Genomic DNA, 116002 nt, shown 5'->3' on the forward strand with positions numbered 1-116002 from the left:
GTAGGTATCTGTAAGATCTAGTCCAGATAGTAAGTCACTGCCAAGAAATTTGAGGGGAAAAGGCAGGTCTACTAAACATCACCGAGACCAAGCCAATGCTACTCCCAGTTTCACCACTTTCGAAGGAATAAAGGAGTGACACGCTCTTACTAACATTTTAAAATGATTTCTACCTTCTCCCAAGGTTCTCTATATGGATTCAATTACAGTATTTCTCTTGACTTCTTAAATGGATTCCACAAATCACGAAAGAGATCTTAACACAAATTTCAGTACTAAGTAGCATTTTCAGCTCTTTCTCCAAGTTAATTCCTTACATACATTTTACAACATTATTAAAACATCCCTTTATTTTTAAAGACATCCCTTTATTTTTCTATATAAAATAAATTGGACTTCAATAACAATCTAAAAAAGGTTATTCAAATGATGACTCTTCAAATAATATACTCTCTTTTGGCATCATTTTAAAGATAGTGGGAACTTAATTCCCCAGAGTTAAAATTGGCTACGTTACAGTATCCTGCAGTCTTGTTACTCTCTGTAGAACCACTATTTGAAGGACGGAGGGGTAACTGCAACAAAATACATGATGGCAGAACCCCATGTACCCAAACTTGTATTAATACCGATTGGGGTAATACAACCCAATTTTAAAATACAGATTTTTAGGAGCGAGAACAGATTTGTATAAATGGTATTTTACAAAATAGGCGTTTGATTTTTTTTCTTTTGTGGTCTCCAATTGCTTTTGCTCCAGAAAGAAAAGACGACCATGGAATCAAGGACAGGCTTCATAGGCACTGAACTTGGAAAACAAAATATAGCAGAGGACGCATTTAATACATTCTTAAAGAAAAAAATTACTCACGAAAGCCTTAACTTACCCAAATCAGTATGCTATAAAGTAACAGTATTAGCAATATGATTTTGAGAATGGTAATTCAGTGAAGATACGAGACTCTGGGACGTTTCAGAGAAGTCTACGGTATTGAGACCAAGCTGAATTCAGAAGATTTGCAGTGAAACTGCACTTGAAGTTACGGGCCTACGCACATCCAGAGGAACTACCGTCATCCTGTTATTCCTACAGCTCCCTTTCCTCCTTTTTGTAATTTTCACTTTCTTAAGTACGTATTAAACATTATTTTAAAAGCAAGGAGCACAAAAGATTAAACCCCCAAATATCAACTTCAGAAGCAGCTTTCAAACCTGGAGAAAACACAGTGAAACGTTTTCCTATTTGCAGCAAACCCAACACTAACGTACGATCACTGGCCACTGTGTCTGCCGAGTCACAGAGCCACCTCCAATCCCAAACACGCTTAATTTATCTGGGTCCATCAGAGTTAAGTCAAAAAGACACGGTATCAGGAGCAGGCCGAGTGCCCAGCAGCTGAGAAGTAGGGTGATCAGCAAGAGACAACAGCACTTGCTTCAGAAACTGCTCTTGCTTATCAAGTACAAAATCAGGGGCGCCACCTGATTTCCGTGGCACGATGATTTTTTCGGGATAAAATCTAGGTGTCGGGCCAGACTGCACTATCCATTCTCAAGCAGAGGAACTGATTTTTGCCAGGCCGACCTGTTTAGAAAATGATCATCTAATTTGGCCCACTGTTTATAAACTAAAATCTGATCTAGAACAGCTTTAGTTGCATTCCTTTAAACATAATTTCATAATATACTCAGTCAGAAAACATAATCAGTTGCGAGTTGCACATCCCATGGGCTAAATGTTCATCTATGGAACCAGTAAAAGAACCCGTACATCTGTTAAATACAATTTGCCCAAGTATTTTAAATTAAAAGTTTAACAATTAATTGTCTTCATAGTGGCTTCAGGATTTTTAAAATACCTTGTTAATTCATTCACAAACTTATGAATGCACTGACATATATTGTCTTTAGCTATTAAGATTGTTGTTATCACCTGTATTGGCTAAATTATCATTAATCCAAAAGTGTCCTAATGGAAAAACTCGGATAACAACAACAACAACAACAACAAAGTTTTTATAAACATTTCTAAAAATCCTCTGTATAAGCCAGAGCTTAGGAACAGAACTCTGATCTTTAATAATATTTTAATAACAAGAAGAAATGGTATGAGGACTGGAAAATTAGTCTTACTCGTATTCATTCAGGAATACATGAACTTCACAATTTTATATAGCGCCATTGCATAATAAATCACAATACAGCTGGCTAGCATTGCTGAAGTTCTAATACAAATACTATGAGTTAATATGTCCTGATCAACATTGCAGCTTTTACTGATTACCGTGTTTCCTAAAAATAATTTACTTTTTAAAATAAAGAGTTCCCATAGCTTGTATCTAGAATAAATTAATAATCTATCAGCACGTTCGGTATATTTGTACTTAAAGATGTATCTATCTTCAAAGAAGAAAAAAACCAGCAAGCAAGGAGACCTGCTGGACCACTTATAACAGATTTCTTATATTAAAATGGAACGGGCAGTGGGAGAGGAGAGGGTAAACTACTTACATACAATAGTAAACTTAAACCCACGTAATAAAGGAACTCAATGTGTTCGTTCAAGACAAGACACGACTTCCCTCACAAGCTTGTTTTTATTAGAACAAACAAAGTAGTTTTGGCACTTCAGATGCTGCAGGTGATGGAATTTGTGCATACGTGTTGTGTCGATCTTTCCCTTTACTAGCATGACATGGAAGACTTAAAACCAAGGCTCCAGAAGGCTCTAGAAATAAATGACACTTTTGTCTAGGAAATGATAAAGCAGTAACCTTGTTTACTAGAAAATATATGTAGGTGCTTCGCAGCTACCTGCCATTAAAATGCAAATATCTTCAAGCAGTTAAATGATCTGATACCTAATGCTACCACAGAATAAAGATAAACAGCTGTCTAATCTAGGTTTATACATCTCAGTGCATCCTTTGCAATTAATACTTTAATGCACACAAACAAGAAACTTATTAAAGCTTATAGAAAAAATGTTTCGCCTAATGCCTTCTTTCTCATGCAGGTATGTGTGCTGTACACGTAACAAAGATTTGTAAAAATTACTGGAGTATGCTCCACTGTGCTATAGCAGAAAATGTTAGAGAAGGCAGCTGAAGCTACCATTCCCAGACCAGATCCTGCAGTGCTTTCTCAGCCTAAATGCTCTGGAATGCAATCTGCAGGCATTCAGCCTGAGAAAATGAAACAGGATCAGGCCTGTCATACCCATTCTTAACTCCGTTACTCCAATGGATGCAGATATTTTCATTTTTTCCTTGGTAACTGGCCCATTCGAATCATCTAGTGGCGTTGAAGGCTGCCTTTCAGGCAGTGAAGTTGCTTAAAAAATTAATCATGCATCTGCAATCTTTTAATGCTGCTAGAGATGTACATCATTTTTGGTTGTACCAGATACGAGACGAATTACTTTTCTCATCGTTAACATCAAGAAGATAACCAGACTCAATGGTGGTGGAAAATACCAGTGATCTTTGCCAGCTGGTCCAGAAAGTAGGAGAAACCGTAATATTCAGGAAATTCATTTAGTGCTACATGCTTTTAAAGCCTCCTTTTAGCAGGGTTTGGGAAGAAAATAAGCAAATACAAAAGTTAATGATCCTCATTTTTGAAAAAATAGTTTTGACATGAACCTGCATTAAAAAAATGCATGTTCAGCATAGTTCTGTCAATTTTAGAAAATGCATGCAGTGGGGAATTTCAGGAGTCTCTGCTTAAAGACATTAGTGGGCTGTACAAAACGGTCAATTATGGTAAATTTTTCAATCACACTGGATCTAAGGCTTCACTGATCATGTAAGACATAAGGTCCAATCACATAAATTTATCTATTTAAAGAAACTGAAGACTCAGTAGGTGAAAAGAAGCGGTTGTTGGGAAGTAAGGCAGCAATATCTCTGAAGATTCATCGTAGTTCTTTGAATCAAAAATGTCAGCTCTACGACTTTACTGTGAGCAGATTTTTTTCTGATACTCCCATTTTTATTGCAAGCTAATTCCGGCCGATATGTTATTTTAAATGTTCATCGTTTACGAGTATTTAACCCTGCCCCCTTCCCTCAGATATCATTACTGAAATTTAAACCGATCTGGAGAGTTCTTGCGCGATGCTGAATTTTCAGACATTCAAAGATGGATTTTGAAAGATGTAACATATAGGAAGGTACTCAGATGTACTGGAATGTAGGTACTCTACATACTGGGTAAGAAGAGTGTATTGTTTTCCATTTAAAAAGGCAGAATACTAAAAATGGGAGAAAAATATTACGTATCTATACACTAATGTTCCATTTTGGGACTACTAGCTGTATTCAGGTAAACGAGAGGAAAAAAAAAAAAAGACTCTTCTCAACCTCTAACCATACAAACTATTCTTAAGTTTGTTCATTTTCCTGTTTCTATTTCCCCTTATCCTGTCATAGTTCATCACTGCTGACCGCAACAAAAATGTCAGTACTGGCTAAACTAAAGAAATCATTTTGCTGCAACATTCATGCCAGGTCTAAAAATAATTTCAAACTGGAAAGTATTTTGTAACTGCTGCAATAATTTGTGATATTTGGCACTCTCAATAGTTTACATTTGGTTTGTCTGAAAAAGCCATTCTGGAAATAAGTAGTTAGAATAAATCCTTTTATTCTAACTTTAAATGTAAATTGAGCTTCCAGCAAACAAATACTGTAGCTGACTTTCTGGCTTCTAGTGGTTTGTAATTTTCAGATGTTTCATTTTTCTTTTTTTTTTTTTTTCTTCGATTGATTGCAACATGATCAAGTCGACTTTCCAGTCAATTCACCCGAATTCCAACAGGAATTGGTTTATAAATTGGTTCCAACTGGAACTGGTCATTTGGAATTTCCAGCACAGGAAATTATTTTATAAGTGCCTTGATAATTACCCTAAATTACAAACGGATGTGTCTAATATCTAACGACATGAAAAAGTATGGCTATAAATGCAAATGCTCTACTAAAATAAAAATCCAAAAAACAATCTATATGATCGGGCATAAACGTAAGGGCGTGGTAACTTTTTTTTGCCCCCTACTTAACATCAAGTGACAGCAGAGTGCAACTTCAGTATAACCGCGTTACCTCTGCCAAATTAAGATGATTTTTTTCTTTTTTCCTAGCTACGTTATGGCAAGTTATCAACTGATGAATACTGTTTTTCCCCAGGTCATTGAACTCAAAGCCTGTGTCGTGAATCATGGCTGTATCCTCCAGGGGATCCTCGGTTCCTATGGGGTTTGTAAGTGTCCTGGTATGAGTCAGAGTATTCTTCTTCCACTAGAGGATAGTGATCTCGGCTGTGTTGGGAACTGGAAGACAAGCGGTTCCTGCTCTTCCGAGCCCTTTCGTTGTGATAATTTTCATCTGAGGTCATTAGACTTCGTCGCTCAATTGGAGAGTTCTCTGCAGAATGGCTGCTGTGCCTCATACGCTGGCTCTATGAGTTGCAAAGAATCCAAGCATTAATACAGACAAAGAGTATTTTACGTTTTTTAGTTTGAGACTTATTCTGAGGTCTTTCAGAATCCATCCACTTTTGTGTTACTCATTTTATATTAAAGTCTGTATGCTACAGGAATGGGTTACAAGAATAGTCTGGTTCCTAGAGCTGAAAGCAGACCAAACGCAGTAGTACGATGCGTACCTTGTGGTATTCACCTTGTTAAATATTACAGGCCGTTTAGCATGAAAAGTGAGCTGATGTATTCAGCATTTATCACTTTTCTCTGATCATGAACGTAACATTCATGCTTCTATTCTGCTTAGAAAATTTCAAGCATTGATTTATGTGGTTTTAGAAAACATCTGAAGGTGTTTGTTGCTTTGGTTCGGGTTTTTTTACAAGGTGCAGCTCTGAGCCCTACTTAAAAACCTTCATATGACCAAACAAATGATGGACTGCTAGCCAGGCAGCTAAGGGGTGGCTAAAATCATTAGACATTAACAAATTCTCTCAACTAAAACATAATAAATATTTTAAATATGTTGACAGAAAATCCTTTTTTAAGATAACTTATTAATTAAAAGGTTTAGCCTTTGCTATCCTCACATTCCCATAATGATAACGTGCGACATTTGTGACATGAACAAAATTAGTTAGTATTTTTTTCTGCCAGTAAACTGGCACAATGAAGAAATAGCCTAAAAAAAATTTTTGTTTGCTGTCACCACACATTAAACCTCTCAAGAGTACAGCCATCCGTACTCTCAGAACGAACTCGGTCAATACTTTTCCTTCTCTAGATTACACACCCAGCGTCATTCTTCTGATCCTGTAATTGCCAAGAGAATGCTGCCATGACGGTTGCACTCTTGTGCCCTCAGGTTGCTGCGCACAGACAGCATCACCTGCTCCTCTCAGCTCTGAAATTCTGGCCGATGCTCTCTGTGCTACAAAACCTTCCTCCTGTTGCTGCGCCCTCTCTGTATGGCAACTGTTTAGCTGCATAATTAATAGCAGAAGGCTTGTCTGCATGGGGAAGTAACTGTGCAGACAGGTATACATTTACAGCACAGCAGATACGATGTCGCATCTCCTTCTGTGGATTGAGGCTACCACGGTTACTCACTGAGAGATTCCACGTAACGAGCTGGCACGGGAAAGGTGCCCTTCTGCAAATTCACACACTCAGCTAGTGGGTAGCAACTTCTACCACATTATCCCCAAGTTTTCCTTACAGCATGTTTTAGCAGCGATTATATGTCAAAGTCCACATATTTTCTTTGCAAATTATGCTTCTCATATTTATTTGACCTAGGCATGCAATTTTGATACATAATCACCTAATCAATTGCAACTTTAACTTTCTGTGCTCGCACCCTCTATCTTCCCTGTAGTAATTTACCTTTCTGGCCGCAACCTGCTCCCTTCTAGAAACCTTCCTGTTTCCCTGCCTCGACTGTGTAGTCATTCCAACCCCGCTCTTTACCTCCTGAGAGGTGTAAGCGTGGCACAACACTGGTGTGGTTACATGCTGGTCTTATTCCCCAAATAACTTTTGATCCTGCAGCACAGTTGGAAGGATAAACTGCATTACGTTTTCTGCAGTAATGGACTTAAAATGCAAATCCTCTGGAGCCTAAGAAACACATATCCCCAAAACTTGACCTATAGGATTTAAGTCCATTCACTGAAATTAGACTAAACTGTGGGGGTTTAGAGCTAACCAGGGATCAGCCACAAAGGCAAAGGACTGGCCCCTAGGAGTTAGCAATGATAAAATTTACTCTTCCTATTGAGGACTGCAAAAACACACAGCTCAACCTCGACATCTTCCCCTTTAGGCAAGGTCATGATGACCAAGGACCCAATGACCACCGGCTTTGGCAGGTGTACCACCCACGGTGCGACGGGACACAGCCAGAGCATGCTGTCGCATATACCCTCTCTTTTACTCCGACTCTTCTGTATCTATGCCATTTAACTTCACCCTGATGACCTTCACGAAGCCCAAAGACTTAAGTTAAATCAGAAGTTTCAATTCTCAGTAAACTAAAGTCCAAGCCACAATCAAGTAAAGAAGGGATACTCCTAAAGCTTGATTAGGTGAAGTATGTACAGATTGTCCCAGCAAATCTGTATCATTCTCAGGTGTGACTGTTACACGAGGCTCTGGGCTTTTGGTGTTCAGTTCCCCAAGGTATCAGGCGAGAAGGAGTCACAAGGTCATAAGAAGTATAAATTCTTAATGTATCATAAGCACCTAAGCTAGTTTAATTCCCAGGATTCGTGTGAGTGCTTTCTAATTACCATACCCCATTCATTACAGTTAAAACTGATGCAAATCCTTCCAAAGGCTTGCATTAGTATAACACCTCTAGGTGGACAAGCACTTCAGATGATGGAAATCTTTACTGCGAGATAACCATGTGAAACACCAGAACTCTTTAAATGGGCCTGAACACTTAAGCGGCACTGAAAGCCAAATCCTGCAGTCTCTAGTTGAGCATCATTCACTCAGGGAGAAATTTACCCCTCTGCAGAGAACTAGCACCATTCAAGTCCCACCTAAGCCTTCACAATTAGGGTGAAGTGGGGATTAAGTGATGCATACCTTCAGCCAGCCCACTGCACAGGGGTGATTTTCATCTTCAGTGTGAGTTTTCCCTAAGTAAATGGAGCAACATTTCACAGTTACTGCTGGTGTCCATTGATCAGAGAGAAATAAATGCCTGAAAAAAATTCTGTGGATACACCCAGTTTTCAAAATGAAACTGAAGAGGTGAATGTTCTGCAGATGGTATTTTATTGTCATGAAGGGATGGAAAACTGAAATTTTAAGGCAAGTGAAAATGGAAACAACAGTTTACATGTGCATGTTATTACTAATAGAACAGTGCTTGTGCGTTCAGCCAGTCAGGAAACAGTGATTTACTGATCCTAATAAAATCAAGCACAGCATTAGAAATGTGAGTGTCAAGTACCATGCACCTTCAGTGAAGTGCAATTCACTCACAGAAAAAACAGCTTTATGTTAGTTGAAAACACTGAACAATGCATCATTTCCTTCAAAATTGTTACCTGCTTCCAGATACTCTACAAGCAGAGCAGAGGTTAAATTTGTCAGGTGAATTATTCATTAAATGTAATTTGCTCAACTCTACTTTTGACATACATTAGAAAGTGCAAACTCCTAGAAAGTCACACACATACAGAACTCCTTCTGAAACTTTCAGACTTAGAAGTTCGCTGCAATCCTGATCTTCTCAAGCATTCGTAACTATTAACCAAAAACATTTTCTGTTTTCAAACTTAGTAAAGCACGTACTTCTCATTAAGGACTATTTACATGCCACGTTTGAAGTTTCAAAGTTCAGCCGTTTTTGAGCTATCCCTGTGGAAAAAAATGGTCAGAATTTTTTTCAATGAGTAAAAAAATGTATTTTATTCACACTCAAAGAACTCAAAAAGGTGAAGGCATTTTGCTGATACAAGAGACAAGCATGGAAGTTTTTCACCCAAAAGTGAATGTTTTGTGAAGTTATGAGGGTAGAAATAAAAGGGATCATTACAGACACTGTTCTGCATTCTTAAATACAGTAGCTGTTAGCTCAACTGCTGTGACATACTGTACATGCTTATTCTCAATCTGACAGGGTCTCATGTGCAGTGACATTTTTTCCAGACTAAAAAAAGGCCGTTTTCTAATATGGCTATGATACCACTGGACAGAGTGCCATTCAACTCTGCCTCAAGAACTCACTCCTTGCCAGAAAACTTACAGCCATTTTGTTTCCCCTTAAAGCAAGAGCAGCCACCGTGCTTCAGCACTCAGCTGACAACTGCTTCTTCACTGATTACGGGCCTTAGCTTGCCTTCTTACTGCTGGCAGTGGCCAAACAGTGAATAATAACTAACGAAACAAATGTAAGTTATGCTATATAAAACATCTTACGCTACTGTCCCATAGATTAAAAAAACCCCACCTGATCTGCACTGGTGTTTGGGGCTGAAATGTATTTTCATACCTGTAATCCAGAGATTGCAGCAGGATATGGTGAAAGTGCAGTGGATCCTAAATTTCGCCCAAGGAGAGGAGTCATGGGCGTGCTACTGGTGGTGTGAGTAGCACGCCAGTATGCCTCAAGATATTCTGCCAAGTGTTCGCAAGCATCTTCAAGCTGATTTTCATCCAAAATTACATCAAACATTTCCTGATCACAACAACAAAGTTTGGTTCATTACAATGTTACAGATGAAAAGAAAGTGATGTTAAACAATTCTCATCATGCTAATCCTTTAAAATTCAATAAATAAGAATCAGAGCATGGGATTGCCACAGAAAATTATACAAGCGGGTTTGTAAGGTGATCAAAAGCCAGAGCTCTCAGAATTCACTGTATCCTTTCAGCGAGGCTCACTAGACATTGCGTAAGCCCTACCACGCTCAAAGGCACAAGACTCCTTTAATGAATTTATTTTGCTCTAAGATAGGAACTGAAGCCAGATGTCAGAGTAACACAGGGGCGCCTTGCATTGGTTTTAGACCCAAGGACTCGTGTATACTTCTCTCATCCTAATTGTGAACACATTTCCAGAGTGATGATGCCCCTAAAACCACTTCCACTTCAGTGAACGCAGCATGCAGTTCTGTTAGCAGCAGTATTTCTGCTTCAGCAAGGCTGGTGCGTGACATCCAGCCGTTCAGATGCTTGCAGCTGGGAATTCTTCACAGACCTTCTCCATGCACTGTTTTTTAACTACCTTCATTTATGCCTGTCTGGATAGTCTTACCTATCTGTTCTCAAATCTGCAAGACCATGCAGGTGCGACCTTTTTCCCTACTAATCTGTGTACCAGGGGACAGTACCTGCCGCAAGTCCTGGTACTTGCCTCAGACCTGCTCACCATGCAATCCACAGAGAGGCTATTTACCAGTGAACGTGGAAGGAATTCAAAGCCATGTGGCTTCTGTGCTACCCAAGAAGTCAAAGGGACGCTCTGCAGAGAATGTTTTTAGATTATTTATCAGCACAACATTTGTCACGCTGGTAACAAACAGCTGATAGTAAACCATCATACACTGAGTCCCTCAAGAGAAATATAAACATATTTTCAGCAGTGAAATTTCGTACCTCATCTTTAATCTTAACTCGCGCCTTAGTGGAAAAACAACATTGTGAAAATAGCACAGGAAACGAAAAATAAGTGCAGGTGTTGCAGGTGTTAAGAGTAACAGATACAAACCACGGGCTGCTTGTCCCCCATGCATATTTATACATCTATCCAACATACACAGAGCTGACATCTCTAGAATAAGATATAAAACTGCATGATTAATTTATCACAAATCTTGATTGTGCATCCAGCTGCCCACAAGTCTGGTCCAGAACTTACTTTAATACTAAAACCTTTTTATTTATTTTATAATTTATTCTCTCTTATCAGCATGGTAGAGAAACGTTTCCTCCTCTGCCAGCAAGTATGGAGTTTTCTTCTAATAAGAATACTCCTAACACTACATCCTTCGGTGGAATTCAGTGTTTATTGCTGCTTGTTTTGCTCCTCTATTTATCTATACCCTTTACACCCTTCCTTTGCTATTTAAACATATGTTGATACACTACATATTCCATTGTATCACTCACATCATCATTTGTGGAAGAAGTTAGTAATTCAAACATAGTTAAGTTCGGAAGTAAAAGAATGTGGTTTGCTTACATATACTTCGCTTTGGAAAATACTGAAATTAAAACATTACACTTGGAATATGTGTTTTCTTAAATAAAGAATGAATATTGTCATTTTCTGGTCTGAGACCAGTAAGCAGCTCCCCTCTGCTGTTCATTCTTTGCACAGCCGGCCACCACTTTGAGGGCAGCTCTGGCCGTCTGTACAAAACTCAGCTTTGCAGTTGCAAGGTAATTCTGTCTCAAGGCATGTTTTCAGCTGCATGGGGTTTTAGCAGTGAGCAGGTCAATGAACGCTCTTCCAACACCCTCCAACCTCCTCCTGCTAAACTAGGGAACTGTTTCTCAAGTCTCTTTTTAACCTGGATCAGTTGATTCAGGGAGCTCACAAAATGCTGTATTGGCATAACTAAACGTGCTGCAAGGTGGAGGTAAGACAAAGAGATCAGAGATGGGAACGCCAGTACTGCTGCCTATGGCTTCCTTTTGTAATGGAGTAACAGCTTCGTGCACTTCTAAGAAATGGCACAGCTAGCACTCTCGCTAACACACCTAAACCGCCCAGTTCTGTGACGGTATGTAGCTTCACGTGGTCTTTTGACAGTGATCTCAATTAAATTGAATTTAGGGAAGAAGAACTTTTAACAGTTGCAGTACAACTGTCACCTTTTTAACAGTTAACTGTAAAATAACACTAGGACTGGTAATGGTGAGCCTCTCTCAGGCTGTCATTTGAAAGTCACCTGGAAAAGCTGCAGAACTGGCAGGATCCTGATTCCAGGGCTCTACAGCGTTTTACAGGGAAAATAAATTACAGAGAAAGCACTCAGGTTTTTTTCTTGCATTTAACAGTTCTGCTCAGAGCTAAACTGCATTTGTTCTATTTCTGTGTTTGGGAGGAAAGAATCTTTTAAGGAGATCCTTGTTTGTAAGGGTCATGGAGTAAAGCAGTTTCTTCCCAGTTCTCCTTACAATGCATTTTATTCACCACAATATTTTCTTACAACATGCGTAAAATAGTTATCATGAGCATTTCCATATACTAGTATTTCTTAAGTGATATACATTAAAGCAGTGGTCTTTCCTGAAGAGAAGATAAAATTAGTTGCCACTGTCCTCTGCTATTTCTTTTGGTTTACTGTATAACCACTGTGAAATATTCTAGGTGCATTACCCCCTGTTAGCAACACAAAATAAAATGGTCATGACTGCAGAGGCATCCTCCTCACCCACAGGAATGCTCGGGAGAGGGAATGTAAGAGGGACTGAGCCTCAGGCATAGCCCAGAGTTAGTACAGCTAAGGACAATCCCAAATTGCATCTTACTCTCTGAGGTCAGGCTCTGGGGGCAAAGATGCCCCAGACAGAATGGCAAGGACAGAGGTGTACCTGAGAAGGAGGAGAAATTTAAACTTGTAGATGTATCTGGTGCACTGGCTATTTTTAGTTATACCAATGCATTTCAGTTCAGGTTACGTCAAATAGACCAGAGGGGTATGTACCCTCTCTCAGCATTGGCATGAATCCAAAAGTTAAAGAAAACAATCATACTGAACTGTATATGGCTAGTGTATTCAAAGCTGTATGGTTAGTACAGTTCATGTTTCTTTGAGCCATATAATGTTCCTGCTTAACAGAGTCATGCAGTGACAGGCACGCTTAGCACTGGCTTGAACAGCATCAGTGAAAGATTAGCAAGGAATTAATAATGAAAGCAGTTCCTGAACTTAAATATGCCAAAAAAGACAGCTATTTTTAAAATGTCTAGACATACAGCACCATCTGATTACTTAAGGCTGGCTCTCAGCAAATGAAAAAAAATGAGGTTTTTATGGTTTTCAAGTATCTTGACTTTAAACAAATACTCCTCTTGCAGGAATCTGAGCTGCAAAACAGATGAAGCAGGTCACAGTGCAGAAGACGGACAGCAGTGTCTTTGGTCTTAGCAGTATACTTTTACTTAATTAAATCATGGATCAACTTGGTCCTTTAATTTAAACTTAACCAAGACTGTCATCTCCCTTCGAGTGCTCTGAGCGAGCAATAACTTTCTTGAAATGAAACAGTGCACAACTGATCAGATGGTTTCTGCAGAAGGCTGTGGTGCAAGCCAGAGTGGAAGGCAGCCTCTGAGCAAGTACGGTTACACGTTGTTTGAAATCTGGATACTCTGAAATTTGGAAATATTTTTCTTATCCAGGTGAGGTCTCAACTTTGTTGCCTTAGGCAACAAAATACCATTACAGGATTGGGTGTTAAGGCAGAGTTTACTAGATCCTGGGGATGGCCAATCTAAGTGCCACGATACAACGAACAAGCTACTACATGCATCCTGCTGCTGCACGCTGTTTATTTCAATCAATGCAGCTACTTGCCTCATTTCAACTGATGTGAGCAACCCTAAGTGGAGTAAGAGGAAATCACTGTATAAAGAGCAAACAAGACTGTGAAACATGCACAGGCTTCTCTGTGCAGGTGGAAAAATAAATACACCTTTCAAATGTGAAGAATGTGCAGCGGATTGTTCTGTGTGTAAGCTCAGTGACAGCTTGGTGTAAATACCACCAGCCGTATTCAAACAGGAGCAGGTGCAACTCCGTTTAACTTGGCTCACACCCATGAAGAGTTAGGAAGGTATATGCTTTTATAGAAATTATTTTGTACTACAGAAAAGTGTACAATTTTCATTTAACTAATGGGACCCAAATGGCTCACAGGAATTCTCCATCATCATTGTAAGAGATAACAATTCAGTAGAAAATTACATGTGAGAAATATAATGTAGCTTAGTTCTCCAGAAGAACTCAAGATGGCTTGAACATCTTTCAGTGCTGCTCGAAGTGGAAAACAAGGATAAGACAGTGAGCAAAGCGATCTACAGTTACTGTAACCAGAAGCTTACAGGTCTTTGCAGTTAACACAACCAGCTGGATGTATATGCAGTCACCATCTACCACTTTTGACAGCTGGACATCTGCAAGTAGTGCTGATGGGGCAAGAGGGACAGCAGGAGGGTGGCTGCGAAATCCACACCTGCCAGGGAAACAGCAAGCTGTCTGGGGCATAGTGGGCACTGTAAAAAGTGTATTTAACTGGAGAAATTGAGCCACCCCCACACACACATACACATACCACCACCAGCACTTTTCTGGATTGTTTAAATTCTTGCCCTGTATCAGGCATAGGAGGAATTTGAATCGGATCTCTCATTCTGGACACATTCTTAAACCATTCTGCTTTTACATAAGGAGGACAGAAGTTTCAGTCAAGCCGATTACCTTTTTTCTCTGCTTTCTAAAATTTCAGTGTGAATCTAGCCTGAATATACACCAAAACACTACAAAAACCTACCAAAATTAAAAGTTTTCACAGATCCACATTAATTATTCTTAATTTTGTATCTGGCTGAAACTACTGAGCCAACATAACCTGAACTCACTAGCAGGGTCAGTCAGCTTGAAATGGTATTTTTCAGAAAGCCGATCCATACATGCGGAATTACCCCACTTTCTTGCTAACCAAGGCAGAATTATTGGGCAAACCTGAGGCCACAGAGGTCTCTTCCAGACGGGCAAAGGTGGGCACCCCAGTGCAGCAGAGGCTGGCAGTCTCCACACACTAGCTAGCAATTAGGCAAGGTCTACCTGATGGCAGGAGCTAACCTAAAAGGTCAACCGGTAGGCAAGAGGAGAGAGAAAGAGAAAGCTCTCTCCAGGTCTCCCTTTCTGCTGGATGGAGAGCCACCATTCCCACCAACAGTAGCTCTGGGACATCTGAGGAGCATGAAAGCACTGGCCTAAAGGAGACATGGCTCAGCCTCGATTCCTACCAATGGGAACAGTTAAAAAGCAACATCTATTGCTATAATTTAGGAGGAGGGCCCAGAAATACCTGAATCATCTTTTTATGGCGAGTGGGGACAAGAGCGGAAGAGGCTGTGAAGTTTGGTATCTTCAGAAGCATACAAAACCAAGTTAAGTTTCATGGAAATAAATCCTTGTGGGTCATTACTCCATTGAACTTTGTTACTTTCATTTGAATTGAGAATAAAAGCCATCTGAAATGGAGGCAATCTCTTTAAGGTCTACATAACACAAGGCAAAGTCTTCTAAAAGTATTATCTGACCATTAGGGTCGGGCATTTGTTCTGCTGATCTCAACTCCCAGATTTGTTCCTAAATTGTTCCAAGACATTTCTTTTGCCAGCACTTTGCCTATTTTAAGTCAGAAAGTATGATCATGGAAACCTTCCCAGCGTCTGTTCTGAATTTCTCTGAATTAATCTGATTTCTACTCACAGTTCTTCGGCATGAGAAAGATGGGCAATCAGCAAGCCATAGGCTGGACTGCCTGATTATTCCCCTGGTACGAACAGCAGTCTCTGCACTATCAGACCAATGTTACGCACAGCTACTACACCGTAAAAGCAAGTCCACGTCCAAGTTTGTTTCCACTGAGTGGCTTTCTCTGTCACAGAAACCAGGCGTGGTTTTCAAAAATGACAGCAAGTTTGAGCTGTCCTGTCCAAACACCTGTACAGCTTTTCCGCACAGCGCCTGCCTGCCTGATCAGCTATCCAGGACCTCTGCTCCTTAAGCAGCAGGTTATTGAAGGTGATCAGTATCTTTGATAAAATGGTCGGTGACTGTGCTCCGATGAGGTAACTGGAGTGGCTCGCAGGCGCTGCTGTGTCAGGAGGCTCAGGGATCACATGCATGCAGACACACGACTCACACCGTACAGATGGCGGGTCTGAACTCACAATGCAGCTGAAGCAAAGTCCTCTGCAGCCTCCTCTCAAACCAGGAGTCTGAGACTTTGGCCCTTCAGAACCTTAAGATAGCACTGCTCCACAAACGATGTAATTTGCTCATGTGCTAGTAGATCAGTTTTACCATACACATCATTTTTGACCTGTCACCTTGCCAAAGATCACAATAAACCCAGCACAGGACATAATCAGGATGAAAGTATCAAACAACTTGTTTCTTAGCAATAAAAGCTGATCAAGGGTTGCAACTGCAGGGCTGTCTGAATCGCCATAAAGTGAAGTGATAACGTATGAACTCAGCTATAATCAAGGACCAACACAGCAGAAATCTTTAAAACTCCACGTATCACAAATTCTTTAGCCTTTCTTCTGTACTTACTGGTGGGCATTGTGCAAGTTTATCAGCTGCCACCAACTGAACATTCAAGTGTTTACTTTGTGACTTTCCTCTAGATTTAATCAGTCGCTGCAAAACCTGACAGAGGAAAAGAGGAAAATGTGAGTTTAAGAATCGCATATCTCCATAAAGCTCAGACTGACATCCCATTTGAGGATTACCAAGTTCAGAAGCTCTCCATTATGTTTAACAAAATGGATAAAATATTGTCCTTGAATATAAGCACAAACCTTTCTGATAACCTCCCTGAACGCTGTGCACATTTCCCTCTGCATCACGTTTGATCCCTTGCAAATATTTCAAATGCAGCGTGAATGGTGATTTTGCTTTATTCTACTTGAAATAATAGGTTATTTTTGACAAATGTAATCTTCTAGAGGACTACGAAAATTACATATATACAGAATTATACTGGATTGCTGGATTGACTGTGGCACAACAGTAGCAGCATATTAAGTTGTGTAGCAGTAACGCTGTAACAATCTGTTCTGAGGTGCATTTTGGGTACAGAAGGTATTTTACACACAGTTCATATTACTTTTTTTTTTTCTTCCACTGTGTTCATTACTAGAATTTAAGGGGCAGGAAAGTTAGGAATCCTAAGTTATTTCTCTGTAAAGTGTCAAAGAAAATTACAGGATCATAGAACAACAGAGTATTTTTTAAGTCAGAAGGACCTCTAGAGGTCTCTGTGCCAACCCCTCACTCAAAATAAGGCCAGCTGGATCAGATTGCTCGGGTCCTCGTCCAGCTGAGTTTTGAACATTTCCAAGGAGATCCCACCACCTCTCTAAGCCAGGATTGACCCATCTTTGCTCGTACAGCCCAACACGCGGCTGATTCTCTGCTGCAAGGGCACACTGTTCACTCCTGTCCAAATTGTTCTCCACCAAGACCCCCAGGTCCCGGGCTGCACAGCTGCTCCCCAGCCAGTCGGCCCCAGCCTGGCCTGAGGCAGGGAGCTACTCCAGTCCAGGGGCAGCACTTGGTATTTGCCTTTGCTGAACTTCCAAGAGGTTCCTGTCAGCTCGTTTCTCCAGCCTGCCAAGGTCCCTCTAAATGACAGCCCTGCCCTCTGGCACACGAACCTGCCCCAGAATTAGGTATTGTCCACAACCTTGTACATTAACAAAGGTCATTAACAAAAACGTTGAACTGTACTGGCCCCATTACAGATCCCTGAGTGACACCACTGGTAACCAGCTGCCAGCCGGGCTTTGTACCTCTGACCAGCACCCTGAACCCAGCAGTCCATCCAATCTTCCACGTCTCTATAGTCCACACTTATCCACACCGTATCTCAACAATTTGCCCATCAGGATACTAAAAGGAGACCACATCAAAGCCTTGCTAAAGTAAAGGCTAACAACAGCCTTTGTCCGCTGGGGTCATAATCTCATGACAAAAGGCAGCCAGGTTGGTCAGGCATGATTTGGCCTTGGTAAATCCCTGCTGGCTGCTCCAAATCCCCTTCTTGTCCTGCATGTGGCTGGGGAACAGCTTCCCAGAGGATTTGCTCCATAACCTTCCCAGGGACTGAGGTGAGACTGACTGGCCTGTAGCTCCCCAGATTCTCCTTCTTACCCTTCTTGAGAATGCACGTGACATCTGCCTTTTCCCAGTTATCAGGAACCTTCCCAGATCACTACGAGCTTTAAAAGGTAATAGAGAGCAGCTTTGCAATGGCATGAGACTGCTCCTTCAGATGAATCCCATCTGGTCCCTTGGTCTTGCATATGTCCAGTTAGGTAGGTGGTAGATCAGCCTTCTGCTACTGTGGGTCCCTGCCACACACTGCAGTGGGCCCACACTTTTCTTAGCTTTCCTTCTGCTTGCCACATTCTTACAGAAGCCCTTTTTGTTACCCTTAAGATCTCTTGCTAGTTCTAGCTGAACTCTGGCTTTCTTAACTTCTCCCCAAGATGTATTCCTCCTAGGATGCCTGTCCCCGCATCCATCTTCTGTGTGCCTCCTTTTTGTGTTTGAGCTCAGGCTGTTCCCTGTTCATCCACACTGCTCTCCTGCCCAGCTCCATGTAGGAACAGATCAGTCCTGTGCTTGGAGGAAGCTGTCCATGAGGATCGCACAGCTCTCCTGAGCTGCTTTGTTATCCAAGACAATCTTTTATGGGATCGTGCTGAATAGGTCCCTGAACAAGCCAGTTCTAGGGTCCAGGTGTGCAATTCTGTTATTTGTACTGCTCAGTTCTCTCTGGATCTTAAATTCCACCATCTCATGGTTGCTGCAGCCAAGGCTGTCCTGGACCTTCACAACTCTGTCCAGTTCTTCTTTTTTCCCCTCCAGTAGCAGGTCCAGCAGAACCTCTGCCATCACTTGCTGGTCACCTGCACCAAGAACTGGCACACGGCTCCCTGCAGACATCTCTGATGTGCCACGGTGGTCACTCCAGCAGGTGTTGGGCAGCATCCCACCATCGCTGTGCTGATTCCATGAGACCCAGAGTCTCTGTCGTGACTCCAGGCCCCCTTCTGCACTAACAGCCACGGTCGCAGCGGGGTCCGTGCTGCGCTCCTGAGCAATAGTCACATTCATGCTCCATGGCAGGAGCTGGCCAGCAGCCTGGCCACACAGGTCCAGACCCAGCTGTGGATGGTGGATCAACACGCCCCAGGCGGAAGCCACAGACAAAAGCAGACGGGCTTTGTTTGTGATCAACAGACAACCATCAATAACTGCCTGGGAACTGGGCAAAGGGCGGGGTGTCTTCTCTGAAGCTCAGCCTAAGGTTAGGGCTTGTAGACAGACAACCCAGAACTGTGTTGGGATAAGGGGGCTGCAAAGGGACTGCCAAGGGGAACGGAGAGCTACAGAAAGAATTTGCTCCTCAGGAATTTTTTTGTCTACTCAATTGGTGGGTGCCTCGTCTAAGGCTCAGCCTAAGGCTAGGTTAAGGTTTAGGGCAGAAAAAAGAAACTGCATCAGACATTCCTTTGTCAAGCCCTTGATCTAAAAATTGCACTTTTTTTCTCTTCGTCTCACTCTTAAATTTCTTCAGGTGCAGATACCACACTGCTCACTCCCACACTTCCCTCCAGGTCCCTCTCAAATGCACGTACTTTAAGGGTGAGATACATTACCTTTGGAGAAGACACTTTAACATGGACAATAATTGGTGCTAAAGATGTCTTGATAAGTTGCGCAGGGTGATTGATGGTGTCTGCATCTAGGACAACCAGTTGTAAGGACCTTGCCAGCTCAAAGATTCTTTCAATTTCACTCTGTACTTCAGCTAGTAAAGGAAAACAAAACAGGTGAAAGCCATTCAACCCCAGCATTACTTAGACAAAAATATCATCACCCATTTATTTTCACAGACTGTATATGAACTCCATATACTTCATTCAGTATATGAACTCCATATGTGAATTAATGTAATTTCCATAAAATAACCTATTACTCAAGGCAATTTTTTCAATAAATATTACCTTTGAGACAATTCTGTTACCTGAAAACACATACGTACTATGTTCCTTTATAGTATCAGTGTATTTAAACATTGGGTACAATTAAATGCATGTTTCTATTAACACAAAATAGACTTAAGCATATTTTCCAAATCTGCTAAATAGCTTAGGAGTTGTAAGGTTTTTTATTTTCAACAGCAAGTGACGTATAGATATTTCTTAAAACTTTTTTTGTTCTCAGATTGTAATTCTGATTTAACTTAAACAAGAGTCTGTATGAAAAGCAGAACTGTGACCTCCTAATTCTATAACCACAAAAAATTACGTTAAATAATTGACAGGGTATTATTTAAAAAGACACTAATGGCAATGTTCACACCAAAGCGCTTTTGTCTGAAGAAAAAGGAGACATCTATTTCCATGTAAATTATATTTCTGATATTCATTGTTCTGCTCTTCTTAATCATTCATATGCACGTGATGAATTTTAAATAGATAAACTCAGCACAAATTGAAGCCTGTAAGTTATACCACCAAAGCACAAAAGAGCTGTATGTCAGCAACTCACATGCATTTAATTTGCCTAAGAGCTGTTCCACAGAACAATGCGTGTTCACAGGCACAAGAAGATTTAGTACTCACCTTTGCAGCACTTAATTTTGGCGTGCCTACTCCTGTACTAGAATGCCAACTAGAAATGAAGCATCCTACGACCTATGCCTCTAGTTCAAACAGTCACTCGGGATGTCAGAGAATTTGGTTTAAGAGCCTTTTCTTCCTGAGAAGACTGAAAACCAACTCCTCCTACCTCCTAGGATGCTGTCCCAGAGACCAGGTTATTGGCATGCATATACTACACACAAATTTCCACCCTTGTGAAAGAAACAAAAATTCATCAGGCCACTGTAACCCAGCAGTCATGACACTGTGAGGAGAGGGTGGGAAGACCCAGAGCCTCATGGCTAGACAGAAAAATTAAGCTGTAGCTGTTCAACATTAAGTCGAATGGTCCCAGGGTCAGGAACGACATGTTTCCTTCTTGGCTGGACAAGGTGAAAGCTCTTTGGCACCTTGTGACGTGGAATTAAAAGCACAGGGCTGCGAAGAGGGAGCTGTGAGGCCAGCTCACCTTGGGAGGAAACAGCACTGAACCCATATTCTGCCTGCAGGCCCCTAACTCATCTTTTGCAAATAGCAGCTATAATACTGCTTGCTCTAGCCCAGGTAATTGCTGAACGCAAGGCTAACGCAGTACATTGTGCTCTGTTGCCCCCCCCAGACTCAAATGTCTCCCATTTGAGTATGTGAAATTCAGAATTATACATTGAAATGCTGTAGACACATTTAAAATTGCAGACCTGATGACATCTTGAAGGCTGAAATCCTGTCACTTTCCTCCAGCATGTAACCATGTTCAGAATTACATCTGTGTCAATGTCTTACCTAAACTGGATCTTGTATTTGACCGCTCAATTATTGCCCTCTTGCTTGGATTATTTAGAACAGACCTCTTAGCAAGAGAAATGTCAGCTGTCACTCTAGTTATTGATATCCTATGAATAAGAACACAGGACAGAACAAAAACACAGTAATCAAATTTTCAGTGCACTGTGCATGATTTACAGCTACATTCCATTCCAAAGTGCAAATACAGTAAAATACCACTCAGACATGTTTTATAGCTGAGTTACGTCACCATTAAAGAACAACTAAAGAGAAATGCTGAATAACTATAAAGTATTTTCTATTCCCTACGCTGTTGTAGACTCTAGCACGTAGTCTCTGCTTTTCTACTTAATGCATTAGTTAACTTTTCTCCTCCCCAACTCAGTCATCTCCTACACGAATTTACACAGTACCATAAATACTACAAGTTATGTGAGTCTTAGGGCATACAGAACAACAGAGTCATAACAGTAACAGCACTTCTCTTCCCAGATAGTTAAACTGTTGATTAAACCTGACACTGCTGAGAGGTAAGGAAGGGCCATGTTTGGACATCTGAGCAGGCCACGTCACTCATATCTGAGTGCCTGTGAGTCACTGAACAGAGCTGCTTGCTTTGGGAGACTGGTCCTCCAACACGCACTCTCCTTTTCCAGACAGGGAACTGTGCCGATGGGCTAAATGACTTGGCTCACAGTTGAACAGGAGCCACAGCTACCTGTACTGCCGGAGCCTCCTCTTTAACTTAAGGAAGGCGATTTTTTTACTTGATCTGTCAAGTGAGCTGACAAGAGACAAACAGTTATAAAACAAAGAGCACACAATCATCACTTCATGTAAAATCCATTTAGGAGGACTGTGATGAGCCAAAGAGCCATGAATAATGAAAAGAAAGCAAGCTGGGAATGACTAGGAGCTATTCCATAGACCGTAAGAATTTATGCAGCTCTAAGTGAAATTATCAGATGGAGGGTTAAAAAGAAGTGCAAGTATTTTTCTACATAATACATAAATAAATTTATTGCCAGAAAATAGAGACCAAAAGCATAAATGAGTTTAAAAAAGAAATGGGATAAATTAATGGATCATGGGTCTAGAGGTGACGATAAAACACGGTGGTCCAGATGGCACCTCTGGCTCAGGGAGCTCCTAGATCTCTGACTGCTGGAATCAGAGACATGTAACACAGAAAGGACCACAAATGCTCACCTACTGTGCCAGATATAAGAAGCCTTTCATTCTTCCTGAGTAAGAAGTAATCCTAAGTATCACTGTTGCTGAAAGATGTTAAGAAAAAAATGTGCCTTCGCTATGTTTTGTTTACGCGGTGTATAGAGTCAGGCTCGGTCTATGCAACAGTGATTAAACACAATGTATTTAGAAAACGATGCCGTTAGCGCCTCTGCAGCAGCCATTCCCTGAATGCCTTGAGCCAGCCAAGCTTTAGCAGATTCCTTTCAGCAGGTCTGCACAACACAGCCCTCGAGCCTTTCCTTTAGTTCACTGGCCAGAAGAGGATGTTGCAGTTACAAAAGGAGCTGACAGAAGCCAAGTGTATTAAGAGGTAAGGAAGGAGTCCCTCTAGTTCAAGTCTTACTGAAGTCTTTTGAAAAGCTCCTCCTGGGACAGTCATTTTCCCTCTTGCTAATGTGGACCTGTCACAAAATTGCAGAAGAGATGGAGAAAAAGAAAAAAAAGGGGGGAAGGAAAAGACTGCAAAGCCATAGAAGTTGGCAGGAGGGCCAAGAAGCAGCGGAGGTGCCTGAAAAGGAATTTAATTCATTTTTTTAAAGCTACTCAGAGCTAAAGTCAATTGTATCAGCTTGCTTATGGCATTTAACTTTTTCAATGCTGAAATTTCACACTTCTACCTGATCTAGTTGCCAATATTGCTAATGGCAAGAGGATTTCCAAAAAATACCTCACTCCAGGCAGAATCCCTCCCTTTTGCCCCTCTGTGCACACCAAGGGCATGGTGGGGGAAAAGACAGAAGAGCAAGGCAAGGAGCAGTCCTGCCTCCCATCGGATTAAGCAGCCTAAATGGGTGCGTCTAAGGGTGCTTTACGTTTTCTTCTCTGTATTTAGGCACTGCTGATCTTCATGGACCAGGCCTCTGCTGAGTACATTCTCATATAGGGTATAAAAATATACCTCATAAAGGATATATTCATAGCAATCACGTCGTGGCAACTGGAGATGACTTATCACTTCCCGTTGCCATGGTTTCCTACTGAAAACAATGACTCTCAGTTACCGCCGGCATATGCAACGCTGACAGACATATGCCAACAGCTGGAAGGGAACATACGCTGCGGTTCTGTACCTACACCTAACGCAAACGGGCACCGGAGCTCAGGCAGTGAGCTGCAGTGGAACCAGAGCAGTCACACTGCTCAGGAGTGGGGAGAGGAGGTACCGACAGGACGTACGAACAGCTCAGAAAAATGACAAATTTAACTGCAGGTTGCCACGTACAGTGCTTCATCTGTCAGGTTTTAAATCAACCACGACGTTTGTAGAATCTGCTAAAATCACTTCAGCTGGGCAATTAAAAATAGGGGAGAAGATGAGATATTTTGCACAGAAGTTGATCATTAAGTTTGTCTAAGCTGTTTATGGGTTAGTTCAGCACTGCCATCTCCTCGCTGCACCCCAAAAGGTACCTTGACCATAAATCCTGCTCCACCTCTTCTAAACAACAGACACTATTATTTTCACTGCCCTAGTGCCAATGTTTTAGGTATTTTCAAACCTGACTTACTGCTATATACTAGCTAGCATGGTATAAGCTCCTTCTCACAGTTAGAATATACTGAACAACCTAGGATGAAGGAAGGGCGGAACATCCCAAAAATGTAGCAGACACTTACGACTACTGACGAGCTCCAGTGGAAAGGAAGAGATGCCATGGACCAAGCCTATGTTCCTAGCAAAGAAATCCAAATTATCCTTCTCACAGCTCATCAGGAAATATTCTCTGTGTTCCAGCTGAACAAGATGAACCTTCCTTACAATTTTTTAAGTTCTGACACACTTTTTTCTATATTTTAGTTCTCAGCATTTCCTTCTTCAAACTGCCTTTTTAAGGATTTTTGACTACCGAGAATATTTAAGAGTTGATTTTTCTTAGGTGTTGATCCGAAGCACCGTTACTGCACTCTGTTGAAATCTGCCGTTTCTGATACTTATTTCAGGGCTAGGGTGTGATTAGTTTTATTTAAAGAACATCTTGCTTTAAAGGAGCCTGGAACTTCACAAAAGGTGCTGGAATGAACCTAGCCCAAATAGAGCAATTTCAAAATAAAACCAAGAGGCACTTATTATTTGTTGTCTGCACACTTCAGTGGCTGGCTGAGCTGCTCCAGCAGTACGCGTTATTGTATCCAGTGTTAAGAAATTTTCATATCCCCAAATGACTGTGAATAAAACTGTACTTTTATGTGCAGTCATGCTTTCTCAACTGTTCCGTGACATGAAAGGAACTGGACAGCTCTTTGACAAAAAAAAAAGCAATCCACTCAGTTCAATTTACCCAACATGCAGTCAAGCTCAGGCTGCAGAGCAGTGGCTTGGGAGCTCCGGAGGAAAGAGGGCCAGCAGCAAGCCAGAGTTGGGCTCTGCCGAAAGGGCTGTTCACTGGGTGGCACCGTTCCCTTCCCGGCTGAACAAGGGGCACAGCCTGCTTCCCAGGGCAACATTAAAAACCTGAGCCTGGTAATGCCATCTTTAAAGATATTTTGGCACTTTCCATGTGCCCCAGTCACCCTTCATCTAGATTTCTTCTGTAACTTCAGGCTGGTAAGATACTAAGGCAGAATTATTCTGTTAAACCTAAAAACTCCTACCACAGACATGGCAGATATGAAGATACATGCACTTCTAGTAATACGTTAGCTGTGTGCTACCCCACAGCTGGCTGCATTTTAGTGTTGATACAAAGCCAGTAAATCAGTTTTGAACATGCACCAACCTCCTTGCATTAAAAAATAAACAAATCACTAAAATGCTAGTAACACATGGGGGAAAAAAAGCATGAAAAGGACAGTATTTCTCACCTCCCATCAAACCTGTGCTTCAGGAAGTCAAAGAGAGCTTTCTGCATCATGTCTGTCACCTTTGCAGAGGTGAGGAAGATTGAACAGGGAGGATTGACAGGGAGAAAAAGAAGTCAAAAGTAAGAAAAGAGGTGAGTAGAAGGTAAGGATACTGGCAACAATCAATACCTTTTATAGGTAGCAATCATTTAATTTTCATGCTCTTGGCAGCACACTTTGTAATAAATACTTGCAAGTTTTCTGACTCATTCTCCAAAATGCGGAACGGAGGATGTGAGAGCTGTCACTGTTTCTGCTCTTGTCTTGACTTGCGCTGAAGCATGAGAGCGCACCTCAGCACCTTCCATAGCAATACCACTCCCAACAGGCTTCAGAATGTGTCAGAAGCGTATGGGACTATTTGGGTTGAATACATAATTTGGTTTTTTCCTACAGTAACTTTATTAGAACTGGCTTAAAACTTCAGATACAAGATCTACTTTATTGAATGAGCTCCTTGTCCTTTTCAGGACAACTCAGGCTGACACCTATTATCTGCCAGTCTAGACAGGAACTTAATCAAAGCCCCCAGGCCTCTGGCAGTTTATTTCTCCTAGTTTATCTTTCAAAATGGTTCCTTCAGAATTTAGTCAGAAAAAAAACAGTCAAAAGAATTTTCCCACATAGGTTGCAAAGTAAGATCAATGCGTTTCTGATATGTAGACCACTGTTTGCAATTGAAATTAATATTCTGTGTTACCATTTATATACCTTTATATGTTCAAGATGTCATGTTTAATATTATTTTCTCAAACAAAGGCAGGACAGCATATTTGTAGAGGTATGTATTAACAAACAGCCTCTCTCCCCTCCAAACTTGGAAGTCCCTAGGCAAATTAATCTGTGGTGCAGCACCACGGAAGTCAATGGATGACTGTCAAGAAACATCACCATAAAATTAAAAGGCAGAGAGTAAAACATTAAGTACCTGCTTTGCTAAACTACACTTTCAATCATTCTTACAAAAAAAACAATGCAAGAACACTGCATTATGCTAATAATGGTACCATGTTGTAATCTTCCAAAAAGAACCACTCCAATATGTTTAATAATACCCTATAAAGTACTAACAACATTAATTAAGCTAAAGGAAGTGTATCTGGTTTTATGTTCATGTTCATTTAGTTCCTAATTCAGCAAAACACTTAACAGATGGTTAAGTTCACTAAAATGCCCTGCTAAAAGCCCATGCTCGTTTAGCACGTGTTAAATGCTCATTTGAATCTGCAGCAGCCTTGAAAAATGGGTGTCCTGTTCTGCATGTTATCATACCTACTTCCATGTTGAACAGAGGCAAATAATTTAGAAGGGTTAAAGGTTTCTTTACATATATATTTCAATATACTAATAGTCTTAAAACAAATAAATGTCAAGAAAACATGCTGAAATAATAATCATTAGTTCCCATATTCAGTTGCAGGTGCTGGAGAACAAAACTGAATACGCCGCAGTAGTCCAGCTACTTCATTCGCCAAGACTGAGTTTCATGGCAAGATGTAAAGTTTTTATAAGTGAAAAAAGCAGAACAACGGGGAATCTTCTTCAAAATTTTTGCTAATTAAGTTCAAAGCATGTACTAGTTTGACTAAAATTTTACATGTATACAGAAGTCTAGCTAGTTTGACTGCTAGTTGACTGCTCCAACTTTTTCTTGTAGCAGACAAATTCTCTTTTTCTTATGTGATTTAATCAAGAATGACTGTACTGAAATTAATGGATGCGCGCTGTGTTTAAAGCAGTAAAACTGCAAAGAGAGCACCAGTGTACTTATGTTACCTACCCTTCAGCTGAGACATCACAAGCAACAGGCACTGTTGCAAGGTAGAAAAAAATTCAGCTGGTACCTCACCCAAACGGCGCAAAGTGTTAACTACGCTCTTAGTTCTTATATAGCGTTTTTGACAATTATTTAAGCTAAGATCACTTTAAATTATCAATTAATTAATTAATAACAGTTGCACTGGACCACACACACCGAATGTACTAAGGAAGATTATAGATAAGAAAATATTAACTAATTGCAAATACCTGGAATACATACCTCATAGCCTTTCAGTGATGGACCCACCAAGACAACAGGTCTCATTGATGGTACTACATCATATGGGGGAACATGTTCTGTCTAGAAGAAGAAAACAACCCTTCAGATCATTAACCAAAGAAGTTCCATAAGAAAATCCTGGGAATTATGTATTAGAATAAAATAAAATGAAAATGAAAGGACTACTTACCACTTTTTGTTTCTGTTTTGCTAAAAGACCAAATGAGAACTTGGTTAAAAAATACACGCTGTGTATAACAACCGTAACACTTGCAAACAAACATCCCTTTATCAATGCACTTTCGATTTCTCTCAGTGCACCTCTCTTTTGGTCAGCCCTGTTTAAATCTGCCATTCATTCCATTCTGGGGCAGCTGCCACTCTTCCCAAGATTTTTCCCCAGTCCCTTAGCAACTACCGCGTGTCTAGAAATAGCTGTCTTTCTCCACCTCCGCACGCAAGCACTTTTCTGTAAAACGTCTTAATAAGTCAGCGAAGGGGGGAAACCCGCATTTTTCATGTACGGTTTTTAAAATAGAAGTATTAGAAATAGCAGGAGTTTCCTTAAATAAAATTCTCTCTTACCTGTGGAAGTGGGTGTGGCTCGAAATGTGCCAGAAACCATTTCTCCAAGACTTGAAGAAGAATTTCCACTCGATTTCCTACGGTATCAGAAAGAGCCCCATTAACACCAAGTGCCCAGAGATGCAAACGTGTGAGGTTTCAGGCAGCAGCTATGAGAAATTGCCCCCTGAGAAATCACACAGTAAAGGAGAGTCTTCACCCACGTTCATGCTGCAAGAAAGCTTCCTCTGAAGTGAGAGGTGAAGAGTACCAGGCAGGGACATGGGGAAACCAAAGCATCTGTAATGAAGTAGACCCCCATGTCTGGAGAGCTGTGTACAGGCTACGAGGGGAAAGCAGGTTCCACTACAGACTGAGCAAAGCTTTTCTGTGATCTACCTGTAGGCTGGGAAACACAGCAGCTCTAGTCATAGACATCTGCTAAACTCAGCGCATAGCCCAGCTCTGCACAAGATCCCCCCACCCAGCGCTCCTCTGTCTTGCTGGGTCTCTGTACCAGCATACATAACTAGCCAGACACATCTCTTGGGAGGTTTGGGGTCTTAACTGGCAGTTTAAATAGCTTTTGTTGTGTAGCAACAGTGGTTTAAGTAGCTCCTTCTTCCATTCGCTGTACCTCCCTGCTTCCAGCCATGCAGTTCTGCCCCTGTGCCCTGCCCTCCTCTCCCCGTGTGATGCAGCATCACACCGCAGCAGACTGGAACTGGAAACTGGTTTGGGGAGGGGAAAGATGTTCAGGTGAGTCAGCTCTCTAATTCAGCTCATTGCACAACCAGCTGAGGAGGAGATGGGAGGAGGGAAGGAGAGCTCAGGGCAGAAAGAAGAGGACTGTTTAAGCTACCAATTACTGCAGGTGACGTAGTCCTGTGGTACAATCCACATCTTTAGCACAGTATTTAGTATTTTTCATTACATACAGACTGACCAGCAAGAGGACAGGAGTCCCAGTCAGTATTCTGTCCTTGCTTTCTTGCCGTATGCTCTCCAGAGCAGGGATTATTTACTCCCAGACTTCGTAAATCCTTTGCAAACATATACTAGACTCTAGAAAGCCTCTTTAACAGATGACTTTTCACTGCCTTACTCAGACAAAACGAGAACTCTTCTTCATCACATAGAGCCTTAGTATCACAGTTAGTCACAGTTTTTAAAGGAATCTTAAGGAACAGATACTATATAACTATATCTAACAAAGGTGCTCAAAAATAAACTGTTTTATCATTATACATTACTTCTAATTTTATCATACAAATCCAAGAGTGTTAGTGCAGACTACTTAGAATCTTAATAGATATCCTTTACAATATTTCCCCTGTCTCTTTCATACTTGATTTTATTCCTAATATTCTCCATAGGTGAGATTAGAGAAAATCTTTGCAAGAATTGATGATTCGGTGGAGTCATGCCCATTCACACAAGCAGAGAATTTTCCTAATATGCTGTATCTGAAACAGTATCCTAAATACTCTGTTAGTGTCATCTCTCTGAATTAGATAATCTTCTTTCTGTACATTGAGATATACTGGCTTCCTCTGAAGCTATTTAAAAAATTATAAAAGCAATTTGGAAAAAGCACAGTTAATGCTGTTCAATCATTCTAAAAACATTTCCCCAGATGGCTTATACTTGAAATGATTCCTGACCTTGATTAAGTATATTAGTATGCCAATTCCCTGACAGTACTATACAGGCTAAATTATGCTCCTCTTACTGCTATATATTAGGTCCAGATTCAATTGGCTTATGTCTCTTTACTCTGCAGTACTAAAGGTTTTGTTGTCCTTGTTATCTGTGTGAACATTTAAATTTCGTTTTCAATTAGTGGGATAATACGCTAGTAGTAATTAAAAAAAAAAAAAGAGAAAAGTATTTTGTGTATTCAGCCAATAGAAGAGTGACTTCAGTGTCTGAACTGAGACTATGAGTAATCAGTTTTACTTCCTAGACCTGTGACCAAGTTTATATTTTTCCAGGGACTTGCAATCTCCAGCTCCAGCAGCGTGGAGACACAGAATGGTCAGGCTGAAAGACAAAGAATAAAGGAAGTCAAACGACAAAGCTCATCTTGTAAAGTTTGAAAAGTCTGGTTTTGGCCAAAATGGAGAGAAAGAAAGAGAAGAAAGAAAAAACCCACAACCTTAAGAACATAACAGTTGGGAAAAAAATCTGGCAGCCTTTGAGCACCAAGTTGACTTAAACCCATGGGGACATAAAACTCTCTAGCCCTTCAAAAATTTCTGTCATTACCACTCATACTGTATTACTGATCTTTCCTAAAGTCAATACACATTTTTTTCTTGTTTTTCATCGTCAATACCTAGCATGTCTATTCTCTGCAAATACGTATTTTCATCTGGAATCCCAAATCAAACACTCCTCCAAATGCACTGCAATAAAAAAGAATCAAGTGACCTTTGAAAATATTGTCTGGTGTCAGAAATTATTTTAAATTATTTTAAAAGGTTACAGCATTCTTACCCTCCATGGAAACGTCCTCTCTTCTGCTCCTGTTGAATGCGGATATTCTCCAGTCTAAGCGGGCTTGGAATAAAGCCAATCTCGCAGCCCTCCTTAACCAGCCTTCCTATCCACCAGTCATTATTATATTTCTGGAACACAGAAAGGTTACTGGCTTCAGTACAAAATGTTCCATGTCCGAAACTCCCTTATACTGTTATCCACAATCCTTAACTCCATACTGGTCAACGAAACCAGACTCACGCTGACATCTCAATGCTGGACAATCCGTGTGAATTTAAGTGAAGTTAAAAAGTGCTAGGCAGTATTTGGAAGGTTGGTGTCTTCTCTGCAGCTGGACAGTGGAAAGCGGTGTTATCTGTGGCAGTACTGGCTTATCTCTTAACTGCCCCAATGCATCCTGCTGTGACTTTTCCTCTGATGTCACCAACTAAGGTGCCGAGTGTGACAGTGATTTAATGAGACGAACCAATTTTTGGTGAACCAAGGCCACCAAACTACCTCACAGCGGCCATATAAAGCAGTCAAACGTAAAAATAACACCTTCAGATCACCATCAAAACCATCGTTATTGGTTCCTTGTAAAATTTAATGGTCTACACCAAAGATCACCACCACCACCGCCGCCATTTTTCCCTCCTCCTTTCCAGGTACTTGTACGGATGTTATTAATGTGTTATTCCTTTGCAAAAACCTTGTGTGGTGGAAAAGATCTACAAACACCATTCTAGAAACCAAAATAAAGAAAGACCAACCTATCCAAAACAACATAGAAAACTTATCAGCTCCAGCAGTGAACCAAACCCGTATCTGGTTAATGCTGTGGTAGAGCTCTAACACCTCTCTACAAATGAGGCTTTTATAGTGCCGCTGCCTAGAAGTAGCTAAACTCTTTGTTGGCATACACTTTTAAATTTATGACAGTTGAAGAAAAATTCACCTTTAGGAAGAAACTTTAATATATACCTGAAAATATAAAATTTAAATTTATCATTAACCTTTAGTAACATACGTTCTTCTGCATTATTGGAAGTCTGGCCTAACTTTAATGATGGAAAGATTAAAAGCAATATCATAGTGGATATCGTAGGGGAAAAGGGTTTGTTGTAGCTGGCTGCCAGCAGAGCTTTTGAAGAAAAATATCTGAAAACCTTATACTCTGCTATGCTTCATTAGGCACCTCAGTGTTCAAAAGAAACATTACTTTTCACAACAGACTTTCAAGTCATTAAGACCAACACAAATGTACCAATCTTGTTTGCATGCCTTGAGGAAAAAGTTTTCACAGAAATCTCGTCTTAAAAATGATCAGTTCTCTTGGTTCCATATTCTCAAGCACTTAAGTTCTTGCAGAAACACATAAATACCATGTCCTAGTTGTCAAAGGTACAACAGTGCCTAACTAAAGTCTCTGAAACATACAGAGCCTCAACATCTTTGAACAACAAATTAGCCTTTTTATTAACCCATACATACACACAAATATTAACATACACAACCAAGGGAAATGCAGTCCTTATACCCTCATCTTGAAAACCTGTCCTCTTTATATAGCTGTTATTTATGCAAGAGATTCCATTATTTTATCATTTCAACTTTTTAAGTATCTATTCTTCATCCTGTTATGACCCTGATTCATACAATATCAGTAAGCAAAGCTTACTTTTAAATATGTTGCTTCTGCTTAAGTCGAAAGAACTATTTACATTCTTTAAAATAGACAAATACTTCAGGATCTAGCATTCTGCTGTTGTAAATCAGTGAAATCAATCAATGGATTTAAACCACTGTAAAACCTGAGTCCATAAGCATAACCCATTCTATTTTGGTTCTAAATGTACGGCTCGAACACGGGAATCTTTCTTCCATTAGCAGGTCATGGACCTCTGAGTGATGCCTCTAGACATGAAATCAGAATCAACATTATGCTGAGAATATCTGAACAATACAAATGATAACGATGCAGCAAGGAACGCAGGGCTATTTGCACTAGGTCATTACCTCCCATATGTTATTCTTTGCATTCAGTATGTGGGAGGACAACAGTTCATTCCTATTGGTTGCCATGCCCATGATTTCTTCTGCATTGTCAGGAATTGTTGCCGCTTCACGTATAGTCTTGTAGGAGACAGATGAGACATACAGGACACATTCTCAATATAGCAACTCATCAGTTACTGCTGATGTTTCATCCTGTCAGCAGGCTGACCTTACTGCTTACCTAGTTTAGCATTATTCTAAAATCTGGAACCATGCTTGTTCTAGTCCAAGCAAGCCTGCCAGATCATTGAAAAACAAATTCTGCAAAGCCTTTTTCCATGCAGCTACAGACTCCAGCGTGGGGAACCATTCCTGAAATCCTACGGAGTTACAGCCACAGCTTCAGCCAAGCTGAAAGTTTCAGTGCTAACAAAGAAACTATGCTAAACCCTTAGCAGAGCTGAGAAATACCAGTAAGCCAGATAGCTTACGGTTTAGTGGCAATGCAATCCTGGTCATTTAGATCTTGGAAGAAAACTCACAGAATGCCAACACATGGACTTGGGACACTTCTCTGGAAAAACGTACTGGGCAGCACAATAGGAGCTTAGCACATTAAATTCAATTGCTGGCCTGACAATAAAGTCAGCCACATCCTGGGAAAACCAAGATCAAATACTTGTTTTAATGGTGATGCACTGAGGTACCCGAATGGTTCCACAGGACAGTGTACACTAGAAAGACAGTATGCCAGGTAGGGTACATTTCAGCTGTGGATGGGAAAATGTCGGGGAAGGTAGCTGAGAAAGTGATCTGAGTGCTCTAATAGATGTAGCTGCCTGCATTCAACTTTGAGTGCTAGCAAAGGACCTTTTCCTGATGGGAAGCAGGGTTAGAAGGTGGCGTACATCAAGTGAGTTCAGGTGTGGTGCTAGACAGAACAGAACACATTCTTGGGGAACAAAGAGGAGGGACAACCAATTCTGCATGCAGATAGGCAGATTCAGATTCAGCGCTCCCCTTCCTCAGTAGGGATTTAAGCACTGTTCCACACAAATATTAAAAAAATAGAAACACACGAAAGAAACAAATAAAAAAATCCCCATCAAACTTCCATCTGTTTGCAGCAAATGGAGAAAATGGAACAAGGGAATCAACTGCCTCTCCTGTGTCCTTCTCACAGAGAAAGAACAGCAAAACCCCCTGTTCTACCATCAATCTCTGCCTCTAGAGGTGCAGAAGCAGGTGTTTTCCTCCTAGATGTGCTCAGTCTATGGGAGATCAGTGCTCTGGAGCAATGACGGACATGTGTCCAAAGAGAGAGACAAATGAGTACTGAACACCCTAAAATAAATCCAGAATGCAGAGATGAAAAAATGTTTTTGCAGACTGCAAGCCTATGTACAAATCCACAAAACAACAGGGGTTTATGCAAATTTGGAGGGCTCACTTCAGATAAAGAATTGCAGAAAATATGCTCAACATGCAATAAAACGTATTTTTCTCTACCAATGCCATATTCAGGGCCCATTTATTCCCATTCCTTCTTCCTTATTTTTGTATCTGTCCTCTTCAATATTTTCTTTTCTTATCATATTATTCTAAGTCTTATTTCCTCCCTTACAAGCCTATCTGGTGCTTTATGAAGACCTGGTGTAACTTGGTGCTACTTCACTTTTTGATCAATAGATCACTTAATCTCTGCTCCATCACAAACTTCGTCTGATGAAAAGAATCTGAATCTACCGTGTTGAAGGGTATTTAAAATATAGCAAGATGTTATTTCCTTCCTGTGACATGAAAATCCAACAAGTTGGTAACATCAAGCATTAAAAATGTGCAAGATAACCACCCCAGGGTGCCAGAACTCTAAAAAAGCTGAAGTATCACTACATCATCACCAATCAGGCGATGTGCTGTGCTCTCCTGCCTCCACTCAGCTCTTGGCTCTCTTTTTAATCTGGTATGGCTCAGCCTGACTGCTCAAATCGCGATCCTTGGCATGTAAAAAGATTCCCTTTCATATTCCCTTTTACTACTTCTTGGTTTTACCTCTTTAATGTGTAGGAAGTCCTTGGCATCAAAAGAGATGGCAGTGCTTGGGACAGGAACATCTTCATCCAGAGCTCCACAGTAACTCACATTAGTCTTAACAGCAAACGCTACTGGTTTGGACTACAAATAGAAACACACATCACAAACAGTGGAAAGTTTTCTGAATCAAGAATTCATTTGTTGTATCAAATTACTGAAAACCTAGCAGAGAACATTTGCCAAATACATCAAAATTCAGAGCTAATAATTTCACACAAGCCAGCAGAGTTCAGGTCACTAGAAAAGATCCCCATTTATATGAGAATATTTACACTATATTCCCCCAAACGTCTTGTCTGCAGGTAATTTGACTCAATTGCCAAACTATTTCAAAAGATTGCATCATCGTTATAAAACAAACAGTGTGAATTTTAACACTAGGCAAAAGATAAATGCCACATAACTTAGTTATTATTAAAGTTGAAAAGAACACACCTTCGCCCTTTCAAGTTGTATAGCTGCTTGTTGTTCTCTTTCTTGGCGGATTGCTTCCCTATCTTCTTCCAAAGAGACATCAGAGTCTGAGGGTCTGCTTGTGTACGAATCTGCTGAGCCCTGAAATTAAATTCATGTCACTAAGAAAACATATGTAAGAAAGAGAAACCCCCTCCCCAGTCAGCTTCATAAAATACTTTTAAAATATTTGTTTCTTAATTTCTTTGAGTGGGCTTTACATATTGTTGCTAGCACAAAAAATCTGTAGAACTTAGCAGAGAAATAATCTGGCTTTACTGATCAGGTGCACTAAGCCAAAGACAAAAATCCCAAGAAAAACCTCTCTCTCCACTTTTACAGAATCTCTTTACTTTCTTACTGACACAGTGAAATACAGCTCAGCTGTGGGCACTGTCCAGAAATCTTCATAATATTTAAACCCTGTTTGACAACCTTAGATTCGAGATTGTCACGGGCTAGGTCACATAAAATATAATTAAGGTATTATAAAGCTTGGTTAGAATCACCCCTCCCTGTAAATACAGTACCATTGTGTAAGTACTTTCATCCCTGCCATGGGTGCGACTCACACAAAGCTTTATTCTGTGCTTCAAGCGGGAAAACAAAGCGGCAAAAGTCACATTATTAAAAGCTCCTCAACAGGGCAACACAAAAGCTATACAATGATAGGAAACGAAAACAGCACATACAAGCAGAAGCAGAATGCAACAGACTATACAGGAGGAAATTAGGTACTGCCAGAGTTAGATTTTTTTTGTCTGGGACATTAGTCAGGATGCCTGGCAACATTGAAGTGTGCAAGTGGCTCCTCTCTTCTTTTTATAAAGCAACCTGACTCCAGCATCCTACACAGCTGATCTTTATGTTTGCGTGGAGCCAACTGAAAGACAGGGGTTTAATCTTGCAAAACAGGTAAGGTAAAGTAAAGGGAATGTTTACTCATGATGAATCTGACATACCAATCCCCCCCTCTCCAAAACCTCAAACACTCGACTCACTGTAGGTCCCTTCCAACTGAAATAGTCTATTCTACTCTATTTTATTCTAATGACCCAGAAGCCTAGCAAGACTAGGACTTGAACCTAGACTTCAAGGAGCACCACTGATGGAGGTGTGTACGACTGGGCATTCACACAAAAGGGGAAGTAAATTTTCACTATAGGAGGAAACTCCTACAAAGATCTCAAAATCCTAAAGTCTAGGTCTAACTTTCCACTCAAGGTAAATGTTGAACAGGAAATATATGTCCCTTATTGAGCCATTTCCCAAGCAAATGGAATTTTGACTAATAAATTAATATGTCTGTCTGGTGAATTATGGCCTTTGCTTAAGCCAGAGTCCGGCCTTGCAGAATCCTGTTCTGTTCAATACAGCATTTGACTAACTTGTGCTTGGGTCGTTAGTCTGCTCCCAGCACAGGAGAGGTCTGCATTTCACCCTCCCCAGCCCGACGCTCTGCACTGGCTGCAGGTGACGTGCAGCAATCACACACTCCCCAGGTTCTGTATCACAGCACGCAGCTGTGCTGGTAATGGCTGCTACAAAAGTCAGTATATAAAGTTTAGCGTAAAGAGCTGCACATAGTTTGCATTGTAGTCTAACTTTTTAACCTACATATTTTGCATGTCTTAGGAAAAATAACTACAAAAAACCCCACTACCATAAAAAAAGAGAACTTCAAAAGGATCAGGATAACGCACAGCTGCAGAAGGATCCGGCCCCAGTACTGTACTCAGTAGGAGGAATATACAGCAACGTATGACCACTGCTAAGGGACACTGTTTCTGTTTTTAAATAAGGGAAAGGAGTAATGTGTTGGACTACATATGCTGTATTGTATTATATAACCAGTGTAACAAATAATTTCTAAGTCATCACATTTCTAGCAAGAAATTGAAGACATATCTATCTGTATATTTATATCTCTATAGAGCTCCAGAATCTGTAACTCTATACATGTTCCAAAAGAGCCACTCTACAGCATTATATCTTTCAATTTTTTTTCCTTAAATTGATTTATATCCTGCAGCACAGGGACACATATTCTACGTAATCTACCATAGAAGTCAATGTTCTTACTCTCCATATAAACTAACATATCCTTAAATATTGATGTGAATACATGTCCATTAGAAGACTTCTGGCAATGAACCACTGATGAGCATATGCTCTCTTCTTGTTACATACTCATAACTTGGCCATAAGCATGGTACTGTCACTAGGGAGGGCAGATTTCCTCTATGTCAAGAACAGGATTCGCCTAACGTGAGCTAACACACAACTATGATCTTAACAGACCAGAAAAATTCCTTCCCGGGACAGCCGGCCACTCTGCACCCTACGCACCAAGGTGAGCTGGAAAGGGCAGCGTGCCTCTCAGCAACAGGGTGTCTGCAGAGACACACGCGTTTGGGGTCCTGAGCTGGAACAAGTCTAACATCAACAGGCTGAAAAATAGCATTAGCTGCTGGCAGCAGCACAAGCTTTTCTTAGCTCGGAAGCTAGACATGCTGCTCTTCCTTCTGCTTCCTTTGGGATGTAGCAGAGACCAGGGAACTCACCAGCCACAGCACTTGGCTAGGTGTGCACCAAAGACACCTCTCGGGCTGCTCAGTGGCTGCCAGTTATCCCTCTCTGCCCATCTTGAGGGCAAGATTAAAACTTCAGCTACCGAATGCATCACCAACAGAGGCATAAAAGCATTTCTTCCCTGATCAAAAGTGAGAGTGCAAAGCATGCCAACTCATCACACCTAGGCGAAATGGGTAGCAGGACACCCCCCTGCATAACCTACTGTTCCAACCTACATCTCTGTTCAGCAACTGAAGGGGAAGTCTATCAGTGGGAGACTGGATTTATATGGTCAAATATTCTAGCCCTAAAATTATTGCCTGTCCTCCATACCTGAGCCCGCATCGTTCAAAGCAATGACAAAAAAGAAAAAAAAGAAAAGAAGAAAAAAAAATACGAGTTGCAAAGACAGACCAACTTTGTGGTAGAGAAGAACAGCTTATCATTTATTGTCCACTAAACACTCTGAAGATACAAAATGCTTTATAGCTGCTGATCATCACATTTTTTACTTACAGACAACAAAGCTTCAATAGCAGCAGAAAGGAAGAAGGAAAAGTAATCACACTGTCCAAGTAATAAATCAAAAGGCATAATGATAAATACAAATAATATACTGCAGTAGGAATGGGCTTCTTTCCAAGATTTTAGTTCTACCTGGCGTAAGACACCGCAACAGGAATGCATCACATCCTGGCATGCCTGAAGCCTGAGACAAAGCCACTACTGCTGTCATCGAGAGTAGCAGACACTGTTCCTCACCCATGTGCTCTCTGACCATGTCATTTCCCCCTTAATTTTCTATGTACTGAAAGGTGTATGAGAACAAGGCACAGAACACATCACCGACAGGACAGATACCAGCATCACGCACGTAGGTGGATTGCAGAAATTATCTGTATGGAGAAATGGTGAACAAAAAGTGCACAGGCTCACGTCTATATATTTATTCAAGTCCTCTGGATATGATCCAGTGTAGCTCTGTAAGGGAATTTAATAGAAATAGATACCTATGCTGGATGTACAGTTTCCCATACTAGCTTTTAGTGGTACATGTTTGAGCACTGACCTATTTAATGCTGTCAGAACAAAGTAGTCTTAACCAAAGTAGCTGATACTGCAAGGCTACCCCAGGCTGCTCTTCAATACTAATCACTGCCTGTATGCCAAATGATACGGGTTGGTACAATCACATCCGCATGATCCCTTCTCTTGCAAGTTATGCCAAATAGCAAGTGGCTTATCTGAAAGATGCAGCCCCAGGACTGTGACTCATGTGATGCTGAACTGCAGCATCACACTGAAAACAAGGCACGATTCTGCAAATAGCAGCAAGATGGACAGAAAAAGCAGTCCAAGGTAAGTAATGAAAATTGGCATTCTGTAACGTACTGTAAGCATGGGCCAAGGAACGCGAGCGTCCACGTTCGGTCAGAGCAGAAGACCAAGCAAGATTAAGGTTTACTTTTCTCAGCTCCACCACTGCCCCACACTGAGCAAGACTACACAGTGCTACCGGGTACGCACATTTACCCTTTCAAGCCATCTCGCCGACTTCCCGGTCATAATTCATGCTTCTGTTAATACCACCCTTGATTTCTGCACTCTGCATTCACCGGCCAAGATGCATTTCTAGTTACACTGGACTCCTGGCAGCAAGCGACTTCTACTCACAAAATGGGACTCAGAACCTGAGTAAGGCTTCCGGGAACTACTGTAACACAAGCAGTCCATAAATTAAAAATAACCCTTGTTATCCTCAGAAGTCCAGCTTTTGACTATTTTTTAAAACTGTGCACAGACAAAAGCATCACTTCTTGTATTTAATTTTCAGTTGTTTGAAATTTTTGTTTGAAGATCAGAATATTGACAGCAATATTGTGCAATATTGACAGAATATCATGCAACAAGCTAACACGAATACTCATGCCTGTACAACACCAAGTGCAATGAAGTTCTGGACTGACAGCTTGTATTTGTTGAAACTGCAATAGATGTGATAATACTAAATACTATGATGCATCCATGCTCTTGTCGCAGCTGGGGAAGTATAACTGACTGCCTGACCACACAATGAAAACCAAAGTATGTTAGTAGTCTTAGGGAAGTGAGAGGAGAAAAAAGAGGAAAGAAGACATTCCCCATCTTTTCCTGTACACAAAAACGTTATCAAAAAGACCCTTTCATTTCTTCATTTTCATACTGCTTACAGTAGCAAGCTGATAATTTGGGGCATATCATGTATGTCCACAGTTTCACATTTGCACATAATATTAAAAGGACCAATTATCATGCTGTTACCCAACCTCAACCTCACGACCCCCTGGGAGACACAGGAACTTTGTGAAGTGGGAGCATATGCAATGAGTTCAAGTGCACACCATACTTGACAAGGAAACAGGCTTTGCTAGATAATTATATTATTCAAGGCAATGAAAGACTCATTTCATATTTCAGAGCCTTTTTACTTTGGGCTTCTGTGAATTCATTTTTCTTGCAATTTATTATTTATTTTCTCCCTCATTCATTTTTCTCTCTCATCAATTAGTATAATTCAGCTTTGATAAAAACATTGAGGTTTGAAGCAATCCCAAAAATGCTAGGGGAAAAAGGGCAAAGCAGAAAGAACAGTGTGTTTGTTTATTCAGCAACTACAAAATAATGGTAAATCATCAGTCCCTCTTGCTCACTGACTGGCGACTTGCTCACTTGAGACTTCTGAAAGATACATGCTGAGGTGGCTGGATGACTGGAAAAGGTAACAAAATATTCCTAGCGAACATGGTGTTTCTGTGCCCCAGCCTGTTTAGGGAGGAAAAGTTCACATGCATCCTACTCCTGCACGCTACAAACAACAGCCAGCCAGGTCCAGCCTTCCTGCTTGCTGAAGAAAAGAGCCGAAGAAAATATCAACCTTTAGCTGTTATGGTTTCAGAAGGGGAAAAAAAATAAAGACCTCAGTGGGGCTGCAAATATTTTTTTTTCCAACTGCCATAAATATACAGATCTGAATTGCTCTCTATCCAGCCATAACTTGCAATGCTCTCTCATATAGCCTGTGCAATTAAAGCATCAATCCATTAGGAGCTCCAATAAGCCAGATGACATGCAGTCTCTTTTCAAAAGATTTAGGGTGCTGCAGAGTCCATCACAACCCAGAAAGCATTTCTGAAAACATACCCTGCTCAGAGAAAAAGCTTCTGCCTTATCCATTAAGCAAGACAACAGGGCAGCATTGTCTAATTGTAGGCATCCTTCTCCTACAGAAGGACTAGCTATGGGCATTTTGAGCACAGCTCTCTTTCCAGGAATAAGCAGACATTGAGCACACATGGCAATCACTATGCTTAATAAAGCATACATGCCACTGAAGAGGAAAGCCCTAGTATCTGTGTTCATACGCACACGTTGTTTTCAGCTGAGAACATGAAAAATGTCTTTGCAATAACAGAGAGTTCCTTTTGAAAATCCACAGCACTTTAAAATGACAAAGTATCAGGAGCGGCAGCACACCTCGAGGCAGCCAATTATTTTGAATGGTTTGCTGGAGTTTGAATAATACCAGAGCTAGGGACAGCATGAAATACTTCAGGGGAAAAAAGATCACTCCTGTCCCATCCTGTCCTCACCCCTGTCTGACTCTCATCCTGTGCCTCCTCTTAGTTCCTCCCTGCAACAGGAATCCCAACTTGGTACCTTCAAGCTTCCATACAGGTTTTCGGATGCTCAAGGCAGTTTCACCTCCTGCAAGACACAGTATGCAAAGGCCCCGAAGATCCTAAAGATCCCGTCCTGATGCTGAACGCAGAGGTTACACAGCAGACCGAAGAGCTGAACCAGAGGTCACTCCAATGCTTTTAAACCAGTCAGGACCTCAACTAAAACTTTTCTAGCAGTCATCCAAGTGTGTGAGCACACATACAGCACAATAGAGGTTTAAGAGAGCAATACTGTACGAAACAAGATTGCTCATCATTGTTTAGCTGTTTTATATTGGAAAACAGACAAACATGGCCTTGTAAAGCACAATGCGACTTTCTCCTACGTGCTGTTTTTCGCACTCAGCCTGCGTCGTCACATTCCTGTCTGTGAGGTTGGGGACAGCCAGCAAAATCCCCACCGAGGGCTAGTGCACAGAAGCCCTGCTGCACAGGAGGCCTGCAACTTATGTAAAAATTAGTAAAAGAAAAATTTACATTTACAGATGGATATACAGATATGGAAACTTGTCTTATGTTGCAAATTGTTCCACGTTGATTCTGTGCATTATGTTGACACTGTATGGCAGAATCAGAACAGCACAGGTTGGGAGGAACTGCAGACTCCCTACATACCCTGGAGGAGAGGGACAATACAGTGGATCTGGCTTTCTGCGGTGGTTTTGTTGCTGTTTTTTCTTTTTAACTAACTGTATTGAGTTTGCGTGGCAAGGCTGTGGTAGCGGGGGAGGTACAGGGGTGGCTTCTGTGAGAAGCTGCTAGAAGCTTCCCCCATGTCCGACAGAGCCCATGCCAGCCGGTTCCAAGATGGACCCGCCGCTGGCCAAGGCCGAGCCCATCAGCGACGGTGGTAGTACCTCTGGGATAACGTATTTAAGAAGGGGAAAAAGTTGTCGTGCAACAGCAACTGCAGCTGAAGAGAGGGGTGAGAGTATGTGAGAGAAACAACTCTGCAGACACCAAGGTCAGTGAAGAAGGAGGGGGAGGAGGTGCTCCAGGCGCCGGAGCAGACATTCCCCTGCAGCCCGTGGTGAAGACCATGGTGAGGCAGGCTGTCCCCCTGCAGCCCACGGAGGTCCACAGTGGAGCAGATATCCACCTGCAGCCCGTGGAGGACCCCACGCCGGAGCAGGCAGATGCCTGAAGGAGGCTGTGACCCCGTGGGAAGCCGGTGCTGGAGCAGGCTCCTGGCAGGACGTGTGGACCCGTGGAGAGAGGAGCCCACGCTGGAGCAGGTTTGCTGGCAGGAGTTGTGACACCATGGGGGACCCACGCTGGAGCAGTCTGTTCCTGAAGGACTGCACCCTGTGGAAGGGACCCACGCTGGAGCAGTTCGTGAAGAACTGCAGTCCATGGGAAGGACCCATGTTGGAGAAGTTGGTGGAGGACTGTCTCCCGTGGGAGGGACCCTGCGCTGGAGCAGGGGAAGAGTGTGAGGAGGAAGCAGCAGCAGAGACAACGTGTGATGAACCGACCGCAACCCCCATTCCCCGTCCCGCTGTGCTGCTCGGGGGGAGGAGGTAGAGAAAATCGGGAGTGAAGTTGAGCCCGGGAAGAAGGGAGGGGTGGGGGGGAAGGTGTTTTAAGATTTGGTTTTATTTCTCATTACCCTACTCTGATTTGATTGGAAATAAATTAAATTCATTTTCCCCAAGTCGAGTCTGTTTTGCCTGATGGTAATTGCTGAGTGATCTCCCTGTCCTTATCTCGACCCATAAGCCTCTCGTCATATTTTTTTCTCCAGCTGAGGAGGGGAGTGATAGAGCGGCACTGGTGGGCACCTGGCATCCAGCTAGGGTCAACCCACCACACTAACCACGTTACCAAGAATCAAAGCATCAAAAGGAGACTTCTGAGTGCAATCTTGATGTGTCCTTTAATATCCAGCTCGTTCAAATGTCCTTATAGAAAGCTGGACATTTTAATTTACGGATCTCTCCCCTACACCTGCGATTCCAACAAAAGCAGGGAAGTACCACATTTAGGACTGGAGCTGTTGTTACAGCACTGCCAGGAAACGCTAAACTTGCATGCAGAGAAGCTGAAATTTCATTTCTCGGCTAAGACATGGAATCATGGAGAATTGTAGTAGTAGTGGCTACTACTAGTCCCTTTGGCTGGATTAAATACCTATAAATACATATATCATGGGGCTTGAATGTTGTAGGATCTTTGCTTTGCAAGAATCAGAAAGCATTTCTTCCCATTGAATAGAGCCATTCATGATTAATTGGGCACTTTAGCACTTGTAGTTCCTCCAGCTGCCGAAACCTCTGATCAGAGACCTGCACATGAAATATGGTGCTCCTGGAAGGGACTGGCAGGGTGCTAGGATGCCACACGGTTATCACTCACAGCTAGGCTGCTACCAGACACTTTGTTAACTTCCCAAGAAATTCAGTCTTAGGCTGAAACACAGAAAACAGCAAAGTAACCCTTGCTCTGAAGCCAAACCATATTCCAAACCATACCAGGCACGATTACTCAGTTTAACTGAGGAGCAAAAGAGGGCAGAGTTCATTCGAAACCAGTACCGTTTTCGCTCTAGCTGCATTCAGTATATCTCATGATAACAAGTTATCTGCGCAAGTACTGTAACCAACAGTATTTTGTACAAAAGCAGGCAGGAAGCATTCTTCCTGCCACATAGGTGAAATCCCAAGATTTCATCCTCCCAAAGCAGAACAGAAAGCTCAAAACCCCCAGTGTAATCCACTCTGTGCTGAGCCCTGGCCAGAAGAGGAGGCCAAAGCTCAGCTTGGAGCAACACCTTGTGCTCCTTGTGCAAAGCCAGGAGCGACTGTCCCTGCCTGTCCACAGTCCCCTCTTACCCGCAGCACCAAACTACGCAGGGCACAGATGAAGCCTGTCTTTGGCAACCACGTCTCGTCTGTAAGAGTAATGTTTTCCGTACGACAAAAATTGCTGGCTATTTTCCAGGATATGTATTTAGAGAGAATTATTTATTCAAGTTAGATTGTGATACAGGTCTTTAAAACTACTTATATACAATACTTCTGAGCTTGGCAGGTATGTGCATGGAAATGAGAGAAGGCTTTTTTACTACCAGAACAGCATATGCAGGTCAAAGGCCAATATAACTCCGTCAGAGAGGTGGCTCTATTTACCATATATTGCAAGGTTTAAGCAACTCAAGATTTGTTTACTGTTATTACTATTATTAGATTGTTTTGCTTCATCACTTTGTCACTTCTTTTCCACTGCAGTCACTGCTCTATTCATTCATTCACTTAAAAAGAATAATAAAACCCCATGTAATCATTTATGCTCCCATCTTCAATAATGAGCAACAACAGCCTGCTTAGACTTCAGTGTGATTTGGGACATCAGCACTGCTCAGAAACAAAAGATATATCCTAAAGCCTGTTTAACTCTAGAACATAGCTCTGTTCCTAGTTGGGGCTGAGGTGTCTTCCAACAGTGGAAGTAGCCAAAAACCTAAGTAGCTACCCGGAGAAGGAAGACTGATTTCATTAGCAGGAACGTTACATTAGGCCATCCTTTACCTCCCTTTCACACAAGATTTATTCGTCAAGAACTAGAGCCTCAACTTGAAAAAAGACTGAGTGTCCTCAGCCCTCTGCAACTTTCAGCGAGAATTGAGGTCGGTGCGCATCGCGCATGAGGCTATGTACCTCCTTCACAAGTTCCCAGAAACTTGACAAAGTTCTTGACAAAGCAAAAGGAGAACAAATAGGCACAGTGATGGCTGCAGGGCCATATGCTGCCATATGCCACATGCGTTCAAGGAATGATGCTTTTTTTTTTTTTTTTTTACATCAGAAGACCTATTCCTTGCAGATGCAGTTCACTCCAAGACCCAACGTAAACCATCTCACTGGTCCATGTGCATCATGCAGTCCCTCTGCACAAGATTAGCCTCTACACAAGCTAGTCATAGTATCTGTATTGTTCCCACCACCTGAAAACGTAGGTTTAGCTCACAGAGATTACTACTGTAAGCATGCCATAGACAGGTGTTATAGAGGATAAGTACTTGTCCTGGTTTCGGCTGGGACAGAGTTAATTTTCTTCCTAGTAGCTGATACAGTGTTTAGCTGCCTGCAGGGTTAAACCACAACAGTACTAACATATTTTTACATGAAAACAGGAACCAAAACTTGTGGGCTTTAAAAAAACCCGCATTTTAAATAACAGTGGCCACTACTGTTGACCATAGTTGGTGCTCACCTGGTCTCAGCACTCAGGGCAGGCAGCTAAATTTAATTACTGGGCAGGTGATGTAATTAAGAGGGAAATACAAACCAGTGGGTATCTATTAATTTGGCATGAAAACACTACTGTGCTGCAACCAAAGTCAGGGCCAGAAAAATCTGCATGTGCTAGAACCACCACCCCAGTAAAATACCGCAGAGAGGTCCTACCCTAAGCACTGGAGTGAGACTTCTGTGGGAGCTCAAGGCAGGAGGAGCACTAATGAAACCAAAGAGGTTATTCCCACATGTAAAGGCTATGCAGAATGAGGTGCAGAGATTACACTGGAAGCACAGCCCCTATTTTCCTTTTAATATCCTCTAGAATTATTAATATCCCTCTAGAATTACAAAATCTGTTACAGCTGTTGTAATGTTAAATAACAAGGTCCAGAAGGGTGGTAGGAAAGCATTTTAGTAGGACTTTTTCACAAATTCACATTTAAGAGACAATGTGAATGTGCCATTGAGAGTCCAAACAGGACAAGGTTCAGTTCCCAATCAAATAATTTTTTCGCTGAATAACTGACAAACACACAAGCCAGCTGCATAACCATTTTGCACTGAGTTGTGATTTCAGACTTAAATGCTCAGTAATTATTTCCTTCTATATGTTTGGTAAATTTATTTAAGACAACTCATTAGGTGTCTCAGCAATTTGGAAATTACTAGGTAGTTAGAACATGCTTTTCTTTGTGAATACTAATTATTAGAAAATAGGGCAATTGTTCTAACACTTCTTATCATGATCTCTTTTTTTTCCCTGAATTTAAAATCTTGCAGTCACATCTCCTTTCTCAAGCTGTCTTCAGTTCAGCACAGATTGTGTTTTTACATCTAAGAAATTTGGTTTTTAAAAAAGTACTAGTAATATATACATTTACTGCCAAAATACTACATCTTTTTCTGTAACGTTCAAATGAACATGCAAGACGTACAAGATTTTGCCTGACATGCATTACAGGTATACATTCACTAGGTGTTACACATGGAAAAGGTCTACAGTTCAAAGATCTGTGTAGACTGAAAAAGAAGCCTGAGATAGTGGGCATTGCATATGTTAGTTGTTCTAAACTTTTCTTTTTCACATTTTGACAGATGTAATTTCTTATGTTATAAATAACTGTAAACTCAAATGTTGTTTTGCATTTGCCAGAACCTCAAACGCTAATTGGGCAAGACAAAGCTGAGATGTTTTAATGGCAAAAAGGACAGCATAAACTACTTGAAGTACAAAGATGGACAAAATGTTTCACTAGTTTGTCCATGAGTGTTTCCATTCTCTTGACCATAAAAATGCATTTACACATCAGTATTAGTAATAAGTAAGTTGTTAAATGCATTGTGGCACTAGTTAAACTGCTCCAGCTGTCTCACCTCTGCTGGCAACAACTACATAAAACAGCTGAGGGTACCAAAAGTTACCCAGTCCCCTTTGCGAGAACAGTTCTTAGCTGCTATATCATTTTGGCCTATTATTCAGCAAAGCAATTAAGCACATGCCTACATCCATCCTCTTACTCAGCAAAGCACTTCAGGTTCCTCTGACGATTGCCGTGTCACCTAAGTCCCTGCAAGCACCTGCGCGAGGACTCGGCTGAGTTGTGTCACAGCACTACCTCGCTGGGAGTTACAACCCATCCTGGGAAACAGCAGTAAGTCCTGGTACGAGTCCCTCCTGCAATGGCTGCTGGTTAACTGCGGTTAAATCATTCAGCTCCAGGGCGAGGCCTGGACAGGTCTCCCTCGGCACTAAGCCTTGGCGCACTCTGTCCCAAGGAAAGAAACAAAGATTGTCTCTGGGGCACCTCTAACCTGAAATATTCGCAACAGGAGGCTGCCAGAATCTGCAATGTGTCTGCCTATGGCATTCATAGTAGAACTGGACAACGATAGACATGAGTATCTGCTTACCCTTTTTCTACCCCTCCCTCCAAATTAATAATTTTTATTTTCGGGTGAGGATTTTTCTCCCCCTCCAAAAAAGAGTTTAAATTCAGATCTTCCCACACCAAGTAACACCCAAAGCACTTTTTCTGCAGTCTCCAAGTAAACTGAAAGGTGAAGATCACAGCCAGACAGGTAGCTACAGGCTCAGATTGTTCTTCTCCAAAAATGTGTCCGAACCACGAAATCTGTACAATACACAAACCTTTCAAACTCCATTTTTTTGTTCAACCATTAAAAGAGCAAAGATCTGTCTGGGAATGCTCTGATCTGTGCTTTATTCCAATTGCTTGTAGTCAGACGCGTGATTGAATCAACAGCTTAACACCTCTAGCCTGAATTTTGCTTCAGTCTGCAGCTGGTCCCTTTTTCATGAAAGCTATTTAGAAGACCCAGGAGAGAAAAAAGGTGTTTTTTTCAGTGATAAAACGCACCAAACTAAAGCTGCAACAGTATAGAGGCACTGCTTTATTTTTTCTAATTACTTTGGCTCTTGAAAGTATTGCTACTACTGTTGGTTTTTATGACACCTGATAATACTACACCAGCTAATAAAATTGCACCTGTTATCCTAAATGAGCTCTTCTGGAAAGATCATGTTTTGTGTCTGTCCCCAATAACATGTTAGGAAGTCAAGAATGTTCCCTAAGTCTTCGGGGGACGGGGAAGAAAGAAAGAAAAAAAAAAAAGAGACAAATATTGCCCCCAAACTAAACTTAATCATACTGCCAACTACACAAGCATCTGTGTTTACCATATGTGGTCTACCACAATGTTTCCTCAGACATACAGCATGAAGTCTTCAGCCAGGAAGTCCTGAAATAATGTGGTTTATTTCTAACTCACTCCCTAGGCCCCCAGTCTCTCCCCCTACCTCCTCTGCATTATTCTTGGAGATCTCTTTTGCTCCAAGTGCAGTACCCTGGAGCAGAGACACACACACAGGACAAATAAAGAGCAGGTCTCTGAATGTTACGGGTGCTTTCCTACTATGCTGGCTGTGATGGAGCATTCTTGGTGACATGGGTGGACCCCTTTTTTTTTTTTTAAACCACACCTACATCTACTTCCTTTTTACAACATCACGGACATTTAACTTGGCAATCTGGAAGAGGATTAGCTCCCATTTCTCCTCTTATTTCACTCTGTTCAAGTTTATCCCCATTTCTCTCTTGTCTTCATCTAGCTTAGCTTTGTTTTCTCTCCCTGGCGCACTCATATCACCACATTGCCTTTGTGAAAACCGGGCTGCCCTGTGCTGAGCCGTGCCTGCTTGTGCCCTGTCCTGGGACTGCTTTCAGATATACTTCTTATTTTACCTTTGAATAGAGGCCATCATGGGGTTTTTGGCACATCTATAAACCAGTATTTATTCTTTTATCGTGAGCTGTATAATGAGTATGTTATCACCGTCACGGGTTTAGGACCATTCAAGGGTATGTTTCTGAAATCAGGCACAGGAAGTATCACCTCCAAAATCACACCTTGGGACTTCACAGGGGCAATGAAGCACCTGGCAATAAGGCCAATGTCATTTGCCTGGTTTTTCTGGTTTTTTTATGACAATGTAAGTTTGTAGATAGACCAGCAACAGTACTTCCGTAGCGATGAACTCTAGAGATCATTACTACTGTTTTATTTGGCTCTGCAGGATTTCTGTGAGATTTTACTCTTTAGATCTTTATAAGAAGCCCACAGGGGAGTAACAACAAAACATACTGGTCACTGCTTTAAAAATACCCCACCCTAGCCTGTTTTGCCTGAGTAAAGTCGCACAAAATTTTGCTGAAGAACTCTGTATCTCGCCACAAAGGCAGCAGCACCAACCGCCTGACACAGGAGCCACTAACAGCACTGAAGGACGTACACACGCACTGGGACGAGAGACTTCCCGCTTGTGCCAGAACAAGCAAGTGTTTTTAACGCAACACAGTTGTTATTACCCAGCTTACATATGCCAAGCAGATAGATTAAAAAAACAATCTAAATACAGTAACAGGCATGTGGGGTATTTAAACATAGTATTTCTCATCAATCTACTAGGCTACTAATCCAGCTTGAGGCTTTCCAAAATATCAATACGCTGAAGTAAGTACAGCTGAGAGAAGCCACGAATGTCATCTTACATTTATGAGCCAGTTTTCACCTCCCACAGATGATTCCCAAGCAGACCCATCTCCTCTCCCTCCCTAACAGGCCTTCAGCAATCTCTTACAGTTCACCGAAGTTCACCAATTTGATGTCACAGTTGCAATTTTGTCCTTCCATCTTTGAATCTCTTCCCTTATCCCCCCCTCCAACTTACCTACCTTCCACTGGATGAAATTTACTCTGTGCAGAAGACCAGAATAAGCCCATACAACACCGCAAGCCTCAAAACTTACTCTCTGTGAGGTGTATACATGGATAAACCTTTGCCAACCTTTTGCCAAGGATGAGTTTCATTCAGTTAGTGGCACAAATCAAGCTAGGAGTTCTGAACACAGCAGATTTTTATCTAGAAGCCTTGTTTTTACAGACAAGGAAAGAAGTATGTATTAGAATTTAAGTTTCTGATCACTTATTAAGTGAACAAGAACTATCCAACACTCTTCAAGCTGCTCCCTGGCAGAAAAAAAGCCCTGAAAATTTAAAATATTTGAAATTTATTTTCTACCTCTGCCTCTATTTTTCTTCTGGTGAACAGACCGCAATCTGTTTCCGAAAAGCTAATTCACAGAGGGAGCTGGAAGTGACCAAGCAGAAGTTTGTTACTTATGCTTTCTTCCGTGCCTGAGGATGGCTGGTATTTCTGCTGATTCCTTTAGAAAAAGGAAAAAAATGAGAGCACTCAGATACAACAGGTAAGTTTATTTTCCTGGAGGACTGTTCAGCAGCATGTGGACATCTGACATTCATTCTCCTCAGTATGTGCTGTGACCTCTGGTTTTTATTTCACAGATTATGTGCATAAGGGACCTTATTTTAGCAAATGGGACCCGAGTGCAGAAGTTGATGGCACAGAAACAAAGTAGGTAGGGTGAGCCAGATTGCTGCTGTTTTCAAATTGCTGCCCTCGCAATACAGTTTGCACGGAGGAGACTCACAGAATTACACTGCCAAGTGGCTGAGAGGCAACAACTGGAGCAAGGACCCTTGCCATCACCTCCCTCCTTGTCATCTCTTCTGCGCAACACGTTTATGCTGACTTGGCATTGCTGGAAAGGGTAAGAAGTGTCAAATGAAGGATCTCAGTAATTCTTTTCTCCCGTTCATTGGCTACAATGATTTTTCTCCTTTCCAAAAACCAGTACATCTCTCCTCAGGTTGCAAACACACACAGAAGACTTCAGCCCCCAAAGCAGGAATGTTCAATACAATAATCTACCAAGTATTATAAATGTGAGGAAAGAAGTGGAATTTTCCTCGAGATCTCATTGTCGAGAAGATCCTAGCTACCTGTTTTCACTTCATGCTTTTCCTAATACAAACAGTTAAAGAACACACATCTTTTTAAGGATTTTTATGATTACAGCGTCCCAATTTTCTTCTAGCATAGTGTCACCACTTCACACACCATCAGGTTTTATACAACCAAAATAACCCTGAATATTTCTTTTTATTTTTTAAACAGAAGCAATTTAGAACATGATGAACTGTCTCACAATTTGACCCAAAGCTGATTTAGTAAAACCACGCAGTCACCAATGGTGCTCAAGCAGACGGGTGGTTGGTTTCGCAATTTACCCACTAGTTTGTAAGACACAAACGAGCCCTGCAGGTCTGTGGGGTACCAGATATTCCAGCTCTGGACCAGGCCCCCATCTCACATAAGTCAAATTCCAGATAGTACATGCTTTGTAATCCTTCGCTGAAGAAACCTGGTGGGCAGCCAAACTCCATTTATTACATAGAGGACTGCAGCTCTCTGCTGTGACAAGTTATATTTAGGTGGCAATGACTTCCTCTGAAGTCATCCCATCCACTTTGCTTTTGCCCACCTCTCACAGGTTTTGCTAAGGGTCTCACCAGGGCACAGAAAACCAAAACAGACTTACATCTTCAGTGTAATTATAGGAAAATTACTTTGTTTAAAATATTCACGTTGTGTAGTGAATGGGAAAGAATTGTGACATGCTGTTATGGTACTGTTGAAATGAATTTCATGCTGCTTAATTTAAGCTAAGCAACTGATAGGGTTTGGGCTAAGGTTTAGTATGTTGTGTTGCATTGTGTTTTTAATTAGCTTTCTCCTTCCACAAGCTTCCAAACTCAGAGGCTTAGAAACAGCTTTAAAACTAATAAATGAGGCTTACGAACGGAGCATTTTACTTTTTTCTTTTTACGTTTTCCACTCTTTTTTCTCTTTTTTTTTTTTCCCTCAGGGAACCATCTTTCAGCTGTTATGATCTCTTACTATTTTTCTTACAGCAAGGACCAAATTCTGAAATCACACGACTGCTGAACTCACAATAAGCTATTATATACTGCTAGAAATATCTTAGTAAGAAAAAGCCCTAATTTTCTAAGTACTACGCACTCTGTGAATAGCAATTCCTTTCCCCAAAACCTTGCAATCTAAAAACTGTATGTGCTGAGAGCAAAATACAAGTGAAAGGGCATCTTGCTATCACCTACTGAGGTAATATTTGAGCGACACTTTATGGAACCCAATTGCTGTAATCAATCCAGGACTCCAAGGACTTTCTAGGACCTCAGGGTTATTACAGTCTGCCCTTTGCTGCCCACCGGCTGGATGGGACTTCACAGTGATAGGGCTGGAAATTCAGTGTGCCCAATTACAGCAACTCTGACCTATTCCCGCAGCTCTGGCAGCACTGCTGAGTCGCGATGGAGCACAGGCGCCCCAAACAAACTAGTGGGTTTTTTATCACTACTACATAAAATGGGGAAAGAACTCCCCACAGTTAATATTTGTTGCGTATTTCCATATCTGTTCTGATTTGGATATTAGTTTAGGTGTTGAAAACACACCAGTGTTTTGAGAGGTACTTGTTATCACATATTCTCAGGTGGTTGGTAAGAAGGACCAACAAAATGCGGGAGAAACAAGCAAACAACAGTTTATTTTGGGGAGATTAGAAACAGGAACAAACAAATGCCAAAGATTTTTTAAAAAATCTTGGGATGCCACTGGCTAAATAGTCTCCCCATTTATTCACTGTTGGAATAAATGGGAAGGTACTAAATTATGCTAGGCAGAAATGCAAATCCAGGAAGCAGGAACAGCCAAAACCTTAATCTACATCTAAGGTCCAGTCACCATAAATTTTTTTTTTGGTACATAGAGTGATCTGAACATATTTTCTCAAATTCTTATGACTACCATGAGCTTGTGACAAACTATTTCAATTTTACATAGTACAAAAGTATTTGGCAGTTATTTAAGAGAGTTAAAAATTAGAAACTCAAAGACAAAAACCTTTTTTTTTTTTTTTAATAACTGCCTCTAGTATTATCTCAAAATGGATTCTTAATTAAACAGCTTAGGAGAAACAATAGTTTAATATTCCTTCTTACTAGCATCCAATAAGCATTCCAACCAAGAAAAAAAATCCTTTAGGAATCACTATCATACCCATAACCTCTTTGATTTGGCAAAAGCAGTAACAGACACTGAAGATCTCATTCTGCACAAAAAGCTCCTTCTCTATCAAAATTCTCACATGCATCAGTAACACAGTCTACAGAAGCAGCAAACGGGACAACTTTAAGCACCTGGATTTTGTTCTTTGCTGAAAGAAGGGGAAAAAAAAGCCTTGTCAGGAGTGGAATCTGTCAAAAACTTGACAAGATTTAAACCCCTTATTTTGGTCTAAAGCTTTTGCCATTATTTTGGGATATTCTAGAAGCGGTACATCTGCTCAAAAAAAATGTCACTGCTGTCAAGGGTTCTGCTAGTGCCCTATAAATTTGCACTGAAAGGTAACCAAAAAGGCAGGGAATGGGTATGATGCTAGAGTGAAGTCAAAACCTGGTCAAAGGTACAGAAAAATACCCAGCAGAAAAAAGAAAAATGTGCAAAGATCATCAACCAGAATATGAAAATCACAAGTAAGGAACTGAAGTCCAGAAGATGGAAGACGGTTGCTTCCTCACAACCACCCTTATGTTGATATTACTCCGAGTCAGTTCCCATTGGCTAGGTAAGCATCTCACTGAAGTCAGATGCAAAACCATTCCTTGCACTTCCAAAGAAAGAGAACGACGAGGGGAAGGATGCAAATCCAAAGCCAGTCAGCTGAACTTTAGGAACTTCCCAAATTCCCCTTCTGTCCTGGGCTAAACAAAGTGGAAACCCCCAGGGCTCGATTCTTGGGTAGACAAACTGCTCATGCTGGACAGACAAGCCCTCAACTTACACTGCAGCTGTTATAATAAAATATTTCAATGTCATGATAACATGATGTTGATCTAAACATATATATAAACAATACCCATATTTTCCTCCTACAACAGAAGAGATTTGGGATGGACATACACTCAGGCATAGCTCATATAAGTATTAATGCATTCATGGCATCCCTTGCAGGAGACAGATCACCAAGAGCTCTCCATGCTCCAGAATAATTCACTACAAGTCCAAGTGCCCTGTGCTGCTGGCAGGAAGGAAAGGGTTGTATTAAACTCACATTTTCTTTAGCACATTTTAGCATTAACTAAATGCTTCATATTTCATTCTTCACACGCATTTGCAGAGAGTTTTCCATGCCAGGAGCTCGCTCCCTGGAAGCGATAGGGTTGAATACTCCTCTGAGATCAGGTCTGTGTTTAGCTGCAGTAGCTGCTGCTGTGTATATCCTACTCTCTGCAGCACAAAACCTGCAGGAGAATTCAATTACTAGAGTTCTCCCCCAGTCCATTTTGTAAATCCTCTTGTGTGCCATTAGCTCCAGGTGGAGGGCACAGCATCGCTGTGCTCTGTTGTTAAACCAGCGCTTCTTCCTGTGCCCAGCATCTCTCTCCCCGGCTTGGCAGCAGGTGGGAAGGCTGCGGAGACAGCAAACAGTGTGGAGGAGGAACGCAGGGGGAGGAGGAGGCCTCACACCACGCTCCAGCAACCTCTTCCAACCTGCACAGCCACAGAACTGATAAGCCCCCCGGGGAGCACAGCCAGTCCTCCCCGCCGAAGGGACAAGCCAGCACAGCACCATCTTCGGAGAAAGAGGCTGCCGGTGACAACTGGGGCTGGCAGGGGCCACATATGCTACAGTTCTCCCTAGGCCTTACAGAAGCACGAGCAGTAAGCACAGCCAAGCCTTTCTAAGACACAGCCAGGGAGGTGGCAGTGCGTCTGCTCTGTCCCCAGCACGGGCACCCCAGCCCCAGCCAACGCAGGCTGTACTTCCACATACGTATGGAGGAGCCAAGCACCTCCACGTGGGGTATGCACTCTCGCCCTCCGTCCCATTAAGGATTTACATGAGCCTTCTGCTCAGAGTCATCTCCCAAAGGAGGATTCTTACCCAGCTCTACCAGCAATGCACAGCAGAGCGAAAAGTACAAAATCCCGGACTCTCTCCTCTCTGCCCTCTCCTTGGAGGCCGTTTCATGAACCTCCTCTACAGAAACCAGGTCTGGAAGTCCTGGGCTCCTATTAAGTTCCTACTCCATTGAACATCCTTTCAGGGCATACTATGGGCAGGGAACTGCAGAGCAAGCACACTGTCATCACAGGCACAAACAAGATTCAAACTGTTTCTTGCTGGCATTTGTAACTGTAGTGTTCTTGAGTTGCAGTCCTGCTGCCCTGACGCAGCCCCTTCCATATCTCTCTGTACTGCAGCTCTTATGTGGATCTCAAAGTTGGAAAAGAGCTGTGCAAGCCGCACTACTGAAATACGAATAAATCACCAAATTAGTAAGAGGTACCAAACCAATGAGAGGGAAAAAAAGTGCTGAGCCTTAGGGAGGAGCAACTCCTCTTCCTCCCCCTGTGCCATCATCCTGAAGCACGACCAGTGGGGTGCTGCTCGTGCAGCCTGGCCAGCTCCCTCCGATCTGACAGGAGGAACGGTAACAGCAGCTGCTGAAAGAGAGAAAACCAGAGAAGAGCAGGATCTGGCTTGTTCCCCCTGGCAGCCATAGCTCCTCTCCGGCAGAACCTCTCGCAGCCAGGCTCTGTGTCAGCAGCACCGTTGCAATTCAGAGCAAAGGCAGAGAGGGATTTGCTCTAAAAGAAAGGAGCAAAATAAAATGAATGCAAAAAAACCCCCCAAACACCTCTAGGATCTCCAGAGACTGCAGCATGTACCCAGCCAGGCAGGCAGCCACTTGGGAAACCACTTTGCTGATTTCCTTCCTGAAATGGTTTGATGGGGGAAAGTTGGTTAATCTTCCAGCTGCTGGGAAGTAGCGCTTTTTTTTTTTTTGTAAGTAATGCAGCAACTGCAGTTGGGTTAAGAGGCAATACAACCAAAGGGAGGAATTTTTTAATGGCTAGAAGAAACGAGCAGGAATCAGGACTTTTGGGCTGCATTTCCCTGAAATACATTAGTCTAGCTCCACTGAAACCTAGGCTTTCATTTTGGTTTTATCCCTCAGTTCAGTTCTGGCCCCAAATTTCAGAGTTAATGGGTATATGTAATTTCCATTTAGTCCAAATAGGTTTGAAAACGTTCAGCAAAATCAGCCTGAAAAGCAGGCTGTAATGACTTCAGACATACCTCTCCACAGGTCAGTTTTCAGCAAAACAACACTGCAGTGTTTTTATTTATTTACATCATTGTTGTTGTTACTCTGAGGCTACAGACTAGGATTTCTTTATCTGTAAGAGATCAGACCATCTAGAAGAAAGGTAGCCTAACTTTCTTGATTTTTTTTTTGTTGGGGAATGTAAAATATTCAGTTCTGATGCCAAACAGATCTCACCTATCTTTTATAAATTAAATTCTTGCTTATAAAGGAAAACACAAAATATCTGAGCAAAGTTACATTCCTTTGAATGTATTTTCCCACTTAGCAGATATCACTTGCATGCAGAGAACCAGAATAAGAAATCTTGCAAACAGAAGCCGCCTCCTGCAGACAACAAAAAGTGTATGGAAGTATGATGTTTTTGTGTGTTACAGCCAGGCATCTTAGAAATAGATTTTAGTACTGACCTTATTACGTATTAACGTGACTGTCACAATCATGCCTTAGATACCATGACTATAATCTTAAACTTGGTCAACACCGGGGACACATTTGGCCTGATGTAGTCAAAGGCCCAAGATGTTATGGTCTTAAAATGTATAAAACCAATGGCTAAGGATCAACCCAAGTATTTTGAACCTGGGGCTGTACACACAAGGAAATATTTGATGTAGTAATCTTTTTCTGGACCACTCTCAACTAGTAGCAACATAGTCGGCAAAGCCCTCATCCTGCAAGTGTTTTTTTCGGTAGTATGCATTTTTTTTTTCCTCTATCTTCTAAATGTTTATAGTCCAGTCACTGGGAGGCATAATGCCCCTTTCATGAAGCATAGTGCTTTAGTCATGGAATACACTGAAATATATGTAACTTTGAAGTTGTCAAGTGAACACTTCTCCCATGCTGGTGCAGTTTTATCTGCAGAGTACATATAGCACCAGCCACAACCTCCCTTTCTCAAAAAACAATATTGGAAAATGAGAGGCTCAGAAATAACAAGAAGAATAGCCAAAGACATCAAGGAAGTGTTTGGACAGAGAGAGACCAAAGTTACAGGAATATTGCTTTCTCAAGGGCTGGAGGGGGGCACATAATTCAAAATCCTGTTCCTGCACAACGTAAGCTATACAATAACTGAATGAGCTATGAGGGTAGTACAGGACACCTCTCTTTTAAAAATAAGATGGAAAAGTTTTGCAATGAAATGGAAAGGTGAAAATTTGATTCCAAGCCAACAAAAAGGAAACATTCATACGTGACATATTCAGCACAGAGTAGTAGAGCTAAAAATTTAACAAGGTTCTTAAATATTATAATACATAAAACATCTTCAGCATAGTTATAACTAGTGGCAGCATCAGCACTAGAAATGACATTCAATGGGAAGTTCCAAAGCCTAAGTCAACTTCTTAATTCAGTTCAGCAAAACAACTTCTATGTGTCCACCGCGACTCTATGAATTTTAAATGTGTAACAGGACATATTCCAGTCTGTGACTCTTTTCCTCTCTTACACTCCCACTCATACTGTATGTTTACATATAGTAGACCTAATCTATTAAAGAGAAAGATTACTTAATGCATTCCTGAAATGAATCTGTTCTAGGGTGTAACACAATAGCTACTCAACAATGTACTAAAACACTTCCTACCACTCTACTCCTTAGGACAGTAAGTAAAAAATAACAGAAAACTGAAACTAGCCTGTAAAAATGTAGGAAGGCAAAATGTAATTCATTTATCTGTTTTTCCATCTGTCAATACCCTGTTCACTTTCTAATATGAGACCGATTAAGAGTGCAAAGTTTCAATATTCCTGTTTTACGGTGTGCAAGAACATCTTGAGAACATTTTAACTAGAATAAGCACTACACTGGGGATAAAAGTACTTCTCATATCTTATCAGAAACTTTGAAAACAAATATACTTTGAAATAGTTTTGCCCACTTTTCTTTTTTAAACAGACACTTCAGTAAATACACTTTATTACAATTGTGTATCAGTAAGGTAATTTTGCTTAAAGAACAAGAGTTCCTGTGAGGTGAGACACTGCCATCGTCCCAGATCTACCGGAAGGTACACACATAAAACGACATCAGGTATTTCTGCTAAGCAGCTTTCTTGCAGGGCCAGATCAATTCCCCCGTCTCCTCATGCTCCATTATGACGAAACAAAGTGGTGATAGGAACTTTGCAAGAAAAAGAATCTAAGATGAACAAAGCTGGTCAAGACATCTGGAGAGTAAAGAGACTACCACACATGGGGCACACGCTCGTTTACTCTCCTTTTGGCATTGACCTACAGCAGGCAATGCTTGCCACTTGCTTCTGGCTAGGTCAAACACTTTAATTAGCCCAGAAGGTAGCCCTGGCTGGCCAGGAGGCCCGAGAGGCATGTTAGGAACACGTCACGTCCCACCTCCAGGTCTTGGCAGTCTTTGCCTGGAAATCCTGAAATACTGTACAGTCATACAGCGACGGTGCGGGTGCCATTCAGCAGGACAAAGAAGAGATCCTCACTTGTAAGGGAACTTGCATGTCCTCCAGATCTGGCTCATTCTGGTATTCAGACATGAAAACAGTGATGGAGAGGCCTTCTTCCCAGGGGTTGAAACTCCAACCCAAACTATTCTATGATTCTATGTGTGAAGACCAGTGTCCCAGTTCTCAAAGGCTGAACTGGAATACCGTAGGAGAGGGTCTGACCCTCCATACATTGGTCCCAGCGCCAGACTCGACAGAGCAGCAGACACCTCAGCCAGGTAAGGGGAGTCCATGCACAGCAGCAGACGCAGTTTTCTGCTTATCAGCAGGCAGAGCGTACACCAGGAGGTAGCTGGAAGCAGGACAATTTCTTCTAGGTGCAACACCAGTGTTTAAGGCACGCTTGATGCTGCAGATCATGCTCATGCTGGTAGCTTAGTTGCGTTCCCACACTCAGCAAACCTTTCATGAATCTAGCTTGAGTCAACAGCAAGGACTGCCTTGGTGGAGGCAGGATGAGTACCATCACAGCCTGCTAAATAACGGGTACTTCTTTTCCTAGCTTGGTGTCACTTGGTGACATACTTCTGTGGTATCTGTCATTCCTGGAATGTGGCAGTTTTATTCTTGAGCTTTCTTCATGTCATTTAGGACAGAGCCCTTGGTGCCAGGAGCTGGTGCTAGGTCTCACACAGAAGCAGCCTTTGCTGACAAAGGCAGGGCTAGCTGCCACTGGATTTTTTTCCTTGGTGAGGTTTTCTCTGCATTGGTCATAATTGAAACTTCTCTGCCCAAGAATGATACTGGGGCTTGTTTTGTCAGAACCTGATGAGATCAGCACTGATTGTTCTGGAAAATAAAATTTTATCATGGTATCTCATGACCTATATATCTTAGCAGAGATTAACTGATGATTTGTCAGAATACATCATTTTCCCTGGCAAAAGAGAGAGACATTCTTCAGGGGATACACCAATCACAGAAGGAACGTGGCTTAAAAATATTGTCAAGAAATCCTGCATGGAAAGGAGAAGCTTGTAAAGAAGCAAAATAGGGGGTAACCATTAGAAACATGATTTTATTCACAGGGTTCTTATAATAGGAGATTAAAACATGAAACGTTCTGAAAAAGTTTAGTTTGAACTAATAGGCCAGAGGTTTTCAGGTTGCACCTGGCTCTGTGAGCTAGAAGGGGGAACAGGGAGGATGCCTTGGCCACCTAACCCTATAGCTCATCCCATGGGGGCGAGAGGTGCAAAGGGCTCGTTTATGGCCATAATGGATGTAGCTATTAAAAAAAAAAATCCTCCAGCCTCATACACACCAAGAACACCTAGTACAGCATCTACAGCAACACATTTTCAAAGAAAACATGACATTTATGATAATGTAATCACTAACTGTGATGCCATTGTACCAAGGACAAAGAGTCCACAAGAGGAAGCAGAAAGCGCAAGTAAGCTGAGCAGCGAGAGTCGATTTGCAGGGAAACGTCCCAGCACAGAAAAAAAACAAGAGAGGACTCACAGAGAAAATGTATTTGGTATAAGCAGAATTCTCTCAAAATAGAAAGGCTTGTGAAGTTTTATATGAAGTGTTAGCAGCTCCTTCAAACACGCACTTCACCACTTTGGTACTCAGCAAGATGATAGGGAGTATTTTTTCCTCATGATTTCTTCCATGTTGCTGTAATAAATCAAATTACTGCCAGGCTGCATTCCCCACGCTGGTGAAACAGCACAACCAAATAGCTCCATCTCTGTAACTTACATAGCCTTTGTACTACCTGACTTTTTAGGAAAAAAAAACAAAACCGAAGAGCAGCCCTGTGTCCTCCTCCCCCAGGGTTTTCTTGCTTTTCTGTGCCCTTGTGAAAACTAAAATCCTCACAGCCTTGAGAAGCAGAGTAGACCCTGTAGCCCACCATTGCTCCTTCTGAGCCCTTTCCTCAAAACACTTACAACCCCTTTCTGACAACGGTAGCTTTAGAGAGAAACAGAAAATGCAGATTAATGTCCTGCGCTGTGCATGCACAAAATCAGGCACCGCTGACTTCCTCCAGCTCTCCGTGCTGGAGTGGAAAAAGTGGAAAAGCTTGCCTGACTCTGAACATACAGGTAATCCTCCAAATCAAAAAACAAGTTTACCTGATCAGCGCCATGGGGTAGACAAAGATAGATAGGTGGGCACAAGACAGAGCCATCAGAAATTGCAGTTGGACAGAAACCCCCTCTTCTTGCCTCCCCTTCTGCTCTGAAAGCCCTCCTTCAATTTTCATAGAGTAACAGAATAGCTGAGGTTGGAAGGGACCTCCTGAGCCCAACCCTCCCATATATACATATGTATGTATATACACATATGTATGTGTATATATAGACACAAACCCATCATCTGTTCAAAGTGAGTATGTTAGGAACTGAGCCAAGTTAAGGGAAGACAGAACCTCAGAGGAAGGGAAGATAATGAAAGATGCAGAAGCGAGGAAGAGGAGGCCCTGAAGTTACTCAGCACATGCTAAACTACAATGCCTACCTGTGCTTGGAGGCACTCTCCTCTAACCCACTCAGCTGTCCACATCTCCTCTGATTTTTCAAGAACAGCTCTCTCATGCCTTTTTCCAGAGGAGAAATCCCTTCAGATGCTCAGTAACACAGAGAAAGATGGGCACAAACCAGTGCTCCAGCACATGAGCCAGTAAGCTTTAATGGGGCAAGGGAGCTCCAGTCCAATCTTTTTTTTCTTTGGTTTATGAAACAAACCATGAGAAGTTCCCTCTAAGCCACGCTACCAAACGGTTTTGTACATAGATGATGTTACATCAGGAGTGACTGGCAGGCAGCTACATTCATTTGGCATGCACAGGTCCATGACCTGAAAGATGTCATGAGTGAAGAGAACTAAGATGCCCGCTAGCGATGTACCTCTCCTTCTGAAAGAGGGAAACTACCTGGACAAAGACAAAGACCGTGCCATTAACAGGATGTTAACCTCCTCACTGTGCTCTGTGCAGAAGCACAAACATATTGCACCTGAATGTAAGTACATGTTGAAGACATGGAAAGAAGGAAGGGACATGGCAAAATGACACACTCAAGAACTGAAAACAGTTCACTGTTGGCATGAAAGTCAGCAAGAAAGCACTGTGGAAAAATACAAACCAGGATCTGACGAAAGTTTGCAAGCAAATCTTGACACCACCGGTGATCCCTACAGAACTCAGCATTCAGCCAGCTAAATGACATTTTGAAATTAATTACTGGATTCCAAATGACCATGAACAGTTGTCAGGCTTGTCCTGTTTGTAAAGTAATCTGCATTTGTGTAAGTTGCTGATTTTTAAAACCAGGCTCTACTATCTCTGTAAATGCATACTCAATGGAAAAACATCTAACAGCTCAGTATCTCACAAGCAGAACGTGTTTAGGGAGATAGGGAAGCAAGCCATGACATCAACAAATCCTAGGTTAAGCTTCTCCCCTTGTTATTTATTATTCCTATGATGTGTTCCTTCAGCACCAAGAGCCACATTCCTCCCTCAGATGCCCTTGAGCCCAGGGAGAGCCGTTTATGCTTCCTAGCAGCAGCATTTTCTTAAGCAGTGGGAAATTTTTAAAGCAATCTGCAATCCAGGATCAGCACATTTGTGAAAAGCCCTTGTCATTTTGGCTGCACTCCATGGTCATTCAAGAGTTCACCAGAAGGAATCCAAAAGCAGGAGTAAAGCCATAGTTAATTACACACCTTAGTCCTTCATATGAACAAACGATATTACTAAACACACACTATCCCAATCATGAGCTCTTACTTGCAGTTGAAACTGAAAAACATCCACTGCCAGCTATTCCTCATTGTTTCTTTTGTTTAGATGTCTTGAAGCTTCTTTTTTTTTTTGCATTTTAATGTATTTTTGCTGAAAAAAGTACCTCTATGGAAATAGCAGGCAGTAATTTATAAAAATTATTTATGATTCTTACTGAAAGTTTTCTTTGACTACCATACTATCAAATCACAACATTACATTTAACAAACAGAAGATCTGAGTCAGACAGAAAACCATTTTCACGTGAGCACAAAACATTAGACATGGTAAGAATAGCTAATGTTGTAGTAGCACTAGGACTTTGGAAATTTTAGTAGGAAAAACCTAGGCAAAAACACCCAGGCAAACCCCAAAACAGAAAACAAGCTAACTTTCCAACCCCCGTCAAACAGCCCTTTATACAAAAGAAGAATGTTAGGCAGATGATGATTCATTAGTCAAGGCAATCTATTAAAAACTAATGGAAATGAAAACACATTTGAAACTGTCAAAAACACACAAACGCTTTGACTGTGTAAAAGCCAAGTCTCAGTGAGAATTCAGAAGACTTAATGGGTAGACTTTTTATCAGAAATTATCGAATATGTTCCCAGTCAAACGGACTTTAGTGCACACTTGAAACTAAAAATCCTACATAAACAAGCAGCAAATAGATAACCGGTAGCAGTTAGGCAAATGATCCTGGAATAACTAGGTCCTGACATCACTCATCCTTTTTGGATTAAACATTAGAAAACTTAACTAATTCAAATGAAGAAACAAAGAACAGCTATGCTTGAAGAGAAGCCGAGTGTCATCAACAAACGAATGGCACTGCAAACACTGTTCTCTCAGTTCACATACACATCCCAGGTCTCTGAGGAGTAACAGAAAGGAAATCCAGTTGCCTCCTACTGACGATCAGCCCCACAACTGAGGGTCTTACGAGACCCCCCCACCTGCTGTTTTATAAAAGTAGACCTCCCAAAGAAGGACAACTTCAGCAGTCTTCACCTCACTTCCCTTCGTGTCACCAACCACGAGGAAAGCTCAACATCTCACAGATGGTCTGTATGGCTGGGTACTCAGCATGTTCCCTGTGCAGTCTTACCCTAGAATTAATTTTACCTATAAACCAAGCTTTTGCAAGTATGAAAACTCCTCTGTGCACTGTAGAGAGGCTTTCCACCACCAGAGAATCCTGCTGGCAAGCATGGTGGAAAAACAAAAAATGCATTGGCTCTCACCAGCAGCCTTCATCCCTGCTTGCAAAATCCATCAAGCCATATAAAATGACAATCAGATCTAGACTACCAACTTTCAATCTTCAGCTCGAAAATTTCAGAAGGGACCTGTGGAAACGATGCACCCAATAGCCACTGAAACTCTTCTAACCCCATTGAAAGTCCCAGGTTTTATTTGACAGCTGTATGAAGCCTTCTGCTTGGTCTCAGCTGCCCGTTGTACAAAGATGTTCTATAAAATGAATCAGGTGTTACAAAACTCACTACAGTAACTGGCTCTGGGATAGCAGAAAGAGACGACAAACTCTGCAGGCACAGAGAATGAATTTCAGAAGAGAGTGAAAGTGAATGCCTATCACTGCAGCCCCAGTGTATGTGCTCTGCAGGCATCACCCCTTCCCAGGACAGCCCATCCAGCACCTCTCCCCTGCGAGGGGTAAGAAACCAGGATACACCAGCTGCCACTTTAAATATATTTGCTGTGTAAACAGTTGACTGATGTTTTGGGCTGCAACTTCTGCATGGATCTACACTTATCACAAGCAATACTGCAGAACATTTTACAAGTAAACGGAATGCAACAAGTCTTTAAAATTGTACTAACTGGATGATTTTTGTAGTATAATCACCAGAGACAGGATGAAAAACACTTCTAAATACACATTTTGTTTATTTCTTATTCTCAACCTATGACAACTGAGAAGATGTATAGAGCAAGCAAAGACCACCTTTCCTTCTCCTTTAGAGATCACAGAGGTACCATACAGAAATCCAATCGATATCTGAATATGAACTTCCCTACCAAAGTTTGTTTTTCTATAATCACATTTTTCCACTTGAGCAGCATCCAGAGATTTTTCTTGTCTGAGTTGCCATGAGAAAAACTGTACACTAGTAACAGAAGGAATGGCTGGTGTGAGGAGTAATGTCACTGAACTGGAGAAAGGGAGTGGAGTACACTGTCCTCAAAACACTGTCACTGACTGTTTGCATGGTGAATGAAACGTGTTTTCCTACTATTCCCGTCACCTCGTTGCTAAAAATTCTCAGCAATGCTCTCTCAATAATTATATGCAATAACCAGAGACAAAACCCTACAGATCAGCAGGGTTTTTACACAGATGTCACATCAAACTTTTGCATAGTGGAATGAATGCCCAGCGCTATCGCTCTGCATCACAGCAGTCTCCTTTCTGGCTCCTGTAGCATACACATCATGTCATAGAGTTGTGGGAATACCACAATTTGTACCACTGGTTAACAATACACTGGACTCCAAGCAGAGCTTTCTACCCTCATGTATGACCTAAAGCCATTAACATTGCATGTGAAATTCGTACCTATCACTACATATATTGCCAGTATGATAATGCTATATGCTGTAATGATATGCTATATATTGCACTGCCAGCCACTATTTCCCAACTCCCTACTACAGCCCTGATGTGCCAGGGCTGTAGAAACTATTACAGAGTCTAGGCAGGCTTCTGCATACACTGCCCTTTTTACAGCAAACTCTGAACATCAGCTACCAGGGTCAGTCTCACCGGTGTTCAGTTCCTATAAACACCAAAGGACTTTCAGAATCTAAAATGCTTTTGTGGATCTGGGCATGAATCCCACCAAAAGTGTTTATCTAATTCTTGGTGACTGAACTCACGTAGTACTTTTGATTGAAGCACATCATCCTAGCTTACAAACCAGCAAAGAAAAAGTCCTGCTTCTCTGGTGTACTGAGAGCCCCCTCTAGCACCAGCAGCAGGAGGCAGGCTGTGGATGGAGGGATGAGAAGAGCCTGAGCGGAAACCAGAACAGGGTTGGATGCAGGCCAAGTGGCTAAAAGAAGTCAAGAAACGAAGGTGCATATAGAGCTTTGGAGATGGAGACTATGCTGGAGAAAAAGCGAATAGGTAAAAGCAGTTAACAAAAAGACCTACAACAACAGAGATGTATAGGGCAAGCAAAGACCACCTTTCCTCCTCCTTTAGAGATCAGAGAGGTACCACACAGAAATCCAATCAATATTTAAATATGAACTTCCCTACCAAAAAGACAGGCAGAAGATGAAGGCATAAATTAAATGCCATCTTAAATGACTTGAACACAACGAGGAAGAAGATGACCTGAATGGGAAACACTGGCATTACTAAGCAGAAAGGCATGCGGAGCGAGAGCTGCAGGCTGTCACTGGCTCCAGCTGAGCAGTGACGCTGCGCAGCACCCTCACTTCCACGCAGGCACCACCACGGCCATGCAACAGGGGCTTCTCGCTCAAACTGGCTCCCCAGCCCTGCCCACACCAGACCCTTGCTAATCCCATGCCAGGCCACCCCTTGCTCTCTCTCTGCTCTTTTGCCTGATGCAAAACCAAGCTGAACTTCTAAGCACCTATCCAAAGGCACCTATTTCCAACAGCCCTGATAACTGATTCAAGTACACAAGATAAAGCCTCTCACGTGTTGACAAGCGTTAAACTTACACCTCGTGAGAAGTGAGGAAAGCCATTTCACATGCTCAGGTGTTGCTCTGAAATGAGTGCTTTGGAGGTATAAATATAAACAATCTAAAAGGGACCAGTCTGATAGTTCCGCAGGTGCAAAAAGGGTGACACTTACTTGAAGAGGGTGTCATTCCCAATCATTTGCTGGGGCTGGGAAGGACTCTGCATTAGAGGGTACTTGCTGCTAACTCCTGGAGAGAATTTTTCAATGAAATGCTGTTTTAATGGAAAATGTAATTTTACAGAAAATGTGAACTTTCTTATGGGAAAGTTTCATTGAAGTTTGTTTCTGAAAAAGATGGAGACTTTACTGAAACCGAGGAGTGCTGGGAAATTCTGGACTGACATATCAAGCAGCATTCAGATCCTTCCCCACCATAAACAGGCACATGCCTATTAGTTCACAGATGTGAAGGTAAAACAGTATTATTTGCTTACCCAATGTCTTAAGCCTCACTGTCTTAAGCCCCCTGTGCTAATGGGTTTTTATGTCCTATTCTCTTGTTATCAAGAATGTAAGACATACTTCCCTACAAGGCAAACAAGCTCTCATTCCCAAAAGGGTGACCCTGTTTAGAACTACCCAAAGCACTAAAAAAACCCGCAAAAATCTCAAAATCACAGGGCAGGGCAACAAACAAGGCAAAAATCTTCATTGGGAAGACGTTTCTCTCTATGGTCATGCACCTTACATCACCTGAAAACCTGCACTTTCTGTGTTCACTACAAGCGCACTTGTGCCTGCAAAAGTTGTTTGCTTCTGTATCTCTGGACCTCTTTTCTTCAACGTGGCAACAGCTTTTTGTCTACAATCACTGGTAGTTTTTTTCAGCTTCAACAGTATAATTTTCCTCCTCCAAAAAGCCTCACACCAGCTAGTGCATCATCTACTTCACATTAATCATCACAGCTGGTAATGGATTGTAATACCCATGCACATACTCAACTAATTTCTTTATATATACATAAATAAAAATATGTATTTTTGCATCTTTTATATATATGCACACAAACACTATAATAATAGCTTCAATTACAAAAATCATCTATGTATCTGTTCACTGTTAAAAAGTAATTTGTTCCTGGTTTTAACAGGAAAATTTCACCCGTACACTCCTCCTAGAGTGTTCTCTGATCAGTTAATCTGTATATTATCTACCAGAAGAGATTAGCTATAAATTCAGTACATACCTCAGCTTGCCTATCTTTAAATGTTGTGATTTTATAGTACCTTTTCAAAAGCGAGCATGTTTACTCTGTAAGTGCCATACACTGATCGTTCATTTTTTCCTTCAATGCAAATTAAAATTTGATATGTACATGTAGGACTTATAATGGGTACAGTTTTATTACTGAAAAAACCTCATCATGGATATTTGAAGGCACTGTGCCATTCAGCTGATTTCTAACTGTAACACCACTAGGTTAGCTTGAAGCAGTTCAGAGGCACTCAGCAACACACATCTATTTCAGTCCAGCAAAGATCGACAAAGGTTAACCCTTGATCACAACTGCTGCTCTTCTCTCTGCTTTCATTGATAAGGAACAGATTCACCGTGATAAACCCAGCCCACTAGCTAGCCTCTTTACATTGCAGGGACAAACCCCAAGAAAGGAGGGCAAGTGGATTTTCATTTTGGCCCCATCATTAGAGCGAGGCACAGCTTTAGCTCCTACCGCATCTCTGCGGAAGTCCTGCTTGAGAGAGTGCCTAAAGCACGCTCAGCAGCTGCACCGGTTAGGCTCACTCTGAAGCGGCTGCCTTCCAAGCCGGAGGTCAAGACAGACCTTCTGAGTGAACACCGCTTGTTCACCAGGTTACAACAGCTTTCTGCTATTTCGGGCATGCACCAGGATTTCTTTCAGAGAAAATGCGGAGTGAACATGGTCCATGTGCAAAATAATGAAAACTGGGGTAAAAAATGCAATGATTTGTTAGCTCTTATTTCTTGCCATGACTATTAGGCCATTACTATAGAAAACTGCTGTTTGGCTTTTATAAGGGCAAATGCCTACTTTAGGAAGATGTTACTGTACTAGAATGACTCATCTTGATATGGCTTATTTTATGCTAGAAACATTGCAAGTAGCACAAGTCCTTGATCACATCTCCCTGTGCTTCAGGGAATGAAAGAGCTCGTAGAGTATACAAGCTCATAGTTCCTTCAGTTCACTAGCTGCACAACATGCTAAGCCCTCCAGATCCTAAACCCCAGAACAATACAGAGGCCTTTTCTTTAATCTTTGCACACTCACAGTTATTTTTTCTTAACTGCAGGGAACCACTATTCTACCCTTGATTTCTTTTTCACTATATTCATTCTGTTACGTTGGCTCTCTTTGGCTTGAAAGTAATACTCATATGACCCATCACGCTACCTGTTTGCCAGAATATTGTCTCAGCAGGCATTCTCAATTCATGAGTCAGAATCCAAAATAACAATAAAGTTTTAAGCAAATGGTTCAGGAGCATAAAGCAAACACTTGGAGAATTTCATCTACTTTGTGTTGAGCCTTTGGGGTTTACAGCCTCTAGCTTTTCCATATGACTATGAGATCTAGATTGCTTTTAGGGTTTGGTTTCAGGGGTTTTTTTTGTTAACGAAAGCTGAGGTTCTCACATATTTCCACAATTTCAGAAGTTAAGTCTATCAAAAACATTCTCAAGTACTGAGAGACTGTAAAATTACAAAAGCTGTAAACAGCATTATCACGAACTAGTTAAGAGAATATTAAAGAACCTAGAAATGATTTCTTCATCCCAGTCTTTTGAAGTGGACAGCTAAAGACCTAGTTCCTCTCCTCTGTTACTAACATGATTCTTACAGTACAAATACTAACACAGATGTTTGTGTAACAGTTCGGTCTCTGGTCTTCTGCTGTCATTAAAACTGCTTAAACTGCTTTTCCCAAATAATGTTCTTGGAAGAAATCAGTGGGGCTTTACTGAAATACCTGGAGTTAAGCAACTCAGAAGCACGAGTGAATCCCACTAGACATTGATCTGCGTTCCCTAGTGACCTTTAAAATCTGGCTTTTATAGATAAAACATTTCTTCTACAGCAACCACTATCCAGCAAGTTAGCCTTCTTAGCCATGCTACTACACTTTTAAGTTGTTTTCTTAAGAGCATATTTATACTTTGCTGAAAGACATTATACCAGCACAAGACAGATTCAGGATTGAGAACGGTTCCCAAGAATTCACGCTTTGCCTTACAAATGCCTGGTTTACAGAAACATCCAGTTGGATCCTAAAACACATCCCTAAAGGAACCAACACACTCATATGCACTTGGCATGGCAGCTTCTAAGCAGCAGTGAGAGAAAACACAAAACACAAATTAACACATGCACACTAAAAAGGCAGGGATTTCAAAATTGACCCAAAGAAGCACAGTTTTGAAAGAATTCAAATACATAGTTTTGCAGGATTCAAATACACGGGGTTTCCTCTCAACATGGTGTACCGCATTATTTAATTTCAATTCTGCACAGTTGTGGTTCCTCTCCCTCTGAAATAAACGGATGCTAAAACAAGTTGCTAGTACGTGAGGCAACACGTAGCCAGATTACACTTTCCAGCCCTAGACTGACACGACCTCATTATCTGGCAAGGAAAAGAGCCTCATCTAAAGCAATACGGGATCTTGTCCATTCTCCTGGAGATACCACATCATACGATACATACGTCTGCATTGACGTACACTGCATTTTATGTTATAATCTATGTATTTTATGAGCTGGCCACAACACCTTATGTAACAGAGCCCTGTTTAATATGGAACAGCGTGTTCATTGCCACGGCAATCCCAGCAGTTTCCCTTGCCCCAAGTAATTCTGCCCCACGGGGCTCCTGCGCAGCTACCGCTGGAAAGAAACGCCACTTGGACAACCAGCACTAAGGTTTCTTATTTTGGGCGTAAAGCTCTGACCACAGTAACAGGGGGCCTCCGCGCTGCCAGAGAACCATTTTGTGAGGGATGTCACCGGTTTCCCAGCAAGGCTGTTGCAGACTGGGGGGAGGCGGTGGGGAGATCATTTCCCAACGAACAACGCCAGCCTGTCCCGGCTTCTTTTGGGCAATACAGATACCGTCACCCCGATGATGCCTTGGCCACCACGGCACCTGCACCGCTGCTTTGTCAATCCATCCCAAACGCGCCTACGCTGACCGGCTGGCCAGGATACGTGCGATACAGATGGCAGCCGAGCAACTTCTGCTGCTGTTTTGTCAAACACGCACCGAGTATTGTGTAATTAGCAGCTTTCCCTGCTACGCTGACGAACGTAACGGGAGCGGGAGCCGGCGCTTGCCCGGCTGCCCGCTCCGGGAGGCGCCTGCCCACGGCTGCGGGTGCACAAGCGCGGGGGACCGACGGCAAGCTCTGCCGGGACCCCGAAATACTGCCGCTCCCCCCCCCCCCCCCCAAATTATGTAACGGAGGAGCATTTCGGGTGGCTCCGACCGGCACACGCCACCTCCGGTAACAAAGCCTGAGGGGGGGGAGTGTGAGGGGGTGTTTGCGGCCCCCCTCGCCCCCGCCGGACCCCCGCCTCGGCGGCGGCACTCACCGCCTCCGAGTCTTCAAATCCATGCAGGTACAAATTGTCGTACATGGAGGTCCGCTGACGCCGGGCGCCTCTCTCGGTGCGGAACCGGCGCTGCGAGGCGCCGCGGGGGAGGGGAAAGGGGGGGGGGGCCGAGCGGCGGCGGAGGACTGTGCGGCGGCGGCGGGGCCGAGCCGAGCCTGCCCTCTCAGCTCTGCGGACGCCCCAGCCGCGCGGCGCCGCCTCCCGCGCCCACCGCCGCCGCAGGTGCCCCCCGCCGGCGCCGCGCCGCCCCGCAGCCCCCCCCCCCGCCCCGCGCCTTCCCGCCCGCCGCGGCCCGCTCCCCGCGCCGCCGCGCCCCATTGGCTGCGACGCGCCGCCGCCGCGCCACCATTGGCTACGACGCGCCGCTACCTCCGCCGCGCGGGGCGCTCCCGCGCACCGCTGCCCCCTGCCGCCGCCTCGGCAACCGCCTCACGGCGCCCGGCCGCGGCCCTGACAAACTGACGACGGCGGCTGCCTGCAGGCACCGGGGCCACCTCTTGCCCGGTTGCCCGAGGAGGGGGCGAGGGGAGGCAAATAACGGGGGCGTTTCTTTCTTTCTTTCTTTCTTTCTTTCCCCCAGCCTCACTTCTTCAAGATCCCAGACAACAGCGGTTAGTTTCTGAGGAGAAACACCCCCACACACACACACACCCTCCAAGGTCTGGAAACAAGCAAACCAAACCCCAAACGCTAAGAATTAAAAGAACATAACATACTTATTTACAACTAAATTAAGAAACAAATTTCTAAAACGGGTCCTACTGGAGCTCTGATACTGAAGTTTCTGGTTCCACCTCTCATTTCAAGTAACTGCTTGTTTCTGTGGCCTATCAGCCACACGCGCACACTCGCTGTACCTCACAGTATGCCAACGAGACAGGCAAACCTCATTCCAGAAGTGAAGAAACCATGTCCAGAGAAGCTAATTGACTAGCAGAGTCAGTCACACAGTGAGGGAACGGCAAAACCAGCCGTTCACGTGTATGTCTCTTGACTTCCCATCTCATATGCTTAAGCACCAAATGTTTCTCCTTCCCAGAACGTCAGAACTTGCAGTGGGCAAGTGTAACACTAAAGAATAGCTCTATGTGATAAAAAAGTAAATAAATAATAAAAAAAGAATTGCAGGGAAATAATTTACAATTTATTTCCTATCCTTATTAAAACAATTATTTTAAATCTCATCTTCAGTGCAATCTGATCCAACATCTCTGTGTTCACAAACACTTCCTATTTGTCTTTTCCATTTGCTTCATCTAATATCCCTTCCAAAGGCTTAACTTAGTTCTGCAAAGTTACCACGAATCACTTGGGAAGTGTCCAGCAGACATCTGAAGCAAAGCCAAAGGTGTTATTCTCCCCCTATTCACAATTTCTTACAAATTTCATCAAAGATTCCCCAAAGTTATGCTAAGTCTTATTCCCAATTTACTACTTCTCCTAATGCCCTCCTTGCGTTCTTTGCTTCTGTCCATATAACCTCCTAGTTTGCAAGAGCTTATGTATCTACATGTAGAGGAAGCATAGTCCCACTGATGATCAAGAGAAGAATCTCATGGTTAAAGTTTAGGTCTCTTGAAGTGTTTTTCAGGATTGAGTCCTCAGTCAACGAGATCTTCCAAGGAACAGCAACTTCATGTCTAGTCCTGTGCAATGAGCTCATTGCTAATGCTGAACCAACAAACAAATCACAGCGAGTAGTTAATTAATAATGACTCTCTGACGGCTTTTCAGTGGTCTGTTTCAAACAAGACAGCACTTCTGTCAAACCGCTCCTGGTGGAACCATCGTTCAGATGACAGAAACCACTTCTACGATTGACGCTAACTGGCTCATTCCTGGCCATCTCAACCAAGTGTGGAACAGCCCCAGAGGCTGAGCAGGGGCTTCTCCTCCTCCTGGGGGTTATCCTTCCAGTTACTTTGGGGCTGGAGAACACAGCCAGCATGTTTTGGGGCACTTCATGGTGGTTTGGGCAAGGCTGTTCAGATGGAGGAGGATTTCGGCTTCTAAGATTGTCTTTAAAATTCTCATTAAACTCCCTATACAGGAGTCAATGGATCAATTTTTAGGGTCTGTGGTACGGAGCAGGTCCCTTTCTCCTCACCTTGAAGATCTGTGATGTTACAAATTTCAATAATAAATACATTGTTGATAGGAGACTACTAAAATTTAAAATGAGAAGGAATTTCTAAGTGCAACATCAGAATCATTTGTCAGCACAAAATAAAAAAAGGCCATGAAATGCAAGAAGCAAAAAAAAAAGTGAACTTCACATAAATTTGTAATGAAATAATTTAATTCAGAAGTCAGGGGAATCACTATTTGATTTCCAGTATTTACATTTCACACTGTCCTTTTAAGACACAGATGTTATTAAAAATATTAATGACTCAACTTGAAAGGCTCCTAAAAGATGCTGTAAAAACACACTCAGCTCATTAAATAGGGATTGTACTTGAAAAAGATCTAAACATAAGGGACAGTCGCACAACCTACTTCAAGCGTTTAGCTTAGGTGCCTAAAATACAGTGCTTAGGCCGTTTAGTTAGGGTAGGGGCTCTGAATCACCCTCGAGGAGCCTCAAGTTACTTCTTCCCAGTTTGCTTGAAGGGCTGCGGGCAAGCCTGGCAGTCCTGCCCTCCGACACCTCCCCAGGGCCAGCGGCACAGGGTCCTGCCCCTGCCCTCCCTGCCCACCAGCTACACTGCCCTGCTGCCAGCACAAGGGCCGGGACGTGGGGGAGACCTGCACTGGCCCCCTTACGACAGAGCAAACCTCAGTCAGCCCAAACATACACATCTAACACCCATTTTCATGGTCTAAGTTGGAGAAAATTATTAGAAGACCCAAAAAAATACAGGAACCCCTGCATTTATAAGTTTTTTTCCCAGGCATGTGCCTAAAATGCAAAAGTACGAATACCTGTAATATAGAAACTCTAAATCAAAGACCCTTTTGAATATTATGAGGTAATTTATCCAAGAAACACGCAACGCAAACCAACAGAGGTAGCACGCTGAAGCGAGAGAGGAAGACGTGCGGCTCTTCAGAAGTTGTCTGAAAAGTAATCAGGCTCTCAAAATATACCGAAGGAACAGGAGGCTGGATGGAGCTCGGAAACAGGGAGCAAGGAAGCTTTGCAGAGGGGAGGATATACAGGCTAAGGAAAATAACTTAAAATTTACTTCCGTGACAAGCCATCACTATTCCACTGTGATATGTAACGCAGGTATCTCTATACATGACTGCTAGAGTATGGGGCATTATTCAGTAAAAGCATGTTATGTTTTTACAGTGGGGGACACTGTGTTACACTGGATGTATGGGTGGTCATCTCTGTCAGCTTCCAGAAAGCCAAATCTCTTTGGTTTCAACTTTTAGGATAGCTTAGCACAGGCAAAATAGAAAGAGTGCAATGGGAGAGAGTTAAAAGCTTCATCTTTTTTAGGTGATCTTCCCAAAAAATGGTTCAAACGAATAATTAAAAAAAATCCACTACAACAACAGATGAGGGTCACACATTAACTGAAGGTTTTGAGAGATCAAAATCATCCCTGGCTTAGTCCCGAAAGAGAATACAGATGATCTGATATTATTAGGCAGGGAATTCCACTGCCTCAGGCACAGAGAAAGACTCTGGTACCTGTCATCTTCAGTCTGCACTTGGCTAACACTAAAGCAACTAGCATCCAAAAACCCATCAGTTTGTGTGCGTGTGCATGCGTAGCTGTAAGAGACCCAGTGAAAACACGTAATGGGTAAATGAGCCAAATTGAGTCTTTTTAAGGTCTAATGCTTTAAAATAGGCATTTTCAAGCAGTCTGGTCTCTATTTTTAATGGGATTTAACCATGGTGCGTTGCAATCTCTATAAGCACGTGGGATATTCCTCACTGAGGATTGCCATCCCCTGATGATGTCAGTAGGACCGCTATGAAGTACAATTCACATGGAGTTACTGCGATATTGTATGCAGGAAGCGTATGTTGTCCTTTGATCTCAGCCCACGACTCCACATGTTCCCAAGGGCACAGGACATTTTGAAGGAGATGTAAACAAAAAAACACAAAACAATCCAGTTTCTATAGGACCTACCCAATGCGTCTGTCAAAAACCAGGCTGTCCCATCGCTGAAGATGTGTAACATAAGTTCACGTGGCTTAACAACGAAGGTATCAGTCGGAATCACCTTAAGGGCCGTTGTCCTGGTTTCGGCAGGGATAGAGTTAATTTTCTTCCTAGTAGCTGGTACAGTGCTGTGTTTTGGATTTAGGATGAGAACAATGTTGATAACACACCGATGTTTTAGTTGTCGCTAAGCAGTGCTTACACTAGTCGAGGACTTTTCAGCTTCCCATGCCCTGCCGGCGAGAAGCTGGGAGGGGGCACAGCCAGGACAGCTGACCCAAACTGGCCAAAGGGATGTTCCATACCATAGGACGTCATGCTCAGTATATAAGCTGGGGGCAGTTGGCCGGGGGAGCGGTGACCACTGCTCAGGGACTGGCTGGGCATTGGTTGGCGGGTGGTGAGCAATTGCATTGTGCATCACTTGTTTTGTATATTCTTTTACCATTATTATTATTTTCCTTTCCTTTTCTGTCTTATTAAACTGTCTTTATCTCAACCCGCGAATTTTTTTTTTTCCCCGATTCTCTCCCCCATCCCACTGGAGGGGGTGGAGTGAGTGAACGGCTGTGTGGTGTTTAGCAGCCTGCCAGGTTAAACCACAACAGCCGTGAATTGTTATTGCTGGGTAATTAGAAGCCTCCTCCTTCTCAGGACTTTTTACATGCTTCATAAGAAGTCTGAAGTTAAAAGGACAGGCTTGCCAGAAAAGTGTGTTGGACTCGGAGCAGAATGGGAAACAACAGCTAGCAGGTAAAGTCCAGTCAGTCTTGTTCCCTTCCCACACTCAGCAGCAGCCAAAGCAAAAGTGATCTCATGACGAGAAATGCAATTACTTCGTCCCTGTTAACGGCAACCCTTGCTTCACAAGCAGGGCTGTTCAGGGAACCCAAGAGTCCCTGGGCATGTGTACCCGAAGGACTTTGGATCGCCTGTGCACTAAGTGTCCGTTCATAGGCAAATGTACACTGCGGCATAATCACAACTGCCCAAAAGTCTTTAGTCTCAGACACGTTACACAGAGGAAGCTGTTTTTCTGTGCTTCCTTTTAATCTTGGGGATTGGAGAATGATCCTGCAAGCATGTACCTTAAGATAGCACTACCTATAGCTTCCTGTTTCCACGTGGCTACCTAAGATAATATTAGCATTTGGAAAGAGTCTTCTAAAACTTCTAATGACCGGTAGGTCACTGGGGATATAGCACAGATGAACACATTGTCTTCTGGCCTCAAATAAATGCAACACAGAAATTCTGTCTAAAACAAGAGCAAGTAACAGTGATTAACTATACCTGCCCTCAAATACTACCTACCAAAAACTCTTCTTGAGCAGAGATGGGAACCACACAACGAAACACAAGAATTATTCCAAAGAAAGAATTCCTCCTGAAGTTAGGGGCCACATAAGAGGCTGGACTCAATGATAATTAAGCTGTTCCTGACATTTTGAGCCAGCATTAACATTAAAGCCAGACTTTATTTCGCCCTATTGGGGGGTGGGGTAAGAGAAGGGATTGGAAGTCAGAATATTTTGAGCATCCCACAGACCTCTGAAATACTCGGCTTCCTCCAAATACTCTGATCCCACTAGAGATTATTCATATTCTCCTTTTTTCTTAAAGCCAACCCTTTCTGAAGTGCAAAGGAAGTTCTTTGAGACATACATCCATATATTCCTGAATATCAATTATTTAGTCATTTCTGAGCTATCCAAATGTGGGCATACTGCTTCTTTTCCCAGGGCATGAATTTTGTACGGAACCATAGGAAATTTTATTTAAAGCCCAATCTAATGATTGCACAATCAAATGACAGCACTTGTATGGTTCTTTTAGGAGATGTAGCAATGAACTATTTGCATAAACACACTAAAGTGCTATCTGAATAAATGCGCAGTAACTAGATTGCCAAGTCAAGTAAATGCCTCAGCACTGCAGTGCGCAAAGCCAGAATGTAAGTCAGCAAGTTCTCTCTTTTTCATACTTGAACAAATTTCACTTTCACCTGGGATTTCGCTGTTACTAACTCACTGCGAGTCGTGCAGCAGGACTGCAGACCTCAATGCCTCTTTTCCTGCTGCTGCAGAGGAGAGAAGATCGACGGGAATATTAACCCTGAAGCAACAAAACCCAAACACCAACTCAGTGAAGAAGGTCAGAAGTTCTTTATGGCCTCTCCCTGCTCTGACAGTAAGGTTACAATCCTGGACTCTCAACATTACTTATGGGTAATGAGACAGTATCCCCGCAGCGGGCAAGGGCATATTAACAAAAAGCATTAGTGGTTACATTAATAGCACATTTGGATATGGACCCACTCTTTCTATCAGTTTTAAGCACACAGAAGGCTCCAAAACCCGCAGCCTTCATCAGCATACTTCATATGAAACATAAGCATTGGTTTTGATCTTCCATTGCCTGAATTCCAGGACCTGTTGAAGAAAATTGCTCTCCCCCATATAATGCTGCCCTTGTTGAAATCAGCAGAACAGCCCAAGTACGTATTTCATTAATATAAAGGAAAAGGACCGTCAGCATTCTCCAGCAATCCACCTAAGGCAGAACTTGCTTCCATCTGTTGGAAAGAGTCCAATTCCTCACTCTTCTAAGTTATTTGGCATAGCCCAATTGCTTACCCCTTCTCCCTCTAAAGCAATTTCTTTCTCTCTCTCCCCCCCCCCTCTGTTTTATAATACGGATTAGATAAGCATCTGGTTCAGTAACAACAGCTTCTGCCTTGGGGGGGAGGTACAAATAAGATAACCTCTTGAGATCCTCACCAACCCTGTTTTCCAACATCTCACGGGCAATGAGAACTGGGTGACATTTGTGCTATTTGGCAGTCCTCGAAGCTATCAGATGAATAAGTATGTATTTATATTTCAAAAGAAAGAAGTATTGTGCTGTTTGGGATATGTCATGGCACAGAGGATTCTGCGCATTTAAACGTTTTATTCAAAGAGACTACTCGATGGCATGCTTTAATTCTTTGAATTTCAAGTAGTAGGTTAGTCTGGTAGGGTCTAATTTGACAGTTCTTCTGGAGGAAGTGAGGTGCCACCTATTCTAAATCACATTTATCTGACACTGTTATATAAAGGCTGCTATAATTAAAGAGGGTGTGAAGACTTCATTGTCACTTTCTCTTGGTTCAAAGCACCTACAATGAGAGAGGTAACTGGGCTACATTTGTAGGTATCCTCTATATTTAACTAGTTGTGAAATTTCTCTTTCCTGCATGCACTATGGAGATTTGCAAGAAGCTGAGCAGTGGGGAACTCGGAACCATAGCTATGGCCTTCCAGAGTGTTTTTGATAAAGAAGAGTAGATTATCTCCACCTCCTGAGGCAGACATGAATGTGCTCTGAGGTTTTAATAACTCAAGCCAACTCTTAATTGTGGCTCCCAGTGGTGCACAGTATTGAGCGAAGCAAATCCGAAATTACCTGCAAAATGTTGCAAGACATAGCCCATAGCCATACCACTGTATTAACACGGGTGTCCCTTTTAAAGACTTTGAACTTGAAATGAAGTACCTACACTGATACGTGGGCAGCTGAGCGGTCATGGTGATATTCACAGACACTGAACACACAGAGATGTCCCTCCAGCAAAACTCCCATTGATCAGCAGCTCTCAGCATCCACCAGGCTGCTACTGGCTTAAGGTCCAAAATACCAAGTCACACTACAGGTACCAACCCGAAAAGACAAGAGTGGTTTTATGGCTGGAACTGTGTCATGTTTCTTTGTTGGAAGGAAGGTAAGGGGGGTTCTGTTTTTAGAGAAGATACACATTTTTATCTTCCATGCCAAAAGCCATCTGGGCCAAAGGATTAAGCATTTGTTTTATTTCTTATCTTAAGCTCCTCTTCTTTTCTTATGAATGTTAATCAATCTCCTTAACTGCTCTAAGTGCTGATGCTGAGTGTTGCTGTATACCACTTTAGACTGCAACTGATGAAATGATGGGAAACTATCAATAAAAGCCAATTACAAAGTTTATGGGAAGCTGGTGCTATTTTACCCAAGTAGTGAAAGTCACTGCTGCATTCTGGAAAGCCTCCTCAGTACTGAAACACACACACAAGAGCAACAACCATCCACCTGGGGCTGATAAAAGCAAAGTTGCAGGGAGCCTGTAATGGGGGAAGGAGCACTGCAAGCGTACGGCCGTGGTGACCGGGAATGCCAGGTACAAGCCATCCAACCACAGCTGTTTGTTTAATGTTACGCACTCTGCATATGGATCATCTCCAGATATTCAGCATCATCTGATACCCATTATAACAAAAGAGTATATTAGCTGGTGGCAGTAATATGCTGCTATCCTAAGTGAGTTCATCAAAATCCCAAACTTGTGAGATGGAGGATGTCACAGAGGCTACAGAGCAATAAGCAGAAAGATTTTCCAATCTTATAAAGGACGTACAGCCTAGAAAACTTCTGGTCAGTGTTAATTTCCCAAATACATTCAAATATTTGTAGTTTTATCAGTAGACATTCATAAAAAGGTTACTTGAAATATATTTTTGATAAATTACAACTATCAAGTAATAGTTCTTCAGAGAAAACAAGCCTTGACTGAGCAGTTGGAGCTGGACAGACGTTCCTGCTAGCTAAAATGAAATGCCCACTTCTGTAAAAAATATGGTTTCACTGGAGATATTTTATTTCTTTAGATAAACTAGTAAAACTACAGTTTCTGTTTTGTATTTAGGGTAACTTAGACTAGGACAAAGGGTGTTTTAAAAGGCATCAGACAAAGAGTTTTGAAGTCCTAGTGCTAAGGAGAATTTGTTGTTCTTCTTAAAAGGTTAAAGGGAAAAATAAATAAATGAAACTAGGCAAACGTGACACAAACTTATCTATACTTTGCTGCTTCTCCTTGGGATTTTACAGGGACGGCTTCATTAGCCTGTTGATTTTATTGCATTTTCTTATGCTTTATAATCCAATTACCATATACTTCAACACAACACTTCGAATTTCATGGCAGGGGACTATAGGAAACTCTTCAGTTCATTTCAGTAGATTTCCATGACACCCATCCAAGTGGAGAAACTGATCCAGAAACAACAGATCAATGAATGAGGAACCGCTTATCCAACCTGATTTCTTTAAATATTTAGTCAGGATAGTTGTGAACCGAGTTGAGAAAAACAGAGATTCAAGGATTTGGCTCTGTATATTTAAGTAAGTTGAGTTCTTGCTTGTAAAGAGTTCTTGCCATCCAGAAGCAGAACACAAAATCTGTGTAAAAACTCCTGAAAACGATGACTGCTCATCATCATTATGGGACTGTCCTGGAACAGGTAAGCCAGTAAAGGAATGCTAAAACATATTTCTAATGTGCCTCCATTTGAGAGGTCCACCCCCTTCCATTGGTAATTCTTCCTCCTTCTCGAAGGAAACAAAAGGCACCATTTCCAGGAGGAGGACTAAGGGCCTTAGGCAAGCTTGCCAACAGCCACATTGTGCTAGGTAGGATGGCTCAAAATAGACACCAAACAGCCAAAATGTCACCCCTCTTCCTTCCACAGTATACCCTCGCTGCAGGGAGACCTCATGCCAGGTGGGGTCTGCACCAGCGCATCCAGGTACAGCAGTGACTTGGGACAGGACAAGAGTTCAGGGTTCCCCCGGCACCGCCATCCTCTAGCTAAGTCAGATGGGAATCTGGGATGAACTGAGTCATCTGTGCTCTGCTCAGGGTGATAAACACCTGCAAGTCTCATTTCATTAATTCAGCATCTCAAAACACTCCACATGCCAGCAGCACTGTATGAGTCCTTTTACAAATCTCAGGCAGTTAGAAACGACTAAAAATACCTTCTGCCTTTTCCTTACAAAAGAGAACAATCATAATTATAAAAACCCTTGCAGCAGCAGAGCCCGTCTTCATGTTACAGGTATGAAAAGCCCTATGTGTAAAAGGGGTTTGATGCATGAGGAGCTACTAAAATACAATAGAATAGAATCTGTTTCTCAGCAAAGATGTTTGAACCCATCGGTAAACCTTTAAAATTCCCAGTTTGAAATGATGCACCGATGCACATGATGTTAGGATGCAATTCTGTGAAAGCTCAGGTATAGTTCAGAAGCTTGATCAGATCAGGTAATTTCTGATGCTCTGAACACTTACACAAATACTAGGGTTTTTTTCCCCCTGACTCTTTCATGCAGTTGTTAGACATGTATTTTCCCTAATCTCTCAAACCCTACAGTCATGCATAAAAAAAGAACAGAATGATTAGTTTATTCCGGCCTTTGACAACATCGTTACAGAGACTACTTAAAAAAACCCAAACCCTAAATAGACTGCTGAGAGGAAAGTTCCGTCCTAGATCTAAAACTGCTTATGAGACAGTAAACAAAAAAAGTAGGAATAAATGGAGAAGGATCAATATTTAGGGTCTAATATTTGCTACGGTCCAAAAAAAAGAGTCTCCATTACAATAGCAACGTTCTCACATGAAATGAAGTCATTTGAGAGCAAGCATGGAAAAATTCAGCTTGAACAGCTAAGCCTGACAGAGTTACAAGCAGAAAACAGAATATTATAATTGGAAGTGTTGAGAATACTAAATAATGGCAGGTCTGCCATCCCTGCCTATAATCATTATGAGCAATAGAGAAGTAGATCAGAACCCCGTGTTCTCAGGATTTAATTCAATATCCAGATGAGGGGGCACAGATGAGGGAGCACAGAATTAAAAGGTGATAAAAATCAGAATTTATAAAAGGACATATTTATCCAAACTGTAGAAAAATTCCATCTATTAAAATAAACAATGGAACCAAAAACTTGCAAAGCTTATCCTTAAAAAAAGGACTGGACGTTTATTTGAATACTACAACTACTGTAGATCTACATGTTCTGCTTAGCAAAATTTGAAGGGATGTAGTCAAGCTTTGCTTTCAGCCTTGATCCCTTGGCAGGGACATGCTTAGGAAGAGACCTAATATTGTTGACAGCTTATTCTGTACCTGTTTTCCACTGCATTTTATTCTCCAGAAATATCTGCCATTAGCTGCTGCGATGGACAGAATACTAGATTAGACTCTCATTCACTCTATTCAAACATGGTAGTTATTACTTTCTACAACACTGACCCCTGCGCAGCCAAAGGTAACCCAACTTTTTAGGTCTAGACCAGAAACTTATAAGCATTCTTTTCAGACACACTGATGCAATGATGAAAATTGGTTTTATTCCAGTTCAGACTAGAAATAAAATTATGACTTGAACCCTCATTACTGCTATTAAACATTATACTACAGTAAAACATGTCAAATGTCTTAGTAGTGAATATTGCTGCCACCTCTTGGTTCAGCAGAATAAAAATAGCAGAATAAGATTACTGAGTAGTGTTCTGCAGATGGAGCGTATGTATGAGGAGCTTTCATTAATCTCCAACGTGACTTCTACAGTCAGAAATGTGGCCCTTGGAAACCTGTGGTTTTAGGATGGCTTTCCAAACCTAGCTGGTACTAGGATACTCTGAAATCACTTCTGTTGACGTTGACTGAAGGAGAATTGGGTGGACATGGAGAAAATCTGGGGGGAAAAAACCCACACTTTGGTTTTACTATTTTATCATTCAAATTCTCCTTGGAACTGCATCAATGAACGCAGCTCCTTCACATCTGGAGCATGAATCTGGAAACAAGGGCACATTGCAAGCCATAGCTGTACACTGCCGTACCCAACAGCTGTTTCACCCAGGAAGCAAGAAAGGACTCGTTCAGAAGTTCAGAGTTCATGTTCAGAAAGGACAGTGATCGAGTTTGATGTTCTGTAAGTCGTAGACCAAAGAATTTCACCTACCCACCACACCTCTTAACTGAGACCTACAAATCTGTGTTAGGAAAAATAATTTATACTAGGTGAACGGAAGTTGCCGGGAAGGCATTTGGTCTCAATTTGAAGACATCAAGGACAGGACAATCCACAGCTTCTCTTTGCTCCAGAGGTTAATCATCCTCACCACTAAAATGCTGCTGACAGCTACCGTTAGGGAGCTCAGTTCAGAGACTTTTATCTTCTGATTTTTGGGAACAGTTGCCTTCATTCTTTTTAAATTACCTGAGCAAAGGTTACTGAAGATAGTTATTCCCTTAGTATAGCATTGGGAGTTCACTAGTAAAAACGTGTTCTGTTTTCCCTAATTGTTTGAATAAAGAGACAAGATTTGGAGCATTAAAATGGCACTTTCATGCTTTAACAAAAGACATGTTTCTGATAAACGCAATGCATGTTTTATGCTCACCTTTGTGAGACGACTTCTGGCCTTGTTCTTCTCACCATCCATCTGTTCAATGTATGCTTAAGATTACTCTCCTTCAGACTGTCTTTTTGCAGCCGATTAGCATTTTATTTTCTGCCCACATTCATAACCTGCCAAGATGCCTTTCAATTAGTCCTCTGTCCTGACAGGTAGTGTGACAGTGGCTGCCCAACAAACAGGAGGATTTCAAGATTATAATGAGATTTTTCTACAGGGAAACTGAAAAGCCCATCAGTTTTACCGGATGCAGGTCTCTGGTTTCACACAGGCAGTGCTCCCAGACCTGAGGTCCGTCCAGGGAAGCCATGGTGTGGTTCAACACCTGGTGCCCAACCTGCTGGGCCTCCAGGGTCCCCAGGCTTGGGGCAAAACAGGAGCAGGGTGGAGGGGCGCAGCTAGCCCCAGCAAGGGACCATGGCAGCACTAAGTCCCAAGCCACAGAGTAGTCCTTCTGAGGAAGCTCTGGGACTGTGACTATTCTACAGGACAAGAAAGCGCTTCCCAGTTCCTGGTCCCAGCTGTGTTTCCTACCGTCAGGTCAATGTCACGTCAAAATGAAATCCACCCGGACATCACCAGTCTCCCTGTCCCTTCCTCCCCAGCTGCACCGCTCCCTGGGCACACCAGCCATCACTCCCTCCAACCGTTTTCAATCCGGACATCTGGGGACCGTGATGCGATACAGGCTACAGTGACCACTTCAAGTCTACCCGTGGCCTGAAAGTATCAGATACCTGTCTCAGGAGTAGCCCGCCCACCCAAAAGCTACCCTGTCTTGCATCCAGCAAAACCCACTGGTCTTTCTGATCATCCGTTTCAGACTGACTGTATTTCTCAGAAAACTCTGTTCCACTGAAAGATTCAGAGTCTTTAGTTATGGCTCCTCTCCATCTACTCCTGCCAGCTCTTGACTTGATCTTGTGTATCACACGTGAAGGTGGGCAGTCCAGGCGAAGGGACTTCCATGCTCACCCCAGTTCCACACCACTCCGAGGGAGACGCATTGCTTCACCCCCTTCTCAACGATACAGCATCTCTCCCCAGCGCAAGCTGAACTCCTTTTGCTTCCCACTCAGCCTGGATCATAACTCAGCCAAGGGCTTCCAGCCTAGATCCAGGTGGGATGGAAGTAGGGCACTGCGGAAGTAATGGAGGCAGGGGAAAGTGATAGGGAAGGATGCAGCTATCATCCCCGACCAAAAATCACAAAGCAGAAATCACTAAATAATTGCAGAGTAACTGAAATTCAAAGACACCGCATGGTATGCATTACAAGAAAATGAAGCAGGGAAGGTCCACCATGAATAATAAATAAATAGCACTAATCCTGCCTAATGGAAAGATGTAGAAGGGCCCGTTGCTTACTCCAGTGATTAAACAGTCAGAGAGACGAATTGATTGAACCAAAGGCTGAAGCACTGCATGTCTTTGAGCACAAAAGCAACAAATATATCATGAGAGAATGCTGAATCAGCATTTTCCTGCTTCTTCAGCTGCCTTTGTGTGTGTGATACTACCTGTATTTCTGTATTAGTATTCCAACACAGTTGGATCTTCATAAATCCCCCCCCAGCTACTCCTCAAAGTAACTTGCTACTGCTTACACTTTCGCTAGCTGCCTGGATACATCCCCGTCCCGGGAAGACCCACACCAGTCTTGCTTCACTGTTTGAGAGCGTATCATTTATGCATCTTCTCACTGCATGGGGGAGGCACCGCTATGACTTGTTGAAGGTAATAAGATGTAATTGCTTTGCAGATGTACAGGAAGCAGCAAAGTTAAAAATATGTTATAACTAAAATTCTGTGCAGGCATAGATTATAACAGCAATATAGTCCAACACCACTGATTCCAGAACAGGGAACGGTCCTTCAAGCAGGTGTTAACGCGCGGCATCTTATAGCTGAGGAATTTAACCCAAGTTCAGTATAGCAGCCTTACAGACTTAGTCATGGGGGGGGGGAAGACTTTTTATTAAATGTCTTCAATACTTTTCATAGTAGCAGGAAGCAAGCATTAAAGATTTAATAGCTTCTTTTGTCAGTGGACTCATTCCTTCCCACACACATGCGCGCCCGCTCTCCCCACTGAATTTGAAAGCCCTGAATTCTTCTTCGTGCAACTAATTTGGTTTTATTCATCTCTTGAAGAACCCACCTAAAACTTGGGGGTGGGAAAGTAGGTGGTAAGGGCACAGGTGACAAAGGAACAGCAGCGAGCTGAATTACGCTCTGAACTGTGAATATCTAGCTCAATAGGTGAAGCTTGATGGGTCTGATACATTCACGAGAACCTTTTCTTAAAATACCAAATGTCTTTAATTCTATACAGATTGTAAAACAGACGTTTGAATGCCTTTATCTTAAATGAGCAGTGATGTAGGGGTAATGAGAATATTCCTTCTACCTGCAGACAATTTTTCCTCTCCCCTCTGAGCATTAACAGATACTAGGTCCCAAAATTTTTTTCCATCTTTCTAATGTTCATAGTGCAGACTAAACCGTCAATTTTAAGAAACTGCGAAGCTGTTTCCAGAAAGGGCTTTTATTGTAGCAAGACTCACAGGCATAGTTCGCCAACCACAAAGAAATAGCAAACAGCACCAAAGTATTGTCAGATGCCAGTATCATCTTCACAGGTAATGTACAGCACAGGCAACCCATTCATAAGCCCCTTAAATACATTTAATGAATGGAATAAGCACATTACGGCCATTTGTGGCACAGGTATACTTCATGCATGCTGTGCCGTCTTCTTGTTTCAAATGAGCTGTCTTTGGTCTCTGCTGAGACTCCAAGTCCGACACCTGAAACAAGTGTCAGTTAATGGTAGGTGCAGAGTTACCAGCTTTAGAGACCTGGACTCTGATTTTCAGCATTTCTGATAGGCCACTGAATATACGTGTGAGCAAGACAAACATGCTAGCCGGGATTTGGTCCAGTAACCCAAAAAATGGAAAGCTGTAGTCTTTGCAAGAACACTAAATTGCTAACTTGCTTCTGCTATTACAAAGCAATACAAATCACTTAAAATAACCTTCTAGAATGAGGAAATGGCACAACACTAAGTGTATCATGGTAAAAAACAGCTTTATGCTTGCCCTGTATCATTTATCAAGCAAATCCAAGGGAGGAAAGTATTTCAAGAACCTCTTCATAAGAAGAGCACCATGTGGTTTCAGTTAAGTTAGGAAGTAGAGAGGAACCAGCTTCCACATCAGTGTTCTGGGCAGAGTGAAAACATACCCTGAACTTGAGCTTCAGTTCTGCATCAAGTCTTAGAGATGTGATGCAAAAGTGAATTTTTAAAGGCTTCATCGATTGTATTCTTACAACTACATCTCAACCTCACTGAGCATTTTCTGGGCATCCATTGCCTCAAACAGAACTGTGCATAAACCCACCCTCTGTACTGCTCGGGAACGTACTGGCAAGTAAAATAATTGGAGGACGTGAAAGAAAGAATGCATTCCTGTTACGCTTCACTGATCACAAACAAACAGATAAATAAAAATACACAAGTATGCACCCACTAAATTAATCTTCTGTAGTCATCAGTGAAATCATATCCTTCCTATTCTCCTCCCACTAGAACAATTAAGTTTTTCACCATCTATTTTAAAGCACTGGGTAATTCTGCTGCATTCTGGCTCCTTTCCTCCCAGGGCTCAGGTTTACCGCTCCGACTGACCCTGGCTCCCTGCAGCCTGCCTCCCAGGCCTCCCCTACACCCCCTCCTCTAGCTCACGGGACGCCCCCAGCACTACCACTTCTATCACTTCCACACTTTCGAAGAGCCACATCTGTTACAGCCATTTTCTTGCCAGGGGAGACTCCAGTCGCTTTGCAGCATGAAAACCATGTTTATTTAGGGGTTCAGTGCTACCAACCTCTCCCCGTTCTCTGCCTGCCTCTCCACCACGGGAACTTGGGACCCACTGTGGGGCAAGGGAATGGTTTTCTACATCCCCTTCTGCGGCAGCATCCCCAAAGCCCTTGCCGCAGCCTTTCACATCAGAGCTGCCCCCACCACCACCAGATAGATAACATCGTTCTCTGTTGGGTCTGTACAGGCTAGGCTCATGCTCTTAATCACAAAGCCAGCAGGGCATTATCAAGATGCCCTGATACCTTCCTCTGCAGTTACGCTGGGGTGTGACTCATAGCAGAAAGCTTTAGAGACCAATGATGAGTAAAATATTTACAGGATAAGAAAGTCTTTCAGTTTTACCACGAGTGCTACGACATCAAATGCTTTCCTTAATACTTCAATTTCTGGAGAAAGAATTAAAAAAAAAAAAGAAAAAATTCTCAGCTTTAATTCAAAAGCTTCTGGCCAGCACAATTGGGAAAAACTGCCTTCAAAAAAAATCACAGCTTCAAACCACTTTAAAACAAATATACACCATACGCACAGGCATAACGTGAATCCAGACCAACTATTTTGATAACACCTGCAGTCAGCTTTATTTTTGGGAGTCAATACTCAATTCCTAAATTCTTGGAGCTGTCAAAGCCTCACAGATTACATCTGCATGAGATCCTTTTAGCCCAATCGATCATCCAGCTCAAGTTTCTCCGAGTCGAGAGCTATAAACTGGAGCTACAGGAAGCACTGCACAGAACTTAATAGCCGTGCCTTCAGGATGCACCTAAAAATAGGCTGCCTTGCTAACCTGGGAATTCTGCCTGTAACAGCCACTTGTCCTCCCTTAGTAATTGCCATTAGTCAGAAAAGTCAAAAATATATAGCACGTGTTATGCAAAGCAAAAGGTTAGCTATTCTGTGAGAGAGATGCTCCTAGCAAGATCACTCTGCCCTTTCCTAGGAAGATTCACAGTGTTACAACGCGACTGCAATTAAGAAGGGAAGCGCCTCCATTTTAAGGATTTCTTTAACAAAATCTATAGTATGCATCAGTTAATAAGGGATAAAACCCTGTTTTTCTTCTGCTAAGTGGCCTTATACTGCTATTTTGAATGTGGGTTACCATGGTAATCAGCAGAATCTGGAATGAATTTGTTTCGTCATAATTGCTGCATAATTTTGTGCAAACAGCTAAATACTATCTTACTATTTCTACCAGATCGACTCAGTAGCTGGAGCTTTCATGGAGCTCATGATTTAATGAACAAGCCATCACAAAATATGACGAATTAAAGCAATTATAATTATTTAGAACAACCGAGCCTGAATACTGCAAGCGTGTAGGAGTGTTTATTAGTGTTTTCATGACTCAAAACAATTCCATCTTTAGAACATCTTCAAGATTTTCTCCGTGCTCTGTGATGCCTGGGGAGCAAGCAGAGAGATTTGCACATCAGCATACTGTGTTTGGGGCTCCAAGAAGACAAAAGCAAAGGACGAGCCAGCTCCGAGATCCCCCCCAGCCTGCCCAGTTCCCCCAGTCCAGGACACAAGAGAGAAGACAGCCCTACCCCACATTCCCAGGAGATGCTGGAAATGCTACAGGCTGCCCTAAAAACGTACAAACATACACAGCTGGAAAGCACTTATCAACAGGGCTCATGAATTCCCAATCAAATAACCTTTTATCGAAGGGACTAGTTGGTGCCCAAAGCAATAAATTCCTGAATTTGAGCCACCACATTACTCTGAGCCTTCAAGGCCATGATAAAACCCGGGACAGTAAGGGCATGCATTTTTAATTAGAAATCTATGAAGTCATCATGCAGAAGACCTCAGGAGACCTCTTCTGCTAGTTTCTGCGTGCACCGTCCATGGCCCAGCAAGCTTGGATTTAAAATAATAATTAAAAAACCAAAACAAACAAAAACCAAAACAAACAAAGAAAAACAAACAGCCCAAAACCCCACAACAAAAACCACCTGATCAGGAGTAGATCGCTAAACACAGAAAATCTTGTGTGTGGGGGAAAAGCTGTGATTCAGACACAGCAATGTGCTCTTACCCTGGCTCCCAGGGTGAAAATAAGGCAGTGACCCCCTCCCCACAGAAATGCCAAGCACAGCATGGTGGGAATAACCTCCTTTTCCCTATTAAAGAGCTTTCAGTACAGCACATCAAGGGATGGGCCTGCGGTCTACTGGGAAAAGTACGCCTCTCAAGTACTGCTTTTATCAGATTTCTCATAATTTTGTTTTGCTAAAACTGCAGAAACAGGGTAGCAAATCTGGCTGCCTTTACCACTTATCTTTTTACAATTTAATCTGGGAGAAAACCCAAGACCTTACAGTTAAAAAAATAATAATCTGGTTTTAATTTCCATCACTCCAAATGTCAGCAGCGTCACCATACATTACAGCACATTGCCCGGTGGGTATTTATACAGCTAAGCACATCAGCATATCACATTGCCGCGAGCTAAACAAAAGCAGTGCTGCATTCCAACCCCTTGCTTTTTTTATGACCGTCAAATGCAGAGGTTTAATGGTAAATTAGGTGTATTTTTGTGGTCTGATAGCATGTAATTTTCTTCTTCTAAAAGTGTGTGCTGTAATTCCCATCCTTTACTCTCGGGACAAATATTGTTATGAAACTGTGTCAGCACAGCACCAACGCCCTCGGTGCAGACACTGCAAGGCCGCGAAAAGAAATCAATAAGCACTTCTGAGTAAAACCCATCAAAATAAGACAGTGGTTGTTTGTGGTGTAAATAGGAGGACAAAAGCCAAATGGTTGGACATGCATACGGAGGAGTACAAACCAAAAGATTATTCCTCGCTTCCCGTTCATCAGCGGCTTAAACACTGCAGGTTTTTGGAAGTAAAGCTTTAGGAGGTTGAGAGCTTCAGGCAGCTGCTGATACAGCCGTCAGCTGCCTAAAATACGGTGCCAGCATTAGCTGGGCAAGTGGGCAGAGCGCTGGACATCTCATTAGGAGTGGGACTCTCGGCCAGGAACGAGAGATGACAGGCAACGCGGGGACAGGCTGCGAGGAGCCCTCGGCATGAAGACAAGGGGGTTATATTTGCTTGGGACTGAGAAAGAGATGTACACAGGAACGCGTGTCAGTGGAGTCCTAAACATGGAATTGAAGAAGCAATTTTTATTGCATGCCCAAAGAATGCTAATTCATCACAGAAAACATTTTTTTTAACGCATCTCCCTCTCAGAGGACACATTTCAAAGAGCGCACAGTGCCGATGCTTATTTGTCTTTGCACCTTTTAAAATGTCTTTATCCAACCAGAGGGTTTTTTTGTTTGTTTGTTTTTAATCTGTGGGTTTGCCCAGTAACTATGGGAAGACAACAGAGAGTGCGGATGAGAGAAGGGGAAAAAAAAAACCACAACAACAACAATAAAAAAATCAAAGCTGTCTCTCTCTGGGAGATACACAAGAGTCGTCAGAATCAGGCTCTTTACCCGCTTGCGTTTAACTAGGATCAGCCTTCCTAGGCACCTAGAAAACAGACTGCAGCTTGTGCGATGGTCTGTTGTGAACAGTGTGTACCTAGGAAGAAAATGCTCTTTCCAGGAAAAAGATTTAATATGGAGAGTAAAGAAGAGGAGAAGAGTCCACCTGCGTGGCTTAAGAGGACAGAAACTTTAAATTTGTGTACCAAAACGGGGTTTCTATCCGACAGCTGAACCTGCAGACAGGAGGAAGGGGGCTCGGGATGAAGGCAGGCAAGGGGAAGAGGTCTAGCCTAGTGCCCAGTCTAGGCAAACATCAAATGGTTGCATGGTGTTACCGTCTCTTACAGTTCCCATCGTCAATCCAAGATGTCTCATGAAAAATATCTTGACTATTCCTTATATAGCATTAATCCTTAATATATGAAGTTGTTACGTACGACTAGCCCTTATATACCATTTTGCGTATGGAAGGTAAAAATCCACCCTGCTCATACGCAGTTAACGGCACATATTAGTCATCTGCATGCGTTTATTGAGAGGTGCTAAAAAAGCAAACCCCTTGTCATTAGGATCCCCATTAGCTCTGTAGGGGTAGAAACTGAGTCAGAAGAGAAAGGCGGTGGCTGCGGTGTCAGTATTCGTAAGTTATGAGATCTGGGGAGCTCTGTGTGGTGAGAGCCAGAGCCTGGCTTGGCAAAGGCCAAAGTGTTTCTCACGTGGAAATGTGCTGATGGCTATAAAGGAGCAGTTTTGGAGGATGATGGGGGTTTTTTCCTGTTTATTTTGGGGTTTTTGTACTTCAGCTCACACAGCCACAAAGTGCTGTGACTCCTGCCCAGAAATTATGATCGACGTCCCCCTTCTGTGGCTTAATGGTACGGGAAATATTTCATTTAAGAAGTAAACAAATGCTTTGTAGTTTTTGAATGTTCGCTTTGTCTTGTGCATCCTGCAAGCTCCCCGCCTACAAATGTAAATTCAAAGCAAGAGCAAGAACTTGCATCTTTCTCACCCGGGCTACAAAAATCAGAAATTCCTGGAAGCAGCACTCCTCGTAGCTCCAACTAACTCCTCTCTCCTGAGATAACCTAGGCATCTTACCAGACATCCAGCACTGCAAATTATTCCCCAAAAATCAGCAGGAGCAACTCTTTGGAAATTAATTATATTGGGCTTGTGATGTTTGTGCCTGAGCCAAGCTCTTTGCTGAAGACTTTGAAAAATATAAAGACCACTTTTAAATTACTAAGAGGACATAAAGACTTCAGGACTCCAAACTTGGTTTGGCTCAAGGATTCAAGTATTACAGCAAGCCTTAAAGTAACAACCCCACCCTGTGGCTTTTACCAGAACTGCAGATTTTTTAGCCCACCTTGAAGCACAGCTCATGCTGTCAGGTAACTGTGTAAAGACACATGGCACGTTTTCCTGCATGCAATTGTTGGAAAAGTATTTTTATATGACTTTATCTGAGATTATAAAGAAATGGGAATTGTGTGTTTGATAAGTGATGAAACACCTTTTAGTAAATCAAGAGGATCTTTATTTTCATCTTAACCCTGCCACAAGAATATCAGAGCGCAGAAGCCGCAGCCACCTGTCCTGTACAGCGCTGACTGGCACAATTACCCTCAGTAACACTATATTCACATTTACTTATCAAAAACCGTACTCACCAGGTGAACCAGGATTTGCCAGGTTAATCTTGCCTGAAATACTAAGAAAGAATTTTGTGAAAAGAGGCTTTTAAAATGTAGTAAGCACAATAATTAATGACTTTCTATGTAAGCGAATAGCTGGCTCAGAGGTCTAAAACTCTTATCTGAAACACTGTTCCTATTTTTCCTAGGATCAGGTACTTCATTCCCATGAAATTCAGTGTTGTCTGTCCTTACAAAATACCTCGACCGATGGCATAAGGATGGAAGGACTACAAAAAATGCAAGACAGCATCAATACAAACTAACTGCCAGCTGAGCCCATCCGCAGCACAGGGACCCGAGTTGATGCGCTGTTGACAGCACCCAGCTTCAGCCAGTCTTCCAACCTCCGGCGCGACAAGATAAAAATCAGCAACAACAACAACCAAAAAAATTCTGAAGCCTAAATCAGAATTTGACATTTTAGACAACAGCCCAGCTGTTTGTGCTCAACTCCTGCGTTAGATCCGAGTAACAAGGGACTGAGGATGAGAACATGACCACGGCAATAGCCGGTTGCGTGATCCACGAGCCAGCCCAGCCTTCACCCTACGATTCTGCCTTGACAGCCCAAATGGTCCTAGCCCCCATTACAGGGAAGACACAGGATTTATTGCTGTCAAAACCTTACATTTTGGAAGATTATTATTACTGCTGGCTATCTGTCAGAAAAGCAAGGTCATTTGCGTCCGCTCGCCTTCGTGCACAGAAGACCTAATGGTCTGCTTACGCCCCAGGAGGTGACTCCTGCAGGCAGCTGCCCCCCTGTAATCACAACAGGGTATGTACGGGTTCAACTCGCACCGGCCACGGCAGGGATAATGTGTGAGGAGGATGGGCAGAGCAGCAAGGACTCTGGCACGGCCATCCAGTAAGTTCCACGCCTTGTAAGAGAGCACGCAGCACCGGGCACTACAGCCTGAGCACATACCCACCGCGTGGGTAAGTTGGTCAATTAAGAACTATACAGTAGACACCTTATAGAAGACGATAACCAAGAGTATAACGGGTCATGTGGTCTATTAGAAGTGTTAAAGACTCATAAAGGGAAGCTGGACTTGCAATCTTCCAAGCCCAGCTGCTGGATCAGCCGGATGCCACTGGATTTGGGGTCAAATAACAACAATAATTATGCTGCAGCTATAAAGAAACCCCAGTGGCAAATCCAGTGCTGAGACAAGCGTGCCAAGGCAAAGCCAGGGACGTTGGTTCCTGGAAGATGGAGAATCAGAGCCAGACGAAGCAGCCGTTGCTGTCAGTGGGTGCACAGTTGCGCTCCCGACTCCAGAGGTGGGCCAGCCCCCGGGACGTTGCAGTCCCCGATGCTACCCATGGCGCAGAAGCACCGTGGCAAGTCGGGGAGGCAGACCCTGGAGGGAGCAGCCAAACACCCCGGGAGCCGCTGTTCGAGGAGCAGCAGCATCTGTGCCCTGCTCCCGTTGTCGTGTGAACGCACAGCCATCTCGCTACGCAGCTTCGCCCTCCAGATGGTCACAAATTTCCAATGATGTTTTGAAATTTTTGTTTTCTTTGCACAGCATTTTGTTTCCATAGGAATAATGCAAGTTTGTTCAACCCTAAGAAGTTGCTTTTTAGGTACAAAAGATTACATTTTTCTCCTACAAAACAGTAACACGTAGGTGAACACAGCACAACTAACTAATGGGCATAGTCCCGAACATGGATGCTGGAGAGTCAGTAACCATCTGTACAGTGCATTTTGTTTTGCGATTGTATTAAAAGATATTGTAGCAAGTAAGTATTCTAATAATAGAACTGAATGAGAAAAAAAATATAGCTTGAAACTGCTGCGTACAGTAATTTTATCCATCTCTAAAAGCCATATTTAGCTGAACTCCAAGAACCCCACAGAATTAATGCTGTGAGTTAATACAATGCATTCTAAATGCTCGTTAGCAGTTAGATTAGCATACTTCCAGGGCCTGAACTTCAGTATTTAAGTATATGACAAAGACTACGCTGGATGTGGAAGTGAAACGGTGATGCCTGGCATCCCGTGAGCGGCCGTGCTCTCCTTGCCTTTGCTGTGCAGACCCGGCACAGCCCCAGCCAGGAGCAGACTCCTGCTGCGCCGCAGCAGCTTCCCTCCAAACCTGGGATCAAGCGAGAATAAGACATGAACAAAAAACACGTGAACAGCGAGGAGCGGGGAACGTTCAAGCCTGAAACTGCCCGAACTGCATCTTAGGCTGGAGACCCAGCCCAGCCTGGGCAGGACGGGGAGCGGGAGCCGCAACTGGAAGCAAAGCAGATGAGAAATCGTGAAACCAACAGCCAGAAGTAGAGGGAACCCGCACAGAACTGCAGGCTGTAAGGAAGGGCAAAGGTAAAAATTGGCCAGCTTAGGTTTAAGAGCAATTTAAATGTATATTAAGAACAGAAATTTAAACACATTGTAAAAACAACTTAATGTGTAGCTTTAATAATAGTAAAAGTGGTAATGGTGACGTTGTGGTGCAACAGAGCCCTAAGGCAGAAAAGATATGACTATTTAATAAAAACTACTGTCTTGTATCTAGAGATAAGTGATATGATGTATTCACATTGCACAGTAATAAATCCTTTTTTTCCCCTCTATGAATAACTAGGAACAGAGTGAAACAACACCTATTACTTTTTAGGTAGTTGGAAAAGACAGTTTTCACCCAAAGATATTAGTAAAATTGGCTAAGGGGCTCCCTGAATTGTTAAAGGTTGACTGTTTTTTTTTTTTCTTTTAAAATAAGTCTTTAAATACTGAGGAACTTTCTAAGGACTAGGAGAAAGGTAGCATTGTGTAAATATATGAACAGGGATAATTTTGAAAACATACTAAGGTGCAAACATCGATAATTTCAAAAACATCCTGAGGTGCAACACTATCATTGAGGAATTGAAGAGAATTAGCACAATAATGTAAATCCTCATAATTTCACTGAAAAGAAAATAGACTTTGAATGGTTTTCATCAAACAACATGTAAAAACAGGTTGATAACATTTCCTTTCAGATATACTGATATTTGATTGAGATCTGCCTGACATTCTGGTAAAAGGGCTGCTCTATCCAAAAATCAGTAGAGTCTAACATTAAAGAGATGAGAAAGTGGTGAATCGATAGATCTCAGTAATGTTGCTGTTAAAAGTTACTGAAACGCTTATAAGGAGAGATGCTGCAGCCATGGGACGGTGCAAGTCCAGAGCACGTTCACCTCTTCCCAACCCACGGAGCCCTCTCCTCCTCACGCTCCGAGCCTTTGCCTTGCTTTCACCAAGCACGCACGCCTCAAGTCAGAACAGACCTCCCTATAACTTCACTTTTTTAGCATCCTCTTCATTAGTGATGGCCATACATCTTCTCTTTGTACTAAAGGCAGGTTGTGACAAAAATATTATAATGTTCCATTATGTGTAAACTTCCATAAAATTGCTTAACATGAGTATCAAGCACAGGGGGAGTGCGGTTTCCAAGTATATGTTTTTGTATGAGCGGGCAAAAGGTCTATATGCCTTCAAGAAGTAATATTTGCCTATGTAAGACTGGAGACAAACTCTAAAACACAGCAACACTGAGTGGGGGATTTGGGGAGTAAAAGGCTGAATAAGCAGCTCCACAACACTGGGAAACGCAGCCCTTGGGGGCCTGAACACAACCAAAACGATGACAAAAAACCCAAACAAAAAAGGAGCATCAAGTAGCCACAGGGGAGACACGGCATGACCTTGCTTAGGGCATCGCTGAGGTCGTTCCTGGATATGCCATCTTCTATTATCCACATTGGGAGAAGGATGTTAAAAATTCAAAGGAATCCAGAGGTGAACTACAGAAATAATAAAAGCTCTGCATATGTGCCCTGCGAAGAGAGGTATGAAATACGGTTTACTTAGTTTATCAAGAAATGTCTTTCTTACACAGGAACGACAAGCCACCTTAGGCCAGATCAAAGATCTGCCTGTCCCCGTCCCCTGCCTGTACTGGTGACCACCAGCGCCCTTCCAGGGAGAGCATAGGAAGAGGGCAAGCACACCGCAGTGTGCTCTGAGTGCCCGGGATTTGGCTCCATCCCAGAGCCAGGAATTATGGCCGAGTACTTGACAGCCTGTGAAAAGATTTCTCACCTGCTGGTTTGTCCACTCCCTTTTTGATTTGATCTGGTTTGGGTTTTTTTTTTTGCATCCGCAGCACCCTGTGGCAAGGAGTTCCCTGCCTGAAAGACAGCACTGAACATCTCCAGAAGATAATTATTCTCACTACCTAGTAAAATGGTGTATTATCCATCCACATGGAGCCCTTAAAAGTCAAGTTGCAAGACCTAGCACTGTTTTTATCATACAGACCATCAACAGAAGAGTTTATCAGCCTAGTGTTACCTAGAAGACGAGACTACCTGAAAACTACTTTTTCTAACCACATCACTTTTGAAACGTGAACAGCCAGCTGACGTCATGCATCATTCCCCCAGGCCAATCTTACTTCATTTTTCTGTTGGGAACCAAATTGGTTTTGGTGCCATTCTCACAAATGGTTTTTCTTCATTTATCAAAACGTAGACATGCAGGAGCAGCAAACTTCAATTTACTGTCAATGGCAGGCAAGGGAAAAAAACCTGCTTGTGTTATTAGCTCATGCAATCCTGCTTGCTTTGCACATGGAAGACCCTCACTGATTTCAGCAAGAGCAGGACAGAGGCAAGAGAGATTTGGCCCCAAATATGCAATCAGTTTGCTTCGACTCAAAGGAAGATAAATAACTGTGCTTAAAAAAATAACATAAAACAGGGGAAAAAAAACACAGAAAAATCCTCAAGAAAGCACACATGAGATCAACTATATATAGCCTAGGCAGGCTCCTAACATATGACAATAAAATATACCGAGTATCTCTCTTTAGCATCTCGAAATTCCTTTTTCCACATCCATGACAAAATCAAAATGGTCTTCCATGAGTGCCCCACCTTCCTCACCACTAGAGCCTTTGCTCCCTTACATCTCTGCTCCTCCACTCCAGCCGAAGCCTCGTGCCACCCCCTCTCCCAGGCTTGCCTACGCTGGTCCACCCACACCTTTATTATAATGAAAAATCACACTTCTCTTTGACTTGTTCTTTCCGTAACATTCTGTATCCTTGTAGCAAGCTGATTTTAGGTCCAAAGCTGTTCCATCCTCTCATGTTCCAAACAACCATTCTTCACCTTCCAAATCCTCCTCAAAGCACTTTTCTTCTCGAAGCCCTCCCAAAATTGCTTCTTGCTGGTTGGTGCTCTTACCGCTGCTGTCTCGTAGAGGGAGCTCCGGCTTTGCAACTGCTCCCGAGGTGAAGGAGAAGTTCAGACCACAGCCCTGCTGCTCCCCAGTTATTACTCGTGGCTGAGTGGCTAGGGCTATACGCAGCGTTCCTCTAACCATCCCCCAGCTTCACTAGCTTGTGGGCAAATAAATACCATATTTAGATATTACGCCAAGCAAATATTATATGGTGGACAGCATCATACTTTGCTTTCTTCATGAATTGTTTGCAACTTCATCATTTCCGCGCTCAGGTTCAAAGGTTTTGTGTTGCCCATGACCCAAGAGAGAAGGCTACAGCTCCAAAGAAGTCTACAGCCGTGGTTTGCTGGGAGATGGCTGCACACAAGAGCAGGCTGCATCTTCATAAGCACACATTTATTCACATATATCCTTACTACAACAGCCAAGGGATCTCTTCAGAGATCTCCAAAGCATAAGATGTAACTCTCACGTGGGAGGGCTCTGGGAGAAGTAGTAAATTTAGGAGCCCCTTTTCAAAACAGGGTCTTCAAAGAACAGGTCTGTTGTAAGGAAAATAAAGAAACATCCAGAACGGCACGTTCAGCAAAAGTTTACAGATGATCTAAAAATAAAGGTGGGGCAAAAGGGAGTCATTTGAGTCAATGTATGTACTGTAGAAATTTAGGGCATGATTCATTAGCCAAAAAAATCTGAACACCCTCTGTAGCTATTTTCAAGGAGGTACATGCATAATTTATGTGGAACAAGAGTGGGCTGCAATTTCCCCCCCACTGCTTCTGCATAAATTACACCAGCTTGTAATTCATCACACTTCTGTTTTTCCTGCATGTAAGTGGTAACCTCTCATTTAACGATCACAGAAAACAGAGTCATCTGCAAAAAGGAAGGTGAAGTATTTACAGGTGAAGCAGTTGCAGGTCTGACGCATACATGTGGTCCAGAGAACTGGAAAAAGTACCATTTTCTGGTAAGGGGTTTGCTGTGTGATGACTTGTCACGGTTATTTCATTTCCAATGACCACAGTTAACAACAGAATACAGAAGTCTTTCTAAATCACCAGCGCTAATCTCGGAGAGGACCCAAAGCACAAGATTATGCAGAAGTTTAAAATATCAGGAGATTTGTCACGGAGGGATGTATTACTCAATTATTTGTTAATGGTCTAAAGCAGAAAAATCCTTAAGTGCATTAAATGAATAAATAAAACACCTTTGCTTCGAACAAGAATAAAACCCACATGAATCTGATACACAGAACAAAAGCTCCGTTATGAGCAATTACCCGGTTGACTGAACGGAGGGCAAAACGCACAGCCGTTGCCTTGCAATACAAGCAGCACGGCCTCTGTTGAGTCCACCAGTCTTTCCTCCAAGCAAAGATGGGGAGACGAGAAAATCAACCGTCTCCCAGTTGTTCGACAAGAAGCTGGTCAACAGATTGGCACTAATAAGAAATACGAAGCTGGCACCAAGACATACGCTGGGGACATCACTAATACATTTGTACCACCACATCTGACAAGAAGACAGCGCGTTAGAAACGAATGGGAAGAGAAACAGATGAGGATGAAGGAGGCACGCTGCACAGCGGGGACACACGGTGTGCACGCTACTCTTCACACCGTTCTTCGGAAGACAAAAATCAGCCAACATAACACTTATTTCAGCATTTACCATGAGAAGCAAGTTCATTATAAAAATCATAAGCAGGAGGGCTTGGATATTCAGCCAAACAGATGGGTGTGCTCTGCTCGGCAATGCTTACATCATTTTTTTCTTTTTCTTTTTTTTTTTTTTTTTTAATGTACTTTTGGGCTCTGAAAATAGTCTGTTTGACAGCAAATGCTGTCTACCTCCTGACTACTGAATATGGCTAAGAATAAAGCACCCTTTTCTAATCAGTCTCCTCTCCTTGAGGTTGGTGTTTGGGGGCTCAACATTAAGACTGGTAATTTGTGCTTTCACTTAAAAAAAAAAAAACAAAACAAAAACAAAACAAATTGCAAAAAGGGTAATACAAAGAGCAACAGTTGTCTTTTCATCTCCTTCTGCATCTTACCATTCTGCCACACAGCCTACCGCAAGTCATGCAGCTCACCCTGGGACCCTCCATGCCAGGACAGTGCCAGGACAATACATGGCTGGAACAGGCCAGGACTCTAGGATTATTGCAATAATTTTGTAAGACTTATTCCATCTTCGTTTTGTTTCATAACGTCTCTTTCTGTGGTAAATAAGGATCTTATTCTTGGCTGAGTGGTGACCTCCCTTCAAAGGTCAAAGTCCTCCCTTCCCGTCAAAGTCCATATGGAATAATTCATGCAAATCCTCAATGCTGGAACAGCAGCAGCACCTAATCCTCTGGGGTGTCACTCCCTAAGAAAATGACTTATGTTAATTTTACCTTGAACAAGAGACGCGTGACAAGGCAAAGAGCCTGAAGCAAAACCAAATGACCACCTTCATCCGAGAAGAAAGGAGATTTCTGCCCAAACCAACACCTGGCACAGCGAGCCAACATGGAACCACGGCCAAAAGGGACAGACCCCAAAGGAGCGTGAGGCATTTTTGTCATCCCAAGAGAGCCTCATGGGGAATCTGGATGAGTGCCTGAGAAGGCAGGCATGCAATAAAGGCATGTATTGTTTGGAGAGGGTTGGTTTTGGTAAGGCTTTTGGGCCAAGCAAACGTTGCTTTCTGAAGGTGTGGTCCCTGAGTAAGCTTGTCATTACCACTGAGAAAACAGGACCACATGTGCTGAAGTCAAGACTGCCAGGAAAAATCTCAGTGTCTTGCGGAAGCCTTGCAAACTGCATCCCAGGCCTGGAAAAATACCTCGGGGGAAAAAAGAGAGCGGCAGAGGTCTGACATTAAGAGTGCCCTTAAGAAGGCCATCACGTGGCAGAGAGGCAGCAGACGAGACTGGCCTTCCTGCTGTCTCCTTGTTGCCAGTATTACTACCAATCCTCTCCCTAACTCTACAGGGAGAAAGAAAAGGAAAAGGGACGAAAGAAGAAAGAAAAGAGGAAGAAAAAAAAGGGACAAAAACAGAGGAACCTGCTATAGTACCAGCTAGCGTGGCTAGGAGATGTCTAACTGCCCCCTAAAGGAAAAGAGAGAATCTTCCTTCCAGAATACCTATGAGCAGGGGTGAATAAAGTCCTAGAAGATGACAATTCTACAACCGTCACCCATTCTGGCAAGCCACTACTAACATTTTTAGTTCCTATACTCTTTGTTCTGCAAACCAGCTAGAGACATATTCTGCCTCTTCTTTCTTAGTCTCTCCTTTTTTCCCCCACTTTTCTACTTCCTTTCGCCTTTTTCTCTGCCCCTGCTTTTTGGGGGGTCTTTTTTTTTTTTTTTTTTTTAACTCTATCTCTTCACATCACTTGGCTAATTTGATGGCTGCCATCCTGTATACTGGGCAGCTCTCATTAGCCAGGGAGCAAGTGTCACAACATGCTGAGCCTACTGTCAGTTTTAAGAGAGAAATACAAGATGTGACATACAGAACGTGAGATAAAGAGAATAACAACATTCCCAGGAAAAAAGCAAACAAAAAAAATCCCACATTCTGTCCTTAGTCAAATTTAAATAGTTACTTGAGTAAGAAATTGTGATTTCCCCTCTTCCTACTCTTTTTGTCTTGTACAAAACTGGGTAACAAGGCAGCTGCTGAAATTCAGCGTGGAGGAACGAGAGGCATGCGGGGTGAGAAAGGAGACAGACAAGCCAAGGCCAGTGACCAGAGGGAGTTTTCAGAAGAGGACGAGAATGCCAACAGCGGAGTTGGAAGAGGACAAAGAGAAACAGGGCCATGAGCTGCAGGAGGCAGCACGGAAGCACTGCGGGTGAAAGCCATGGAAGGACAGCAACTCAGCGATGGGAGGCAAAACAACGGCAGAAGAGGGATATTAGTTAAAAAAGGGTGAATGTGGCAGGAAGGAAAGCATCGTGCAAAGGTCTGTTCTGGCACATGGCAATGGCCATTTACCCGTACCTCCAGAATCTCACTTCCAAACCTGCTCAGTCCTCCCTTCATTTCACAAATATCCTTCCTACCCACCACTCAACCCAGTGGTCCTGGCTCTCTCATCTCCTCCTCTTTCACCTTCTCGATGCCTTTTTAAACCCATCTCGTTCTTCACTTCTCTGTGTCTCCAACCTGACCTTTTTCTCTAAGGAAGTACGTTACATTCGGCAGTCCTGTATTCCCTCTTCCATCACAGTCCGCAGAAACGTGAAGATAAGCTTCATTACTGCTGCCACCCAGCGCCGCCACCACCAGCTCTCCCGTCTAACACCCCCAGGTCACACATCTTGTATATCCACAGCCAGCATGTCGGAGCAGCTCGCGTTATCACCCCGTGGGATGGATGTTTTCTCCCCATGATCCCAACATGTGGGGAGGGGGAAGAGGGAGGTGAAGTTGCTCCTAATGGCCCAAGATGGTCAAAGCCAAAACAGGAGAAGAATATTTAAGCCATAATTGCTACCAGGCACTTTGAAGATTAACGACTGGCTGGATGTTTAATACGTCTTGGGACATTAACCCCAACCGGTCATTAAGCCCTAAGAAATGCCTGGTGCCGAGGTCATTTTTATCACTCTAAGATGAATAGAAGAGAGGAAAAAAACCAACCCACCAGCTTACAAAATGTCTCCTAATTGGAAAATCAGTTTCAATTGCTAAGAAGAGATCACCCAAGGAACAAACACCCCTCCAGGCACAGCAGATCAGGCCAACCAGTCTATACTAAGAACTGAGTTTGGACTAGGTTTCCTTTCAGTCCTCCACATCTTCTGTATTTAAGAAGAAACCATCTCTTTTGTGGCTCAGAGTCTACAACTAGTGCTGTGCTGCTGGCTGGCCATGGAGAATCTGCCACTGGAGGGGCTCAGGAGTATCTGACCTGTCGTATTAACTGGGGGAGGCAGGGGAAAGGGATCTCTATTTCTAAGTATAACCACTTCGCTTCTGCATTATTTATAGATACATCCTTCATTTCTAAGCATGATTCCAAAAATGGCCATAACACACAGATGCTTTAGCAGAACTTGCAGCCCAATTTCAACAGAATTTTATCTCAACTTATTCCTAATACAAAACTTGCACTCATGAACTTCAAGGTACATAGAACCTTTGTCATTAAAGGCTCCAAAAACACTTCACAAAAGTTGGAGTAGAACATTTATGTATGACGTGCGTGTTGTCACCAAGAAGGTCTTATACAGGACAAAGTACTGCTGAACCCCTAAGGTAGGAAGTGAAGAATATTTCTCACCACAAGAATTTGGGCAAGCAAAATCCAAATCAAAGACATAATTTGGTTGGACAATCATAAAGTAATCTACCTTTCCCTTCGGAAAGAGACATGTAACCCTGTAGTTATCAAGGCTTACCGAAGTCACAAGCGAGGAGCTTAACTTAGGTTTTCCTCTGTAGCAGGGTGGAAGGGATTCTCCTGCTTAAACTCAGGTGTCTAAGGTTGTTTCAGATCACTCAGCAAATCCCGTGGGGCTGCAGCAGGGTGATGGTCTTCCACAGGTGCCCAGATCCTACCTCCTACCTGCCGCAGCATGCTGTCCTTGGATGCTCTTGGCCGGGAGAGCCTGTGATGTCCAACGTGGGACCAGATGCCAGAGCTGAGGCAAGTGACTCCTGTCTGTGTGTCCCACTACTGCAGAGCACACCATGAAACAGCTTGGCTTCCCAAAACCACGCCAGAAGTGCCACCTCCTCCTTCAGCATACAGATGAGTGCCCTTACAAGTCTCTCCTACCAATGGTAATTCAGGTATAAGCTTGGTTTTAGTTCACAAGACCCGATGTGTGCCCACCCAACGAGTGGTATGAGAACAGCTCTTCGTGGAAGGCGCAAGAAACAAAACCAAAGGGGCCACACGAAGCACAGTCAGCAATACTGGGAATGTCCCTAAAACACCCGTTAGGATGTAAGCTTAAGGCCACATAGAAAACCCCAAAGATGCATTTTCTTTGTAAAATGCTTATAATAATAAAGAACTAATCGTTGTAAGCATTACACAAAGAGAATCCACTATTTTGCCAGAAACACAGACCTCTACAACTTCAGCTGAAAGACAATTCCCCCCACAAAATAATCACTGCAGGAGGAGCGCTTCAGCAGGACACATTTCTTCCAGATCTGACGGGAATTTGATTACAGAGCTGCCCACGTGCAGCTCGCTGCCTCTTCTTCCTCCCAGAGAATAAACCACCGGAAATCTTTCTACAGGTGAAATGTGTAAAATTAATGGAATATCACTGGGTAGAAGCTACCGGATTATCCCAATAAAAGGATTATCTTGACTTTCAAAGAAACAACCGTTTTCAAAAGGTGTTTTCAAAATCCTGACCTGTAGTATTTTACTACGTTACCTGAATCAGGATATCAAATTTTGCAAGGGGTATCAAAATGCATTAAGTGTATTAACCTAAAGAAATATTGAGACATAGGGACGGTTCCTGCCATCCGCACTTATAAATGGAAGAATGATATATTATATAAGCTGGGAAAAAGAGTGGCTAGTTAAGCACTGAAACCATCAGTCCGGAGAACAATCGTCATAAAAATACAGATGATAGCAGAAACAGAATACAAGTAAAACCAAATGAAGATTACAGCTAGGATATTGCTTATTCTGTGCAAGAAAAGATGTCATAACCCAGACCCGAGCAGCACAAAGCCATCAGAATCCAGTATTCAGAAGTGACTCTTACTTAAGAACATTAAATCTCTTATTTAGAACAAAAAAAGGTTTTCCCAAAAACCGCGATGCTCATTGTAAAAAGCGTCAAGGAAACAGAGTGCAAAGAGGGTTTATTATTAAGAGGGAATGTGACCGGAGTGTAACTACTAAGATGTATTTTTACCCTAGTACCTTAAAGCATTTAACACGCTACGGCCCAGACCTCACAAAAAACACGTGCAAGTCGCTTTGCAAAAAGCAGAAACCACAGAGGTTGGTGTGGGACCACTCACAGACAAGAAGTTACCCGTGGGAATGCCGACCCCGAAACTCCCGACAGCCATACGGGAAGAGCACCCTTTCACAAGCCACGCGATTTGTGAAAGGTCACAAAGTCAGTTAGCGGCAAAAATACACTTTATTTGTACACATCACAGATGACTTGCAGGGGCAGAGAACTGGGGCAGGAAGGGATCTCCGTCCTTCCTCCCCGTGTTTTAAGAAAGCTTCCTTGCTTGCACCTCGAATACTGTGTTCAGTTTTGGGCCCCTCACTACAAGAAGGACGTTGAGGTGCTGGAGCGTGTCCAGAGAAGGGCAACGAGGCTGGTGAGGGGTCTGGAGAACAAGTCTGATGAGGAGCGGCTGAGGGAACTGGGGTTGTTTAGCCTGGAGAAAAGGAGGCTCAGGGGAGACCTCATCGCTCTCTACAACTCCCTGAAAGGAGGTTGTAGCGAGGGGGGGGTCGGTCTCTTCTCCCAAGTAACAAGCGATAGGACGAGAGGAAATGGCCTCAAGTTGTGCCAGGGGAGGTTTAGATTGGACGTGAGGAAAAATGTCTTTACTGAAAGAGTGGTGAAACATTGGAAGAGGCTGCCCAGGGAAGTGGTGGAGTCCCCATCCCTGGAGGTATTTAAAAGACGTGTAGATGTGGCACTTAGGGACATGGTTTAGTGGGCATGGGGGTGTTGGGTCGACGGTTGGACTCGATGATCTTAGAGGTCTTTTCCAACCTCAATGATTCTATGATTCTATGATTCCAGTTTTGATCAGAGGGACAGGGGGAGGCACGCCAGTCCTACCTATTACCCATCCCGCTTTGCCCCAAAGCACCGGGGACAGCTGGAGACCTCATTACGAGCAGCCAGAAGTTAATACAACAGACAGGAGAGACACGTTGTTACACAGACTCTCTAAACGCGTTTTTGACATCTTTTCTCAAACGTCAAGTTCTCTGACATGGATTATCAACATCGCCTTCTGATTGTTTTTACTACATTTGACTTAGCCAAAAACTGCCTTTAACGGGAGATCTTTTTAACATCGCAAGTGGCTGAAGAAGTTCCCATCTAAAATTTATTTTGCCACAGCTCTGCTTTATTATTGCTTGAAGCTGAATTTTGAAGATTATACACATCAGGCTTTCCCATATAACCCTGAAACCAACGGAAAGGAGTTAAGAAGCTATTTTTCCAACTCTGCAGGTCACCCAAGACCTAAGGATTTCAGGAAAAAGCTATTTCTGTCTCTACCATATTCTTTTCAAAGCAACGGAACATATTTTAGCAAATACAGGTTTGGAGTCCCATGTAATCATCTCTGCTTCCTCTATATTCAGCACAGACAATCGCACCGAGATTGCGTTTGACACAAACCATTGGTGTCCATAGAAACTGCATGACAGCAAATGCAGGCAGAGCCTGTGCATGGCTTGAGCTCCCAAAATCTGCTAAAACGGCTCTAGCGTGTGGCGTTACATTATAATCACACAACTGGGCTTTTGCACATTCTGTTACCGCACAGCAAAAATATTGGGGGGAAAAAATAAAATTAAAAAAAAAAAATATCGGTGAGACTGTCAGAAGGTGGGGGACGATGGGAGGTGGGAACGGAGCTGCCCAGGGCGCTCGAGCCCCGGATTTAACACAGGGTTTATCAAGTCAGGCAGCACTTCTGCCTCCGGTCTCCCCATTACAGAAAGGGGGACAGTAGGAGCACCTTGCATTTATACCGCTGTATGCTGTGCGTGCTTGTAAAGATTTATTTTTTTTTTAATGGTTACCTATTAAATATTATGCATTTGGTGTTATGCTAGTATTCTAAGCGTTACTGTAATCGTGTAAATATTTCATTGTAATAATATTGCATGAATAAAGAGAATTAGTTTTATACGTCAAACTAGAAAAATACATTTAAACAAACACCCACAGTATGTACAAAGAGACAGACAACTCCCGAATACAAGAAATTTTGGATGAGGAATAGCCAAATCCTATTTTTTATTCATACCTACGCTGCTTATGCTATTAATATCTGACTTCTCTTTTGTGACTTCAGGCTATTTTAAAAACGAAACCTTGTTACCATGGAGACAATAAGCCGGTCAGCACATCTGCTGAAGAACAGGGCATAAAATTTTTAAAAGTGAGAATTTCAAAGGCTCAGACTTTTATGAATCCGCGCCAATGACTCCATCAAATACACATAAGGGATCCTGTTAATTTAGTTAGCTGTCACCTACCAGATTTCTGCCAATCTTATCAGCTGTTACTGTGCACCAGTACCCACTAGCAGAGACTGCGGCACTACGAGCACTGGCACGCTGAGGAGATGAATCATGTTCCACCTCCACGTGCTGCACTGGCCACACTCACGGAGCTGTGAGGACAACAGCTTATTATGAATATAATCCAATGAACCTGCCTGAAAGGTTGATAGACGGCTCCAAACAAAAACAAAAAAACAACTGGGGGATTTATTTATTTTTTTTTTTTTTAAAGAATGCAATCGTGATCATTATTTGCTTGCAAACAGACACACACACACAAAAATCTTTTTCCTTTTCTAACGGAACACGAAGTGGGAACATAATTTGACATTCAATTAGTACCTTAAGAAACATTCAATTAAGCTTCCCGGTGACACAGAGATACGCAGCTACACTCGCTTTCCAGATGAAGAAACGAAACTCACAGAAGTCTGCTGGCTTCTTCGCGGTCAGATGAAGTGATGGCAGAATTAAGGAGAGAAGCCAACTTTCCTATTCTTTGTTTTATAATAAAAAAATCCATTTAAGTTTCCTTCTACTGTTATTTCACCCTTGTGAAGCTTGTCCCCCACCCACCTCCTCCTCCCAACCGTGCAAGGAGAAACCCAACCAAGGCAGGATTTTGGGGCGCCTGGGATCAAAGCAACACCGTTAGATAGGACAAGGCAGCTTTCAGGAAGGCAGATGTGCACACGTACGGGTGACAGCCACATGCCACCAGCTGTTACCAACAGGGAAGCCAAGAACGGGGGAGACGCTCCAAGTCCTTCAGCCTCTCAAGCCATATCAGAAGACAACTCTGGAAAAGCTATCAGCTGCGTATCCCGTGACTCTGACTTAATCCGCACAGGCAGCATCCCATAGGAAGTTATGGAGAGGAGAAACGTCATCTAGAAGTCGTCAGCACCGGTGAGCCCGATGGTTAGAAGCTGCTCAGATATAGCACCCTCCATCACTGAAACACGCGCAGCAGTAGCAAAGCGTGGTTCTATTTGACAGCCTTCATCGTTACAGTATTTCTCCTAATTGCAGTTGTCATTACGAGCCTCACCAAGGGTCACAACAGACCACGTCTTCCAAACCCGGCTGTGCCCATCGGTCCGATGGTTTCTCTCCAGCTGGCAGGAGACAACTCCATGTGAGCTCTCTAACCCATCGCAGGCAAATCTGGCTGTGGGGGCTCAGATAGGCTGCACCACTCGGGACTGGCACTGGGACAATCCACGGGCTCCGGCAGGGACCCGGGTACAGCCCCTACGTAGCACGCAGCCTAGACGGACACAAGGGGTGGCCTCATCTCTGTCCTCCAGAAGCAGGCTGTCTTCAGAAATCACCTCTGTGATTTGGAAATTAAATTCAGGCCACGACGACATCGGTGGAAAAACACCGATTTCTCCCGAAGCTCACAGGACCTTTTGTAAACTTACTCCATGGTGCTGTACACAAGAGAAAACTGCAAACCAGCCTCAAAGTCAAATGGTTGTTGGGGTGCGAGAGCAAGATGCTCCGCGGACATCTATTTCGGTTCAAGCATGCCTTACTTTGCCTTATTGTAAATCTACATATTTAGGTTAAATCAAAGTAAACTGGTCTTAAGCTCAGTTTAACTTCAAAGATGCAACTGTTGTATTAGCTAACTACATCGATTTAAGAAGAAAGGTGAGTTAAAACAATGTCACTCTGCCACGCAGACAAGGCTCATGTTCTTTGGAGAAAGGGCTGAATCTTTTATTCACCTGTCAAACGCTTTAACAGTTTCTAAATGCTGTATGGAGAAAAATAACGATCCAGTCCTGTGTCTAAGGAATGTTCATATTCTATGACAGTAAGTTATATTTTAGAAATTAATGACTCATCATAGAATTGAGCTCATCCTGGTAAATTACTGAAATTCTAATCTGCTCCTTTGCAGATATATATTTTATCAAGCTAATCAGCATTTGATTTTGAGAAATGCCTGGTTCATTGCATATCTAGGTTGGAATGGACAACACTACTCAGCATCATCCACCTCCTGCGTACCAGAAAACCTGTATTACAGAAGACCAAAATCTCAAGAGCATCAACTGAGGTCTCGTTTCATTCTGAGGAAAATGATTTTGAGACAAAAAAATGCAGAATTGAAGGAAGAAATCAAACGCCCATTAAAAAGTTTGTTAAGAAAAGGTCACTGAAGCTGCCTACATACAGCGCTGACGAGCAAAGACCAAATGTTGATTCCCCCTAATTCAGATCATTACTTTACAGGACAGTCAGCAAAAAACATCAACTACAAAACTCAGTCCTGTACGTCAGGCCATGCATTGCTCTCACAAACATCGGTGTACGTAATTAAGCTAACATCTGCCAGAGCCGACGAGCGACCTTGTCCACTTTGCATCTGCGAAGGCGCACCTGAGGTGGGAACTGGGCGGCCGTATGTCCCGTGTGCCAAGGGAAAGGTTTTCAGACTTTGTAAATGACAAACAAAACTCAGACACCCTTAAAGCTTCCCAAATCTGATCTACGACTATTTTTCCTTGAGTAAACAAGAAGATATCTGAATGTAGATGCCAATGTCCAGCTAGAGTCCACCGCTTGGTCCTGCAGGAAGGACACCACAATCCCGTCTCCACACACACAAAAAAACTCATCTGAAAACAAAGCAACAAAACTCTTGAAAGATTCTTACTTTTTTCTGGTCAGAATGCCATTAACTTTTTCAGAAGTTGTTACAGCTTGAGAGCTGATCTCATAACAGAAAACGCTGTTTTTCTTTTCCTGTCGATACTACATAGGAAAAATGATATTTAAAAGGGGGGAGCACAAGCACTGCCAGAGATGCAACACCAGGTGTAACGATATCTTAAAAGAAAATTGACTTTAACTTCAACTATCTCTAAATATAAGCAGCAAAAAACTTCCAGAAATAAACTGCATCTCTAAATATAACTTTATGTGAAGCTAAACGTGCTTGGACTGAACGGGTACACTCGGTGGCTTTACTTCGAAGTCTCTGGCACGAGCCGGAAAGGATTTCCACCGATTGCTGTGAGTGTTTCAAGATTTTATTACAAGGCCCTGCTGATACCGAAGAGCAGACAACTCTGTCTTTCACTTCAAGCATGTGAGTTACGGTAACGTTATACAGCGAGGCAATCCGGCACACGAGCAGAGAAGTAACCGCCCCATTAGGGACCAAACCATCGGTCCACTGCCCGACTTCAGTTTTCATTACATCTTCGGAAGTAGAGCTACTCTGACTTGACATCTCTTCATCACCTCATGAAACTTAACTGCACAACACCTTCTTTAAATGAGGAAGGGCAGGCCGAAGGGAGACCTAGAATAAGGAGGCGTTCCATCGCACCTGCACTAAGGGCTGCAGTTTGGTTAACAAAAAGCAAAAGGTCTAAACATTTCGCGCAGCCCTAGTCGGAGCAGGCAGAAGGGCTCCGCCGCGGGGAGACGCCCGGCCGAGTTGAGGAGCGAGGTGGAGGAGGAAGGGAGGCTGAACTTCCACCTCCAGCACCCCAGGACCTCTGCTCAGGCCTCTGTCAGCCCACCTCCGAGTGTAAAAGCCCCTCTCTCGGATGCTGACCTTCCCCTGGGGATCCCCAGTCCTGTCATGCAGATGGAGCCATCTACTGTGTGGCTTTTCCCTCCCAAAATTGCATTATCACATGCATAAAAGGTTTTAAAGGCTGCTGGCACACATTCCTACAGCTGCAGCCCCGGCCCCGCTAACTCACCTGGGACCACCCGCAGTAAAAAGGGGCCACCGTGGCGCTTTCTTTGGACAAGAAGTGATGCTCTAACGTGACCTTTGGGGAACTGTTGTTGTTCTTCACAGGTCACTTAACTTTTCCCAGTCAAGTAAATTCTATTAAAAAATCACAAGCAATAAAACTGACGCTACCAGAAGTCAAAGAAAAAAATAAATTGCACACACTCACAAGTCACACCCTGTCAGACTAAGTGGTGGAAATGTAAAATCTTCCAGAAAAAACAACAATGAATTATTATTACAGCATTTTGCAAAATTATAAGCATATGTTTTCAGCTGACCTACTTATTGTCTTATAATTGACTTCTGTCCCTTAAGGGGGTTCTTAAATATAATTGAGCGGCACCTGCCACGTAAGAGGAACAATTTTGCACACCCGTTCCTTGCTCAAATACTGCACTTAACAGCTTCAGCGCCAGGTTTACTCGCAGCCTTCGCCGTGCCACTGGAGACAGAGGTGCCCATCCAACAACCTGGGAACCTCCTGCACCCCAGGTCACTCCAGGACACAAGTGATCTTACTCACTGGAGGAGGTCTTATTTTTTTATACCAGCCCCACGATTTTCAGCACATACCTACCCGTTCCCGCTTGTACATCGCTCCATCCGTGCCTTCCAGTGCAGCGTTTCCCGCAGCAAGAGGCAATTACGGGCACCGCCAGCTTCCCACGCTGGAGATGCTGGAATCGGTAGCTCTGCCCTTGCTGACACACGCGTGGGACTCAGCGCGATGGACCGTCTTTGCTTATCGCCACGCGGTGTTGACAAAAATGCAAATTCAAAAGCTCGTCCAAACGTTATTCCCTTACTAAATTAGATTGACCAATGGATTGAAACCAAAAATTAAATGCAACATAATGAAAAGTCAAGTAAAGAGTTCAAATCCGGGGGACCTGCGCCTCTCCTGACACAAAAGGAAACCAATGATAAAATTCCCATCGGTATTTTGGACTTGGGCAAGAAGCTGGTGCACAATTCTTAACGCAGACGAGATCTACAAAAGATTTAAACTCTTTTGGGACGTTTGTTGGAAATCCTACTGACAGAATTGCAATTTTTTAAAAATTATACCTACAACCACCACAATGTTACTTGAAGTTAACCCCAGGTATTAGGACTTGTTTTTCCACTTATGCCTCAAAAGCCTGACTGTTATTAGGGAAAACCTCACGGCAGGAGGAGAGGACAGCAACGCTGGGCAGCTGGAACCGCTCTACATCTGCGGAGCCAAAATCCCCTGTTCTCAAAGAAAAACCACTAACTGCAAAGGTTGAGAAAACGGTCTCATTCTCGCACCAAAGGAGCAGCAGAAACACCATTGTGCAAAGGAAACGCTGTCCTGAGGAGCTGAATCACCCCATGGCGAGGAACATCACATGAAGTCCACGGGAAGGAGCAGCGAGAGCCTCACGCCGGCACGTCTCCAGCTCAGGCCCGCCGCGCTCTCCCCCAGCAAGGGGGAGGCAATCCCAGAGCTGGTTTTGTTGCTCAGCTCACACAATTCAAATCAAATCTTCTCACTGGTATCATGAAGAGAGCTACCGCGCTTGCCTGTTTAAAAGGTCTCAAGGCAGTAAATCACTGAGGACCTTTCGCTGTTTTAAATCTCGGTCTGAAACGTCACCTTAGAAAGCAATTTGTCTGCTCCCTTCTCATTTGTGGTAAGCGGGTTCCGATACGGATCAATTCATTTTACTATATATTGCACGGAACTGAAATTATATTGATGTGGTAGGTTCAGCCGACACGGCATCGTCCTCTGCCAGGGCAGCACAGACAGATGCTGGTGCAGAAAGAGCCCCGGTGCCGGCGCTGGCGTGGATACGCTGCCGGGACCCCTCGGCTGCCGCGTGGCGGGACTCCCAGGTCTGCAACCGTGACGGAAGGAAAAACATCCCACCACCCGATTTTCCTATTATTATTTGGCAGCACCCCTCAAATGTGTCACCGAACGTAAAGCAGTCGCTCGGGGGCGGGGGGGAGGTCAGAAGTAAAAGCGAGTCCCCCCCATCTTCCCCCAAAAAAGACAACAGACAAACAGACGTCGCAGCACGCAGCACTTGCAGCGCATACCACGTCCTGAGACACGAGACAGAAGAAAGTGCAAAGTGCAGGAAACGTGTCCGCCTGTTTTGCACATGGATGAGGTGTGTGACGCCGGCTGCGTAATTCAGCTGTGACGCCCAGCGCGTCTGTTTGAGGAGCCAGCTCTTCCACACGAGCAGCGGCTTTCCCCGGGTGCTGGTGCGAGTGCTTCCACGTGCAAGGTTTTCAAAATCCCACGTCGCATCCTCGCTCCCTCAGACACCGAGTGCTCCGGGTGATGCCGATTACCCTCCGTTTGCCTAAATCACAAGCCCTCAGTTTCCGTGTGAGCACGGCACAAAATCCACCTCTTGAAGCAACATTTCTGACAAGCTGAAAGATTCTCCAGGACATCTCCAAGAAGGGCCCACAGCCGCCTGCAACATCTCCTCAACCGCCACGACAGACTAACGCAGGCTGAAACTACCTTTATATTTATTTATTCTTGTTTCAACTCTAATTTACGTGGCTGAGATCACATTAAATGTCAAATTCTTACTGTGACTCTCACATCTCATTCTGCCGGTGCTGGAAACGGGGACTGCCAGCCCGACACCGCTGCGGTTCTGCTCTGGGCCAGAGCGGTGACGAGGAGACACCGCAAAGCAAAATAAAACTTCCCTGGGTTATTTATATCTCTTTCTCAGACAGACCGACCTCGCAACTTCCACATCCTGAGCAAAATACGCTTCCACGCATGACAAGCATCCCCAAATTTGTCAAGGGCCCAATTCTGCTTTCCTTGCGCTTCCTTATATTTCTACTAAAGTCACTGAGGAATCTGGGGGTGTGTGGGATACAGGTTTGTGCCCCACGAAATGTTCTACCTCCTTTACTTTTAAAGCAAATTAATAATGTTTGCTCCAAGAAGCATCTCTGAAGAGAGAAAGCGATGCTTCAGCGAGACTCGGGATGTTAGTCCTTATTTTACCAAGGGACAGCTGGCAGGCAAGGGTGTAAGACTGGAAATAGAAAAGGAAAGGGTAACTATTAGCAGGAGGCTTCATCTAGATCGCTAACGCTACTCCTGTACTGCCAGGGGAAGCAGGGCTGCTGTATAATTAGCACCGACGAGACCAAAGCCCCAAACTGAGGTGCCGATGCTCTTGAGACCTTTACAATCGGTTTTTTTTTTCCAGAAATCCTCAAGTCAGACGATCGCTAAAATCTCAGCTTCCGTTCTTTACGAAAAGTGTATTTCTTCCCCCCACTGTTACAGGGAATCACTAGAAAATCAGCCCAGCGTATAAATCGCAGCTCGGGAACCGAAGGCGAACACAACACACGCGTTTACCGGACTAAATTATGACTTCAGTCGGGTTTTTTAGGCCCCTCTCCTAATCCTTGAGCTCTCTGGGTTTACAGTTTTTTAAGCCCGGCTCTGTCCTCTGCCCAAACTCCCCCGGCTTTGGCAGCAGAGGGGACGGGCGGCAGCCACAACTTGTGCGGTCCCCGGAGCATCGCCCGGCAGCGGCAGCGTGTCCAAAAGCCGCTAAAGGCGGTGGTTTATCAACACACATCCCCCCCCCCCCTCCCCGCCCCGGCCCTCCGACCGGCGGAAAGGAGGCCGGCAGCGCGCCCCGGCCCCGCCGCCCCCCCGGCCCCGCCGCCCCTCACCTGCCGCAGGATGAAGCTGGTGGAGGTGGTGCTGCCGTCGGAGCGCTTCAGCCGGCTGCGGCGCGTCGCCGTGCCCCTCGTCACCTGCCCCGGGGGAGGCCAAGACATCAAGGTCGCGTCGCCGGCACCGCGACCGCCACCGGAGCCGCGCCCGCCCGGCCCCGCCCCGCCCCGCCCGCCCCCGCGGCCCCCCGGGCGGCACCCACCGCGGCCATGGCGGCCAGGATCGGCGGCTCCCTCGGCCCCGGCCCCGGCCCCGGCCCCGGCCCCGGCCCCGGCCCCGGCCCCGGCCCCGGCGGGTCGCTGGGCGCAGCCGGGCTGCCTGCCGCCGAGCGAGTGCGCGGTGGGAAGGGCGAGGGCGGGCGGGGGGCGGGCGCGGCCGGGGAGGTGCCGGGCGGCCCCCGGGGCGGGGCGGCCCCGGGACAGGCGTGTCCCCCGCCCCGCGGGCGGCCCCGGGGAGGCCGGGGCGAAAGCAGCCGCGGCGGGGAGCGGCCCGGGGGCAGCCGCCGTCCCCCCGGGGGCGGGGGCGCGGAAGAGCCCCGGAGCCGAAGGGCGGGAGGTGAATTTCGGCGCAACCGTCCGGCTTCAGCCGGCCGGTGAAGGTGCCGGGTATTACACCCGGACCCCGCTCTGCCCACCGCGGGAGAAACTTCAGCGGCGGTCGCCCGTGAGGGGTGTACCAGGCGTCCGGTTTTCGGGAGCTGGCCGGTGTCTTTTACGGTGAGCAGGAACAACCAGAAACCACCGGTAACCGCCACCGCTCACGCGGCGGCAACCGGTTTTCTGCAGCAGTGACCCTTGTCCCCCATCCCGGCTCGCTGCATCCCACGCAGGACCCGGGCGGACTTGGGGATGCGACGCGGATGCTACGGGCAAGTACCGGCCTCAGAGCCCGGTTTAACCTCCTCGAGCTGAAACGGAGCCACAACTGCCACGACCACGTAAACCGCAGCGCCGGCCAACGCTTCCGCGTATTGACCGGCGTTGATTTGCATCAACTGCCAGTCGCGAAGAGTGCCGTAACTTCCAGGGTACAGAGGAAAAAAAGATAAATCGGGAGATGAAGCGAGGTGTTAGGAGTTAAAGAGGAAATCTGGGGAAGAACTGGAAGCAAGACCTGCAGTTCCTGCTTCCCACCCCTGCGCTTTAACTACAAGCACGTTACACCTCCCACTGAAATAAGAGGAGAAACGTGCACATCTTCCAACTGATCTCACTTTCACACCAGAAAGTTCTGCGCGCACACACACCCCTCTGGTGAAGGTCTAAAGCACATCAGAGCAAACATTTCTTTCTCTCTCGCTACAGGCACAAACTGCGGATTTTTTTTAATTCCTCAGATGAAATTAGGCAGCCTGGTTCCTTGTCAAAGATGAATGTGGGTCATGAACGCTGTAGTCTAAATTAGATTATTTTTAAACTCAGTTTAATCATTAAACTGGTACTAGGAAGGATACTTTTCTTTAAACGTTAATCTTGGTGTGACCGAGTATGTCGCTGACTTCCCAAGTTAAGATACTGTCCAGAAAACTAACACATCATTGCCTCACTTCAGCAAGGCGCGGTAATGTTTAGGTTGAGATCCGGAAGGAGAAACAAGCGAGCAGTTGCCAGTAATTCAGTCAATGCTTTGGCCTTGTAAGATTTGGGTTTGCAGCCTGAAGCGACCTGGAATCAAATCACTGGGGTCAGTAACTCGCAAGGGATGTAAACAAGTGATGAAATGCCGTGATTTACGTCCAAATAACAATTAATGGAGTTGTTCTCGGGTACGTTAGGCTGCTTGCACACATCTTTTTGGTGCCCACTCACAGCATTAGCAGAAGGTATCTTTAAAGCACGAGGATTTATTCTTCTTTTGGATGAGCTAGAAATCTCTGGATATTTTGT

General features: G+C 43.2%; 1 protein-coding gene across 4 annotated transcripts; it reads right to left on the bottom strand.

Annotated features, from left to right (window-relative positions):
* Positions 1-2070: 2070 nt before the first annotated feature.
* CACNB4 (calcium voltage-gated channel auxiliary subunit beta 4) lies at positions 2071-114372 on the bottom strand. 4 transcript variants are annotated; one of them, XM_076343199.1, is made up of 15 exons: positions 114319-114372; positions 114113-114196; positions 34901-35020; positions 34424-34546; positions 30392-30522; positions 27914-27990; positions 27519-27538; positions 27329-27409; positions 25249-25307; positions 21190-21299; positions 19420-19571; positions 16304-16399; positions 9492-9677; positions 8078-8130; positions 5393-5460 (listed from the first exon to the last, which is right to left on the bottom strand). In XM_076343199.1, the coding sequence occupies exons 1-14, from the start codon at positions 114325-114327 to the stop codon at positions 8080-8082; spliced, it is 1299 nt and encodes a 432-aa protein (XP_076199314.1). In that variant the 5' UTR covers positions 114328-114372; the 3' UTR covers positions 5393-5460; positions 8078-8079. The 4 variants fall into 4 exon arrangements, with proteins under 4 accessions (XP_076199312.1, XP_076199313.1, XP_076199314.1 ...); XM_076343197.1 differs by lacking the exon at positions 8078-8130 and having other exon boundaries at positions 2071-5460; XM_076343200.1 differs by lacking the exons at positions 5393-5460; positions 8078-8130 and adding an exon at positions 8797-8857.
* Positions 114373-116002: the final 1630 nt, after the last annotated feature.

The sequence above is a fragment of the Aptenodytes patagonicus genome, chromosome 6 (assembly GCF_965638725.1).
Source record: "Aptenodytes patagonicus chromosome 6, bAptPat1.pri.cur, whole genome shotgun sequence".
NCBI lineage: Eukaryota > Metazoa > Chordata > Aves > Sphenisciformes > Spheniscidae > Aptenodytes > Aptenodytes patagonicus.

Excerpts from the sequence above, each read along its gene's own strand:
- CACNB4 (XM_076343197.1), bottom strand. Across the intron at positions 30,523-34,423 it reads ACTTCCTACACATTAAAGAG|AAATATAATAATGACTGGTG; the intron begins GTAAAACCAAGA and ends TCTGTGTTCCAG. Across the intron at positions 27,991-30,391 it reads AGAGGACGTTTCCATGGAGG|GAAATCGAGTGGAAATTCTT; the intron begins GTAAGAATGCTG and ends CTGATACCGTAG.